Source organism: Xiphophorus couchianus, chromosome 16 (assembly GCF_001444195.1).
Source record: "Xiphophorus couchianus chromosome 16, X_couchianus-1.0, whole genome shotgun sequence".
NCBI classification, from domain to species: domain Eukaryota; kingdom Metazoa; phylum Chordata; class Actinopteri; order Cyprinodontiformes; family Poeciliidae; genus Xiphophorus; species Xiphophorus couchianus.
In genome coordinates, this window is record NC_040243.1 from 18,199,641 (window position 1) to 18,339,853 (window position 140,213).

General features: G+C 41.7%; 11 protein-coding genes across 19 annotated transcripts in view; 6 read left to right on the forward strand and 5 right to left on the reverse strand.

Annotated features, from left to right (window-relative positions):
* The first annotated feature begins 1,179 nt into the window (after window positions 1-1,179).
* On the forward strand, window positions 1,180-12,060 carry csf2rb (colony stimulating factor 2 receptor subunit beta). 2 transcript variants are annotated; one of them, XM_028042331.1, is made up of 15 exons: window positions 1,180-1,823; window positions 3,167-3,369; window positions 4,427-4,547; window positions 4,644-4,819; window positions 4,895-5,049; window positions 5,764-5,908; window positions 6,368-6,500; window positions 6,576-6,730; window positions 7,615-7,745; window positions 7,877-8,060; window positions 8,183-8,279; window positions 8,403-8,469; window positions 9,254-9,333; window positions 9,423-9,666; window positions 10,645-12,060. In XM_028042331.1, the coding sequence occupies exons 2-15, from the start codon at window positions 3,267-3,269 to the stop codon at window positions 11,032-11,034; spliced, it is 2,181 nt and encodes a 726-aa protein (XP_027898132.1). In that variant the 5' UTR covers window positions 1,180-1,823; window positions 3,167-3,266; the 3' UTR covers window positions 11,035-12,060. The 2 variants fall into 2 exon arrangements, with proteins under 2 accessions (XP_027898132.1, XP_027898133.1); XM_028042332.1 differs by having other exon boundaries at window positions 1,184-1,823; window positions 9,504-9,666.
* Window positions 12,061-17,163: 5,103 nt separating this feature from the next.
* Window positions 17,164-50,691, reverse strand: pdgfbb (platelet-derived growth factor beta polypeptide b). 2 transcript variants are annotated; one of them, XM_028042334.1, is made up of 9 exons: window positions 50,655-50,691; window positions 29,714-30,481; window positions 25,787-25,883; window positions 24,500-24,556; window positions 23,903-24,096; window positions 22,739-22,927; window positions 20,106-20,919; window positions 19,813-19,975; window positions 17,164-18,941 (listed from the first exon to the last, which is right to left on the reverse strand). In XM_028042334.1, the coding sequence occupies exons 2-8, from the start codon at window positions 29,780-29,782 to the stop codon at window positions 19,830-19,832; spliced, it is 1,566 nt and encodes a 521-aa protein (XP_027898135.1). In that variant the 5' UTR covers window positions 29,783-30,481; window positions 50,655-50,691; the 3' UTR covers window positions 17,164-18,941; window positions 19,813-19,829. The 2 variants fall into 2 exon arrangements, with proteins under 2 accessions (XP_027898135.1, XP_027898134.1); XM_028042333.1 differs by having other exon boundaries at window positions 29,714-30,484; window positions 50,655-50,674.
* Window positions 50,692-57,372: 6,681 nt separating this feature from the next.
* adsl (adenylosuccinate lyase) lies at window positions 57,373-64,821 on the reverse strand. Of its 2 annotated transcripts, none has more exons than XM_028042832.1 (12): window positions 64,558-64,821; window positions 60,849-61,052; window positions 60,709-60,753; window positions 60,462-60,541; window positions 60,200-60,371; window positions 60,075-60,121; window positions 59,715-59,805; window positions 59,562-59,631; window positions 59,324-59,471; window positions 59,062-59,242; window positions 57,680-57,856; window positions 57,373-57,534 (listed from the first exon to the last, which is right to left on the reverse strand). In XM_028042832.1, exons 1-12 carry the CDS (start codon window positions 64,699-64,701, stop codon window positions 57,448-57,450), a joined length of 1,446 nt encoding a protein of 481 aa, XP_027898633.1. In that variant the 5' UTR covers window positions 64,702-64,821; the 3' UTR covers window positions 57,373-57,447. The 2 variants fall into 2 exon arrangements, with proteins under 2 accessions (XP_027898633.1, XP_027898634.1); XM_028042833.1 differs by having other exon boundaries at window positions 60,849-61,160; window positions 64,558-64,717.
* A 1,059-nt stretch (window positions 64,822-65,880) lies between these two features.
* Window positions 65,881-83,963, forward strand: LOC114159698 (GTPase IMAP family member 8). Of its 2 annotated transcripts, none has more exons than XM_028041768.1 (7): window positions 65,881-65,973; window positions 66,324-67,007; window positions 68,505-69,060; window positions 69,557-69,654; window positions 69,828-69,959; window positions 70,142-70,732; window positions 82,182-83,963. In XM_028041768.1, exons 2-7 carry the CDS (start codon window positions 66,977-66,979, stop codon window positions 82,253-82,255), a joined length of 1,482 nt encoding a protein of 493 aa, XP_027897569.1. In that variant the 5' UTR covers window positions 65,881-65,973; window positions 66,324-66,976; the 3' UTR covers window positions 82,256-83,963. The 2 variants fall into 2 exon arrangements, with proteins under 2 accessions (XP_027897569.1, XP_027897570.1); XM_028041769.1 differs by having other exon boundaries at window positions 65,905-65,973; window positions 66,467-67,007.
* Window positions 77,449-79,393, forward strand: LOC114159699 (uncharacterized). Its single transcript, XM_028041770.1, has 2 exons — window positions 77,449-78,205; window positions 78,368-79,393. The coding sequence occupies exons 1-2, from the start codon at window positions 77,662-77,664 to the stop codon at window positions 79,153-79,155; spliced, it is 1,332 nt and encodes a 443-aa protein (XP_027897571.1). The 5' UTR covers window positions 77,449-77,661; the 3' UTR covers window positions 79,156-79,393.
* A 2,928-nt stretch (window positions 83,964-86,891) lies between the features above and the next one.
* Window positions 86,892-90,071, reverse strand: atf4b (activating transcription factor 4b). The gene is made up of 3 exons (XM_028041771.1): window positions 89,897-90,071; window positions 88,226-88,681; window positions 86,892-88,155 (listed from the first exon to the last, which is right to left on the reverse strand). Exons 2-3 carry the CDS (start codon window positions 88,575-88,577, stop codon window positions 87,203-87,205), a joined length of 1,305 nt encoding a protein of 434 aa, XP_027897572.1. The 5' UTR covers window positions 88,578-88,681; window positions 89,897-90,071; the 3' UTR covers window positions 86,892-87,202.
* Window positions 90,072-107,311: 17,240 nt separating this feature from the next.
* On the forward strand, window positions 107,312-112,567 carry napsa (napsin A aspartic peptidase). The gene is made up of 9 exons (XM_028041936.1): window positions 107,312-107,479; window positions 107,744-107,897; window positions 109,190-109,313; window positions 109,527-109,645; window positions 109,734-109,933; window positions 110,094-110,216; window positions 110,360-110,504; window positions 110,579-110,677; window positions 111,967-112,567. The coding sequence occupies exons 1-9, from the start codon at window positions 107,412-107,414 to the stop codon at window positions 112,126-112,128; spliced, it is 1,194 nt and encodes a 397-aa protein (XP_027897737.1). The 5' UTR covers window positions 107,312-107,411; the 3' UTR covers window positions 112,129-112,567.
* Window positions 112,568-114,659: 2,092 nt separating this feature from the next.
* mief1 (mitochondrial elongation factor 1) lies at window positions 114,660-121,665 on the reverse strand. 5 transcript variants are annotated; one of them, XM_028041931.1, is made up of 6 exons: window positions 121,549-121,665; window positions 119,117-119,435; window positions 118,832-118,979; window positions 118,534-118,714; window positions 117,153-117,424; window positions 114,660-116,603 (listed from the first exon to the last, which is right to left on the reverse strand). In XM_028041931.1, exons 3-6 carry the CDS (start codon window positions 118,976-118,978, stop codon window positions 115,776-115,778), a joined length of 1,428 nt encoding a protein of 475 aa, XP_027897732.1. In that variant the 5' UTR covers window position 118,979; window positions 119,117-119,435; window positions 121,549-121,665; the 3' UTR covers window positions 114,660-115,775. The 5 variants fall into 5 exon arrangements, with proteins under 5 accessions (XP_027897732.1, XP_027897733.1, XP_027897731.1 ...); XM_028041932.1 differs by having other exon boundaries at window positions 118,832-118,982; XM_028041930.1 differs by having other exon boundaries at window positions 118,832-119,001.
* Window positions 121,666-122,511: 846 nt separating this feature from the next.
* LOC114159797 (uncharacterized) lies at window positions 122,512-130,894 on the reverse strand. Its single transcript, XM_028041976.1, has 6 exons — window positions 130,707-130,894; window positions 130,563-130,620; window positions 129,883-129,961; window positions 127,932-128,394; window positions 127,412-127,813; window positions 122,512-127,100 (listed from the first exon to the last, which is right to left on the reverse strand). Exons 4-6 carry the CDS (start codon window positions 128,373-128,375, stop codon window positions 123,213-123,215), a joined length of 4,734 nt encoding a protein of 1,577 aa, XP_027897777.1. The 5' UTR covers window positions 128,376-128,394; window positions 129,883-129,961; window positions 130,563-130,620; window positions 130,707-130,894; the 3' UTR covers window positions 122,512-123,212.
* A 4,153-nt stretch (window positions 130,895-135,047) lies between these two features.
* On the forward strand, window positions 135,048-138,142 carry LOC114159798 (3-mercaptopyruvate sulfurtransferase-like). The gene is made up of 2 exons (XM_028041977.1): window positions 135,048-135,780; window positions 137,421-138,142. The coding sequence occupies exons 1-2, from the start codon at window positions 135,063-135,065 to the stop codon at window positions 137,717-137,719; spliced, it is 1,017 nt and encodes a 338-aa protein (XP_027897778.1). The 5' UTR covers window positions 135,048-135,062; the 3' UTR covers window positions 137,720-138,142.
* A 1,987-nt stretch (window positions 138,143-140,129) lies between these two features.
* LOC114159800 (3-mercaptopyruvate sulfurtransferase-like) overlaps window positions 140,130-140,213 on the forward strand; it is a 2,205-nt gene continuing 2,121 nt past the window's right edge. The window contains exon 1 of the mRNA XM_028041978.1: window positions 140,130-140,213. This exon is cut by the window's right edge and continues 642 nt beyond it. Within this exon, the coding sequence (XP_027897779.1) occupies window positions 140,189-140,213 (25 nt within the window). The 5' untranslated portion in view covers window positions 140,130-140,188.

Consider the following 140,213-nt stretch of genomic DNA (forward strand, 5'->3'; position numbering starts at 1 on the left):
CTAACGCGTTTAAGAAAGCAGATCTGAAAAACGTCTCTTTGTCACGCTGCAGTTTCTAATTTTGGTTTTGAGGAATTAATATTTCTGCAAAGACTGCTAAAAGCGCTGCAACAATCCAAGGAGACGTTCCAGTTCAACTCATTTAAAATAAAAATGCTGTTCTCTGCTTCGGTGCTTCTTCAGCTTAACGCACGAAACGAGTGCAGGCATTGAAATCACATTTTACTCTAGGTGTCATTAGCTGGTGAATGTGTGAATAACGTGAGCCGGTAATGACTGTGACGATCCGGTTATTTAAGTTCTGAGTTGAACGATAACAGAACCAAAAGTGTTAGAAGCAGAACAATCTGACTCAACAGCACTGGCTGACTAGAAAGAGTCACGCTAGATAAAGGAATCTGCTCTATCTAGCGCTCATTTCCAATGGGGGACATTATGGCAAACCTTACAGATTTAAGCCGTTTTGGTTCAAAATATTGTTAGATTTCATTCACAAAGATTTTTTTTATAATAAATCCCCTAATTCCTACGTGATGATGTAACCGGCTTTTTCCACTTCAGAAAATGTCTGAAATGAAAATCTGGGTTAAATAAAGGTTTGTATATTCTGAATGGATGCATATTTTTATATTCATAATTTTAAGAAGCATTTAATGACATCATAATTTCAGACGGGCTTCAAATGTCCTGGTTTATCAATAGCTTAGCACGTAAACGGTGTCTCATGGTTGCCATGGAGACTTGATGACCCCCCCTGACCCCCCCAAGAATGTTTCTTTATTTACTTGTTTATTCTTATTTTCCTGCTGAATAAATGTTTTGCAATTAAAAGTTGGTGGCTGTGAGATTATGCTGTTACAATACAAAATTAAAGAAGCGTCATTGTGGCCAGACAAATAAATTTGGTACCAATAAATTCACCCTGTTCACATCACAATCTGTTTCAATAAGCCATCGCTGTTTTAGCCAAAGCAAAATTAAAGGAAGTTCTGTTTTATTGCAGACTTTTATTTTTCATTTTCAAGATCCTATTTTTATTACAAAAAAAGAATTGTTTCCCCTCTGACCTTTGATCCTTTCAATGTAAATAAATTCCTCCGTTTAAGATGCAAAGCCGACCAGAGAACAAGTGGGCGTGACGCACGCTCTTTAACACTGAATGAACACACTTTGAAGACGCGTTAATTACGCCTACCTCCTGGTAACTGCAGCGCGCTCAGGTACATTTTGTCAAGCATTTAGAGCCTCGGGTTGGAAATATCTGAAGTGGTTCGGGTAAGACAAACACCGTAAACGGAAAACAACTTTGCGTGATCACATGTCAGTCAGTGTAGCTGGTAATATCTCCTGAATGTAAACATATGGTAGCACATCCTGGCAGAGTTTCAGTTGTGTGTGGCGTGAGCCACATAAAGGACATAACGCTGCTATCTCAAAGAAATGTGGTCGGTGGTTGTTTGTTTTTACTCACGGTTATCTTAAAAGTCTTGCAGATTGCAATCTATAATCTACCGCATGCTTGTGCACCGACAAAACGGGTAAGCGACATTCCAGAATAACGCATCAGGCGTTGGTTTGCTTCGATGCGCTCCGAGGTTTTAGGGTTTTCAGGCGTCTCCTCAGCAAAACAACTGATTGTGCCTTAAAGACGAGCTGACGTCGAGAGTCGGTCTGGGCAGAAAGGGGAAACTGAAGCAGTCGCACAGGAAACTCCCACAGAGTTCTCGTCAGCGTTCATACGGAGCCGTCAGACGAGAAGGAAGGAGTGATGACTGTCGGACAAAAGGAAAGGCGCTCCTCAAACAGAAAAACCAAGTAATTGGGTGAGATTTTTTTAATATTACAAAATATATTCAGGTATTCATGCAGTCAGAACATAGACAATTATTACTGTATATGACAAATTTAACCTTGTATAAATTAGTGAAAGTCTTAATATTTGTCTCCATTAGGGTGGATTAGCCCTCTGTGTTATATAGGTATAAATTTAAGACTAATAAATGTTTTCTCTGGTGTTTTTTTACTGTCTTTATGCCTCTTTTATGCGAATCGCTGCCTCTTTTCATGTATCTCTGCCTGATGGTTTCACGTCAGAAAACACCGCAAACATCAACAGCTTGTCTTTTTCACTTTTTCTGCTGGATTCCTGATATTCTCTTTGTGGGATTTCCCCCAACCTGCTACTGTAAACCAGCAGCTAAAAGGGTAAAGGTCACGCCCGAGAGACCCTCGAAACCCCCCCTTCCCAGTTTACAGAGCGATATCGTGACTTCTTCTCTGAAACTATTTGATCTTTACGCGCCCTTTCCCCTTTTTTCAAACTGAAAATTTTAAAGTGTTTTCCGAAACGATTTAAAATCATTTTAATTTCAAAATATATTTGCAGGAATTCACGGTGTTTGTCGGAGTCTTTGCATCACGTTTCGCTAAATTGAAGTGATTGACTTTTTTACTAGGAGGCCGCGTTAAAACATACACAGATGATTTAATTATGATTGATTAGAGCTGTAGATGGATTCTAGTTACTTGTTTCAATTTGTACATTTTTCAGCAAATTAATCGCAGTTATACTATAATTGCACAAAATAAATACGTATTTTAATTCTTTATACTAAAATAATTAAATGTAATCATTTTAAACCCTTTAAAATAATTTTTGAAACATCTTTTAAAAATCTAATTTTTAATTATTTTAAACAATATTTTTAAAATATGCTTATTTCCTAAAAACACAGTGACCGAGATGATGGTTTTTATCTTGTGACTGAAACGGCTCGAGGTTTTCTGTTGTCTTTCCCTGCTTGTTCATTTGAAGGTTAAACTACAATTTTATTCACGAATGCCTGCAAAAGTAAAACTTTGAAATAATGCCATGTATTTATTTATTGATTTTTTTTGTCACGCCAGTGTGTGTGTGCTCCTAGAGCGTATGCTTTTTTTTCTTCTTTTTTTTTACTCTTTACAACATGTGGAAGCGAGAGATAAGAGGGAGGCGGATGTGTGGTGACATCCCACAAAAAGCATACACTCAGAGCGGAAGACTGCTGGTGATGTGGTCATGACTCATTTCTATATTATTTCTAGTAAATGGACTGTTTCTCTCTCTGTCTGTCTGTCACACATCTACGCTGCCTATTTATATATATATATACATTAAAAAAAACAGCCTCACCTCTAAGGCAAGAGCGCCTTGACGATGTGGAGGAAACGCCGCTGATGTGGATCAGTAAAAAGAAAAGAAACGAGGCTCCGTGAACCCTGAAGGGATGGCTCTCCTCCTGGTCTTGATGTGGTTGGTTCTCCCGAATCGGGCTCTCCTCTCTGGTCTGGATCACTGCGGCGTTCATGACGGCAGCAGCTCAAACAACAGTGAGTATCCATCTGAAAAAGATATTAATAATAATCATTTAAAAACAGCAAAAAGAAATGGAAGCATGTTTCACATATTTGTGAGACCGTCTACCTTTAGGTTTACAGTGATGCACAGTAAACATAACTTATTTAGGGGTGAATCATTTTAATTTGAGTTTATCTGCGTCATGGCAAATATCATTACAAGACAATTGAAAAGCCTGAATTGAATTACATATAAGCAGATGTGGGCAGAGTACTCAAAAACATTAATACTCAAGTAAGTGCAGCAGTACTTCAACATATTTCTACTCAAGTAAAAGTCGCAAGTAGCCGTTTAAGAAATTATTCAAGTAAGACTAAAAAAGTATTTGGTAAAAATGAAACTCAAGTATCGAGTAACTGATCAAAACATCAATCATTTTATATTTTGAAATTACATAATCAGACAGACCAAAATATAAAGTTATGTGGAGAAGACCAAAACCAAAATAATTCAGATAAGTAACATAATTACAAAGTAACAAAAGCAGGCGAAAGAAAACACTTTTCAAATCAATTTCTATAAGCATAAAACTCACACCAATTGAAGAAAAACTGCAGGTGTGTCTCTATGTTCGGTTAATTTTTGGTTAAAATATGTTTGTTCTTCATTCAGTGAAGCTGCTCATACTGTAAAAAGACATTTTACTCAAGTAAGAGTAGCAATACTTCATGGTAAAATTTCTGAAGTAAAAGTAAAAAAAAACAACAAAAAAGTACAGTGTGGTAAAACTTTTGTTTTTGTAACCAAAAAGCTATTCAAGTAAATGTAGCTAATTGCTATCTAATTCTGGATATCAACCTCTTCAGGGTGACGGTGAAGGGGTTGAAACGATTCTGACGTTGCCTCTTTAATTCCCTGGTATACCCATTTGGGCAATGGTGGCGTCTTGTGTGCCGGAAAGGTGGTTTGCCCAGGGCGCCAAAAAGGCTACGACCGCCTCTGCATTTGGGATTGCAAAATTCCAAAATTAGAAATTTCCTGAGTCATTAATTTTTAGCAATAAATTGACACTTCTTTGTCGTGCTGCAGTGTCGCCTTGGCTGCAGTCCTTACAATGCCACAATGACTACAAGACCCATGTGGACTGCAAATGGAAGGCACCGACAAACACGACTCTGCAGGTCTGGCTGAGGGGAAACGATGGCAGCAGGTAAACGGAGCAGACTGGACAAGAGCAACATTTCTAGAAGTTGCCTTCTCTAGAGGTGAGGTTCTCTCTAACAGATTGGTGTCTATATCTACGCAGTGAGCTCTGTGTGCCTTTTAAAGACGAAAAAACAACCGAGGATGGAGTTGTCCAGTGCAGATATAAAACTCTTGTGCTTGGCATGGGAATCAGCCATACTGTCTTCTTCACGAACAGCCAGACAAGAAGCTTCTGCTCGTCTTCCAATCACACATCTCTGGATCTTGTTCAGCGCCGTAAGCAACAGCTACATGTACAGTAGTAGATTATGTACAGCAAAACTAAGCCTTACAGTGATGGTGGTGTTGCAGTGAGGGCACGTCCGCCAGGGGGTCTGACTGCGTCTGAGGAAAGCGATGGCAGCTACTGGCTGAAGTGGTCCAGTCCGTATCCTCCATCGTCCTCCCTGAACCAGAACCTCTCGTATCAGCTCAGCTTCAGGACGCAGGACGAGGACGGCTGGACTGTAAGCTACAAACACAACAAATCACCACATTGCCTTTCTGTGCAGCAGGGGAGTGTTTAGAGTTGTTGTTTTGTTTTTGTTTTTTTACAGTAGAGAAGCAAGGGACACTAACATGGCCAATACTTCAATAACCAAACTAGTTATTTAACTAAACAAAACACATGAATTTGCTTCTTACAGTGGTTTAGGGCACGGGCATTAGCCAGTGTTTATCGTACGACTAGCAAAATTAATTTCTAGTCGTACGATTAGCTTGATTAGCTTAGCCTAGCTTAACTGCAAACAACTCTATTTTTACCACTATGCTAACTCTACTTAAATTATTTATCAACTTAAAGTGAAAATTATTGAACTTATTTACTAGAAATTGTAAACAACTGCTTAATTACCGCGTTTTTGCCTTTATGGAGAGTTTTTGTTGCACAGTAGAGGCTCTTTCTTATTATTGATAAACATAATTTAAATCAGCCTGCCATTGGGACTAGCAATGGAAATTAGCCACTTAGCTCTTATGTAAATGTTAATTCATATGTAATATCCCATCTGGTGGGTGTGGCCAGGCAGGCTGACCAATCAGATTTAAAGGGTAACAGGAGCCACCTCCCCCCTCCAATCCGACAGTCAACTCTGTCATAGTAGACAATAATGAGACAGAGGTGAGTCAGTGCTTATTAAATTTCGTTTTTAATGTTAAATACACACCTCTCTACTCAGACTGAGGCTGTCGCAGACACCAGCGTGAGACTGGAGGGGCAGAAGCTGCTTCCCGGCTGTAGATACGAAGCCAGAGTGAGAGCCCGGGCCGACGTGGGTCGGTGGAGCGAATGGAGTCCTGTGGCGAGCTGGAAAACTGGAGATGGTGAGTGAAATAAAGAGGAAGCATAAATACCCTTTCAACTTTTTCACACTACCACTTTGCAACCAAAGTACACACTGCAATATGGGGGAATTTTTCTGCCATAATTCGAGCGCACACATTTTCAGTCTGAAAGCAGGATTTCAGTCTGATATGTGGTCCAACAGCTCTGACTCGATCACCAAGCTGCTCCGCTGTTAGACATATACACTAAAAAGGTCCAGCACTCACATCGAGGGACTAAACATAAATCGAACCACATGAACATTTTTCTACCCATTTCATCACGTCCTACTTTCTGTTGGTCTACTGCAGAAAATCCCGGTAAAATGATGCAGTAACAAACAGTTTTGCTTTCTTTTCAAACTTCAATTTTCTGGGTCTTTTCACAGTTATGGGAACTACGTCTGGTGTTTTCCAGCTGTGTGAGTTAACTATTGTTTTCCTTCCCTTTCACATCAGACCTCGGGCAGGTTCCCTCTCTGGACTGTGTTCTGGATGGAGAGAAGGAAGTGACGTGTAGCTGGGAGGTGAGCAGAGAGCTGGCTTATCTCGTCACCTACCAGCTGACCTGTCGACACGACCCGACAGCACGGTAAGTCAAACTCAAAGCCGTAGACGCGCCCGCCCTCTGCTGCTCCTGAACTGACGCGAACTTCATCCTTTAAAGGTTTGAGGGATGTTGCGTGAACCCAGCTGTGAGTTCTGACCCCGGAGGGGCAGAAGTGAGGTACAGCTGCCCTCTCACTGATGTGGACCCTGAACGTCTGCAGCTGAAGCTCCAGCCGGCACACAACGCTAAGACTTTTCAAGCGTACAAACACAGTGAGTACAGAGAATACAGAGGAGGTGAGAAGTGGTGGCGGCGGAAGTCCCTCTGTGCTTATCTGAGCGTATAAGGCTAAATTAAAAACACACAAGGGGGTGATAAGACCACAGGAAGCAGTGCAGACAAACAGCGGTTAACCAGGTTCGTGCCATGGTTGTACAGCACCCCCTAGTGTTTGATTTGTGCTATTACCTCTAAATCAGTACATAGGACTCTGATCAGCTGTTTAATTGGGGATTTCGTCGCTGGTAGGTCACTATGTTAAATACCGACCTCTAGTGGACGTTTTTAACCATTACATGCATGTTTGCTTTTTCTTTTGAAAATATACATGTATCATGTTATATATGATGTACATAAAGAAATGGGGGGAGAAAAGGTTACAGCAAACATAAAACATACAACCTTGCAGTAGGTCAGGTGTTTTGCAAATATATTTATGCCCCTTTTTCAAGACTCGTCAGATCACAATCACAATCCCTGACTTATTTTAATAGTGTTTTGTGTGATAGACGTCCAAAACATAACATGTTGATTAATAATATAACATAATGTGTAATTAGAAGGAAAATAGTACACTGTACAGTTAGGTGTCACATGTTTACTTTAGTGGCTTGGGAAGACAGTTATGTACTATTTCGGGTTAAGAAAGGAAAGGTTGCTGATTTCTAAATGTGAAAAACGTTGAAACTTTTGCTTCCACTCAATAATTACAAATTAACTTCGCAAAACGCTGTGTACGACGTAAACGGTGGGGTTACGCAGAGTATATTTTCAAAAGAGCGCCAACAATGGGAACCACTTGTACAAAAAGATCTGTTAAACCCTGCGTTTTGACTCAAGCTACAAACAGTTATTTTCTGTTACCTTTTTTCAACAGTCCGTACCAATTCACCAGTGCAGGTGAAAGTGAGGGAGAATAACGGTGACTGGGTTGTGGAGTGGTCTCCACCAGCTGAGGCAGCTACAGAGCTGATGTACCAGGTCTGGTATTACAGGACCACAGATCAGGTGAGAGGATTTTACGTCTCCGTTTTCATTTCCCCGCTTTCCTTTTAGCGGCTAATCACCACAGCAGCTCTGGAAAAAAGGGCCTGCCTGAATATTCATAGGTTGTGTGTTTTATTTATTTCTGCCGCCAGGGATCCACGGAGCTGCTGAACATTTCCGAGGGGTCCACACGGGTGAGCATCCTGGGAACATCCCTCGTGCCGCTCCAGGACTACGAGGTGAAAGTGAGGTCACTGGTTGCCCCTGGAGAAGGTTCCACCTACGAAGGAATCCCCTCAGAATGGTCTGAACCTGCAAACTGGACCTCAAATAAAGGTGCTTACAGTATTAGTGTGTGCAATGTTGATGTTTTCCTGCTGTTTTGTGCTTTGAAAAAAACCAAAATCTTCAAATGACATTATGGCCTTCTCTTTAATCTGGTTTCTGCTCCTCGACAGCCACCTGGTCCGTCTCCACACTGATTTATTTCTTCTGTGGCGTGATTGCAGCCGCGCTCTTTCTGACTCTGTACCACACTATCCCAGTTTGCCGGAAGTAAGCGCTGCTTTACGTTGACTGCAACGTGTAAAATGCAGTTAAAACAGCAGTTAGAATCGCTGATTTTCTTTTTAAATGTACGTTTTAAATTAACGCCCATTTATGTTTTTCACCATTAAGGGAAGTTGTGATGTGGGTGGACTCAGTTCCCTCTCCAGGCAAAAGCAAGAGCCTGTCTGAGATCAAGGTGAGACTGGATTATTTTCTTAAAGTGACTAAAATGTTACTAATTTTCACATAGTGTATAAGTAATGCAAAAAAAAAAAGCATTTGCCCCCTTACAAGTCTCTTCAGTTTTAGCTTTTTCAATTATTATTATTGCGTCCAGCCACTCAAAAACTTAATTTTGGTATTTTTGAGTCTTACTACTGTAATTTAGATCACTGTCCTGTTGCAGAACCAAAATTCAACCAGACTAAAGGTCCTGTACTGATGACTGGACTTTCTCCTAAACAATTTCTGCTACAGAGCAGAATTTATGACTCCATCAATTATGGCAAGTCTTGAAGAAGCAAAGCCTCACACTACCACCATGTCTGACTGACTTCTGTTTATGAAATTCTGTGTGAGCCTCTGGTCAAATGTACATCTTCCTAAAATAATATTTCCCCTTAATCTTTGGGGATCATCAAGATTTCTTTGGGTAAATGTGAGATAGGTCTTTGTGTTCATTTTGGTGGGCGATGGTTCTGATCTTGGAACACTACCATAGAGGCCATTTATGCCCAGTTACTGAATCGTGAACTCTGACCTTAGTAGAGGTAGTGAGGCCTGCAGGCCTTTAGATGCGTCTGACTCATTGATGCACTCTTTGAGTAATTCTGGTTGAACTTTCACCACTGCTCCATCCCAAAGTCTTAGAAATGGCTTTCCAAACTCATAAACGACACTGACCTTGGTTTTCTGTTGGTTTTTGAACAAGTGTTGCTGAAGTAAGCTTTGCTTCATTTCCACGTTTTCTTCCAATTCAGTCTTCCTCGTCCCCGACCCTCGTGCAGAGCGAGAAGACGTCCATTTGTAGCGTGCAGCACCTCGACCGCGTATCGACCTGGTACTAAATTTCACACTTTACTCACATGACGCCAGAAAAGTCAGATAATGAATGCAGCGACAACTCAGGATGCATTCGTCTGTTGATAGCCGATGTCTGCACTCTGCCGCCGTGGCGATCGAGAAGAAAGAGGGAGCTGATGAAATTATGCACCTTTCCCCCCCTTGCAGCTCCACAGAAGCTTTGCTTTGGCCGACCAAGAGCACTGAGACGACGGGCGGCGACCAGAGCAGGAGTTGCTGGAACTGTGATAACCTTCCCTGCCCTCTTGATAACGCTCACGACTCGGACACGTCGTCCATGAGCTTCAGCGGGCCATACATCTTTTGTCAGGTCAGTTACTTTCAAAAAGAGAACAACAGCAACTGAATAATAAAGGAGTACTCAGCATTTGTATAGGGAATCAAATGGAAACAGTAAAAATGTTGTCCTAAAAATCCAGCAAAACGTGTTATAGACACTGACTCACCAGCTCTCTTATTAAGATCTGTTTAGTTGTGTTTCCATGTGTGTCGGTTAAATCCTTTATAGAAAAGACATAACGTGAGATGGTAACACACTGTATTATAAGCCTGGCGGACCACCAGGCTTTATTTGTGCCCTCAAGAGGCTTAGCATTGCCTAGTTATTTAAAAAAATTTTTTTTACGTTTGCATTTTTTGAGACCTTATAGTTGCTGTTCAGGTGTTAATCTTCCAATGTTTCAATAACATAATTATAAAGTGATATTTTCAAAATTTCTGTCAACTTTTAACTCGAAAGCACGACGGGCCGCTGGATCAATGACTGCCCTGGGACCCAACCACCGGGCTTAGCAAATTTTCTGTAACTTTAGAGAAAAACATATCCTGTCACGATGCAGCAGGACACACGAAAGCCCACCTCAGTGATTCATACATTTTTGATGGGAGCGTGTCAAAAGTCTCACACATACTGAAAAATACTTTTTAACTTCCCTCGGTATCTAGCTTTGCTACAGTGTTCAAGCTAGCTTGTATGCATGAACAATAAACTGAGATTTAGCTTCTGCTATTTGGTGTCTGTAGCAGCCCTTCTACTTCCACAGACCTTTTTTGTTGGCATTTCGTTTTAGAGCTAGTCTTCTGTTTTGTTAAGCTGCTACATCCTTTAGCTTGCAAATAACAGGGGAACTGCTACACAAACAGTAACTTTTTACACACCTGCTAGCAATGAAACCTATTATGATTTAGAGCTAGCCTACAAGAACTTCAAAAAATGCACTTTAAAAAGTACTTACTGTTAACTCGCTTTGCTTTGCAGCTGTTTAACGCGTTTGAGTCTCTTTCGCAGGGATCAGGACAAATGTCAATGGAGGTCCAGCAAGAAGAAGTCCGGGAAACTAAATCGAGTGAAGCCGTGCCTCTCTTCCCGGCGCCATGTCCTCTTCGCGATAGAGATTACGTGTGTCTTCCCAACCGCACTCTCTCAAGGTCCACAGAGGACCTCACATCCCACAGCAGCTCAGGCCCAAAATGGTACCACAGTCCTGAGCAGGACCAGCAGCACCTGAACGCCACACTGCGGCCTGTTCAGTCTGGCAGCCGGTCCGGCTTCGGAGAACCAGCGGTGAGACGTCAACCGCCCGATTACACTGCAGGGCCGCTCCCCTCTTGGCCTCAAGGGGGCGCTAACTCAGGATACTGCCAGCTCCCAGCAGCCTTCACCGTACCGCCAAAATGAACAGCTGCATGCAAGAAACAAAACAACAAGGCAGGATCAATTAGTAATTGACTTTTTGTAAGCTTCTACTTTATTATAAGCTCCTCAAGCTGTTAGAGGAAAAAAAAAATCTTGTTGTCGTTGCACATATTTTATATTGCCTTTACTGATTTTAATTTAGTAATATGTAACCAAACATTTAACAGGGCAAATAAAATGTTTTTATATCTACAAATATTCCAGGAAGAATATTTATATATATTTTTTTATTAATGTTTATCTTCAGCATGATTTTCTTTATACAAGCTGCCACTCCATGAAACTGCTAAAGCAAAGAAACAGAAGGCAAGTTAAAGTCAGAACATTGACGCTGTGACCTTTTTCACCATTTTATTTCCTGTACAGAGCATTTTAATTTCAATAAAAGTTCAACTTACATGCTAATAAGACAAACTGGCATATTTACTGTCAATACTGTCATCATTCAGATCATAATCAGACAAACAAAATGAAGTTGTTTCTGTGCCAGAAGTGAAGCCATTTTATTTTAAGTTATTATCTCTGGAGGCCTCAAAAAAATTAAAGCTATAGTTGTATAATTTTTTGAAACGGGGATGATCTATATTTAATAAAAATTATGACAAGGGAAGTCTCTGATCACATTATGTGATGGTTACTCCTTTCCTGTTACTAACTTCACCATGTAATCGCGCAAAGTGAAAGTACAAAGATAAATTTGCTTAATGGAAACACTCCAATGTCAAAAACACAAGCTTTTTTTTGCTAGGATGAGGCGGCTTTTTTTGAATTATCAGAATTTGTGTATATCACTAAACTGCAACAGAAACCCTTTTTTTCACATCATACGGGTGATGTGATCAACAACACAAGGTTACTACTGGAGGAAAAGATGAAGACGACAGGAAGTGGAAGGAGAATGACGGCGTCGCATGTTTTTTAATGACATCATGTGAACAAACTAGTTAACCTTTGATCTTAAATCCGAAATCGTGTTTCTGATTTAATAAAAATACCGCAATTGCGAAATTGTGTTGTTTTTTTTTTACATTAGGGAACATCGATAAAGTTTTGTGCACACTTGTGATGGAAACTGACAGTGGGTTGGCCTGAATTTGGTTTTGGCCAACTAGAGGGAATTCTTGACTGAAATTATTTAAAGTGTAAATTTATTTCATTTGCATTAACCTGATCTTTTATAAAGACCTATTTGGAGCAGCTTTACTTCACTTCTTAACGTTGGGACAATTTCCAAATGAATCATTTGCCATAAACTGCTGTAATGTACCTGTAAAAGGGTTTTCTTTGCCAAAGTAGCAGCAAGAAAGAGCTCTAATCTCCCCAAGGACAATAACTAAAAAAACTGTGTGATATCAAGTATCATTAAATACACTTGTTACAATAAAGGCAAACTCAAATTTATGAATACTCCGAGCAGATTAAGATTTTGATTAAGCAGATTAAGCAAAAGAATATCAATTTTGAAAACAAATGATTGCCAGGACTTTAGCAGTAGAAACTAGTTGTTAATAATTGAAGATTAATATAAATGCATCTGCCAGGATCTGAATAATTTGGGGCCAAAGGGAATGTTGCAATGTTTATCAATATAAAATGTTGGATAAGGCTCCTGCTTACTCAAGGACATGCCTGCTGGATCCATTTTTAACAGTGTACTGTATATTTCACTGTATCCATGCCACACACATTTTCACTGTTTTCAAATTTATTGCTCTGTTCTTCTTTCCATCTGTTCGGCCTAATGGGGTTGCAGAAAGTTCAAGGGTTTGACAGTTTTCTCGAGGCAGGAGAAAACTAAGCATGCAACGTGCAAGCGTGCAAGTGGCTTGCAAAAATAATCCGACCTCTTGAACTTTTCCACGTTTCGTCACTTTCCAGTGGAAAAAATTCAGTGCATTTTATTGGGGTTTGATGTGACAGTTTGGAATCCGGTATGGATTTAATTTTATATGCTTATACGTATTTAAAAACTAAACCTACATCCACCACAAATAGCAGATTTATTGTGAAACATGGCATCCCTACAGTAAAACACGGCGGTGGCGGCATCTTTCTGTGGTAATTATTTTCTTCACTTGGATCAGAGAACCTGGTCAGAGTTGTTTGGAAGCGCAGAATGGTTTGCATCAAACCCATTTATGTGTGTTTATTACAAAAGTACATAAAACACCACTTATTATTTTCCTTCCATTTCAGAATTATGCACTTTAAGTTTCGGTGTGCAACTTAATTTTCCAATAAAAAACATTGTATTTTGTAGTTTTAGCAGGAAGGAATGAGGAAAAGTTCCAAGGGAGTCATTGCATGGGATTGCTACGCGTCCGTATCGTAATTCATATCATGGAAAACAAAATCCCTTTTTGCAAAAACAACAGAAGGTTGGAATTCCAGGCATTCTGACATCAACTTCCTGTGTTTCGAGCCCGTTCCAAGGTGCAATTTCCTGTACGATGGGACTGACGGGGACTTTGACACCCTGCGTCATCACAACCACATTGCTGGTTCATACTTTACCCACACTGTAACCAAAGGGAGGACACGTGGATTTTTTCCCCAGCGTGGGCTTTTCCAAATTCTCTGAGCAAAACAGATTCCTTCGTCTTCATCTCACTTCAAAGGGCTATTGTTTCTCCAGCCGTAGCTGAAGGATGGATCCTTTTCATTTTTTCCCTTGCTCGTTTTAGAGATTTATATCTGGTGCGTTGAAACACAAGGGCTTGATTTGAGGAGCGAAATGCAGGATCTCGGCTTAATGAGAAGGTAGCTGCGCGGTCGTGTGTGTGCACGGCATGTCCTATTGGATGGTCAAGCGGGAAAAACAGGAAAATAAAAGTACTGGAAGGCGTAGGGATGCTTGTGTAACCTCCTGTTTCCTCACAGCTGTGCGTCAGGTAATCCAGGCCTGACCAGGGTCATGGAAAAGAAATATCCTTGAAGGTAGACTAGATCATTAGAGACATTGTGATTGATGTTTGTATGATCAGACGAGTCCCGGTGTGTTTTTATAACACAACTCCTGTGTCATCCACTGCATCTACAAAGTGCTTGTTGTGTAATCTTTCGCGATTGTTCTGTCATTGTAACACCTTGCTGTTTTAGTGTTGCTTGGATGCTCTTTCCCTGAAGCGTGCCACATGTTTCAATGCCTTCGTTTCACAAACAAGCTACGGCTTATGAGTTTTTGTTTTCATTTAACCTGGGGAGATTTACACCAATTTACATCTCCAATGTTTATTCTGTCTTTCTGGATTTCAGCTGAAGATAACGTTGAAAGGATTCAAATGCCCTTCGTCATGTTTGGCCCATGCAAACATCACGGTGCACTGAGAACGTCTTGACCTCAAAAGTTCCTAATATGTTATTTCTTTATTAAAAATACATCTGTTGTCCATAGTTCTAGTAACTGGGATATAATTTAATTAATCTGGAAGATATTTTCACCTTTCCTCTGAAAGATTTACCAAAACGTTTAGTCTACATAGTCGTTTTAGTCACGTTTGACTCACTGACTCTTCATCTGATCCAACTGCTTGGGTTGGGATGTAACGGTGGCATACCTCAGGGATTAGTTCTGGTTTTCCTCTTTTTTCCATTGCCCCCCTCACCACTGCCTCCATTTTCCAATTTATTGAGAACATTAGAGTATATCAGTTAATTTTTCAGTTGTTTCCAATTGCTTATCTTCCAGCATTTTGTCTACACTGTAAACAATAAAGGTAGTAATGTGTTGGCAGAGAGGATATAAAGGATTTGTGAACATTGTCAAAAAACTGACAAACCATCAACCAAGATTCCCAAATGAGTAACAAATAATGAATCCAACATTATTTAAAGTAATGCATGAGTGTGATAACATTTGCGCTATTGTCATTGTGTCATTCCATTGGCTGTTTGATGTCAAGGTACCAGTGTTGCTGAGACCTAGCGAGGCGTATTGTCATTTGAGGTCAATCGTAGATGACCCGCCCCGTGTCTTTTGTCATGGCCTCTGTTTCCTCAGAGGCTCTCTCACCGCTGCAGAGGGTGATCCCTGTTTGTGTTTGTCGCAGTCAACAAGCTCGTCTCCACGCCGTCTTTGTTTGAAGTCATCAGTAGGCGGGGAGCCACACGGACACACATGGAAACACCGGCATCCCACCACGATGCTAAATTCAGAGATAGCCTGGTGTTTAGAAGTATCATGCGCCTGTGAGTTTTACAGTAGCACAGCTGGTTGAGTACCTGAATGGCGTAGAGAAACATTGGTAAGAAGAGTATGAGAATACAGAGCAGATACCATTGGAGTTGAGCATCGGGGTTTTCAAGTCATTCCTCGTATGATTGCATTTGGACAGATGTATGACTTCTTGGCATGATGGTACACGTGCATAGCTGTGTAGCTCACTGCTGACTGGGGAGCTTTTCAAGCCAAAAGAGTCAAGTAGGTAACTGTGACACACAAACTACAAGGAGAGTGTTTGCCAAAGTTCACCTTCAGTTCCTAAGTCTCAACTTTTTCTCTCTCTCTTTTTCTTTGCACTAAGCAAAAATCATTGAACCCACTTGCCTACTCAGTTCAAGTAGGCGAGGTCAGCGTGAGTGCATTACTCAATGCGATGCTTCTGGATACAAGATGTGTTTGCAAATTGATAAATAATGCAGTTTAAATATTGAAGCTCCAAGCAAGTGGCTGTGTGAACTACAGGTTTACAGAGCATATATCACTAGCTTTCAGAACCAGAAAACCTGAAAATGTTCATCACTATACAACACAATTGTAACAGGATTTTCTAAGACGAAAAGAGGCCTCTGAATAAAGCCCACTAAAACTGGATGGTACTACCTTCAGACATTCATATTCAGTTGATTAAGATGTGTTTTCCAGTGAGATTAAAAGTACCTTTTGAAAATAACATTGAAATAAATAAACTTTTCATGAAGCCTAAGTTTCTAGGGTGAGCAGAAAATCATCGTAATGAACAGAAGTAAAGTTTGAAAGCATCAGTTCCTGTAATTTATCTATATAAATATGGTAATCACAGAACAAACTGCTCTCTTGACAAAAAGGCAATTTTTCAGTGAATATGTTGAATTTATCAAAGGTACTGGCTAAGACACAGCGGCCTTTAACAATACATCCTTTTGATTCTGTGTGTGTAGAAAATCTTTTTTGACACCCACAAATGGTTTTCTGTCAAGAGCCTTTTTCTCCTAATGATATCCCTGAATGATTATCCATGGTAAATAGCTTCAGCTATGGCAGTTTTTTCCTCCTGTGTCTGAGCCAAATGAAGGCGAGCGTGTTGGACAGTATCTCCAGTTAGTCAGCATCCAAATATCTACTCCAGTCAACATATGTGTGTACAGTAAATTAATATGTTGAGAGAACGGCAAACTAATAGTTTGGAGTCAAAACCTTATGAGTAAAACCGGGAAAAACAATTAAGACAGAGCAGCCGTTTCTGGTGGGAATGTTTTTAGGTAGAACCTGAAATTACAACCTCTAAACACTGCATGAAATTTAAATTGCTTAGTTCTCGTCGCAAGTGACCATTTTCTTCTGAAGTAAAATACAGGAAGGGCTAAGATCAACATGCGAACATTTAAATAATTCCAAAGCTTTAAAGCTTTCAGAGAGGCCCAAGGGAATTCTTTTAGGTATTTTTTGAACATTTGCGCCATTTTGGATCTCATTAAATTCAGTGGCGCTATGCTAAGTGTGTGCAGCGACACTATTGAATACATTGAAGTGAATCGGCTATGTGAAGCCTGTCATAATCTCTTGTCCTAATAGTAACCACAAAGGCGCTTATGAATGATTAGAAAGGATAACTTAAAATATAGTGCCCAGTTTGGGATGGGGCACCATATTACAGAGGAAAAACTGTTGTGTTTCATGAATTTAGCTGCATTGTGACAGAATATTTAAGTATCCACGAAGTTAGCATCAAGATGTTAATATTGTTTGGTTGAGAAAATCCTGTTAAAGATAGCGCCTGCTCATATGTACTCCAGGGAACCATAACAAAACAAATCATCACCATAACATGCGAGCATGTTGACTCACTCCAATAAAATAAAAAATGATAAAACACTAATTAAAAAAACAAAACAACAAATACGATTTCCAGCTCAATTTAAATATTCTTATAATCACATGAAAATAAGCAAACATTCTCTTTTCACAATTGCATATATTAAAACAGACAGAAATAAGTAACAGTTGTAAATTGGCATAAAGAACACATAGGCCAAGATTGTCAATAATTTAAGGTGTTTGTCTGACGGTGGATTACTGGACACAGCAGTATGCTTATCCAAGTAATTAAAAATAATGGCAAATATTCACAAAAATAACAAAAGAATGTTATAAGAGTAAAAATGCATGGCCTTCCTGGATTCGTCTCAAAGAAATTTAAACCAATGTGTTGCAACGTCTTACAGAAGAGCTTACGGAGAGCAGATTTATTAATTTTACAAGGTTCAATTCAGAGAGGAAGGTTGAGAAAACATATTTCTAAAACTTTCCATAGAAATACGTTTGAGATAAATAACGGAGGTGCAGACGTGTGCATACAGCACCACTAATTTAGACACAGAAAACAACCATTCACAAATTCTGCACTAAGAAATTTAACACGGCATCTGACTGGGAGGTCATGGAGAGTTTGGGCACCATTTAACAATTTCTTTCTGTTTGAAGCCACAAATCCACAGAGAGCAACCAAATCGTTTAGAAAATCTCAGTCTCAGCATATCGCCTTGGCAGTATTTCTATAGAACATTAATCCACAGTAACAGTACAGACAAATAAATAAGAAACAGCGCACAGTCCGCTCACATGTATATCTATAGCATTGATTCTGCAACAGAATTTGTGTTGGCACGCAGTTACTTACAAAACTATTCACACACCCAAACTTTTTCCACACTTTGTCACATTAAGACCACAAACTTTGACCAATTATATCCTGATTTTGTGCCAAAGACAAACGCAAAGCAGTGCACAGTAATGAAGTGGAAGGAAATGGACATAGGTTTAGACTTTTCTTTCAAATATTTTTCTTATTTGTAAAAGAAAATTCAAATCATATTTCACTTTCAATCTACTTCTGAATTGTGCGCTACTTTGTGTTTCTCTATTATAGAATTTCAAAGAAATTACACTGAAGTTTGTGATTACAGCGTCACAAAAAAGTGGAAACTAGCCGGGTTATAAAATACGTTTGCAATGCGATTTAAATGCTGTTTTTATTTGCTAGTTATGTGTGTGTTACTCCAGTGTTTGCAATGAGTGAAATATAATTAAGTACGGTTTAAAAAAAAAAAGGAGTCCATTGTTATGTTTGTGAGCTCATGACCGAAATCACACAGAAAATTCTGCCCGTTTTGCAGACTCATTATGATTTTCTTAAAGATTACGCAATTTGTAATTTTTAGCAAAATGGTTAAATCCACTTTTTTAACGTTTTAACCAAATATGCTTTATTGTGGTATTCTTCCAAAGAAACCTCCCGTACAGTTTTGGTTGTCGACATTCTCTTTCACAATATCTAAGCATGGATCCACAGGAATTGCACTATTTTCCACAGTTCTACAGCGATGCCTCTTCGTTCCCACACAGTCGCTGTGCTTGAGCACGTCTTTGTCTGTCTTTGGGACGTGGGACTATCAAATGTTTGGGGAGGGAAGCATTCTCCTGAGCAGGTCCGTCCTTTGTTCATATTCCCTTTTTTGCCCTCGTGGTCCATCCAGAAATTGTTACAGGTTCAGCAGACACTCGTTAGTAGTGTTACCGAGGAGATATCACAGGACAACCAGGTTACTGACAAATAAATACTTAAACCAGAGGAGTCATCCAGCTTCATCTTTGGACAATTCCCACCCTGCAACATGTTCTCCATCTGTCCCTGGAGGTAAAAACAAACAAAAAGGAAGACATGCTCAACATTTGCATTATTTTTCACAGTTCTATTTATAAGGTTAACATGGATGGGGGTCAAATTGAGGCTTTATCACAGTATTCATACAAAAATGTAACACAATATTTTTCGGTAACACTTTATTCGACGGGGTCATAATGATGAAGGAGTCTTCATGAATGTTTACGGCTGCTCTTATTCGGTAGATAATGACACTTTTAATGCAAAGTTGACACTTTTAATGTTTTAAAGTGTCATTGTTTACCGAACGACACATAATGACAACAGTCATTGACATTCATGAAGACTCCTTCACGTTTATAACAGGCGTTATGTCATGTTTATGACAGTGTTATGCACACCCCATCAAATAAACCATGTTTTCTACTGAAAGTTTTTTTCATTTTGATACACAGGCTGGTTATATAAAAGAGGTTTTTTGCTGATTTGCCCCTTATTGAAAAAGCTTAGGAGTCTAACAAGCTGATATCAGTAAGCTAATGTGTCAGATTACTGCATTTGCTTAGGTGGCAAATGATGTTACTTAACATCATTATAACTTAATAGTTACATAATCAAAGGAGTCAGTGGTTTTCCTTAGGTTTCTGCACCATGTAGTCAAGAGATATTTCCAAAAAGCTAAAAATGCCTTTCTACAAAATCTTTGTTTCAGCTGAGCAGCATCTGCTTTGGGAAGGACCATTTTAGACAGTCTTGATCTCATTAACATGACTTTAAACAATAGGAACTGTATAGAGGAACATTTCTGTGACACCAATGAAATCTTCATAGCAAACACAGATCTGTGCCTAGTTAGGATATACATCCATTTTTATTTTGCAGTCATCTGTGAGCTCACCTGGTTTTATTTCAGTCCTACATGAGCATCGCTCTCATTGCTGCCTTGCTGATCCGTTTGCGATTCTTCTTCATTCTTCTTCTCTGAGGGTTTGGACGAACCGGGAGCCTGGGGCCGGTCGGGGCCGGTGCTTTCTGCGTGGTAGTTGTGGATGTTGCTGTCTCTGTGAGATTGGAAATAAAATTTAAAACAACTGATTACGTTCACTGTAGTGAACGTTTAAATAATGTATAGTTTGACCTTGTTTTTTCAGTCACCTAGTAGTCTACTCTGTGTTTCTTTTATTCTTTTACCTGGTTTCGGTGTCGTTGTATGCAGATGATGATGCTTCCTATGTTGGAGATGCTGACTGTCTGTCTCCTTCTCTTTCAGCATTTCTTCCTCCTCCTGCTTCATTTTCTGCTGTCGCAGTAATTCCTTCTCTTCGTCCAGTCTCTTGTGGAGAAGGAGAAGCTCTTTTCTCTCAGCCTCCAATTTCTCTTCCGCGATTTGCGACATCCTTTCCACGTCTGGAGTCTCATTTTCTCTCCTTCCTGCCGCCTCTCGAGGCTCTGGATTTGGCTCTTTGGTTGGTCGGACCCTGCTCCTCGCTCTGGTTTCCTCGCTAGGATCCAACATGGCTCGAGAGTTCTCAGCGAAACCCTCAGAGAGTCCAGCAGTGTGGCTCTCAAAAGGTTTGGATTTGTCATCTAACCCTGGAGGGCTGTGTGTTTGTGTGTGTTTGTGTCCTACTTTAGGATTCCCTTCGGTGATGTTGAACCCATCTTCTCCCAACTTTGTCTTTGCTTCCACATCCACATTACCCGCTGGGGGTCCTGCATTGTCTTTAAAAACCTCATCATGCTTCATCCCGACATTTTCATGCGTCTCTATTTGCTCTTCGGTCCCAAGAAGTCTGGTGAAGTTATGATCCCAGTGCGGAGGAAAAAGAACTGTCTCCTCAGACCGAGACACGTCTTCTCCTGCAAGACTGTAGCCTTCTCCTGGCTGAGGGAAGGTGTCTCCTCTGAGATCCCAGCGCTGCCCCAGGAGATGCTCCAGATGAGCCCTCTGGTTTGGTTTCAGCTCGTCCAGCTGGTGGAGTTCATCTTTGGAGTGGACCTTCACCTTAACAGCAGAATAAAGGAGTTCAGTGGCTGTTTTCTCAAGCTCACTACAAATGCACTAAGCATGGAGCTCATAAAGCAAGTAGACGGTAATAATTCAATGCTCTTATCCAACATTTGCCTATTTGCATTTGCTTATACTTTACAAATATGCATGCAACTAAAAGGCGCTAGTTGCTTAGTGGGTTTGCTAGCATTTGTGTACACAGACACAAACCAAAGTATTTACCTCCATCTGCCAGATGTTATGACACAGATACACAGAACTCGATGTTTATATGCTCGACCAGGCTTCAACTGGCATTACCCGAGTCAAAATGTAGCTTATTACTTTGGTCAGAATGTGGGCTTGACTGACATTATTAGTCTAGGTTATGAAAAACACTACCGAGTGAAAAGTATTAAGTTAGTTATTTTGTAAGGCATCAGAAGAGGAATAAAACCTGTCAGAAACTTCTAGATAGTATTTTGTTTTCTCAGGAGGCATTTTAGTTGTTGGTTCAGGCAACAGATTACAGCAAAGTGGTTTAAAAGTATAGATTTTAATTGACAATCTCCTAATTCTATATGCATTACACATTGATTAATAATACTACCTATACCAGTTGCTTATTTAACTGTAAACTTTTATATTTTTGAGTGATTTTGCAATGTTTTTTTGGTCTGACACGCCAGTGCCAACAGATTTCCACTGTATTGCCTTGTGTATATAAAGACAACTCATTTCTGAATAAAGTTTTCTACAAATGCCAATATAAAAAGCTAAATTCAGTTGACAACATCAACTCGTTGTTTTGAATCCCGTTTAACTGCAGAGCTGTGTAACGTTGACTGCTCTCTCACCCACACCGTGTGACAACGCCTCGACTTTTTCTCATCCTTTAGTTTTAAATTGGTTACTTCTGAGTATTATAGATCATGCTGAAAAAATTGTATGTCATGTGTTATGGTGCATTTTATATGTGGCAAAATGTGTTTCATTTTAAAGCGCCTGTGTCTGAAAATTGAGAAATGTTTAATGATTTTAGAGAAGTGACAAAGAGAAGCAGATCTAAATCTATCTTAAGAAAGTACAAACTATAGTGGTGTCATTTGGAGTTCTCTGAGAAAAATCTGAATATTAGCAAGTAAAAGATTTTGACTCTGATCATTTCCACTTTTCTGCAAATTAATCCCACCCAGCTGCAGTCTCTAGCAGTAACAGCTTTCTCTACCAATAGGAGAAACAAAACCTGTCAAGAAATCCAACAAAAGGCATTTTTTTAACATTACAGTGCCACAATAAGACTAGTCTGCCTTTTAGCTACCTCTGTTCATGTGCTCTTGCACAATGAAGCTGCCAAAGCGGAACCAGCTAGTGACAGTAGCACCACTGGTTATAATGGGCCGCGGCTCACGTCGACCCCCCACTCGACGCCTACTCACCGGCTCAACTTTGTGACAACCTTTCAAGGCGTAAAAGTCAAACTCCACCCTCCTGCCTCTTCTTCACATGAATCACACAGAGGTGATAGGAAGAAAACTCAGGCCTCACTGATTTGCCGTGTTTACCTGACACGTCGACTCCCAGGATAAGCGTTTGATTGGTTGATTGGGTTTGATCGTATCTGCTGGAAGCAAACCCAATCTAAGACCACCCGCCAGATTCTGAAGCAGCGAAAAGGACCTCATGCTAACACCAGATGTTGTTTGTCAATGCCCTGAGGTGTTAAGAGATTACTTAGCAGGGCAGTAAAACTGATTAATGTATTCTGTACCCTAGTTATTAAGGTTAAACCTTTTCTCCGGATGACAGAGAACACGCAGAGTAAAAGTCGTACCTGTCCTTGCGCTGGTCCCGGGCCGAGGGTCTGATTTCGATGCGGGTAGCTGTGCAGTCTGTGAGAGGATTTCTTCTTGAGCACAGTGGGGCGCGGGGCAGGCTGACATCTGCACTCCACGTGATCCACGACCGACACCACAGCCTTGGCATAAGTGGGTCTTTTGTTGATGTACTCGATCTTCATGACCTGGAGAGGTTGAGAAGAAGACGGGAGTCACTGGGAGGTACTCTGAGTTTAAGAAAAAAAAGAAAAAAAACGTTTTGTGGGGACGCTCTGACATGGGTATATAAATATATGCTTTTTTGTACTCAAAAAGGAGCTGTTGCCAGGCAACAGATGAAGGTTAAATAACCTAAGCTGCAATTTTCTGTTGCTTCTCAGAGTGAACTACTTGAGAAGCGCAGAGAAATAAGATGCAGAACAAATTTTTTAATTTATCTTATGCGTGACTAGCCTCATCAGTGATTGGTTGGCTGTAAACTAAAAATCTTATTTTTTTCCAGTCAGTGAATGCAACATGTATAAGCACTAATGGGAAAACAACACTCGTTTATGTGGAAGTTGTTACAGAAGGAAGATGACTCAAACTAAGCTAATTTCAATTTTAGTCAGGTGATCTTTAAGAAAATCTTTGTTATAGTTTTATTAATATATATATAATGAAACACATGTTGAAACATTTTTTAATTTATGTGAAAGGTTACAAAAATGTTTTGCTATGAATTACGGTTCTTATTCTCAATTACTATCAGATAAGCTCAAAATTTGTAATACTCCAGAGGGAGTTAAAGATGACGGTGATAGCAAGAAGGCCTTCCAACATTACCAAAAATGAAGCGTCAAAAACCTGTTGAAATATGCAAAAAGCAATTATGAAACAGCTGTGACTGCACTAAAGCTAAAACATTTTTCTACTGATTATTAAAAAGGCTGCATGTTATTTACAGCATGCCATAAATGTACGTGAATGTAACATTTTACAACAGAATGCTTCTTTCTCATCGTTTTATTATGTTTTGGGAGATACCTGTCATTTCCCATCAGAAACAAACGTCTTAAATTGAAGGGAAATAATTGAACACTTAAGGCTGTTTGGGACAGGAATAACTTTGGGCTTAACTCTTCCTATTTGCTAATCATATGACGACAATGCTCATTTACCTGCAAGTATCTGGTGTGCGTGACAACAGGAACGCACTGCAGGCTCTTGGTGTTGCAGCAGCCAGAGCAGCGCTGGACTTCCACACACGGCGGCCACAGCAGAAAGTTGGCATTGCTACGGTCCAACATGGCTCTGGTGACCTCGACCACTTCTGTGCGAACTTTACACTGAGCCTGCTGGGCGGGCTGAGCGTCTGAGGGGACAAATACGACACGCTAAAGCGTCAGGTTTGATGAGCCAGACAACGCCTACTTCTCTGCTCGAGAGTTTGAGTTTTTCTGTTGTTAACACACAAGGACGTGTCTTGAAAAGAAACACTGAGGAGGTTTCATTCAAAGATTAGGCCAGTTGTAGATCACTGTCTGGAAATGTTGAGTTCTGCTTCATGAGAACAATGACAAAAAGGTTAATGGGAAAAGATTTTCCCTCTGTCACAAAAACTATGAATCATCTCCCAGACGTACTGACAGAGCATTCTTTAGCCAACATAACGAGTTTCTTTATGGGAGAAACAATGCAGAAATATGTAAAAAAAAAAATGATCAGAGCAAACCTCAACAAACCCCCACCACCAAATAAAAAGAGGTTTGACTCACCAAGGCTGCGTGGAAGTCTGTGACCTCCGTTGGCTGCAGAGTTAGCTTCCTCCTCATCTGAGGCAACGACATGAACATCATTTATCCCATTAGAAGAAGACAAATAAAATGCTCACTGTGCACAGAAACCAGGGGTGGAGCATCATAATACACTATGGTTTTAAAATGTCTTGTTTTAATGTTTTTGTTGTATTTTCTTTAACCTTTACTTTACCATTTTAGTCCCATTGAGATCAAAGATCTGTTTTATGAGGAAGACCTGGCCAAGATGTAAAATTTAATATAAAAGTTTTTATAGTTAAAACTCCTCCTAATAAAGAAAGGGCAGAACCAAACTGTGGTTTTTCCAGCTGTGCAGAGCATAGAGTTAATGTGGTGCCGCACCTCCCCGACCCGTTACTGTGCACTGTCTGTAAGCTGGCTAAAAAAAAATAATGAAAAATGGAAAGTTTGGAAACATTTCCAGTAAAGGAAAACCTGGGAGTCTTGCTAAGATCAAACTTTTTTAAAACTACAGTTAAGATGCAACAGATGTGAAACACCTGAGCAGCTGGAGCAACTAATTAACCGGCTGACATCAGCTCACTGTAGTCGTGTTTCTCTATAAAGAGCACAACAGTAGGTTTTATCATCCCGCCGTTAACGATACTGCTTTGTATCTATGAATCGGTACTCCATTAATCTGTTATTTATGGAACCTCGACTACATTTAATCAACTCGAGTTAAAAATCTAAAATATTTTAAGGGAATCTACACTAATGCTGTGTGCTTAGTTAAATAAATTGACTAATTTTGACTCAATTGGGCTCAAAATGTTCACAAATACTACATAATAATCAAAACAAACTAATAAATAAAATAATGTCATTATTCCGGGACGTTCAGCTTTGTGAGTGTGCTCTTATTTTGAAATGTCCCCTGTCCCTTATGCTTTGATGCGGGTGATGTTTTGAAAGATCAGAGCCAGTAAAGTTGGCCGAAATATGACAGGAGAGGTGAAATGAGCATCGCCCGACCGTTCGTCTGTGTGTATTGACATGTAATGTGCCAGGGACGTGCAAAAACTTTATCAAACATATTCTTTTTGTATAAAAATCTAAAAAATGAATCACATTAAAACCAGGGATCTCAAGAGATGTTGCTGCTCAGTTGAAGTGCATTACTGGATTTAGATGCCAGTTCACTAAAGAGCTTTTGGTTCCACTTTAATCTTGAATGTGATTTGAACTGATTCCACGTGTCTGCAAGACGGAAAAGAAAGAAAACAAAAAGCTTTGGGTCTTTACCTACGGAGTCAGTGAGCAGCAGCAGCTGGAGGTCCTCTATGGAGTTGATGGGGCTGTTTCTAACCAGCTCCACCAGGGCTGCAGGCAGAGCGTCCTCCTACCACACAAACAGAAACAAAATCAGCCCAAATAACAAACACAAAACCAGAAAAGCAGACATAATGTATTCAGAAGCTCGCATGAGCATAAAAAGTAAAAAACAATTCAGTAGGCGATGGAAAAAAAAACGCAGCAACATCTACGATTGTCTTTAAAAGCCTCTAACCAAATATTTCCAGAGTATCACACCAGAAACCACTGAACGGCTCTACTTTGTGATTCTAGAGATTTGACTGTGGGTTTAACCCCCCCTCTCATCCTCCTGGGTCATTAATGGGCAAGAGACAGCCTGCAAGGGAGGGGGGGGTTAACCAAAGCAGACACACAATGGTCACTAAGAGCAGGGTGAATGACTATTGGCGTTGTGTCCTCTCATCTGCTAACATTTAGGGGTCAAAGGAGCAGGCGAGGAGTCAGGAAGTGGGGGAAGGAGTGATACAGAGAGAGGATGAGAGAAGGGAGGTGCATATGGATAAAAAAAGAAGAAGAAGAAGGGGGGGGGATAATAGATGAGTAAGAGAGAGGCTGAAATGGACGAGAATCAGACGAGAGTCGAGAACCTTAACTTTGGTTTAAATGGTGTTTGGAGAGGTGAAGCTCATTTTAAACAAGCTGCGCTGCAAACTGCGATGAAAGCTTTAATGAGTGCAGTGTAACAGACTGCGTTTCATTCAGGACATAATAAACCCCAGCAGCTCGCAGCCATCCATGCATGAACATGTACTCTGCCCACACCGTTCTCCCATCGACATCCACCCTCCGCCTCCCTCGATTATTGGTCGACTTCCCGGGCAGGCGGCGGGGGAAATGCCCGCTGTGTTCCACTCGCATCCCTTTCCACCGGCTCCACCGATGCCCCTGAGGACTCACCGCGATTATTTCCCCCTCTCGGCCGACGGAGCGCGCCAGGCGGCTCGGCTAATTGAGTCTGACGGTAATTGCGGCGTGTGTTGCCTTTTGTTCGCCGCTGTGCCTGCTGTCGCTGCAATTTGTGTCCAAGCAGGAAATATTAAATAAACACCTTCGGCTCTGGTGAACAGACAGATGCGGAGAGGGCCGCCACAAATTGTAAACACGCATTAATTGTGGTGAGTGTGCAAATGGGGACGAATAGGACAGCAGATGTCAGTGAAACTTCTGCTTTATAGGTGGTTTTTATGAGATGTTTGCACACCAAACCCTACAAGTTCAGTCCCTCCATCCTCACTGTGGTTTACAGAAGTCTTTAAACTTTCTCTAAGGTTGAAGGGGATTTTATTTGGTGAGGCAATATTGTAAAATAGAATGTAATTGAGGAGGGATATAGGCATTTTTTATTAATAATTGTATGAAAAAGATGTTTAGGATTTGCCCAGCACCCCAGTAGTCAACTCTTTGTAACGCAACCTTTCACTACACTTACCATTTTTTATGGGTCTGTCTCTACAAGATAACCTTAACCCTAACCCGAATATTCTTAACTATATTCTCAATTGGACTTAGGTTTGGACTTTGACTGGGCCATTCTTGCACATAAACATGTTTGGATCCAACCCAGAAATGACCAACACCGCTCTTCTAAAGCCGCTGTCAGTTTTCTGCATGTGCTCGAGTTCTGCAGAGGCCTTCGTTGGATTCAGGCAACATCTACATATACAATAAATCGTCTCTAAATCTACAAAATATCTAACAAAAATGTACATCCGACATCTTTTGAACCAGGACAAAATGTGAAAAGATACTTCCAAAAGAAACCTTCAGATTAACCCACGTCTAATAAACGGTTTCTGTCAATCACATGGCATTCTTCTAAATTGTCCTCCCTTCCCACAAGATAAACTATATTCTGCTGCAGATCTGCAGCCGTCTAACTTTTTTTTAAAAAACACCAATTTTGTCATAAACCAGTCGTTATCGCCTGAAGCGCCATCTCATTTCCCTGCAGACGCCCTGAGGAGTCCCAGGTACAGGCAGCGGCTGCAGCTCCGGAGGAGGGAGAACATCTAATTGCAGATAATTATGGGGGTCGAATTTGCTGGCGGCAGCCACAGCACATGTGGGAGGTTTCACATGCAGGCCAGAGAGCGTGCCAACACGTGCGCGACAGAGCAGCTCAATCTACCCCACTGTCACAGTTCAGTTTACCTCTCAGCCGGAAGCCTGGCGCAAGAACGTTTTTGAATATTTCAAACTTTTATCCAGAACACATAACGACAGTTCGCTAACTTTCTCTTTGACCTACAGAGCAGCACAGCGGCGTTCCGTGTCCCCGCTGCGAGAATCCTTGATCTTTTTCAATTTAGACCCGGGGAATTCCTGGCTGTGTTCCTCAAAGCTGTAGCAACTTTCCCCCATAAAGCACTGTCAGATTTGAAATTTCCTTTCTGTGTGATGCCAGCCTAACGGCAGAAAATGAGAAGACGGCTTGATGACGGGAAGCTGAAGTCATCCCTCACAGATCAAACATCTACCTTTTTGTGAGGGTCTATTTACATTCATCGTATAAATGCGTCTTTTTTTTTTTTTACACCAGGATAACAGAGTGCGTAGCGCCACCTCCCTTGACCGACTAGGTTGATTTGTACTTCAACCCAGTTTAGATTTGGAGGTCAGTGGCACAGGATGATTGTTGTGGAAGAGGACTCGCCTCGTTCAGATGAAATCTGCAAGCGGAAGCAGAACAGCTGATAAAATGCAACCCCTTATCGGCAGAGAAATTTCTGCCTGTTTTTCCTTTTTATTTCTGGTCAAGCCTCACTTGACCTACATAGGACCCCTGGTGTGGTTTGGGTTTCCTGTTTGAACAGAGCTGATGGTCAGATTTCACCCATCTCTCTCTCTCTCTCTCTCTCTGATTGTTTTGGGGAGAAAACTTCATCTACAGATTAGTGCTGTAATGAAGCCAATCTTAAGATTTACATTCAATCAGTTTTAATGCAGTTTGATAAGGAAAACAAAAATAAAAATCTTGTCTTTTGAGCTGCACGTGTGTGCTGTCTTGCCTTTTGTGTGTGTCTTTTGTTTCCCTGTGTTTTCCCCCTGCGTGTGACGGCTCTGGTGGCAAACTTGCTCTACAAACTGGTTACAGTCACATATTCTTCCTGTTGCACAGCTGACTACTGAATTAATGGGACGGACGATTGCGTGTGTTCTCCCAACACCTGTGTGGTCTTGTTCCTGGTACTCCAGCTTCCCCATATCATTAAAAAAAACATGCATATTAGTTTAATTGCGCTCTCTTTATCTCTCTCTCAAGTGTGTATGGGTATAATTATTTATGTGAATAAGTAGGGGTGTGCACTACCTATTCACTCCCCTCCAATCATTCAAGAAAAAACTGGACTCCCAAATTGTAACCCAGGAGTTTGTTAGAGACCATGAACGCATCACGTCCAACCACGTGGAGACAACAGCTTCCAATTAGCGTCCATCCCAAATTTCTCCCACATTTCTGTGTTTTGGGTCTATCTAATGAGGAAAATGAGCGGAGTTGTCTGTAACAACAAGCCACCTCACATGGAAACCTTTTATTATAAGAGTATGTTGAAGCAGGTGCACTTATTCTGAATATCCTTTCTATATAAACATAATACAACAACAACAAAAAAAGGTAGGACATAAAAAGTTTAACCCATTTCAAGGTTGTTGCGGTGACACATGTTAATATTGGGCAAACATATATGATCGTATATCTCAATAATGCGACCCATTATAAAAGTTTAAGGTGTAGCTACGTTTTCTGCGTTGTTTCTAACGTGGTGCGGCATTTTTAACAGGTGTCAGTAAACTTTTACTGGTGATTTCCCCCCCCCCCCCCCATTTTTATTTTTATTTTTTATTTTTACTTACCTCGGCCACGCCAAACCGCGCACACGCCGCCAGCCACGCGAGCAGCAGCAGCTGGACCCACGAGCTCATCTTGCTGCCCAGCCTCGAGCCTCTCCAACGGACCGGGCATTTATGGAGGCGCGAGCGAGCCTCTCTCCTCAGCTCGGCGCGCGGAGAGGAGGAGGAGGATGAGGATGAGGATGAGGATGAGGATGAAGAGGACAGCGGCTCGGCTCGCGGAGCTGCGCGCGCCTGTGAGCTCCGTCCCGTTGCGTGCAGAGTCCGCGGATGAAGAAGAGCGAGAAGGCGCCGCAGCCTCTTCTTCTTTTCTCCTCTTTAAAAAGTAAATCCGCAGCGATAATAAAGCTCCGGCTTTCTTTTCTTCTTGTTGGTGTTGTCGTTTTTAACCCAATATGTTCCTCTTAGCCTCGGTTGTAAAGTCACCAAGAATTCACCTTGCTCCGTGTTGTTTCATGGAAGAAAGAGAGTTCATAATTCAGTTGTTTTTTTTAAAAAACAAAACAAAACTCAGGAACATTCCTATGGCCAAAGGTCCAAACTTCACGAAGACATGCGGATGAACAGCAACACAGAGTATGAAATGTTCTGTTTTTTAAGTATCCCTTTGTTAACATGGCATTTTAGAAATAGTCTAAAGACACAAAAAAATTAAAAATCAACCTAAAGTCCATCCTCCATTAACCGTGATGCGTCTCAAAAATCCAGGTTTCCTGCTGAAATTTACTGCGGTAGCTCAGAGTGGTAGTTTGCGCTCTTCTTCTTCTTCTTCTCCTTCCAAGGAGTCTTATCAGGGAGCAAAGTGCTGTGTGGCTTCTGCCCTGGACCAGCCTGATTACGCGGCGGTGGTGCTGTTGCTGCTGTGAGGAAGGGCTGGTTCCCAGCAGACCCTAATGCTCGGCTTTTTCCTCTCTCTCCCGCCCCCTGCCTGAAGAAAAGGCCATAATCCGCCTGCAAACCAGCGACATCGTGGTTGATGCGCAGCAGTCGCCCTCAATCTTGATTCATGCAAATATTTGTGTCGTTTTTGCTTTGTTTTAGTGTGTGTGTGTGTGTGTGAGAGAGAGAGAGAGGGCACGCGCTTGCTGTCCTGCTGACTTTAGCGCGTGCTACTTAAGATAAGAATAAATGGTAGTGTGTGTGTGGGTGTGTGTGTTATTTATACATTTAATGAGAAGTTAGAGATGGAAAAAGTATTTATTTGCCGAGTAATTTCCCTTTTTGGGGATATATTTGACATATTCCTGCTATTTTAAAGTTGTTAGAAAGTTATATTGTTTAGGGGGGGAATAACAAACCAAGTGTAAATTTGAAATCCTATAATCATATTGTTTGCTCCAAACACACTTTTGTCTCTGTGAACAAAAAGCTAGTTTTACGATCTGGCGTTAGTATCAGGGAACAAATGAAATACAGATGAACTATGGGAATTGAAGTCTTTTTTTATTATTATTTCAATGTACAAACACCAGCAGTTCAATAATAGATTGTAGGATGTTAAAAACAGCTCTAAAATTCCAGGTTAACAGGTTTATTAATAGAAAAATGGAAACTTTTGGAAAGCAAAAGGACTTTTTTCTTCTTTTTTTTTTACACAAAATAAAATCGGACACACCTCAAAATGTGATTCTACAAAGTGTTGACTCAGGAGATTGACTTTAATCATTTTTGGTGGTTAGATACAATAAAATAAAAATGAAAAAAGTAAAATTTGGCAAAGGATTTCAAGTGTAGTGCATACACACTGTAACTCTAAATTCAGCCTATTTCACAATCCCTGTTGGAAATGCTTCCTTGGAGAAGTCAGCAGGAGAGTTGCTAAGGGAAATTACCATTTTTTTTTATTGTTCTCTCCATTCATGTCACCTCCAGCCAACCTATCAGGACAGAGAAAGGTGTATCTAAATACCACAGGAGTTATTCTAAGAGTCCTGACCTTTGATGGTCACTCATGTTTAGGGAGCATTTCTGAACAATGCCCAGCTTCAGGTCTGCTTGAGTGCACAACGAAGGCCCAAAAATAGCAAATCATCCAGACGATGTTACGTTCTTAATGTTAGGAGACAGGTGGGAAAGAGCAGGAAAAGCTTTTTTTTAATTTATTTTATTTTCCTAAAAATGACTTAAAGTGTGTAACTGAAGATTCAAAAGCAGCTGCAGCCCCCTGTATGATGCTAACATTATGGACTTCTGTTCATTTTAGGCTTTCCGTTTTAGAGGCCTACTATTTCTTTTGTTTTGTTTTTTTGTAGGAATTGATGACAAGCTTTCCATTTTTTAAAAATGGATGTAAAAGTTGAACTTATGTCATATGCAGCTCAAATATATTTGGCTTGATGACCCCTTTGTACAGCTTGGAGGCGATTCTGGTCCCACGGCGTGAGATTCAGAGAAAGATTCAGTGTCTCTGCTTAGTCCACACACAATCCACATACAATTATAAATACTTTGCATCTGCTTTGCAGCATAATTCTGGCTGAATTTATGACCATTCCTCTCATCAGAAACTGCCGCCCTTTGCCTCAATTGGTTGGCGTCTGCTTGAAATCAACTTCAAGCCTGACTGACATTCGCAGCTGTCCAGGAGCGGTTTTGTGGACAGGAGAAGACAAAGTTTGCTCTATTCAGCCTCGTGGATGGAAAGATTGTTTGGCGTAGTCAAGGTAATGCCTTTGAACCAAAGAAAACTGTACCAACTGTCAAGCAGCGTCATGTCAAGTCGCTGTTTGGCAGCTGGCAGGTTTTGGGGCATCGTGCAAAGGTGAAAGAAAACTGGAGAGGGAGGGCTTCACCTCAAATCAACAGCTGGAAGGTTAAGAGCAAACGATCCTACACACACACATCCACACACACACATTCAACATCTGGAATAGGTCAAACATTTTAAAATCAAACTAACTGAAAGACCTCTGCGCAACTTTCTAAAGCACGTTTACAGGGTATGCATGACTTTAATAATGTACATATCGGTTTTTGACTCTGTGTGGCTAATGAAAAAACCCCAACAAATTCAAAGCGGTCCACTCAGTTCTTGCTTTTAGAATAACAAAGTGTCCCAAATCAACAATTAACCCACCACCCCCCAGAAGTGAATGATATTCCGTTTAAGGAATGTTCCAGCATGCCGCTCTTCCAGTTTCACCGTAGCCCCGGCGAATAATAGGATGCCATTGTTTTTCTAACAAGACTGCATGGAGGAAACGGCATGAGCTGTGCGGCTATATTTACACCGCATTTCATATTTGTACGTTTCGCCAAGGCCACTGGCAGTTTGCTGGCTTAGGATACTATAGCGCCGCGCAACACACAGGAAGTAGTGGTGACGTTAAGGGAAACGGTGACCGTAGCTGCTCATGAATATTTAAAAGTGGACCTAATAGTTTGCACACATTTTGAAAAAGAGGGGAGGTGAAGCTTTAAGTTGGACTTTTTCATGCAACTTTAATGGATTCTTGTTTCGTTCATGCACGTTTTTAAGCTGTCAAACGTGTAAAATCAGGTCAAATTAAAACGTAGAATCGGCAATGGTGGATTGGATGACATGGAGAAATGCAGATTATGCTTTATGTTCAAACTATGGCTGATTTACAACTGTGTGTTTGGTTTCTAAGGAGAGGAAAGAGGAGGAGGAAGAGGGAAGAGGATGATGAGGAGGAGGAGGGGAGAACAGGTTCCCGACTAGAGGCAGGGTTTTTCCCTGCATTCATATCTCTCTGACGTGGATTTCCCCCCTTGCCCCCCACACACACACCTGTGACTGTAAAATCCCACCACCATCGCAGTGAGAGAAAGACATCCATCAACAACAACAACAATAAAAATAATAATAATAATAATACAGACCTTTGGGCACTTAAATAACTTCTAAACAACATAATATAGGAGAAAACATAAGATACAGAAACCCTTCAGCTGTGAGTTTGACAATGAGGAACAGCAAAAACAAACACAAGTCTATGATTTAAACTAAAATGTTTAAATCATCTATTTATTTTAAATAAATAAATAAATATTTATTTATTTTTTACTGACGACAACTTAATATAAAACAGAGAAGCATGTCGGAGGCGCCTGTACCCTGAGCAAGAAGCTGAACTCCTGCGACCCGTCAGAGTGAGTCCACACTTGTTAAATTCAAGGAAATTAATGAGATCTCGACCTCAACTATTGCATATCTCTACACACACACACACACACACACACACTCGGTGCCCTGTGCCAGCCGTCGCTTGAACCACGAAAAGCGAGGACAGAAGCCCCTCTATGTTAACAAACCGAGTGAGAAATGACAGCGCTCGCTCAAACATTTAGGAGCTTTTCAGAAGATCCGGTGAAGGTCACAGCACCATGAACCAATCCTCCATTTCAACAATGGCTGCATTTGATTTCATCCCTCGTTTTTTATTTGTCCTCTTCCACTGAAAAGCTCCAGTGGTTAATTTGACGCAGTAATCGCATAGCTGAAGTCAACCCCCTCCCTCCATCTTCACCTCCACCTCCACCTCCACCCGTGTGGATTCTTTGTTTTCCAGCTGAAGAACAGGATTCGACTCTGTTTGTGTTGCCACGTCTCGGCCGAGATGCTGCTTGCGACACGCCGTCTTGGTCAGGACGGGTCAACCTGTCCGATTAGTCACAGGGATAGTCTGTCTCCAAAGCGTGTCTCTGGGATTATCATGCAAAAAGTCATCGGTTGACCCCTTCCCAGATTGACTGCTCCCTCCGGGTCTCAGGTTGCTCTGACGCAAGAATGTGGCTGAATTCAGAAAATGAAGGAGAGTTTGATCATATGCAACGGCATGTTTGGGAGTTTAAACAAAGGTGTTTGTACAGCAACCCTCAAACTCACCTTCTTGGACTGAACTGTTCATTTTGGACTTCATCAACATCATGAACGTCCTCAAAAAGTCAGCCGTAGCAAAAATATATTGAAAAAACGACCCATTTAAGGGGGCAGCATTATGTGAAACCAACGTTTTTTGAGTTTTACACAATGTTATAATGTTACTCCCTCATCAGAAACACACCTGGAGTGTTGCCTTGATTCGTGCTTGTTTGAGAAATCCAAGAATCTCCCGTGGCAACAATTCAGCTGTGCAAAACGCTTGGCAGGTATAGCGTCGCCTTCGAGGCTTTTTCCAAGCTTCCGCCTCACGCAGCTGTCCTCCTCCGCTCCTCAGCTCCTTCAGACTAGCCAGCAGCAATTAGCAAACACCTGGTGGAACTGAGCACCAGCTGAGCTCATGATAGCAGCTACTTCTCAGGGAAAAGCTGGTAAAAACGTTGCTAAAAGGTTAATTGAGAAGTGATGTTGTGATGGCTTCCTGAAAACAGAGTCAGAAAGAGCAGGTGTTTCTTAAAGCGACAGAGGCCCAATTTCAGGGCGCTAAATGACCAAGTAAAATTTCTTTTAAGTCATATTTGATATGTATATATATGCCAGCAGGTAACAAAAATGGCACCATGTGGCTGGAAAACACATAACGCTGCCCTTTTAAACTCTTAAAATATAAATAAATAGGCGTCTCTGCATTAAGCTAACCTCTTTTCACATTAATGTAATACGGCGCTTTTATTTGATTGATAAAATAATATTTATGCACCCAACTGTTTTCTTAAAGGCTCTAGAGTCTAAAGGACCTCGTTAAAAACATTTTCAAGTCACTTTTGGCAGTTTAAGTCCAACACTTCCACACCTGTTGAAAACCAATTACACTGAAATTCTCCTCAGGTGCGTTTACAAGCAAACCTGAGCTGAGAGTTAAGGCGTCTCAAAGACCCCCGTGCCTCGGTGAGGGCCTGTCGGCGGCAGGGAACCAGCACGGGGCGACTGAACGCACAACACTGAGACAAAGACGCACCGATTCGGGGAAGGAATCGGAATGCAGAAGCAGAGGATGGACATTCAGATATGAAATCCAAGTGTTGTGTTGAAGGCTAATTTATAGGGCTAATCGCTGCTAAACCTGAGATACTTTTACTTTTGCATTTAAACGTAATTTGGTCTTTCATTGGTAAGACTTCAACATTTCTTTATAACAAATAAAACTCATCGATTCTGGTGTTTCGATTGAGCAAAAGAGTGTGCTCTGCTTCACCACACAGTTCCTTCACCTATGTTCTCTTTATCTGTCAGTATTTGCTTTGCAGACTTGCTCGAACTCTGCTGGATGCCCATTTGCTGGTCGAGACGTTGCGATGACACAGAGAGAGAGCGAGCGAGGACGGACCACACCGAGCTGCCGGGTGTAAACACCTCTGTGAGGAATGCCATGGTTTTGTTCAGCTCCAGGAATCTGTATACAGCAGCATTCCTCCCCTCCCTATCCTGCTGTACAGGGAGACTGTGCTGCAGTGGCTCTAATGAAAACCACCGGCTTACTGTACTCAACCACAACGTATAATTAATAACACTGTACACACGCGGGGGGGAAAAAGTGCCTTTCTTTACCTGAGCTCTGAGTTTGTTGGTTTTTCTTCTGTCTTTCAGTTGATTTCACGGTTTGTGCCAGCCTTAGTTTAGTGATTTTATACACGCATTAGCAAAAACGCTCGATTCTAGAGCTAGCATTAGCACTGCGGCGAAGCTGGCTGCTACAGGAAGTCAGAAAAGTCACAGTTTCAAGCTTCCGTGAGGGATTGCTTCACAAGTAGCAGGATTATTTGTAAACCGTTTACATTATTGCCCCCTCGACAAAGATTTCAACAACTGTTCACAGGACTTGGGTTGCGACAAACTTCACTTGTTCCCATGAGTCAGTTTCGACGGTTCAGTGACTCTCTGCATTCATGGCGCTTTGATTTTTATGTTGCAACCACAGATTTCCATGTATTTTACTGGGATTTTATGTGACAGACTAACACAAATAAGTACATAACTGTGAAGTGGAAGCAACAGATTTTACATTTAAGCATGAAAACTGTGAGTTCATTGCTATTCAGTCTTTCTAATTCAGTATTTTGTGAGAGTTTTTTTCAGGGAGTGCCTCCACCAGCTGCTTTGCTCAGTCAGGTTGGACCAAGAGCGCCTGTGAACGTCCAGTTTTAAAGTTTTGTCTCAAATTTGTAATTGAGTTTAGGTCAGGGCTTCTAACACCTGAACCTTTTTATTTTTTGCACCCTTCAATGGTATTTATTTTATTTGATGAATATCCCCTTCGTTTAGATCCATCCGCACTGTAAAAATAAAAAAGAAACGTCTCTATTTTACGGTAAACTACCGGCAGCTGTGGTTGCCAGAATTTGACCATAAATATAAGTGTTTTAAAATATAAGTACGGTAAGATTCATATTTATACAGTAAAATTCTGGCAACCAGTAAACTACTGTAATTTTTTTTTTTTTTTACAGTGCATCTTCCCATTAACTGTGACCAACTTTTCTGTCTTTAGCATTTCAGCATCTTTTCCCACAAGTTTGCTTGTATTAAACCTTAACCCGGACGCATTATGACTTTCTTACATCAACAGCTTTCTTTTTGCCACTCCTCCATGAGCTATGAATCTCTGCAGCTCCTCCAGAGTTAAAATACGGTTATTTGCTCCCTCTTAAAGGTCTTCTTGCTCAAAGCGGCAGTGTGAGTGGACGGCCATGTTTTGGCAGGTTATCAGTTCTCCTAAATTTGTTTTAGGATCACAAATAGAACAGTTCTCAGTTTATTCAGGGCTTTTAGAGTAATGCATGCCACACTTTTCAGCTTTTCATCTGGAAAAGTTTAAAGCATGCATCATGTTCTGTCCTCTTCAGAATAAAGTAAGAATATTTTTTAAACTCTTTTTCAATGTGAGATCAGAAACCCCTAAAACCAAAACGAGAAAGAAAAGCAGAGTTTCCGGATGAAGCCGCCACGTCTTTTTCAGAATAACTCTTCCAGAAATAGAAAAGGGGAAACAGAGCTGGAATACAGGTGTATTTGTCACCGTCAGTCTGAAACCGAATGTCTGAGCCGTGTGTGTTTTTATGGCGCTTCATGGTGAGCCTCCTCCCAGTCATTCCTGTTTACAAGGTTACTTCCTGAAGATGTTGTGCATGTGACACACGGTCCATCATCTGTTACTCCGTTCAGTTTCAGTGTGTGCGCTCGGGGTGTGTGACGGCTCCGCTCACAACGCGGGGGTCACGAAGGGAGAGTGTGAGGGTTCACTTTTCAACACGAGCTAAAGATTCGCTTTGAGATATTCAACATGACAAGCTGCATCGAATTGGTGCAATTCATCGTGTTCGAGCTGAATTATTCCATGGCAGAGCAAACTTAGAAAACTAAAATTAAAAAAAAGAAGAGGGTAATTAAGATTTCAGACCAACTGCAAAAGGATTCTTTCAGTAATAACTGTGCTTTTCTCCACAGCTGCCCATTGTGTGCATGTTCACATCCTGACGCAGAGAACAGGACATTGTTTCTGAGAGGACCAAATCGAAATGCTTCGTATGTTGTCATGAAATTGGCCCACAGGGCCGTGACAAAAAATCAGTGTGGGAACGGGGCACACTTCCCTCTTTGAAGTAATTCAAAGTGCTTTCTAAAAATAAAGAAAAGAAAAAAATGGAGATGTGTGACTGTCGTTTGCAGCAGCCGTGAATGTTGCAGTGGACTGGAGAGGTGCTAAAAAATAAATAAATAGACGAATCCAAGAAGATTCTGTTTTGTTCTTTGTACTGTTAGCTGGCGTGAAAAGGGGAATGCAAATTCATCAGTTAATAAAACTGGAAGCACAAGTAAGGACGTGCAAATAAAGTCATATTTTACTGCAGCAGCATTATAAAGAAAAGTTCCGGTTTCCACATCAGTACATTTCTTCATGTGGGAACATAAATCCCAGGTCGACAGGGAAAATAAAAGCACCTGAAATACCTCACAAAAAGATCCCATGAAATTCACATGTGAAAGTCACATGTGGTTCACACAAATGTCCACATGTGAAAGATGTGAGACACATGTAAAAGCACATGTGTACGTGTGGATTTGGAACGTTTCGTGGTAAAAACCCATGGGGTTCACATGTTCTCACATGAGTTTCACATGTGAGAACATGGGATTCACATGTTTCACTTGGGTTTTTATCACAAAGTCTTCCAAAATCACACACATCATTCACATGTGAACATTTCTGTGAACCACATGTTCGGTTTTTATTTGGTTCCTTATTTTCACACGTGATGTAAAATTAATGAGTTGTTTTCTTTTTTTTACATATTCAGTACAATCACCTGATCTCCACATGGAAAAAAATCAGATCATATGAAATTATGTATGGTGCACATGTGAGGAATATGTGATCGAATGTGAAACATGATCACACGTTGAAGAAGCCATGGATCACATGAACAAAATACTCGATCACATGTGAAATCTATGGAGTTGTCTTGTTTGTAATGCATTTCTTTTGGCCATTCTTCAAAACTGTGTCATTAAGAGAACGTGCTGTTCGTGTAAGACATGCTCGCACTCAGAGGTGCTGTGCCCACAGTCAGAGCAATCATTTCAAAAAGTTTATAATAACTGTAATTGTGGCGAACAAAGATGGATGGGAACTCGTGTGTGTCTTGCCAAAGCACACAGGATGGAGAAATAATCCCTCAGGTGTTAAAATGTTGCAAAAAACCAACATCTCGTCTCCTTCACCGTCTTTCGGCGCTAGTTTTATGCCAATTAGTTGTGCAGGAGTGAAGCCAGGAAAAATTACTTTCTGTCTGACCATCACAATCGTAAACATGTGGCAACTGCTTAACTGTACGAGAACCAGAGTGGTGAGGTGGCCTGCGTCTCATTAAAGATGAGTGACATCTTTTTTTTTTATCGCCCCGCAAGGGGTCTTTTTGTGGGCTCTAGTGTCCCTTTTTCAAAGTAGTGCTGACAGGAAAGGGGGAAGGAGAGGGAGGAAGACATGCAGTAAACGTTGTTGGGTCCGGGAGTCGAACCCGCGGCAGCCGCGTCGAGACTACGTTGCCTCTGAATGTGGGTCGCGCTAACCCCTCCGCCACCACGGCACACCCGAGTGACATCTTTTGTCCCGATGTCCAAATGTGCTTTGAATAGTTTTATTCATTTTGTCAGGAAGATAAAAGATAAAAACAATCATGAAATGTGTGAGTGTGGCCATGTGACTCTCTGTCAACAACACCGGGGATGTGCATTGACTTTTTTGTCACGTTTAAATATAAATGTATTTCTGCTGTTTTCAGTCGAGTTGAGTGGTTTCCGGCCTTCTTGAACCACGAGGTCATAGTGCAAATTATTCAGATGTTTTATGTCTTAAATTCCCGTCTGTATTTCTTTCTTCTTCTGTTCATCCTTGAAGACGATGTCAAAGCAGCTTTTACCCACTACGGTGGAGGAACTGTGATGCTGTGGGATAGTTTTCCTTACAAAGGATCTGGGAACCTTGTTGAAGCGTATGGCGCCACAAACTCTGCAACAGCAGATTTTTGATAAAAATGTGGTGACTTCTACCAGACAACTAAAAACAAAAACGGGGCCATTTCAGTCCACAGGCCTAAAGTCTATAGACGAGACCAAAAGTAGAAAACATAAGAGACGACCCAGGAATCTATGATCTATAGAGACAGTGCAAAGATGTCCTCATTCTGCATAATGCAACCTTGTGACATATTATGGAAGAAGATGGAGTGTGGTCCAAATGGCAAAAGCACTTAGCTGTGGGTAATAAATGTGGCTTCAGCCATCCGGCTAACCGAGATGACAGGCTTGAAATAAATCAAGTTGTGTAGCGTTTTTGCTCGACTTGCCTTCATTTGCCGACACTTTGTACGTTCAGAAGATTTATTTACTGAATGGAAGCTACAGTAGGCAAAAAAAAAAAAGTAATTTCAGCTCAGGACGTCACAGGTAATTAATGTAACAAACCCCCAGTTGACTGCCGTGTAATTTGGAGGCGGTGATCTTTGTTGAGTCGCCGTGATGCAGCTGCTCAGTAAAACTCTAGAGTGCAATAAATCACCCAGACGTCACCTTCTCGGCACAGACTCGTGGAGCTCCTCGAAGGAATTTCCACCCCAGCATTCTGGGATAGTTCTGCACATATATACGTCTCTCTCTATTTGTGTGTGTGTGTGTGTTTTAATAACCACCTGCGGCCCATGCACACATGCAGCTTCAATCTGCCCTTATTGCACCAGCTTTAGGTATGCCTCAACAAATGAACAGTACCAGACGCAACTATGTTTTATTAATGCATCAGTGGGAGAAACTGGTTGATGCATGTTCTGTTGGGTCAGGTCCATTGTAGTGGCGCAGGTAGAGGAAGAAAAAAGAAAAGAAAAAGGAAGAATCTTCTGCTGAAAGGAGCCTAATGGTTTAACAGGAGGAGGAGAGGAAATGAGAGGAGTGGCGTTAAATGAGAGGGTGAGAGCAAGGCGCTAGCTGTTAAAGAGCTAGAGAGAGTGGAAACGGGGAAATCCAGGCTTTACCTCCCAGAAGACAAGAGCGGGAGGGGCTGGGTCGGGTTTAGGAGGGCGAGAAGGCTGGCATATGCCTGTGAGAAGACCTGCAGGTGTTTCTCAGCTGCTGCTGCTGGGGGTCGCTGAGGACAAACACGTTTGGCGTCTGTGGCACCAGCGATTTCCATCGCCTCCTACTCTAGATACAATGAAAATTGTGTCTGGAAACAATGCCATCTGCAGAGACAGAGTGGGAAGAAACTTTGGATTGGCCCGGTTCTGTGTCGGGGATGTTTTTGTCTGAGCAGCTGCAGCAGCCCAGGCCCTCTATGCCTTGTTTCTGAGGAAGGGGTGTTCACAATGTGAACTAGCTGGTGGAAAGACTTGGAAAAATGGTTATTCATCCATTCAAAACTACAGTCGAGATGTCCAGAAAGCCACAGTCTGACACTTTGGGAGCAAAATTTAGGTGTAAAGCAGAGCATCCAATCAGAAAAATGTTTGATCCAATGTAGGATCCAATGTGTTGGGTTAGAAAAGAGACTCATCGTTCTTCACAAAGTGGCCTGTTTGTAAAAAACAAAACCTCATCAGACTTCTTTAGACTTCAGGTTGAAAAAAGAAACGACATGGCGGTGAAAGACGCCGATGCCGATCTCCGGCCCTCATTGGATGACAGGTGAGGTAGACCTGGGGTCAGGTTGCCATGGAGAATGGTACGGATATGGTGTAGTGGTAAAGAAACAAGAGCATCTTCGAAATAAGGATTATCGTTAATCAATTGTACAGTCCTAGTGACCAATCAGAAAGACCTTAACACCAACTAAACAGAAAAACTGAGATAGAAAATTAGGGAAGCCAACAGTGACGGTGCCTGAAGTCTTGATTTGGTGGTAATTTCTCAAGATATGCAAAACTGCTTTCATACTAAAATCAAATCATAAACAGAATGAAATTAATGAAGAAGAAAAATATTGATTTATGTCATGGTATTTGAAAATTGTAATGGGAAGTTCATATTTTTGTGAAAAGCTTCATGTATTTCCTCGCAGTATTAAAAAATAAGCCATTACCGTGCCTTGGTGATGAAAGAGAAAGAAAAATCAAAACACATTTGTGTTAAAGTTTCATCCATAAAAAGTGAGATTTATCAACCAGCGCCTTTATGGATGAAGCCACAGGGAGTCTTCCTCTTCTATCATCCACTTTGTGTAATGCAAAACAGCCCCACAGCATGATGATGCCACCACCATGCTTGAAAGTTGGTACAGTGTTCTTTGTATTAAAGGCCTCACCTGGACTCCTCTTAACATATTTCTTATAATCCTGGACTAAATAGGTTAATCTTTGTGTCTTCTGACCATCTTTCTTTCCCCAGAATCCACCGCGGTTTGAAATCTAGTTAAATCTCTTTAAAGCTCAATCTATCCGCCATGTTTAATATAGCACCACACCCAACCAAGGGCTAAGAACCAGAGTTGATTTTCACTAATTGAGTGATTTTTTTCTTTTCTTTTGAAGGTTCAACATAAAATCGAGCAGATCAGGATTTGGGAGAGCTGCTCAATAGCCATTGAACTACCTGATAGCTAGAAAAAATAAGGAATTAACAACTACATTTTTGCACAACCTCCTTAGTGTGACGCTTAGTCCGGCTCTTTCCTCTGCCCCCGGCCTTCTTCCTGGACTCCGCACGGCTTTAAACGCTTTCTGCTCTTCCCCTTTCTCCCTCTGCTGAACTCCCCTCCTCAGCCCGCGTCGTCTTCCTCTTTCCTCCTCTGGATTTGTTTGTTCTCCTCCGGCTCCCAGGTGTTTTCCTGCCCTCGGCTTTAAGCCCGTGTTCCGCTCTGACTCAGGTAGCGCTCGCGCTGATGGCTTTCCCCGGCCCGCGCTGACCTGTGACCCCCCAGACGGAGCGAGCGAGCAAAACGGACACGAAAACAGACACAAAAACAACCGAGGCTGACCGTACGTCACGCCGCCTTGCACGCGCATGGATGCGCACTGATTCCAGCTCCCTCCTTCTTTCTCCCACTTCCAACAATAACACAACAAACCTGGCTTCCTCCGCTTGAGGGAACAATGGTAGGATAGCTTTGATGGCCAGAGGTAGTTTGTTGTAGAAACTCGCTTATCGGCCCCCATCAGCCATAGATCTTGGCAGCGTCCCACCGGTAGCTGGGCGGTTTTGTCTCTAACGAGGTCCAGGATATCAAAATGTGTGGAAAATTTGTGCGCAACAATGGCTAATAGATAGGAACCTGAGGAAAAGCATGTAGCACTGCTCGTCTGGTAAAACTAATGCAGTGGATGTGAAGATATTTTAATAGGGTTTTTTTTTTCCATTTTAGTATCTTGTTCCTCTTAATTTCACTCAAAAGTGTCAAATTGATTCAGAAGTTATGACCTTTTTCTTCAAAATGAAATTATCTGTAAACATACAAGTTATTGAAACACCCAAGGCTTCGATTCTTATGGCTCCCGATGATCTGCAAGAACATTCTGGATGGAAAGAGAAAGCTCCTTCTGGACAGCTTACTTTATACTTCACAAGACGTCGAGTGCGGGACTCCTGAGAAGTCCCGGGAGGCCACGCCCCCCGCAGAGTTTACCTGCGTGTTAGCCACACCCACTTCAAATTTCTGACAATCACATTACAGGTGGACACATACAAAAAAGTTTGCCCAAATATGTGTGAAGAAAATCGGCTAGAACTCCTAAGTCATCGGTTCTGAAGTCGCAAGTGGCTCTTTGGACCTTCAACCTAATGAATGCTCCTAATAATTAATTTATAGATAGATAGATAGATAGATAGATAGATAGATAGATAGATAGATAGATAGATAGATAGATAGATAGATAGATAGATAGATAGATAGATAGATAGATAGATAGATAGATAGATAGATAGATAGATAACATTTTTCTCATCACTACATTGGAAAATAATTCTTATTTTTATTTTTTATGTTAAATAATTTTTCCACCAAAAAAAATCCCAATAAAGAAAATATATGTCTTATTTTTGTAAATATTTTTATTCGTTGTTTGTTTTAAAGCCTAAAAATGGACATACTCTTTTAAAATGACTACAAATTTCCTATTGTAAATATTTATTAAATTTTTTTTTTAAATATATCTTTTCTCAAAAGGTTATGTAAAATTTGCTGATCAACTTTTAAATGTTTTTCCTAACCTGCATGATAAAACTCAGGTGTTTGTTCCTGCCTTATTTCAATGCTATGTGCTCTTGTTTTCCCCATTTTGAAGAGTGGCCAGGATGACTGTGGCTGGCATTGGATCACATGTTACAACCTTAGACTCTCTCTGATCAATGTTTATTACAGAAATGCCTGGGTTTTGGTTGATATCTTCTGCTATGGCTGCTTTTCAAAGTGGCAAGTGGGATTTTTGCTTCCTGATGTGGGATTTTCTTCCCACTTTGTAAATGTTTCCCATTTAGAGCTTATTTTTTCCAGTTTTCTCACTGATTTCACACATTTTAACAAAGGGCACCAATAATAATGAAGGGTGTTGTGTATTGATCTGAAAGGACAGGCTGCCTTTCAGATTGAGCTTCCTCTGCCTGTGCATTCATACCAGCGATCTATGTATCTGAGTGCTTTGTGAAAGATGGTGTGTGTGAGTCTGTGTGCTGCGTGGGCTAAAGGAGGCGATGAGTCACTTCACACATGCCACCAGGACACAACAGCTCCCCCTGTTGCCAGGGTAGGGAAAGCCCCGAAGGTGTGGGTGTATTGTCCTGGAGAACAGAGCGTCCGGTGACATCATAGGGCTCCTTTCTCCTTCCCCCGTCCGATGAGGAAGGCGGGATGGAGGGGAGCAGCGGGGGGCAGCAGGTGGAGGCAGCGGGGTTTCTCATTCGGGGGTTTTTGGTTTTTCTCTCTGTTTCTGCTGGAGAGAGTTTGGGAGGAGGCAAAGCTCATCACTCATTCCTGAGTTGTAGTAATACTTTGCGGCTATCGTCAGCTCTTAACTTCCATGAATGGGCCTCTGTGTTGCAAAGCCTCCTATCCTCTGTGGCATTTAGCAGCAGGGCTGACTGAGATGTGAAAAGAAATCCCTACTGTGGCACAGAGACGCTGCAGAAATGCGCCTGCATGTGCATCGAAAGGTTTTTTTGTTTGCTTCTTCAAACATTTAGGAGTTTTGTTGGGATGTTGCCGGATAGACAGAGACACAGCAGCGGATAATCTGCAAGCTGAGTTTCTACAAGAATATGAAAAGTGTGGCGTGGCAAAGATTACTTTGTAGAATTATCAGTCATTGCAAATAGATTTGGGGGGGAATAGCAGTCTATTCCATCCTTTGCCATTTAACAGTGAAGTTTACATATATCTACTCTATTATCACCCTTATTTATTTTATAGTGGAGCTGGCATAACTGGTAAAGGATTCTTATACATTCTCAAATAATTTAGTCTTTATTTTTTGCACATAAGCTACCTTCTTTAATGCAAAAATTGTTAGCACATGTTTTTTGTTTTTCTCCCCCCAAAGGAGCATTATTGTGGTTTGCAAGAGTGACATATCTCTAAGGTTCCAATACAAATTTGCGCAATATTTTTTTGGTGTTCTGCCGATGTCGAAACAAAACAGGACGCAGGACAGGATGCGATTAAAATCGCGCGTGAATAAGTTTGTCTGTGACAAACCCGATGAAGCCAATAGGACCACATTATCCGCAAAAAGCAGAGACACGATCCTAAGGCCACCAAATCGGATCCCCTCAACACCTTGGCTGCGCCTGGAAATTCTGTCCATGAAAGTAATGAACAGAATCGGTGACAAAGGGCAGCCCTGGCGGAGTCCAACTCTCACCGGAAACGAGCCCGACTTACTGCCGGCAATGCGGACCAGACTCTGACACCGGTCATACAGGGACCTGACAGCCTGTATCAAAGGGCCCGGTACCCCATACTCCCGAGGGACCCCCCACAGGGCTCTCCGAGGGACATGGTTGAACGCCTTCTCCAAGTCCACAAAGCACATGTAGACTGGTTGGGCAAACTCCGATGCACCCTCCAGGACCCTGCAGAGGGTGTAGAGCTGGTCCAGTGTTCCACGACCAGGACGAAAACCACACTGCTCTTCCTGAATCCGAGGTTCGACTATCCGACGGACCCTCCTCTCCAGGACCCCTGAATAGACCTTGCCAGGGAGGCTTAAGAGTGTGACCCCCCTATAATTGGAGCACACCCTCCGGTCCCCCTTTTTGAACAGGGGGACCACCACCCTGGTCTGCCAGTCCAGGGGAACTGCCCCCGATGTCAATGCGATATTGCAGAGTCGCGTCAACCAACACAACCCTACAACATCCAGAGCCTTAAGGAACTCCGGGCGGATCTCATCCACTCCCGGAGCCTTGCCACCAAGGAGCTTTTTAACCACCTTGGCGACCTCGTCCCCAGAGATTGGAGAGCCCAACCCAGAGTCCCCAGGCTCAGTTTCTTCAATAGAAGGCATGTTGGTCAATGTTGGACATTGAAGATTGAGGAGGTCTTCGAAGTATTCTGCCCACCGGCCCACAACGTCCCAAGTCGAGGTCAGCAGCACACCATCCCCACTATAAACAGTGTTGGTGCCGTACTGCTTCCCCCTCCTGAGACACCGGATGGCGGACCAGAATCGCCTTGAAGCCGTGCGGGTTTCCATTAAGCACATTTATTTTTGTAATTCCAATTAAGCACAATTATATTACCAATGGGAACACAGCAGCTGTCCCTTTTAGCTGCGTTGTGGATATTGATTCACTGAAATGTCTTTGACAATGACATTTTCCATTGCTTGCTTAACTTCCAGTTTTCCACCACTCCTATGCCACAGGCAGCCATTTTTGCATGCGAGGCAGAAGTTAATTTCAATCGCTCATTGAAGAAACCAAAGTCATCGCCGTCGCTTTTCCAGATAAAAGTTTTCCACGGAGCTTTTTGCCTTTGTGTGAGTCCCTCAAAGTGCGAAAGCAGCACACATCACTTTGTGCCTTTGTACCTTTGTAGTACGGCGGATCGGGCCACGCATGCTGTATACAAAGTATATGCAGGGCGGTCCTGGCGCGCGCGTAGCCTCCGACACATGCACACGTGCGCGCACGTAGCGACAAGAGGAAACTGCAACACAATGATAAGGTCTGGGAACACAATGGGCTCAGCGGTGCACAGACAGAAGCCAGGACCAGTTTAGCTCCGAAAGGTCAACAAGCCTCTCCAGGCTTTTATTCAGTTCCTCCAGTTATTATTGTTCAACCTTATAATGACTACTCCGATGGCCTTTATTTTGCAAATGTGGGAGCCATCCGGAAATACCAGCGAAATATGAAAATGCAAGCTCAAGACGCGAGAAAGGTGGGGAGAAAGGTTACTTATACATACTGGGAAGGTGGAACTTCTTTGACGTCAGGTTTCCCATGCACGGGTCCGTTCGCTGGCCATGCAGTCGGACCGGACTGGAGAGCTCATCGGACGTCTCCGGTGGGGTGCCGAATTAACTGTGTCCGTTTGACAGACAAAACAACTCCAAATGCACTAATTAGACTAAATATTTGGAGAGTTCAAATACCATTTGTCATCGGATGTGCTCGATTTAAAACAATGCAATGGAAGTACTCAACCCAAACGTCCAGCCCTCAGAGGCTCTCGGTGAAAGTAGATGAGCTTATTAAGAAAAGAGAAAAAAAAAAGTGTTGTTTTCAGTTTTAGTCTCTTAGACTATATGCAGTATTGCCTCGGGGATTTGAATAAATTAAATAAAATATTTAGAGTGCTATCACTAGTAAACACTTTCTGGAGAACGAGTCTTGCTCCAGGAAAAGTCTCCTCAGTCTTGGCTGCCTGTGCTGTGATGCGAATTGAGCTTTGGGGCTTTTAAAAGAAGCCGGGATCATTTTCAGTGTACATGGAAGACGAGTTGACAGCTTCACATGGAGGAGAATCTGAGCTGAGTTGTGGAGATTGTGCAGAATGCAATGTGCTTGAAGACCAGGGCTGGGTGCACAAAACAACTAAACCGCTTTTGTTTTTTCCGTTAAAGTCCGTTTCTTTGGGGACAGGATGGATTACGAAAAGCAACAAGTACACACACCTGCAAGGGAAAGGCTGTGTTTTTTGGGGGGTTTTTTGTTTTGTTTTCTTTACCAGTTATAACATCTTTGCATTGAGCTGGACTAGAAGAGTTGAGAGCTACTGTGCGTTTTGCCAAATCAATAAGTGGCATAATGAAACCAGTATCCTGATGCTGTTATGAATGTCTAAGTTACAAACAAAGATGTACAGAGAAATTAGGTCATTTTTAGCTTGTCCTACATTCTCTACATCAATAGTTTCCAAAAGTTTTTTCCCTTGTGCCGACCTGGTCGCATGCCTCTGCTTTAGACACAGACAGAGCTAACAATGCCAATATCTCTATGTAACATATCAGACACAGTTAAATATGGGAACTCTGTTGTAATTTTGAATTTCTCTTCAAATAGAACAACATTATACAGCCACTACTCTCTGGCACACCGTATTCTATCTGCTCCTAATGTAAATATACATTTTGAATACCTCTTCTCATGTTGTAGTTTTTAAGGAGAACGCTTAATCTATCAAAATTGGCTTTGGTTGCTCTAAAGGTTGGGGAAATGTCAGCTGTAGTGCGATGTGTGGGTCTCTGGTTAAAACTTGAAGCATGGATGTTGTGGGAATTGCCACCATTGACTAGCCTGAGTACTGGTAACCATGGAAACTAGAGGCAGGCTTACAGAGAGGCATGTCATGTTTGGGTTTTTGCAGATCCTTTTATGCAAAGACACTGCGAAAGGAGGATGTAACAATAAACAGGAAATATAACAGTAGGTACATTTTAAGATATGTTTTTGCCTTGATTGACATTAAAAATAGGTTTCAAACATTTCATAAAGTGATTTTTTTTTTCACCCCCAGCATACATCATCATATTTTGTTCCAGTAACTCTGCTACTTAAAGTTGTGCAGCTCACCTTGAAGTTTGGTTGCAATATTTTGTTCACCTGAACTAAAACTACTGGTTTTCTAAGAGCAAAACAACCAATAATAACTCTTGCTGTTCTGTAATGTCTGTAATAAAAGCCTTGGCTCAGTTTAAACTACTGTAAAATTATTTGTCTATTGTACACGTCGCACACTTTTTAAAATGCCTATGTTCATAGTTTCAATCAAATGTTTGATGCTGACATCATAACATCCTCTGTGGTGATAAAATTCCTACAAAAAATGAATTAGATGGATGTGAAAAAAGCTTTGTGAGTTCAAATAGTGGCAGAAGTTTTTTAGCTGGGGGCCAGGGGGCGTTTGATGAACATTAGACCAGACCCCATTATATGATTTTCTCCTTTGATAATAATCATCGTGGTGGTCTCTTTCACATCACAGACAGCGTGCCCACAAAGAGCCTTTCCCACTGATGTCACATTAAGACATCATCAGTTCAGGCCACCGGTGGCGCCGACTTCCGAGGTCCAACTGAGGAAATGTCTCGCTGATCCTCAAAGCGAAAGAGAGAAAGACCAAAGCAGGTCGCTGCCCACCACAAAATGTCAGCGTTCTTGCATAATCCCCGCAAGTGTTTTCTCTAACGCGACACCATCTCCCCGCGCCGAAGCCGTCCGACGGAATGAAAAGGTCAAGACATTCGACAGCCGGGACCACGGGGTCGGCAAGCGTCGATCAAAAAGTTCAGCCCGAGAAAGCAGAGTGTTTTTCTTTCCCTTTTAGTCAAAGGTTTCTCAATTACTTCACATTTTTTGCAAGCAGCCTATGATGCTACAGTAGTCTGAAATTGGCTTAGAAAGTTTAGAGTGTGCAAACTAAACTCTGGCAGTTTTATAAAAATAAATAATAAAAATTAATATGGCATTCCATTTGCTTGATGGGAATTTCCTGCATCTAATCCAAAAATACAGCCTCAGCAAGAGGGGTTTTTTTTAGAAAATGATTAAGACTCAAAGCAATGCAAACCTCTGGAGACAGACAAAGCTTGGGATATTGTTGCCAGCATCTAAAAAAAACTGCAGATAGCGTCCATTGCTGCCACTAGCATGCTGTGACTTGCATCTTTAAAAAAAAACTAAAGCCATATTTAGAGTTGTGTGTATCTCCTGTGAGGTGGGTGAGACTCTGTAATTGGAAAGAGATGTTTTTGCAGCTACGATGAGGGTGATACTTTCTTCCATATGAAGTCTTTCAACTTAACAAAAGCAGTAATCTCCCCCAAAGAGACAGACAACCGGAGCCCTTTAAGTACTAATGACTGTTTGCTGATGTTTTCGGCAAACACTCGTCTCGATTCAGAAGAGACAATGAAATTCCTTCGGGGTTATTCATCTGCCGTTTCTGACGTCAGAAAAAGGTAAGCCACTGTGCAAAATTCCTGAGTCACGAGACTTTTCTTCACACGTGAGAAATGCGGTACTGGTTCAACTGTTGCTTTGTTTGAATTTGAAAAGGTGGAAACATTCTTTGAAGTCCTCTGAGTTTTCCGTCGTAGTCTCAGAGGGTTATAGAGGAACCTACTTCTTCTGCTTCTTCTTCATCATCTTTGGATCGTGGCTGACTTCCGCTTTCTGCCAACAAATCCATGACTACACATCAAAGAAAATCCTTTTACTTCACTTTATCTGCAAGAATAAAACCAGTCAAGTTCATTTCAGCATCATTAACAGGTGAAACATGTTAATGATGACTAGATTGGAATAAATCCATTGGATAGTCTTCAGGTTTATCAATGGAGGTCTGGTTGCATTGGAGAGGGTTTAGGTTTGGATTAGCATCAGTTCAGAGCTAGCTCAACATTAGCTTCTGCAAGGACAGGGAGGTCAAAACCTATGGATAAAGGCCTAGTACAAAAAATGTGACTTCTGTCCAAGAAAAACGCCAGGAAAGACAAAAAAAATAGGCACTAAGTCCAAGGTTGACAAAGTTTTCTAAGATACTCCATCCTCCTGATCACTATGGACGTTTGGGAATTTGAAGAGCAATACCACGGGAAGTGTTGCGACAGCAGTGACGCATTGAAGGGAGTGGGGGTTGCTTTTTAACTGAGGGAATGGGCTAGCTCAAAGTTTTGCCTAATCCTGCAGTAGTAGGATTGACAGTTCATGTACAGTTATGTGATGATAGAAGATTTTCCAGCATGATGGAGGACAGTTACACAAGGTTAAAGTTATGAGAAAGCGGATTAAATATTTGTTGTTTTGCCAAAAGCAATATATGCACTCTTTGAACTAGGGGCGATATTATCGGCATGGTATTTGTTTCGGACGATATTAGCTGTAAAATTTAATATCGGACATCGGCCATTCTGTCAAAATACAAGTGAGAATGATGCCTGCAGTATAGCACGACGTCATAAGAAACTGTTAAATATTAGTGCACGACTGTGAGCAGATTGAGTTTGGTTTTGTAAACATTTACAAATTTGCGCTGCTTGAGTGTTGTCCTTGTCTCCGAGATAGCTGACGTCATGAATAAATTTCACATTAAACATAATGCAAGTTGAAAGCGTTGCATTCTTTTCAGCCTCCTTTTTAGCATTTGCATTTGGTAGCAGAGTAAATTGACAAAGATAATGCAGCATTTTAATTCCACAGTAGAGGACACCATATAGTTACTGTAGGTAGGCATAGCAAAAAACATATCGGTATTGGTATCGGTTATCGGCCAAATGAGTTTTAGGAGATTGGCATATATCGGATATCAACCAAAAATCCAATATTGTGCATCCCTACTTTGAACTTAAAAAAAACAATTACTTTGTATTTTATTGGGCTTCTCTGCGTTAGAAGTGGAAAGAATAAGACAAAGAAGGATCCATTTTCCACAAATAAAAATCCGAAAAGCCTTGTGTGTGTTTATGTCCGACCCCTTTTACTCTGATACCTATAAATAAACCCCAGCCCAGACAGTAGCCTCCAGGAGTCACCTAATTAGTCAACAGAGTCCACCTGACTTTAACAGGACATCCTCTCATAAACTGCATGTCTTGTTTCCAGATCCTGTTAGATGTTTGCAAATCTGTACGTCATAACTAAGATGGGGAATAGGAAGTGAGTCATATTAAATTACCTCAACTGCTTGTGTTTTCTTTTCTGAACATTGTTTTTGCATGAAGACGCCTTGTGTTTGAGCGCACGGTGCCCCACGTTTGTCCCTGAGCGCATACCACCAGACCAGGAAAAACAGGCTGAATTGCAATGTGAGTGTGTGTGATGGGATAATCATAGGTGCAAGTGAACAGCAGAGGGAAGGCATGCGTCGCTGTCCGTGGGCTTTTCGGCCTGCTTGTTGAAAGCTTATTTCTCCTTTCGCCGTCTTGAGTCTCCCGCCATCGGAATCAGCACCTCTTCCCTCCGCCGCCCCCTGCCCCTCTGTCTTGTGCGAGCAACAATAGTCTATTCTGTGCTATCCCGTGCGACTAGAGACACACCCAAAGCCAAGGCCATGGTGCGAGGGGAGACCGCTGGCCGCTGGCCAGCTGAGAGAGACACTGGCTCAATTCTCGTCTGGGACGGCTGATCCTGAGTCGACTGGGGAGCAGCGGGGGTCTTATCTCTGTTACCACGGCTGTCATTTGGCGGAGTGATTCCCCCGACACCACTCCTTACAAGAAAATGTCAAACTTCAGCAATTTATGAATAGTTTGTGCAGATTACATATGGTGGCCAACAAGCACAAGGTTAATGGGACTTGGAGCCGGACGATACGGCTGAAAAACCCATCACAATGTAAATGTATCGTATTGGTTGATACTGATAATTATTGATTCAGTTTTTTTTGTTTTAAATATCTGAAATATTGCCAAAACGGTGTGGTGACCTTTCCTGTTTTCATCCCCAGCTTTCACTCTGCGCCGTTTCTTAGCAACTATCAGTCACAATGGCAAAACCTGAAACTGCTGCCGCGACAAGTTACTCAACAAGTTGTTGCTAGGTAACCACAAAGTGAGTGAGGACATTGATGAAGCCAACCTTGCCTCTTCATTTGGTTCAAATCCAAGTCTCAGTGGAATTTTTGAACAGTGTGAAGCATATCTTTAATCTATTTGTACTGGGCAGATATTTAAACAGAAGAGGATGATTACTTACACTACAGCTGGAGGTTGGAGGGTGTGCACCATCAATGATCTTCCTGAGTGAAACATGCACTGAGATCAGAAAATGTGAACCATTTCCGGCTACAGTAACTATGTGTTGCGAAAGTAAAGCCTTTCAGAAATCAAAAGTTCGTACGATTAAAAAACTATTTTATTACTGTTTGAAGGTTGGTCTCACCGGAAACGTTTTACATGTGACGTTTGCTGCTTTGTAATAGTGAAAATGAAATATTTTTAAAGGGAAACTTTTATGATAATCAGAAATTGTTAAATTATTTGTTCAATTAACTAACATAAACCCACAGCTTTTCATGTTAGCTATGTCTTAAAGTCCACAGACTTCAATTTGTTGCCTCATATACATATATATATATATATTAAACTAAATAAATGCAAATAGGTGTGATACAAAGTTTTCAGATAGTAATACACAACTAAAGGAAATTCTGTGTGAAATTTGAATGTTTTTACAACCATTCCTCAGACAATATTATAGTAGAAAGTAAACGGGTACAAAATGGTTTGTTTGCAAGGACCAAACAGCAACATTCATGTAAGAATCAAGAATAAAAACTTGTAAAGAGGCAAAATGACATGGATTACATACTTTGGTCATGGTCATTACTTCCAGGTAAGAACTCATCTAGATTTATATAAAATAAACGATCTCCTCTCCTGCAGGTAAGATGTTAACTCAGCTAACCTCAGCAGCAAAAGATAAATAAAAAAAAACCCTGAACCCATTAAAGCTGAAAGTCACTCTCTTTCTGATAAGGGTCAGCTTGCTTTATTGTCTGACAACATAAATGTGACCCAACCGGCACACCAGTGGGACAGCAGCATGGGTCAGCCTAATTATGTAATTACCCCTTGTCTGATTGCCCTATGCAGCTGAGACGAGGGAGGGCCTTTGTGTGGCCGGAGGAATGTGGTGCACTTGGCATTTTTCAGCAAAAGGGCAGCTTTCTGGCAGGCGGTGCCAAAGAGAGGAGCGGAGGGTGAGATCATGGCTGCTGATGCCCACTCCTCTGTTGGGTTTTTTCTTCTTCTTCTTCTCCCCTTAGGACTTTCTTGCCAGCCTGCAGTCTCCCTATCTGTCCCCGGATCAAGCTCTTGGAAATCTAGACAATTCCATCTCTCTTCTGCATCCATCCTATTCCTGCCAATCATCACCCTGCTCTCCTCCAACAGTTAATCATCCTCTGCATGCTTCCAGCCCCGAGAAGCCCTTTTGGACGTGGAATGCGCAGGACCAGAAAAACCTGACGGGTCACACTGTAACAGATCAGCCACTCCCATGTCTGATAACTCTCCTGGAGGCGGCCGCTCCTGTCGCAGCATAGGAAGGCACTGCTTTCGTTTCGCTGCGTGGATAAGAGGAATACCAGCGCCTGAGCAAGGTGTTAGGAGAGATTATGGAGCAGAATCAAACAGCGCGCCTCCCCTAGTACCTTCCCTCTTGAGTCCGAGTCAAAAGCAACAAAGCTGGTGTCACACAAACCATGTTCTCACCACACTTCAATAAAAACTTCTTCTTCTTTTTCTTACATGTACATCAAGGGCCTCCCAGCTCATTGCACGTCGCTACTGGGGGTTTTATGAAGCCTTTTCTTCTCACTAATGAAAACAGCGGGGTCAATGGTATTTTGGCGCCACGCTTCTCCTTCTGAATTCCTGCGCATGAGCTCCTGTTGAATTCAGCAGCATGCCGGGAAAGTAATGCTGCTGCAGAGCAGCTGGCGTACACACATTTAGTATTTTACAATTAGAGGGATTTACCAAAATTACTCAGATATCATCACAAAATGCAATATACTTCATGACTTTGTTGTGCTGGAACAGACGGAATTGAAAATACTTGAATTTGCCCTTTAGCTCTGATGACTCAGATATCCCTAAACAAAATCCAAATGATGAATTGGGTAAACAGTAAAGAGGTTCAGGGTAACTCTGATTGACGGGCATCAACCCTAGACCACATGGAAACACACACATACACACACACACACCCACACACAGTGGTGGTGGCACCATGATGCTGTAGGGATATTTATTTTTAAGAGCTGGGAAGATGGCTGCAGCTGAATGTAAACCTGGAAGAAACCGATGACAATGACAATGATAAGACAACCAGAGAGAGAGACAACGGAATGGTTTGGACCAAAACATATTCAAATGTTTGAACGGCCTAGTCAAAGTCCAGCCCTTAAATCTGTGGCAAGACACGTCGAGGTTTAGTCTGTGGATGCACAAAGCTCATTGACACATATCCTACCCTTACCTGCGGCTGTCACTGCTGTATGGTGACTCTGCAAAGTTTGTTCCATAATATGAGGGCTAAATAAAAATCCACACCACACATTTCAGATGAAAATAAACAAATAATTCAGAAATCATCCACCCCTCAAGCACATTATGTGTTGATCAATCACACATGTGTCAAACTCAAAGCCTGGAGGGCCAAATTGGCCCACAGTAGTTTTTTTATGTGGCCCACTTAAGAGTCCAGACTCATAACTGTGTTTTTATTAATCAAATCCTATCAGATTTTGTTTGAATACTGCCAAGTTACATCAATATGAAAAGATGTTTAATAATTGTAAGACGTACTCATCATGTTAATGGGTTTTATCAATACCGGTCTTTTGAGGACATTCACAACCTTGATTTGGCCTAAAATGAAAACGCAAAAGAGGTTTCTGATTTAAAAACTGCTTTCTTTAAAAAATTTTTTAAAAAGTTCACGGTGGTTGACTAAGCTGCAGCAAATGGGTCAAACAGGGACTTCTGACAGCAGAACTACAATACAAGGGTGGGTCCGAAATCCCCAGCAGGACGGGTCAGGACTTGAGAATTTCCCACAGACTTGGAAGCTGCCCGTCTGGTCAGTGTGCCCACGCATCAAAGCCCCCCTTTGGTCATCACGCAGCATGAAGTATGTGAAAGAATGCTGTCAAGGCATAGGAGGACTCCAAGGGCTCAGCATTCCCATCACTAGCACACAAACACACCCCAGCAAATGTTTACTGATATAAATAAAACATAAAATTCAAGCTGAATTGCGGATTAGCACAAAGTGTCGCTCAATCGTAGCAACAGGGACAAAGACATTATGTTTGGGTAAACAGAGACGGTTTGAAAGTTTGAGCCAAGAGTGAGGCCTCTCCCACCGTCAGCCTATCTGTGGGAGATTCTTTGTTTTGCTCATCTTAAATAGCCCTGACGATTTTTTTTTTTTTTTTTACTGAACTGGAGGCATCTTCCAAATAAAAACTAAATATATATATATACTGGCACGGAGGCAGATCTTCGTTTTCCCCATCAGTTAGTGAAGACGTCAAGAGTCAAGGTTGCTCCACAGCGCCGCTGCTGGCCAAGGTTTAGCTCTGTAAACGTCCCCATCTAAACAAATCCCTCCGATTTGTTAAGATGGGGACTTTGCATCCCTTCTGAATTTGCATGTTCAAAATAAAAAAAATAAAAATAAATCAGTGGTAAGAAAATACAACATGGATTAAAAAAAATAAACGTTTAGTGGATTTAAAGAACCAATTCTGATTAGAATTAAACGCTAAAGCGTTTTTTATATATAAAAAGTTTTATATATATAAAAAAAAAAAAGGTAAATGGTGCCCCCTTCTGCTTGCAAGTGGGTACTGCTAGATGATTGCAATTTTTACTAATATCCAGAGACGCAGAAAAAAAAACGGAACTGGCCAATAATCTGTCGATTATGTTTTGGATTAATATTTGGACAGCAAACAATGCTTGCTAAAATATATTTTTACAGAATTTGAATCAGGTAAGGCTAAAACCATGTCGCTTTGAGGAGCTCTGGGTAGAACAAGTTTACAGACAAATGCGTTTTCTTTTAATTTAAATACAAAATGCGTATTTTGTATCTAAAATACGCAATACTGCATGCTCCATTTAATGATTAACCAAATACTAAATTAGTTGACATTTATTCCTCTTTTTCTTTAAACTAGATTCTTATTTTCACTACAAGTTCAAACAACCGTCTCCAGCCCTCAGTGGTTAATAGCTCATTCATTCAAACATTTCTAAGGATAAACTTCCTCACAGGCGCCATTTCACTTCCTACATCAGGCGGCAGAAACCACAGCAGCAGCAGGTAGAATTAAAAACACTTTTATTCAACTGTCTTTCTCTCAACTTTGTCCATACAAGTATTAGTGTGCCTGTTATCCTTAAAGCTCCAGTTCAATCTTCACATCCATCTTCGACTTAAAGGGCTCCAGCAGGGGGCGTATTTCTTCAGACAGGAACCTCACAACCTGGAGGACAGAAGAAAAAGGGAGGGAAAAAAAAAGACTTCGCTTTGTGAACATGTTCTGAGGCAAGGTTTCTGAAACTTCGCTGTCCAAAATAAAAGCAGCAGGTCGAAGAATCATGCAGCGTCACGTTGGCCGTCTAACACACTTGCTGTGGGGCGCGGCCGATGAAGGTGCTGGGGTTCAGCAGGGCGTCCAGCTGGCCCAGGACGGGGGTGAAGTAAGGGTCTCTCTGGACTCTGGCCAGCAGGTCATTGTCGCCTCCTTCCTGTTTCACTACAGCCGCCGCCTCCTGGGACAGAACCCGGATCTTCTCGTGGCAGTCCTGGAGGGAAACAAGAACGGTATCCCTGGTAACCAGGGAAGTCTCAAGTCGTCAGTTTTTAACTACAGATAAAGACGATCCGAGATTTCCAAATCAGCCTGGGCCTACGGATCAAATGTCACCGTCCTTGTAAGTGTATCGATATCCGATATTAACATTGCTGTTATGGCCAATAACTGATATTTACTGGTACTGGATGTATTTACACTTTTAACGCCATGAAAAAAAAAACAAAAAAAACAGCCACTTCGCTCACTCACTGCACCGCTTTTCAGTTTCCGTGAAGCCACCCACAAACCTATGCTGCATCACTTTCTAATCAAATACCACATGGTCATTCCAGAAACAAATGGCAACAAGATGGAAATAAATATCCGTTCTTAATATTGGCCCAACTTTATTTATCGGGTTGATGTGTCAAAGAAAATTACTAGCATCGGCTTTCTGGCTTGAAGCGATTAATTGTATTTATAGTGACGAATCGCTTATTGAAATCATTGTCAACTAATTAACTAATCAATTAATTGTTAATCATTTTAAAAAACACCTTTCTGTAAATATGTTAAATCCAAAACTCCTCAAGTGGCATTATTTTAGCTTCAGCTTAAAATTCTGTAAAAAAAAAAAAAAAAAAATTACAATTATAATCTCTTACTGAGCACTTTTTGCTATCCAATAATCTAAAAAAACCCCCCAAAAAACTCCAGATCTGCCTTACAGTATTGATGTCAAGCAGAAATCACTGAGCTTTTCACATGTTGATGTTACAAGTTTTTTTTTTTAACCCTTCGCTAGGAATGGTCAAACGCTCACTAAAGTAAGCTGTTATTGTATTTAGGCAACAAAATATTTATTTTCTTATTTTAAAAAGCAATTTAATTATTTGTTTGTTTGGATATTTGAATGTAGTTTTAATTAGCGCTAAAAATATATACTTAAAAGAAATCTGCAGATGACCATTTTAAAATCAGATTGATTGTCGATAAGTAAAATAATCGTTCTTTGCAGCCCGAATCGCTAATTGTTAGAGCCGATATTTCATGCTTCGCTAACCTGCAAGCCAGAACCGCCAAGTTAAGCTTCACCTGCCACACCAGTATAATCAAGAAATGACTGGAAAAGAATTGTGTTGGATAACTTATAAATAAATACATTCTGAATTCCTTCAGGTTGTCTTTATCTGATGATCTGAAACGCCGTCCTACCTGTCTGTTCCCTCCAGCCTTCACCATGGCCATAATGATGTTCTCTGTGGCCATGAAGGGCAGCTCGTGGCGGATGTGCCTCTCAATGACCTTCGGGTAGACCACCAGACCCTCTGTGATGTTCTGCAGGGTGCTGAGGACGATGTCTGCAGTCAGGAAGGACTCTGGGAGGGAGATCCTCCTGCGAGTTAGCGAAAGAGAAGTGTAGTGATTGTTTTAGCTAGTCTAAAGTGAGATCTGTTGCATGTGTTGGTAATAACACCTGTTGGCGCTGTCGTCCAGCGTCCTCTCCAGCCACTGGACCGACGCCGTTTGCAGCGGGTCGGCCAGCAGCGCCACCAGGTGCCGAGCCAGGCTGCAGCAGCGCTCTGCCCGCATCGGGTTCCTCTTGTAGGGCATGGCACTGGAACCTGCAGCGAGGGAGCAACGACTTCTTAAACTTTAAACTATCTTAAGCTTTCATTTCTGGACAACGTCCTGCTGTAACATGCAAAACACACCGATCTGCTCTTTCTCAAAAGGCTCCTCTATTTCCTTCAGGTTGGCCAGCAGACGGATGTCTGTACAAATCTAAAGAACAGTTTGAAGAGGAGAATCAACGTCATTTGCATGTGAAAACCACTAGGTGGAGACATTTATGTCCTCCGTAATACCTTGTGGACAGTAGAGCCCAAACTGGCCAAGTTGGACAGAGAGTCGACGTCCACTTTACGGCTGTACGTCTGTCCGGTCACCAGGTAAGCTCTGAGGAAAAGGACAAAGACGTTAACGTCCAGAGACGGTTGATGTTCTCGGATCAGGGTTTGGATCATAAAGCTGCTGTCAGGACGTTCATCAGGACGAGATGAAGACTGTGGAGGTGAGAGCGGTCTTCTAATGTTTCGCAAACACAACATAATTTAATACATCGGACAAATAAAAAAGGAAAAACGAGCCGCCTCTATAGTTTAATCTTCACATTACATCAGTTATTGATGCCAAGTAAAAAAAAAAAAAACATAAAAATATCTTACTTTTTGAATCCAGCCATTTCTGTCACCTTCCTGTCCAGCTCCTCCACCTGATGGCACAAAAACGCCACGAATGCCATCAAATCTCTTCCATCGCCTGCTGCTCCAGCGACCCTCATCTCTCCTACCTTATCGTGGTCCCCCTGAAAAAGCTGCAGGAAGCTAGCCTGGGTCCCGGTCGTCCCCTTGACCCCCCGGAAACGCAGGTCGTCACGGGCTCGCTGCAGGTTCCGCATGTCCATCGCCAAGTCCTGCAGCCAGAGGCACGCCCGCTTCCCTACGGTGGTGAGCTGGGCGGGCCTGGGGCGAGGAGGAGAGTTGAGGAGGGGGAGCAAAGGTTTGCGACGGAGAAAAGTAAAAACTTGGAGGAAAACATGTGGACGGACTCACTGGTAGTGTGTGAAGCCAAGCGTAGGAAGGTCTTTGTATTTCTCTGCGAAGTTTGCCAGCCTGTCGATGGCCCTCGCCAGCTGGAGGAAGATTCAGTTGTTACATAAACACGTGGATGTCACGTAAAGTTCAAATCTGGCGTTAAATAAGCGCAGCTCTTCATTCCGGCTCGCCGATTTGCTACCAAACAGCTGAGATGCACAGCTGGGTGGGGGCGCTTGTTGCAAGACCGACATCTGAGCCTCACCTTAGGGAGGAGGATGTCAAAGCCGTCGCGCAGCATAATGAGATCCTGGGGAAAAGAAGCAACACAACAAAAATAGGTGGAGAATGTAAATAAACACAGCACGGTTTCCTCTCGGGTTATGCAGTCGGAGAAATACTGACGGTGTTGTCGCCGACATAGCAAGACGTGGCTCCCAGGTGGATGATGGGGGCGGCGGAGGGGCAGCAGTGAGCGAAGGTGTGGACGTGAGCCATGACGTCGTGCCTGAGCTTCCGCTCCTCCTCGGCGGCCATGGCGAAGTCGATGTCCTCGGCGTGGCTCTCCATCTCCTGGATCTGAGCGTCCGTGATCGGCAGACCCAATTCCTGAGGGGGAATGACGAGGCAGAGATGTCTCGACGCCAAGCTCCAGTGTTTGGGTTGTAGAGTTTTGTTCTAATCAGATGTTTACGATTACGGGTGTTTTTGAAGAAACTGAAGAAAAACAGGGTAGGGTGAGGTAATGTCGACCGCTGCCACTAGATGTCCCTGACTGCAAGATAAATTTCATATATTATGGTCATAAGGCCACATACAAAATCAATCAAATGTTTGTGAGCATAAAGTGTTGTTCTGTGTACATTGAGAGAGGCTGTCTGAAAACAAGTCAACGTCAACATTAGGCATAAATAAATCATATATCTCCACTTGTCCAAAGTAGTTAAGTACTTTTAAAAGTACTCTCTAGCCACACCTCTGTTACAGGAAGTACGTGCTAAATAGAGCGAGTTTGTTGAACCCTTTTCTATTCGTACTCGACACACAAAACACTTTACCACTCACAAATGCGCAGTCATCTTTACTTTCTGATGTACAGAAGGCAAACGCCTCAGTCGTTTGTGAGCATAAAGTTTATCAGTTAAGAAAATGCCTTTCTTTACACTGTAAAGTTTACAAACACTGTCGCCATTTGCAGAACTTGTCAATAAGCACTCTCCACATCTTCCTTTTTGTTTAACCATTATAGCTTCAGTTGCAGCTTTTATTTTCTCCGTGTCTGAGCCAAATGGAGGACAACGTTTGACTGTAGCCTGCAATCTAATTTTACGTCAAATATTGAAACTTCCTTTCTATCAAGCAGCTGATGGCATTATCTTATAGGCCCAAACAACATGTACAGAAACAAAATTACGACATTACTGAGCCTAAGTGAACATTGTCTTTGGAACGCAGCTAGATTGCTGCCTTAGGGGCAGTTAAAACTTTCGCACTAAAACGTCGATTGTTGATATAACACAAACTGCTCTGGTGATAAAGTTGTTGGGAGGAACTTACCGAGAAATGCCAAGGGACAGAAAATGATGGTCAGAACCAGAACAGAACTTTACAACATCAATCAGGTGACGTCTACACTACTGACAGATTTAACGAATTCGGACATGGAAGTAAAACAAATTATTGTAAGGTACAAACCTAAACGCAACTGAAAAGGAAAAGTTGTAAAACTGATAATGTATGATTGCACTGTGGAAAATAAATAACTGATGATCCGTAAGATAGTTAAATGCCCAGACCCCGAAATTTTACCATTAATGGAAATCAATGGAAGAACACGCTTATTTTTCCTCCACACCAACAATCTAGCAGTTTGTTGAACTGTCAGCATTACTTGGTTGACCAGAAAAAACACAAGCAGTTGACTGAAGTTTGGACAAGCATGCGCCGACCTCGTGAGATCTCCTAATATCTTGATGAGTCTGGAATGTTTCTTTTTATGGAGAGTCAATGGGAATCTGATAACGGCTCGATTACATAGGAATGAGCAGCTTGGTCCCATGAGCACGCTGCTGAAACCAGCTGGGATCAAAGGTCAGGTAGTAGACAGGCCAGTTCTACACATATATCAACTGAACACATGAAACCAAGACAGTTTAAAGCCAAATGCTAAAAAAAAAAAAAAAACTAAAATAAAAGGAACTTTGCTAGGCTACAAAGGTCAGAATACAAATATACTTAAAGTGCTGTCTCTGGTTACAGAAAAATATTGTGCTATATTCAAACGGTGCCTGTCCTAGCAACACTACAGTAACCCCAAATAGTGAATGTGAATCTGTGTGTAGGATGTCATGTGAGGCAGCACTCGTGAGAAAGGGTCTGTTAGTGTTCACTTCAGCCCCTTCAAAGGGCACCTCATCGAATTAGAAGAGCTCCAGAGTTAAGATGCTGTTGAACTGTGTCCTGTCTGGTCACATGACCTTGGGGAGTATGAGGGGCGGTCATCTAAATATGAACAAAAAAAGCACATTTGATGAAATGTCAGATAAAGTTAATATATTTAACTTTATTTAATGCATTCCTCTTACACGTTGTGTGCGTACTTGGATAAATTGTGGAAAATGTATCTGATTTTTTTAAAAACTGGGTTAGTAATCTCATGTACTTGTTTTGTTTTTTCTTATCATACTCAATGATCCCTCGTTGATTTTGGGATGAATGTTCAAAGCTCAACACAGTCTGAGAGTGTAGAAACCGGGTCAAGTAATTATTAGTCAACTAATAAAGAAAAATAGAGAAGTCAGCCACTTTAAACATTCTGCATAAAAGATGAATGACTTTTCATTAGTGCAGACAAAGCATCTGCATAGCGTAAGCATGACATTTCAGTAGAACTTGAGCTTTCCACATCAGTAGTGTGGATGTGGTTTTTGTGATGTCTCTAAGATGAGACACTCATGTAAAAAAATTAAATAAAATCTTTGGACATGCCAAAAAAAATTTTAAATAATCAAATGGTATCACAGTATCAAATGTGCACAAAGGTAAGGCTGGCACATTTTATTCATGTCATAAATCCCAAACCTGCAATCATGTGACTAAATATAAACAGAATTTGGGAAATTTGCAACCCTTCTTATCCACTGAAATGTGTGCAGTCGGCTCTGATAACACTTATGGATGACTTTCCCAGAAACAAAATCTATTCAATGAACATCGACAGTGGAAAAGATAAATGAGGTACATGCACCGTCCTGATAAAAGTACATGGGTATGAAGAGATAGTGATCTGTTAAAACTGCCAGAAAAAAGCAATTGGTAATGTTTTAGTCGACCCAAAGTTAATAAAGACGTTCTTGATTTGTCAGCATAACAAATTTTAAAAGCCAGACAAAAATAACCTGCATAAACACAAAATGGCATTTGGATGAATGTTTTATGCAAGATTTTTAAATTCTACTTTGCAGAATTGATTTTAATTCAGACACTTTTTGAACATGAGAGACTAAACAGTAAGTCCGGACTTTGAGTAGGCCACTCAAACACGTTTGCCATTTTGTTCGTTGTAGAGACTAAGAGAACTGAATTTATGGTTCCATCTTACAGGCCATGGAGCAATTAAACAGCCTCAACCATCATAGCAGTTTAATTACCATCATATATTAAAATTAACTGGATGATTTATGATGACAAAGGCAAGAGGAGGCAAAGACTTTCTTGAAGAATTACTGGGTTAGGCTTTAGATGACTAATTTCTACTTTTCATTTCTTTGTTATGAATCCTCATAACTCATGGGAATTAAAGAGTGTGCTAGACAACTATTTAAGATTAAACCGCATAATAAAACTAATAAATGTAATCTGTCTAGAGTTTCCTGTATTATTTCTGTGTATAGTCATTGCATTATTAATAACAGAGGCATTTATCCAGTTACTATTTTTATGTAGATGGCCAAAAGTATTTGTAGTCCAGCAGTATTTCCGTATGTGCTGCAGCCACGGTCCTCCACTATATTTAGACCGGGAAATTTGAGAGGTCTCTGAAGGTCGCAAGCTTCAAAAGTTCACAAGTCGTTCAAAGTGGGACAAAGAGCGAAGTAAAGAAAGCTTGTCAAACCTTCTCAGCTTTGGCCAGTAGGATCCACAGCTTCCTCCAGGTTGTGAATTTTTTCTTGTCGCTGAAGTTATAGGCCATTTCCTTGCTTGCATATCTAGACACCAGCGGAGAGCGGTACTTCATGAACTCCTCGTCTCCCTCCATGTTTGCCGGACGAGGCTGTTAAAAGAAAACGGTCTACCCGAAGCCTTTTGCATAAAACCACCAGGCGGACTCCACGCCTTTCCTCGCATGGATCCCTCCCCTTCCGCTTTGTCTTCTTCTTCTTTCGCTGGTGGATGGCCGACAGCTTACAAGTGCAATACCGCCACCTTCTGATTTGGAGTACGAACCACAACGCAAATATTCGACAGAAATTGCTATAATTTTATGAACTGAAAGAACTCTCTACTTAAAACATTATCAGAATTTAAACTACGTACTTCTACTAAATTAACACCGTAAGACACAGTGTTGCACTAGTACAACAGCTCCACTCCAAACAAAAGAAAGTTTTTGTTTTCTCTCCAAACTTAGATTAAACCCCATTGGTCAAGTCTTAGATAGCTATAAATTTCCCCCTCTCCCCAAACTCCTCCTCTCCACAGGGTCACAAAATACAACTTGAAAAACGTTGTCTGAGGAAAGTAAGTAAAATGTCTATTCAAATATTTTTGGATGATCATTGCAATCTCATGCGTAACTTTGTACAACACATATACACAATTGGAAATAATTTTGGAATCTGTTCAAGGCCGATCTGTGCCAATGATTTACATATTATGTTATAGTAGTAAGTATGGTAGATAGTCTTAGTAACTAAGTGAAGAAATTGAAAATATATAATAATAATTTTAAAAAATGATCTAAATCTTAATACCAAAGATATTTCTGATATCTTGGTCTTTTCATTATTAAATAATATATATTATAGATATGACAACATATAATAAAAAATTATACTAAATTAAAGTTTAAATAAATTTGGGGAAAAAAACACACGAAATAAATAAAATGTGAAAAGGGAAATAATAATAATAATAATAATAAAAAACTCAGCAATTGAGCAATACTTTTAACTAACCCAAAGTGAAATTTGACATTGCAACAACTCTTATTATAGTACATTTAGTTAAGGACGGTGTTTTGTATTTATTTTACTTTCTTACATAAATTCGCAAATATCGTTTCATTTATTTTATTTTTTGTCCCTGATCTCGCAAACGACTGACTGCGAGTATCCGAACTTGTTAACTTTTAGCCTTTTTGTTCTGAGAAAAGCCCGTGTCCAAGGACAGCTTGAGCAGACGCCACTCACAACATGGAAGACGCGCCGACGTCACCGTTGGTGGGGAGGTCGAATCGCGACTCTTGGAGACGCTGTACGGCATACCGAGATGTCTTGGGCAAAACGAACTCCCTAGCAACGGCCAAGCGGTAATGCAGCTAAAACACGTAAAATTATGGCAACGAATGCTTGTAAAAATGCCTCAACGGTGTTATTGTGTTTTAAAGAAGTGCACACAGAATATGTTAGGCTTGGACTTTTACTGTTTTGTGGTTTTGGCGTGTCTTAATTGGCGCATATCGACACTAATTTCTGTGTTTCATGTTAGAAAATATTAGTGTTATATCTCCTTACTGCTATCTGCTATTTATAGGAGCTTTCAGGTGTTACATAAGATCCTGTCTTGTGTTAATATTTATATGTATGAGTGCCTCTTTCTGCCTTGTGTTATTTCTGTCTGCAGGGGTTATATAATTAATTGTGTTTGTATGTTATGCAGCACCTGGGGACAGCAGCCAGCTGTAAACAGAAGAGTCCGCCCTCTCTCCCTCTCTTGCTCTTATTTCTGACCCTCCCTCTCTCGCTCTCTTTCTCCGTCTATCCTTCCTTCCATCAGTCCTCCTAACTGCAGTCTGTGTACAGGTCCATTCTGCTGCTGGAGTGAGTGAGAGGAACATTTCCCCCTCTTTGCCTCAAAAAAAAAAGAAAGAAAGAAATGACGAGACATCCTTCTGGAGCTGCAGAGGCACGGGTGGATTTGGCATCCAGTTTCCTGCATTGCACAATGTTTCCCGTCTGCCTGGAGAGATAAAAAAAAAGAAGAAGAAGACTACAAAGGAGAAAGCGTTGGTGGACAAGGAGAAAGTGGTACATTGAAGAGAGGTTAATGTGAGGAGGAAGCTGTGGGAGATACAGCAGATTCCAGAGGAGGGCTGAGAGGCATGAGGGACGAGTGGGAGTCAAGAAACTGAGGATGAAGTGAGTAACATTGCAGTAGAATGAGGCTTAAAGTGAAAGCAGGAGCCGAGAAGCAGGCCTGTGTACGCCACTTCGCTTTCTGAAGAAGCCAGAGGAAAGGAATCCACCGTGGAGGCGAGAAGGAGACGTAGGAGGGGGCCCGAGGAGGAGGAAGCCAGAGGTTCAACGCTCAAGATGGCTGCTGTGTCCTCTGCCTCTGACACCGGTAAGTGTTTTTTTTCCCTTCTTCTCTCTCTGTCTCTCTCTCTCTCTTTCTGCTGGAACAGGTGCCGCATCACCAACCTTCATTTGACCACACCGTCTCTGGGAAAACTCTCAGCTCTGTTTCTTTCCCAGTTTCCTCTAAATAGGGAAACTGTTGCGCCGCTTGGAATTAGCTACACGCACAGAAAGTCTCATCAGCAGTCCTCTGCGGGAGGAAATCAATGAAGTTCCCCCCCGGCTCCTCATCTCCTCATCCTCTCAGGGCGTTCGTCGCTTCTCCTGCCAGCTGCTGAGCATCCACATTCAGCTCTGATGCTATTTCATCAAAATTTCTCCTTGACTTATAACTCTTCACTCAGAGCATATGATAATCAGCCCACTGCTGCTGATTATCATATGCCCCGATAATAAGATATTATCGGGGCATATGATAATGCCACACCTGAATAGCAGGTGGCTACACCTGCAGTAGAACCTTCATACAACCTTCTCTGTCTGGAGGACGGCACTTAGTCTTCTGTGAAGGTTGACTCAAAGGTTTCTACCTCCCTACGTTAGTCCTGTGTTATGCTCTCTTCTCTTCAGTTCACCACGCAGGTTTTTTTAATATATTTTGGGTCTGGGGGCTGAGGTGGTCCTGTGCTGTTGAACCATTTCTGTGGTAATTTGGATCTTTCTGATGATTGACTGAAGATTCGATGACAAATTATTTTCCGTCGCTCACAAGATTTGTATTTTACGATTTCACGCTCTCTTAGGACCTACTGGAGAAAAACAGGGCCGTTTCTAGCCTTTTGGGGAGCCCACGCGAGAAATTGTTCGGTGTGTATTGAGTGTATCCTAGTGTAGTGACAGAATCTGAATAAGCAGGTCTGGACATTTAACGTTCATTTAGTACTGCAAAACGTCATAAAGCTACGTTCTGTTCTAATTTGTTTGTTAGAACAAATTCTAACAATTATCCGAGGCTAGCTAGCAGGACAAATAATTTTGCTAACAAAATTTTATAAAAGCGTTGAATCTTTTCTTATCTAGCCCACATCACCAACAAATGTGTTACCTTTAGCCTTTTTCTTCCTCTACTTCATTTTCTTCCGTTTTTCCGGACCACTAATACAATCTTTTTTGGATGCCCGTTTTCTGATTTACTTTTCTCGCTATTGAGAATGATGGGTACCAGTCAATCATTCCTTTCAAGCCTGTTGGAGGTTCGTTATACTGTTCTGTGTATAATAGTAGGAACCAACAAATATTACATAATAAGAAAACCACCAGTCAACATTAATCTTTGCAGTTTATTTCATTTACATCCTTCGTTTATTTTTTATGCATACCCAAGATGTAATAAATATTTGAGATAATTACAGATAAAGACAGGACATTTTAATTTTCCTGAGAAAAAAATAGATATTTTGAAGCGATTATTGTGGGTACCAATAACTGAGGCAGCAGTGGTTTATTCAAAATCATTCAATCTCATTTTTCTTTATGCCAATAGGAGACCACCGGGGCCGCCACCCCCCTGAGCGCCGGCTGCTGATCCTCGGCGGGCCCCGATCGGGCAAGACCTCCTCCGCTAACACCATCCTCGGAGACGAGATGTTCGACGCCGGGACGGAGACGACCCACAGCAACGTGGGCCAGATGGAGATCTATGGCCGACGGGTCACGGTGGTCGACACCCCGTCCTGGGCTGTCCCAGCCGACCCCGAGGACGACGATGAGCGCAACACGGACGACAACGCCGGCGCCGAGTCGGACAGCCCGGCTCGCCCCCCGCCGAGCCTGGACAGCGAGGGCCCCTGCATGGGCGCCATCCTGTGCCCTCCCGGACCGCACGCCATCCTGCTGGTGGTGTCCATCAGCCAGCCGTTTGGTGACAGGGAACAGAAGGCCGCAGAGGAGCAGCTGGGTGCTCTGGGCGGAGGGACCTGGAGGTACTGCATGGTCCTCTTTACTGGAGTGGACAAGCTGCCCAAAGGCGTGTTCATCGAGGAGCACATATCCAACACTGGAGAGGCCCTGCAGTGGCTGGTGGAGAGATGTGGAAGCAGGTAGGACCATAGTTGGAGTCGGAAGAGATCAGTGACTGTTTAGTTTAGAGCAGAGGTCTGTCGAACGAGCGTTGTCATTCCACAAATCTGGCCTTAAGGAAGCCCCAACAAGCCCGGCTTACCAGAACGGTGTAGATGATGTAACCACATGGAAGAAGATGCTTTAGTTTGATGAGGCAAAGACTTGCTAAATATGGTAGGAAACAAAAACTGCACAGTTTGCACAGACCCTTCTGTTTTTGAAACATGGTGTTGGCAGCCCAAAGCTGTGGGGAATCTTCAGCAGAGACAGGGAATCTCGTCTGAGTTGGATGAGATTCCCTCTTCCCTCAGCTGAGAGGTAATCTCGTCTCAGGGACAAAAACCTGTTAGAGGCGCAAGAAGAAATGAGATGACGACTCCAAACCCCTGAATGCAAATTCACGCCTCACTTTTTGCATTTTTTTATTTGTGAAAAAACAGGTTTGGAAAATGAGATATTTGTATCTTTTCACAGGTACCATGCCTTTGATAACACCCTTAAAGACTCAGAGGAAAACACCCAGGTACCTGAGCTGATGGAGAAGGTGGAAGAACTGGTCACCGACAACCAAGGTTTGCGAACCAACTCTGCGGCTACTATTTATTACTCCGTTATAAATAGTATCACCTCTTATGCAGTATTCATGCGGCTTCTCTGAACATTGTATTATTAATCCAGACACCATTTGTGTTGCGGAGCTGACCTAAAATGACTCGGTCAATTATTCATTGGTTCCTTCACGCAGGCTGGTACTTTGAGGTGAATGAATTGATTTTGCTGGAGGAAGAGCAGGCCCGGAGAGCGCTGGAGGAAGAGCGGATGAGGATGGAGGAGCACGCCCGGCAGAGGGAGCAGATGATCGGAGGACCTCCCCGAGGTGTGTGTGTGTGTGTGTTAGAGTGTGATCAAGAGGGTAAAGTGAACATGTGTTGTTAATGCTGTTCAGACGGAAACAACAGACCAGATGGGTGTTTAAGGGGTGCGGGGGACCTTGATGTTTGATTCTGCTTACATTTGTGCTTTTTTTTCTTTCTTTCTTTTTTTTTACTGGGTCTCCAGAGTTGAGGCTGCTGCTGCTGGGTTGGAAGGGCGTCGGGAAGAGCTCGGTGGGGAACTCCATCCTGGGCCGTCGCTTCTTCGAGTCGGGCCAGGAGACGGAGCTGTGCCTTAGGAGGCAAGCGCTGGTGTGCGGCCGCAGGGTCACCATCGTCGACACCCCGGGCTGGGACTGGTTCTCGGTGAGCCGGACCCCCAAGAGGATCCGACAGGAGTCGCAGCGCGGGGCCGCCCTCCTGCGGCCGGGGCCCCACACGCTGCTGCTGGTCCTCCCCGTCGTCTCGTCGCTCACGGCCAGGAAGAGGCGGACGCTCCTGGCGCACATCGAGACTCTGTTCGGAGACAACGCCTGCCTCCACACCATGGTGCTGTTCAGCTGCGGCGACTGGCTGGGACACACGCCCATTGAGGAGCACATCCTCCGGGGAGGACGGGAGCTGCAGAGACTGCTGGAGTACTGTGGGAACTATTACCACGTGCTGGACAGTAAGACGCCCGGCAAGGACAGGAGCGTGTCGCTGCTTCTGGACAGGATAGAGGAGATGATCAGGGAGAACGGCGACAGGGCCTTCCTCCCCATCCAGACCGAGTGGCGTAAGTCTCACCGTTTCATTCTCTGAGTTCACCGGTGTTCTTCTTGCCACAAAGGAAAAAAACGGGCAGCTACCATACAGATTTCTTCTACTTTTGCTTCTTTGTCACAATCGACTCTTTATAACCACCAAACAAATTTTGATATCAAAGACAACTAGGACAAGATGTGAAAAAATCACTACAGGCCTTTTTTGCTTCAGTTAAAACAGAGTTCATGATAAAAATACAAGAGCGAGGCTGGGAGAAAAAAAAGATCATAGAGACCTGTCTTGTATTTAATATCTGATTGTTTCGCTAGGTGTTTGTTGAAAACGTTTGATGATAATAAAAAGTGTAACTTTGAAGAAGGTAACAGTTGTTACATGTGGTGGAAAAGTAACAGAGCAACATTTCAGAACGACAGTCAAACCTTGTGGTGGTACTGGGATGGCTCGGTGCTGCTTTGATTTTGGCATAAGCAGCGGAATTATCAGTTGAGTGTATTTTTTTAAATGTGTCAATACCTACTTATGAACATTAGCTTGTAAAGTACATGAGATCAAAGTGAGGTGGCTGATTTCCATCTCTAGCCCACTGGCAGATTGGTGTTAAAAACAACACCAAAAAAAGAAGAAGCAATGGAGCAAATGTAATACGGCACTACATAATAAAAAGTGTAAGGAATACTTTAAAACTTTTATAGAACATGTTTAGATAGCGTGATAAATTGGCTGGTCAATAAATTGGACCCAATTTCCTTAATTTTGGGAGACAGGCGATCGGTCCATACTTATATGAGAAACCGATCTCATCCTCCGATCTTATCTCACTCTGCAAAGGTGTGAAAATCAGCCACCATCCCCTTTCACTCTGCCATGAGAGTAACGGCCATCAGTTTCAAGGTTTCCCCCAGAAAACCTGCTAAGCCCGGTGGTTGGGTGTTAGGGCAGTCGCTCATCCAGCGGCCTGTCGTTGTTCTGAGTTAAAACATGTTTAAAATTGATACGAAATTTGAAAAAATCACTTGATAATTATGTGTTATTGAAAGATTGGAAGATTAACACCTAAACAACAATGATAAAGTCTTAAAAAATGCAAATATTTTAAAAGACTTAGATAAATAATGCATAGCCTGGTGGCCCGCCAGGCTTATAATACACTGAGGGAAACCCTGAGTTTACTCAAGCACACGTAGTTTACTAAGGATAATAATACAAAGCACACCTGCGAGCCCATATCTGCATGGCTAAAAAAAACAAAACACTGGATTTATCCCAAAGGGAAATTAAATGTGTCTTAAGTCTCATAATGGGTACTGCAGTTGGACCCAGAATGCGGGCAGAGACGGAGGCAGGAGACGTAATGTAGCGACTTCAAGAACTTACAGGCGTGCACAGGGGAAATCTAGACTTGGTGCTGATAGACAGGCAGTGCAAAATAACATAAGTGGTGCGGGAGAACAGCGAGCAGAGAAATAAGTAATGGAAGAATCCAGCAGTGAGTGAAAGAAAAGAAAGAGCTTGATTAGTTGACAAGTGGCTGACTGGGAAACAGGGTGCAGCTGGGAGAGGAGACCAGGGAGGCAGGCTGAGGGAAAGAGGCTAATGAACATGATAGCAACTGAGGAGGAAGAAAGGAATAACAAAAGTAAAGCATTGATCGAAGGAAAATCAAGAATAAACAAAGCTGAAAACAGAATAATCTAGGTTGAGCATGAATAAAAAAGGAGGACATAGTTGTCGTGGCCATTTATGTAAAAGTTTTGTAGTTTATAATTTCTACCAATTTTGTTTTGTTCTTTGTGTAGTGGGAATATATTTAAGTTAATTTAGATTCAAAATTTGTAATTCATTTTTATATTTGGAATTATTTAGATTACATTGTTAATTGTTAGACCCGCCCACCAATTAGAGCGATTAAGAACACACCGGGTGCTGGGTGCGGTGTGGATTGTTTGGTAGATTGTTTGGTGAATGTCTGGGGTGGACGGGAGGCTTTTGTAGAATGATTTTTTTGAACACTTGAACATTTGAGCACTTGGACATTAAATGGAAAGTATTTTTTTTTATTTCAACTAAGTTACAAGACTTTTTATTTCAACTTCAACAATAAATGAATCAGTAAAAGTGCGTACAAATCCCAAACCACCCGTTACCACCCACAGCCTTTATTGGAGTTTATTTTTGCTTTTTTTGGAACGAAAGGCTGCGACATTTAAGTCAAAAAATCATTATATTTTTATTTTTCTTGGACTGGCTTGAAACGTTTGGATGATCGAACTTGGAGGACTGAAAGCTTCAAGTAATGGACTTGGAGAGGACGCAAAGTTCGTGAGTAAATGCGGTGCTTTGTTGGAAAGAGCAGAGCCTGAACTGCAAAGTGAAAAGTTTGTTTTGGACTATTTTCGTTTGGATTTGGAGAAACGAAATTTGTATTGAAAATGGATGAACAAGATGAAAGATTTCAAAAAGAAAAAGAACTCTTTAATTTAATTAAAAGGCGCAGAGCTAAACTCAGCGTGCTGACAAGAAAAAGAAATGACATTCAGGCTTTAATTGATGCTGGAGAATCAAAATCCTCCATTGAGGAGCATATGAAAACTTTTAATAATTATTTAGGGGAGTTTATGGACTTGCAATCTTCAGTTCAAAGACTGCTTAGCGATGAAGAAAAAGAAACTGATCACGGCGATTGGTACGAACCAAAGCTGATCAGTTTTAAAGAGTTCTTGGATGACATCGAAAATTGGATGGATGGCGATCCAGGTGCACAGAAGAGCGAAGTATGTTCAGCATTGAACGTTGAATCAAAGGCGGCATCTCATGACCGTAACGTTGAGCCGGATGACAGCGTCTCACAGACTGCGCAACAAACGATCGGCAAAGACTCTGAAAGGCTATCTGGGTCCGCAGCTAAACCAGTCAGCACAGCGCCCAGTATAGTGAGTAAGGCTTCTAGTTCGCGGAGTAAAAGTTCCCGTGCGGCTTCAATGGCGCTGATGGAAGCCGAGGTGGAAAGAGCCGCTCTGAAAGCGGAGGTGGATGCGCTGCAAGAAAAACATGCGCTTGAGCTGGAAGAACTTCAGTTAAAAACAAGAAAAGAAGCATTGGTTTTGAGAACCAAGCTGGTGAAGGCGGATGCAAAGATGAAAATCTACAACTCTACGCAAGATCAGAAAAGTTATGTTTCCAGCTCTGGTGTCATAAATCAGGATACATCAGTTTCTGCGATATCTACTGAGTTCATACCCGCTGCTACAGCTCAAAAGGCTCCAAGAACGCAGAAACCATTGTCTACTCTTGTACCTTTGCCAATGCCCCAAGATACACCTATTAATGAAACATTAAAAGTGAAACCAGAAGGGGAAAGCCCAAGACGAATATCTTCTCAGGTTGATGTTCATAGTAATGCATTAACAGAGATTATGATGAAGCAGAATGAAATCACTGAGATGCTTGTAAAACAACAAAGACTGTCACTCCTGCCATCTGTAGAAATCCCTGTTTTTAGTGGAGATCCTTTGCATTTTAGGTCCTTTCTTAAGGCATTTGAGCAAGGAATAGAAACTAAGACAGATAACATGCAGGACAAGCTTTATTACTTAGAGCAGTTTACCACAGGCCAGCCTAGAGCTTTAGTGAGAAGTTGTATGCACATGAGTCCACAAACTGCTTATCTGGAAGCAAAAAGACAGCTTGACTGGAACTTTGGTAACAGAGCAAAAATAACATCTGCATTTATAGACAAAGCTCTGAATTGGTCAGTCTTAAAGTCTGATGATGCTGCAGCTTTAAGAGCTTATACATTCTTTTTAAGAAGTTGTTTCAACACAATGGATGAAGCTGGGTTTATTGAAGAGCTTGAAAACTCAACCAATATGAGAATTCTTGTTTCAAAGTTGCCTTTTAGACTTCGTGATACATGGCGACTAATTGTGGTTGACATAGCAGAAAAGTATGATCGTAGAGCAAGGTTTAAAGATCTTCTTGATTTTCTGGAAAAACAAACAAAAGCTGCATTAGATCCTGTTTATGGAGAAGGTCAAACTGCAAAAGAAAAGATGACTTTAAAACCATCAAAGGTTCCTTTTAAAACTAAAAGCAGCAGTTTTGCCACTTCTGTTGCTGTGGTTTCTAAACAGACCAGTGACAAACGGGTCCAGTTTAACCATGAGGTTACAAAGCTGGTTCGAGCTCGATGCTTATTTTGTGATGGAAATCATTGCATGGAAAAATGCGACTCATTCAAGCAGAAAGCCAACAAAGAAAAGGTGACATTCCTTAAAAGTAAAGGTTTATGCTTTGGTTGCTTACAGAAGGGACATATGAGTAAGAACTGTCCACAACGTCTAACATGCCTCACCTGTAATAAAAGTCACCCTACTGTTCTGCATATTAAACCAACAGAGCAGCAGTACCAAGCATTTAAGGCTGAGGGTAAAGAGTCACCAATCTCAAATGCTCTTGTATCTTTGAATGTTGGTAGCTACACTGGGGCCGGGTCTAATGAGTGTGTTCTGTCAGTCGTCCCAGTAAAAGTAAAGTTGGAAAAGGGGACAAAGATTGTGGAGACTTATGCCTTTCTAGATCCAGGCAGCTCTGCAACATTTTGTACAGAGGCTTTGATGATGCAGTTAAATGCACCTGGAAAGAAAGTGGAAATCATGCTAAAAACCATGGGTCAGGAAAAACCTGCAAGTAGCTATAGATTATCTGGTTTGGAAGTAGCTGCTTTAAAAGAAAATGAGTACTTGAAGTTGCCTGATGTTTATACTCAACAGTCCATTCCTGTCACTGAAGAAAACATCCCTAAAGAAGAAGACTTAAGAAAATGGTCTTATCTGAAAGTTGTTGAGTTAACACCAATAGATGCTGGCATTGGGCTGCTCATTGGTGTAAATTCTCCCAAAGCATTGGAACCTTGGAAAGTAGTTAACAGTGAAGGTAGTGGGCCTTATGCTGTGCTAACACGCCTTGGTTGGGTTGTTAATGGTCCACTCAATCAGGGTAGTGAAGGAAATGGACATGTTGCTAGTTCTATTCAGGTGAACCGTATCTCTATAAGCAGTTTGGAAGAAATGCTGGTCAGTCAGTATAATCAGGATTTTGTAGAGCACAAGTGCAATGAACGAACTGAAATGTCTGTAGAAGACAAACAGTTCATGGATATCATGTCAGAGTCAGCGGTACTTAAAAATGGTCATTATCACCTGAAGTTACCCTTTCGTAATCCTGAAGTAAAAATGCCCAACAACAAACAGGTGGCCAAGCAGAGGGCGCAATGTCTGTTAAAACGATTTCAGAAGGATAAGTTATTCTTTGAAGAGTACAAAGAATTTATGCATAATGTTAGTGTGGAAGGGCATTCAGAAATTGTACCACAAGATCAAATGAAACATGAGGAAGGAAAGGTGTGGTATGTACCTCACCATGGGGTCTACCACCCCCGTAAGAAAACACTGCGGGTTGTTTATGATTGTGCTGCAATGTTTGCTGGAACATCACTGAACAAAGAGCTGTTACAGGGACCAGATTTGACTAGCACCTTATTAGGTGTACTCATTCGTTTTCGGCAAGGTCCAATAGCCCTTATGACAGACATTAAAGGGATGTTCCACCAAGTCAGAGTTGCTCAGGAACATGTAAATTACTTACGTTTTCTCTGGTGGCCCCACGGTGACATCACAAAAGAGCTTGTTGAACATAGAATGTTGGTCCATATTTTTGGTGCAGTCTCTTCCCCTAGTTGTGCCACATTTGCACTTTTAAAGACTGCTGATGACAACCAACATCTGTACCCAGAAGAGGTTATTAATACAATCAGACACAGCTTCTATGTAGATGACTGTCTCAGATCTGTACAGACAGTTGAGCAGGCCATTTCTCTTTATCAACAGCTCACTGAGGTGTGTGCCAAGGGGGGATTTAGGCTCAATAAATGGGTGTGTAGTGAGCGCTCTGTCCTCTCGCAGATCCCTGAGGAAAACAGAGCAACAGGTGTAAGGATGCTAGATCTTAGCCGGGACCAGCTTCCCACTGAAAGAGCCCTGGGGGTACAATGGGATGTTGACCAGGATGTTTTCACCTTTAGCATTATAAACAAGCACAAACCACTAACAAGACGTGGTATTTTGTCCATTGTCAGCTCTATTTATGACCCTTTGGGTTTCTTAGCTCCAGTTATTCTCCCTGCTAAACAGATTCTTCAACATTTATGTAAACTGAAGTTTGGCTGGGATGAGACAATTCCACCAGAAATGGCACAAGTTTGGAAAAAATGGATCAAAGATTTAGTTCTTCTTGACAACTTTAGTGTCAGAAGATGCATCACACCCAAAAGATTTGGAGAAATAAGAAGTGCACAACTGCATCACTTTTGTGATGCCAGTGAAACTGGGTTTGGTGCTGTGTCTTATCTTAGGCTAACTAATAGCAAACAGGAAGTGCGCGTTACCTTTGTTATTGGTAAAGCAAGGGTAGTACCATTAAAACAAATCACTATACCACGACTTGAACTTGCTGCTGCAGTTTTAGCTGTATGTCTGGACAAAATGCTGTTAGTTCAACTTGGACTCAGTCTGAGTGAATCAGTCTTCTGGTCTGACAGCACAACCGTCCTGCAGTACATTGCAAACACAACAACACGGTTCAAAACTTATGTAGCTAATAGAGTTTCCATCAGTCGTGATCTTACAAAGGTTACTCAGTGGAGATACATCAGCTCAAAGTTGAATCCAGCTGATGCAGCCTCTCGAGGCATGAAGGTTGGCTCTTTTTTTAAAGTCTTCCACCTGGATCAGTGGGCCAGAATTCCTCACAAAACCTGAGATCCAATGGCCAGCAGTGATTAAAGAATTACCTGTCCATTTGGAAGCTGATCCAGAGGTTAAAGATCAAATCCTGACATGTGCAGCTGTGCTGGAAGAAGTGTGTCCCACCACCAAGCTGCTAATGTACTTTTCCAGTTGGACAAAGCTAAAAAGATGTGTAGCATGGCTCCTGAAACTAAAAGAAATGCTACAAACAAAGAAGTTGCTAATTGCACACTGTGGAAATCAAATGTGTGATAAACAGGACAATAAAACAGATGTTCAGCTCACAACTGATGATCTGTCCAAGGCAGAGGAAGCCATAGTGAGAGTTGTGCAGAGAAAACATTATGGCAATGAAATGGCTGCTCTGAGCTCTGGTGCAGTGAAGAAGTCAAGTCATCTGTACAAGCTTGACCCTGTTGTTAATGATGGTGTGTTGAGAGTGGGAGGCAGACTGAGCAAAGCAGCCTTACCTGAAGAAACAAAACATCCTGCAATATTGCCTAAAGGAAGCCATGTTTCAAAGCTCATTCTTCAACATATCCATGAAAAGGTTGGACACAGAGGAAGAAATCACATGCTTTCTACCCTTCGACGACAGTACTGGATCCCTCATGCTAATTCAGCAACCAGAAAGATCATCAGAGACTGTATGGTGTGTCAAAGGCAACGACAAAAGCCAGGTGAGCAAAAAATGTCAGATCTTCCTATTGACAGAATCTCAACTGATCTTCCACCATTTACTTATGTTGGTGCTGATTACTTTGGACCAATAGAAGTGAAGAGAGGGAGAACTATTGTAAAAAGATATGGAGTTCTCTTCACATGCCTAATCTGTCGTGCAGTTCACCTTGAGGTGGCACATTCTCTTGATACAGATTCCTGCATAAACGCCATCAGGAGATTAATCTGCCGCAGAGGACAAGTCAAGGAAATCCGGTCGGACAACGGAACCAACTTTGTCAGCTCAAATCGTGAGTTGAAGCAAGCCATGTTAGAGCTAAAGCAAAGTAAAATCCAAAAATGCTTAGCACAAGATGGCATAAAGTGGACTTTTAACCCTCCTTATGGAGCCCATCATGGTGGTGTATGGGAGCGCCTGGTGCAGGAAATAAAGAAAATACTGTGCTCCATCACAAACCAGCAAGTACTAGATGATGAAGGCTTGCACACAGTTTTATGTGAAGTGGAGGCTATATTAAATGATCGCCCGATTACACCTTCTTCTGAAGATCCCAATGATTTAGAGGCTCTTACTCCAAATCATTTGCTCCAGTTAAAAGGTAAGCCTGTGCTACCACCAGGTTTGTTCAAAAAGGAGGACCTGTACATGCGGAGACGTTGGAGGCAAGCCCAATACATTGTGGACCTGTTCTGGAAACGGTGGGTGAAAGAATATCTCCCTATGTTGCAAGAGCGACGGAAATGGAACAAGACTCGCAGGAACTTTGCCATTGATGATGTGGTGCTTGTTGTTGACGAGGCTGCACCAAGAAATTCTTGGCCTATTGGACGCATCACAGAAACCATGGCAGATGCAAGTGGATTGGTACGACGTGTGCGAGTAAAGACGAGAACAAATGAGCTGGAGAAGCCGATCAACAAGATATGTCTCCTGCTGGAGGCTGTGTAGAGACGACAGCAAATGTTTGTCTCCAACTGAGCTAAGTTCTGGAACCTCTGGCTCTACATTTACACTGATACTCATTTACTGACATGCTGAACATCTCATTCTACTACATACACTTTTAGACACACACAGACCATGCACATGGACAAGAGAAGAACGTGGAAGTCATGGAACATTGACTGTTTTTACCTTTTTTAATTTTTCACTAAGAAGACATATGGACTTAAAAAAAAAAAAAAAAAACATTGTATACTGCATAAGTTAATGTTTAAATGAAGTATTTGTTAATAGAAAATATTGTTGAAGAGCTAAGTCTGCTAATGATATTAATTTTGCATTTGTTAATGGCCACTTATGCAGATGTTAGATGTAATTCTTGTACATGAATTAGGGGCCGGGATGTCGTGGCCATTTATGTAAAAGTTTTGTAGTTTATAATTTCTACCAATTTTGTTTTGTTCTTTGTGTAGTGGGAATATATTTAAGTTAATTTAGATTCAAAATTTGTAATTCATTTTTATATTTGGAATTATTTAGATTACATTGTTAATTGTTAGACCCGCCCACCAATTAGAGCGATTAAGAACACACCGGGTGCTGGGTGCGGGGTGGATTGTTTGGTGGATTGTTTGGTGAATGTCTGGGGTGGACGGGAGGCTTTTGTAGAATGATTTTTTGAACACTTGAACATTTGAGCACTTGGACATTAAATGGAAAGTATTTTTTTTATTTCAACTAAGTTACAAGACTTTTTATTTCAACTTCAACAATAAATGAATCAGTAAAAGTGCGTACAAATCCCAAACCACCCGTTACCACCCACAGCCTTTATTGGAGTTTATTTTTGCTTTTTTTGGAACGAAAGGCTGCGACAATAGTCAAAATAAAACCCCAGAATAACCCAAACGCTCCAGGATCATCACTGTCTAGAGTTGTTGTGGATATTTGCTCTGTGGGCAGAAAGCTTCTCCTGTAGCAGTCAGTCTTCCAGTGAATCTAAGGACGTCTCTGACTGAAGACTGTTGCGGTTGCTACACGACTGTCGTGATACGCCAACGGCTCAATTTCGAGCAGCAGAGAGGATATTCCATCCTTTAATTCGCCGTCTGGCTGTATGGTTAGAACGCCGAGCAGAGAGACATTGGAGTCGCGGATCTGATGTTTCAGGGAGGTTCAGTCCCAATCGGGATGCTTTGGCATTGCCTTAAACATTCTGCTTCAAAACGCCCCGAGATGATGATAAATTAAAAATAGCCCTGCAAAGAAGAGTGTGCCCAAAGTCTTTGACAGCAATGTAAAAGATTCACTGCCTGCTGCTGCAGGTAAGGATGGCCTACAAGCAGTTATTGGGTATGGCAGGCAATTAATTTTTAACAGTGTTTTACTTTAGTAAATGAAAGCATCTTGTGAAAACTGTTTTTTTTATATTCATTGTTGCCTCTATTTGATATTAAAATGACTTTGATGATCTGAAACATGTGTAGAGGGGAATAAATGTTGATTCTGATTTAGAACTTCGAAGGCCTGTTTCAGGATTGTTTGGACACCGTTTTTATCACAAACTTTGTTGCCTTTTAGAAATGACCTTTTAAATTTGGCTTGAAGCCCTTCTGCTACGATTTCAGCCCTCTTAGCAGCAGACCAGTTGTTTCAGTCAGAGGCTGGACTGGTGGAACATTTCAACCCGCCGCCCAACTCATTTCTTCCTGCTCCTAAACTTCTTTCTGTCATTCAGCAATAATCTTTCACAAGCGTAGATGTGCACCACATAGAAGCCGTCGACTGCATTCAAAACGTAGCTGCCTCTTGCTTTCAAATTGCATGTTGATAGAAAGCCGAACTGCAACCTTCACCTGTAATCTGATGGGAAATTCACAGAGAATCATCTGGGCACGTTTTGAGTCACCACATGACATTTGGGTTTCTACATCCTTTCTGTTTTCTTGCAGATGCATATTCATTGGCTCCCCTGATAAATATTTCTATACAAAGTTAAAACAAGCAACTTTTATTGGAACTAGCATAATCTAAAAAAATTACAGAAGTTGAACTTTTATTCTTAGTACATTATTTATTGGTGTAGAAACATTTTTTTTGTAAGAAATCATTTTAAGAATAACAAATTTACCAGTGGCACAATGTTTGGCACCACTACTCGTAGAATAGAAGGCCCCCTTTCCCAACTGAACGGCCCTTCTGAGTTGATTTGGATATTTGTTTTGGACTGTTAGCCTGTTGAAACACCCAGTTATGTCCCACTCTCAGTTTACCACCAGATTTCCTTCATATAAAAGGAAATTGTATTTCAAAGAGCCTGAACATGAAGGGTTCAGGCGCTAGAGAAGCAGTCCATAACGTCAAGTCAAGTTTATTTGTATAACACAATTCAGCAGCATGTTATTATGAATCACAGGCAATTCAAAAAGTGTTTGTTTTCTTTAGCTTTCAGTTAAAGGAACTCCATGTTTCAGCATCTTTGCAAATTTCTGTAAGTTTGTTCCAGATTAGTGGAGCATAGAAGCTGAGTGCTATTTCTCCCTGTTTGGTTCTGATTCTGGGGATGCAGAGCAGACTAGAACCGGAAAACCTGGGTGGACTGGGATGTTGATACGACGGCGACAAATCTTTGACGTATTAATGTATGCAAGTTGTTCAGTGATTTAACTAACTAAAGTATTGTAAAGTTTATACAATGAGCTACAGTGTAAAGATTTCAGAACTGGGATGAGTTTCTTTAGATTTTACTGAAACATTAGTCCTCTAATCCTGAAAATGTTCATCGGGTGATAGAAGGCCGACTTTGCAACTGCCTTTATGTGACTCTGAAGGTTCAGGTCTGAGTCCATCACTACACCCAGATTTAGGGCCTGATCGCTGGTTTCTAGCTGTAATAACTGAACCAGATTGATGTCTAACCCATCTAGACTGGCTGTTTGGAAACCCATTTAGTTTCCACCGAAAGGAAATTCAGTTTGTGTTACGTCTTGCTAAAGCCTATAAAAACTAACGTTGTTTTTTTCGTTTGGCAGTGAGCGAGGAGAGCTCTTATTCCTCGGACAACACCGAACCGGAGGACGACTGCCGGGGATGCCAGCTGCAGTGACGAGGCGGCCCCAAAGAGGAGGGGTGGGCAGTGTTCCCCGTCTTTGTCTTCAAGTAGACCCCAAGCATCACCTCATGTAACTTTCACCTCATTTAAAGTGCCCCTCAGTAATTCTGAAGAGATTCAGGGAAGAACAAAACAAATGTGTTAGCAACCAGAATTGAGCCATGTAGCTGTTTGTTATAGAGACCATACCCACTGTTCACTTAGCTCAGCCTTTACTAACCGGATCTGAATATCACTGGGAATAAACTCCGTACTCTGCTGCTGTCAAAGAGACATTATTGTATATCTGTCTATGTTCACTCTGAGAATGAAGAGGGGGGGAAAAACATTTGCAGTCCGAGTGCGATTCCTGATTTCTCGAACTTCAGAAACTCTGCTCCACACGTCGGAGACACAAACTTTCATCCTGCGTTCACATCCTGGTTATAAAATTTGCCTTCATTAAAGTTTGATTAGGGTCTGCTCAGGGAGTGGAGGGTGGAACTGATCCCTTCAGACGGAAAATACAGCACATTTAGGAAAAAGCTGATCAACGCTGTTCGCTAAACTTCAAGTGAGTCACATCCAGAGATCCTGAGGGTTCAGATTAGGAGATGCGGTTCTCCTGTGCTAAAAGAACATATGATAACTATTAAATTAATGTAATATAGAGCATATTTTGTTGCTTAGTCTTTCTTTCTCAAGGAGAAGAAGAAAGGAAAAAGGAACGGCTGCCTAGAAACCGTGCAGCCTCAGATCCCAGCGGAGCAGCGAAGGCTAGCTCGGCTACCGTCATGCAACCCCGCGCAAATATTGACAAGGTAGATTCATCTCTGTGCCTCAGCCCGAAACCGTGAGAGCGAGGTACCAAGGAGCTGTGTCCATAAAGCGCTACGCCAAGCTTTTGCATGCTACACAAACTAAATAACCTCATGGACCATTCAAAAGCTCACGCAGGAGCTTTTAATACCTGCTAACCTTTTTCTACATCCACTTGACATCCGCTCCTGACATGCGTGGTGATGTTTTTTTAGCTAGGAGAAAAAAACTATTAAAAGAAATACATAGATATATACAGTATATGTTCAACTGTCCGCGGCATGTAAAGACATCGCATGCGAACAAACGAGTGCCTGAAGAGTTGAAGGCAGCCTCACTTTCTTATCCCTCAGACTCTTGCTTGAAAACAAACCTGTGGCTTTCTCTGGCGTGGCATTCAAAGTCCTTCCGCCTTCGTCTGGGAAAGCGGAAGCGAAGGGGGAAGGAAGTTCACAGCACGGAACAGCCGAAAGAAGCCTGTTCAACAAGCGACGGACACCACTGCCAAGGCAGACAAATCTCATTTTCTATTTACATGACGTGAGGAGAAAAGAGAGAAAATCCCCTGACCCACCCAGCCCTCTCTGCGTTTCACCGACTCCGCGCTTCTCCTAGTGACGTAGGCTATAGCAGCACTTAGTGTGATGAGCATGCCTTTATAATTTCCTACCAGGATGTGGCGAAACGGTCACCCGAGTCTCGCTCTATAATTGTTAATATGTTGTATAAGCTGTGTATAGCTGTGTAAATACGTGAAAGTGTGAAGGTCTTAGCTGAGCATTTTTGCACTGTGTAACTTCTACCATTCTACTGCAGCCAAAGTGACGTTACGGACTGTGGTGATTATTGTATCGTCATCAGTATTTTGTTCATCCTCTGACAAGAATAAAAAGGTTCAAATATACTAGTGGTATTTTTTTGCCTTTGATTGTAGTGTTTACTTTGACTTCTAGGTTCAGAGTTTGATGTTTTCTATTGGAGTTTTATTATGGACCAACACAAAGTAGTGAATAATTGTGAAAACATTTTTATCTTGTCTTTCTCGCTGGAGGTTTCATGTTCTCCGTGTGCATGCATAGGTTCTCTCTGGGTACTCTGGCTTCCTTCCACATTTGTTAGGTTTAACTGGTTGGTCTAAATTGGTCTTAGTGTATGCCTGATTGTGTGTCTTTGTGATGGTCTGTGACGTCCACTAGAGATAGACACCATCCTACTGGACATTACACAGCAAGTTTAAGCAAGTTTAGACGATGGATGGACGAATTTGTTTCCTGGTGAAATTAAACAACTTAAGTGGGACATGAAATCTTTGAAACATGGTGAAAATAAATACATAATGCATCCAAATGGTAGAAAATAACTTTGTATTGCTGTCATTTTGCTGTTCCACAGTTCTGGACCAGGAAATTCTGACAACGGTTCAGATCTTTCTAAGTTTGATTTCAAACTGAGTCATTGTAGGAAGACCAGCACTGTGTTAACGGGAATATTTCTTTGTGGTAACTGTTAAATCTTGGCAGCATTTTGGAGCGAGTTGTTTGGACACTCAGCCAAAACTGCTTTACAGTTATCCATCCTGGAAGGGACATCGGGAATGGAAATGCTTTTCAGCATCGCTTTAAGAAAAGACGTTTCTGATTTTGGCATCGTTCCGTCGATGAAAGGATGATCTACTTTTTAATAACAGACTTAAGGGCAAGTCTTTGTCAAATTCGAGGCCAAATTACAAAACCAAGCTAGTGATTTTAAAAGTTGCTTGGGTTTTTATAGATATTTGGAGCTAGTTGTAAAGCATCAGAAACAAAATCATTGTCAGTCAGAAAATAACAGGGGTCACAACCACTAAATAGGAGCTAAGCAAGCAGGATTCCACCAACAGCACATTACAAATGCAATTATCTTAAACAGAAACACAATTTGGAAAACTTCTATAATTGTAGTAGCTGCCTTCTATGAATCCGTACCCTGCAGTATTCAGATAGTCAAGTTTTTCGTCCTCTTATCCCCCAGTCCCTTTTTTTTCCCAGGAGAAAATTATCTGCATATTTGCTCTGCACCATTTTCTCTCTGGCACACTTCCACTGAAGTATAGATCTCCCCCTTAAGCTTTCTGGACGGCAGCCCGGGCCAATTACTGCCCGTCCGCCGAGGGCCGGTTGTAAGATGAATGCAAGCATTTTTGTGGGTAATGTTGTTTGGACTTCGCCTACGTCAGCATCCAAACCCAATTCCCTGCAGACATAGTGACAAATGTGCACTTTTGCTTTAGATGCCCGGCTTTAACTACAGCAAGACGTTTCTTTTAGTTATTGTATTATGCGAAGTAAGAGATGTGGTTACACGAGCTAAATCCACCTGGAACAAGACCATTTAAAGTGTTTTTCGTCCGTTGCGAGTGTTAGATTTACTTCTCGTGACCGTCATTTGATTGAATGTCACTTGTGTTTGGTTTGCTGCAGGTCAGGTGGGCTTCGTTACCTTCCTCCCACTCTACATTACCGGGTCCATGACAGATGGACGTCCATTAAAGTTTAGCTTCAGGTCACAAACTATAACATAATGTTAAAGTTTACACATTAATTTGACCCCTAAGGTGACAGTTCAGACAAAAAGATGGTATTTTCTCAAAATGTCTGCCATGTGTTTAACCACAGAGACAAACTAGTGCATGATTGTGATGTTTAAAGGAAAGGGTATGTGGGTTTAATTTGTTTTGTTTTTACAAATAAGAAACTGAGAAGTGCAGCTTACATTTGTATTTAGCCCCTTTCGAGTCAGTACCATGAAGGACCGACTTTTTGGTGCAATTCTGTCATTTTTACCGCTTGCTCTGTGTAAGCCGTATTGGATAGAAAGATTCCTAGAACATTAATTTTTAAGACTTGACACAAATTTGTGGACACATTTATGTTTTACTTTAACTGGGTCAATAAGCCACCTCTTAAGTCTTGCTTAGCCTCTAGGTTGTGTCAGACGGTGACCCACTATATGCTGTGGTCACCATCACGTCTCACAGTGAATTTGATTTGTGAGTGACGGTTATTTTTGTTATTGTTAGATTTCCTCCACACGTTGCATTATGTATATCGGTCAAAAAGTTCAATTTTGGTCTCATCTGACGAGACAACCGAAACGTATTATAGCAGTGGATTCTTTTTCATCTTTTTTTGTTTTGCTTTTACTTTTTTTTTCTCTTTACTGTCTGGAATAAATGTTGACTGACATTGTTGGAGACAATATTCCACACTTTCCTGGCTCAAATTCCCCAATTTTTTCTGGAGTTTTAAAACATTTTTTTTCTTCAGAGTGCAAACTATTTACCTCAAACATGATTGAACAGTGAAATGACAAAAATCTAAAATTGCCTTTTGACTTTCACAACATATTTTGACTGCAGGAACACAGATTGTGTAAAGCAGCTTACATTTGATGCAATTATACCGTTTGTAGAAATTCCCCCAAATCAGCTGTTTTAGTTCTCGGTTTGGGAATTTTGAACCCGATTTAAAAACCCAGGGCTACCCTACTATTAAAGACGTCAAGACTAAATAGGTAGTTATATTATTTATCTCAATGTTTATCAAATGAGTCAGAAAGTTTAAAACCATAGTGGTGATCAGTAAAATGTTAAAATCAAGGTGTGATGTGGCAAATGGTGGCATGACAATTTATTGTAACTCAATATGAAGCTAAAGTTAGGGACAAAGGTTTTCACCTTTGACCTTTATCTCCACTTCGGTATTCCGTGGTTTAATACCTATTCACTCTTTTTCATCCATTTGAAAGAACGTCTTGCTGCTCTACAGTTATTACAACAAATAATGAGATGTCATTTGGTTTAAGACTCTTTTATTAAGAGATTCTGTCGACATACACACAAACTTTAAAAATATGTCTTATATTCAGGCTATATTCAGGTCCGTAGCTGGGAGAAAGAACATGCAAGTAGCTCCAGACAAGATTATATATTCTGGGTGGGAAATACTATATTTTTTTAATGATTAATACATGATAGGAGTAGAATACCGGTGTTAGATACATGTAGAATTAAATTCAAAGACATGCTATACTGATAGCTTGGATTAAAGAAAACCTGCTGAGTCCTTTTCATTTGAGACCATCAATCATCTATAGGTCTGACCACTAGGGGTCAGCACTAAGCCCCTTTTTAAGCCTTGTCTGGCGAACTTCCTCCATCAGCTCTTTCAGATACTCGATCTCCCTGGTCATGGATTCGGCCTTCTCCGTCAGCTCCACGTTCTTCCTCTCCAGCTGAGCGTGCTCCACCAGTAGAGAGTCTTGCTCGGCTCTCTTCTTCTGCCTGTAGCGCGTGGCGGCAGTTTTATTCTGCTCCATCTTCTTCTGCTTCTTGTCCCTTGGCGCTTTCGAAGTTGACCTTTCAGTTCCGCTTGCAGCCAGGCCAGACGTTAAATCATCAGTGCTGGGGGAGGGTGGGCTGGCTCTGTGCTTGGGATCAGGGTAGGGCCTGCTTCTGGGGGACTTCTGCGGCGGAGAGGCCGGAGGGGAGCGAGGAGCGGCGGCCGGTGTGACCCCGACGCCGTTTTTGGGAGTCAGAACGAGGATGATGCGCGTTGGGGACAGCGAGAGTACGATCTTTGGTACCTGAGGCACCACGGAGGCTACGACGGGCTTCACCTCGCTCTCGGAGATGTCCACCTCGCTTCCCAGGTCCAGCGTGAAGGCCGGAGAGGACGGGGAGTCGACCACGCAGGGGGACGGGCCGGGAGAAGCAGGTTCTGACTTGACTTCAAGCTCCTCTTGAGGCTCTGGAACCAGGAGCGGAGAGGATGGAACCTCTTGCCCACCAGTGAGAGATTCAGACTCGCCTACTGCGGTGACAGAGGGGTCGGAACCGGAGACAGAAGGGACATGGTTAAAGGAAGCAGAAGGAGCACTTGAGAGGGTTGGCAGGGGGAAGGAGTCGAGCTCCATGGGAGAATCCAGGGAAGCAAGGAGATCTTCTGGAGAGCTGGGGGCATCTTCAACAGGACTGCACGAGCCAATCAGGGAGTCCAGGTCAAAGTCACTTAGATCCACCCTCTCAGCCATCCAGTCCAGATCGCTGAGCACATTGTCTGGAGACAACAAAAACACCATAAGTACCAATCCTCACACAAATATACATAAGACATTTCCCGTAATCACCTTTGCTGTCCCCTGAAACCATCTGACTCGATCTCGGCTGAACGGGGTGGTCCAACCAAGAGAGGGGGAGCAGGTCGGACTCCATCCCGGCTTTGTCCCCGCCGAGGTCAAGAGCTGGCGGTGAAGGAGGAGGAGAGTAGAAAGGCGGAGGGGAGGATGAAGAAGAAAGGGCCGAGGAGGCGAGGGGCGACACACGCCCCGGCGGCGAGCCTCCTCCGCCTTCCTGTCGTCCGTCTTTGTCAGGGTGAAGAAACGCGAGGTCCATGGCATCAACCATGGGAGAGGAAGGCCCCCAGAGAAGGGCCTCCATGTCTTCCAGGCCAAACTGTGAGCTTGTCATCGTCATGGTCATAGTGGTGGTTGTTGGTCACAAAAAGGGCGTGTGACGAAGTTAGGGTGGCGATCAACTCTTTTATGCTGTCAAAAGCAGCAGTGCTGAAGGTTTCCACGTGGGACCTGAAAGGTGGAAAGCAAAGATTTGTGAAACATTGTTTAAGACTTCATAAACATTATATGAATAAGAAATGTTTCATGTAAAAAAAGAAAAGTTTATTTTGCAGGAACAGATGTAGCATTTGACTATTTTTACTTAGAACCTGTGCTTGTCGGCTATGATGTAGGAGGCAACTTCACATGGAAACCAAGGAAACCATGGTTGAGTACAAGAAGAACAACTCCCACTTAACTAAATTTGATCCATCATTTTCAAATGGGTTAATTTTTATAATAGTTATAACTGAGGGAAAGCTGAACTATATGTCAAATTTAAATATCAGACAAAATGCACCTAAATTTACCTCAAAATATAACAAACTCCTAAATTTTATTTATATATACTTATAATGAAAGTATATTTTGAGCATTTTTAGCACTTTCATCACACTTACAATTAAAGGTGTGGATGCAAAACCCTTAAATCTTGCTTTTCAATGATTATTTTTTATATCAATCAATCTCTATGCATATGTGTAATAAGACATAAGATGTCACAATTTCACTATTTGAGTCAACCCTGCCTAAGAAAGGCAGTTCATTTTTATTCATAACTTTGAATGGAAATGTTTAGCAAATTTTAAATAAATTATTTTCTCCTAAAAAATGTGCCTGAAAAAAAAACCCATCTGCATATTGTATAAACACTGCCCCCTATGACTGCAGTTGCACTTTCCTTACATCACCAGTCTCTTCCTTAATACAAGCCGCATGACTCTGACGTCAATGCGTAACAACAATGTCTCAACAAAAAAAAAAACTCCTTTAACAGCGGCTACTTTTGTTCTAATTCCACCCACAGAAAGCCGCCATTTTGACACAACACACACATGATCTATTTTCTGCCACGTTGGCACTAGAGCATGACAGACATTTGAAAAGGACATAAATATTTTTGGGTTTCTATTACGTACCTAACTACATTACCAAGACTTGTCGAGCTTTTTTATTTTTGCTTTTTTTATTTATTTTAATAAATGTTACAAATTTTATAAGTTATGACATTAACTTAAAAAGAAAGAATGTTTGAATAATCATAAAAAATACATATCAAATAATCATATATTTCCCTTGTAGTGATTTTGCTGCCCTTATAAAAACACCGGCAGCCTTATCAGTCGGGAAGTAGGCCGGCCGGAACAGCTGTCATCGACAAAAAGTAACAAAAATGATACTTACGACATGTTTCTGAGTTAGAGGTGACTCAGTGCACTGGATGGATGCACTGTTTTGTTTGTTGCTGCTGGGTCGCGGCACACTTTTACACTGCCATTTCGGCAAAGACAGCGATGTCTAACTACGATGTTGCTCTGGGTGTTGTTCTGCTCAAAGGAAAATGGCGCCCGCTGTAGAACGGTGGGGATATAGAGCTGAAGCATAGAGCGGGTAGAGATATCCTTCCGCAGACATCTTTCATATCACTACGCCACCTGGAAACTGTGGTGAAGAAATTGAGAACTAATTATGCTGTTTATCATAATAGCAAAGAAGTTAACTACAAAAATGATAATAAAATTTTATATATATATATACATATATTTACCCACATCGAGATTGATATTTATTATTGATTACAATAACTGCAATGTTTACTAATTTCTTTTTTTATTTTTAAACAGAGCAAAGCCATCCTGGAAATGATTGAAAAACTAGTCTTGCAAGTATCTGGCACTAGCCCTGGAGTTGAGAGAATATTCTTTATCAAATTACAGCACCTACATTTGAAGGAATTTGTTACTTCTTAAAAAGTTTTTATTCGCTGCAGGAGGAAAAATAGAACCCGGTTGATCTGTTTAAGAAAACACTTTATGGATTGTAATCTTAAAACACTAAAACCCAGAGCCGGCCCAAAGCACAAGTAAACTAAGCAGCTCTACAGAGCCCCCAGACTTTCAAGGACACCCCATAAATAATTGAATATTAACAGACTGTATTTTTAACATTTATCGAGAAGTACAATACCGTTAAATTGTATTTAGTGGTTTCAGTAGATAAATTAACATTTTTTAAAAATGTTTAGCATTCATTTTAAGATTTAAAGGAATATCAAGTGTACTCTGTAAAAGTGTGTAGAAAAAAAAGTTTCAGTTTTGTCATTGTTGTGTTTTATAGCTAAATCTAATGTTTTGATTTTAAGATTTAGGTTTGAGCTTGATTTGTTCACAAATACATCTCAGCAAATAACCAGTTATCAGTGATTACTTCTAGCTCAGTCAATTATTCTACATCAATTGGGCAAAACAAATAGTAGAGCATCTGCTTCTTCTTGTCAAAAAGAGTCTGGTCCTCTAGAATAAACTGAACGGCATCACAAAGAAGAGAAATGTCTGGGGTTTCCTCCTGGAAGTGGAAGACAATGGATGCAACTCCTGGGGTTTAGACTTTCCTTTGTCATGTTCTTTCTGATTAACTAATAGTACATGAAAGATTGATAAAAAAAAAAAAAAATTAATACTAACCAAGCATGAATTTCTAAATCACAGACACACCTGCTTTTACATCCAAAAATTGAAAGGCATCTTCCACTGTGAGGAAATATCATGCAGTAAATATTATCTTCCAGCAGGAGATCAATCAGAATTGTTTTGATTCATTCAGGGGACACAATCTTCACTGTCACGATGTGGAAACTAAATAATAGAGTCACCATTTTTTTTTACCCCTCCAGGGGGTCTTTTGTGGGCTCTAGTGTCCCTTAGATGACAGTAGGCTGACAGGAAACGGGGAAGGAGAGGGGGGAAGACATGCGGCAAATGTCGTCGGGTCCGGGAGTCGAACCCGCGACGGCCGCGTTGAGGACTCAAGGCCTCCAAATATGGGTCACGCTAACCGCTACGCCACCACGGTACGGCCCAGAGCCACCATTTTTGTTACAAACCTGTTTATTAAGAGAGTGAAACTGTGATATTTTAACTCAAGATTTACTAAACACTAGCCCCAGGCCATCTGAAAAAAATGTATCATAACGGATTTTTTAAATGATTTACACTTTGATAACTTAACATGTTATGTGATTTATAACTTACAGGATGTGTTTACAGTGATTTATAGATTTACATATTTCAAAACAGAATACACAGTTTGAAGGAAGGTTGGCATGTTACACCAAAAGACCAAAAGTTTGGACACACCTTTCTAATTCAATGGGTTTTCTTTATTTTCATGACTATTTATAAGGCAAGAAATCCCACTTATTAACCTGACAGGGCAGGTTGACCTATGAAGTGAAAACCATTTCAGGTGACTACCTCTTGAAACTCATCAAGAAAATGCAGAGTGTGTGCAAAGCAGTAATCACAGCAAAAGGTTGCTACTTTGAAGAAACTAGAATATAAGGGGTATTTTCTGTTGTTTTACACTTTTTTGTTTAGTGCATATTTCCACATGTGTTATTCATAGTTTTGATGCCTTCAGTGTGAATCTGCAATGTCAATAGTCATGAAAATAAAGGAAACTCATTGAATCAAAAGGTGTGTCCAAACTTTTGGTCTGTACTATATATATATATATATATATATATATATATATATATATATATAGATAGATAGATGTATATTTATATATATATATATTTATATATTTATTTATATGTGTATGCCTTTTTAAGAACAATTTACAATGTATGTAAATTGTTCACTATCTATCTATCTATCTATCTATCTATCTATCTATCTATCTATTTAATCTGTCTGGCTATCTATCTGCTTCAGCCTCTAGATAGATAGATTTATATAGATTTATATTTATACAGTATATATATTTTTATTTATTTATATTTCTAGTGCCCTCTCTGAGCTTCCTAGTGCCCCTAGCGACCCTTTGTCGCTCCCTAGTGACCCTTTGTAGCCCCCTAGTGTTCCCTTGTCCCCTAGCGGTCCCTGTGTTCCTTCGTCGTCCCCTAGAGCTTCCTCCGAGTCCCCTAGTGCTTCCTCCGAGTCCCCTAGTGCTCCCAGTTTTCTTTCGTCGCCCTCTAGTGATCCTTTGTTTCCCCGAAGTGTTGACTCGTCTCCTTCTAGTGTTCTTAGTGTTTCTCCCGAGTTTCTTCCCCCTAGCGGTCCCCGTGTTCCCTCGTCATCCCCTAGAAGTCCCAGTGATCCCTCTTAGTCTTCCCCTAGAGCTCCTCCCGAATCCTCGCCTGTGGTTGTCCTCCCGAGTCCCCGCCTCCGGGCGGCACCAGAGACTCTTCTCCGCTGCCTCCGTCTGGCACCAGAGACTCCTCGCCGCCACCTCCAGGCGGCACCAGAGACTCCTTTCCGCTGCTTCCTTGCGGCACCAGAGACTCCTCTCCACTGCCTCCGTCTAGCACCAGAGACTCCTTGCCGCCACCTCCAGGCGGCACCAGAGACTCCTCTCCGCTGCCTCCGGGCAGCACCAGAGACTCCTCTCCGCTGCCTCCAGGCAGCACCAGAGACTCCTCTCCGCTGCCTCCGGGCAGCACCGGAGACTCCTCTCCACTTCCTCCGGGCGACACAAGAGGCTCCTCGCCGCTGCTTCCTTGTGGCACCAGAGACTCCTCTCCGCCGCCTCCGGGCGGCACCAGGGACTCCTCTCCGCTGCCTCCGGGCAGCACCAGAGATTCCTCGCCGCCGCCTCCGGGCGGCACCAGAAACTCCTCTCCGCTGCGTCCGAGTGGCACCACGGACTCCTCTCCACTGCCTCCGAACGACCAGCCTCAGTGCAGCAGACGGCTGGCGGACCTCCTACGACGGTTCGCCTCCTGCGTCTCTGCCCACACTGTTGGGTTGCTTTCTGTTTTTGTGTTTGGACTCTTGCCTCCACCCACCCTGGTGGGTCATTTTGTGTTGATTTTTGGATTCTGCCCCCCGCACCCCTCGTCCAGCGCCCCTCCGCCCACCCTTGTATTTTTTGTTTCAGATTTGTTTTGGGCATCTTGTAGCCGCCCTTGAGGGGGGGTACTGTCGTGATTTGAGTTCTTGAGTTGTGTGTTTATATTGAGTTTCTGTGTCTTTGAGTCGCTGTGCTGTCCTGTCCTCCATTTGATTGTTCCCAGGAGTGTCTTGTTCCCTGATAAACTCTTGTGTATTTAGTGTCACCTGTGTCTCTGTCGGATCCTTGTCAGATGTGTTCCTGACACAGAGGGACTAAGATACAGGTCCCGACTCAGATGACGGTCACTAGTCAGAGGCAAGTCATGACTCAGAGGCTGGTCCCGACTCAGGGGCAGTTCCCGACTCGGATGCAGGTCCTGACTCGGAAGCCGGTCCCGACTCGGAGGCAGGTTCTGACACTGAGCCAGGTCCTGACTCTGAGGTCGGTCCAGACTCGGAGGCCGGTCCCAACTCTGAGGCAGGTCCCGACTCTGAGGCAGGTCCGGACCCTGAGGTCGGTCCAGACTCGGAGGCAGGTCCTGCCTCTGAGGACGGTCCCGACTCAGAGGTCAGTACTGACTCAGTGGTGGGTCCTGACTCTGAGGTCGGTCCCGACTCATAGGTCAGTACTGACTCAGTGGTCGGTCCTGACTCTGAGGTCGGCCCTGACTCTGGGGTCGGTAGTGACTCTGAGGCAGGTCCTGACTCTGAGGCCGGTCCAAACTCGGATGCAGGTCCTGACACTGAGGCAGGTCCTGACTCTGAGGCAGGTCCCGACTCTGAGGTCGGTCCAAACTCGGAGGTTGGTCCAAACTCGGGGGCCGGTCCTGACACTGAGGCAGGTCCTGACTCGGAGGCCGGTCCTGACTCTGAGGCTGGTCCCGACTCAGAGGCAGGTCCCGACTCAGGGGCAGTTCCCGACTCGGATGCAGGTCCTGACTCGGAGGCAGGTCCTGACACTGAGGCAGGTCCTGACTCTGAGGCAGGTCCCGACTCTGAGGTCGGTCCAAACTCGGAGGTTGGTCCAAACTCGGGGGCCGGTCCTGACACTGAGGCAGGTCCTGACTTGGAGGCCAGTCCTGACTCTGAGGCCGGTCCTGACTCAGAGGGAGGTCCTGATACTGAGGTCGGTCCTAACTCTGAGGCAGGTCCTGACTGTGAGGCCGGTCCTGACTCTGAGGTCGGTCCAGAGTCGGAGGCAGGTCCTGACTCTGAGTTCGGTCCACACTCGGAGGCCGGTCCTGACTCTGAGGCCGGTCCTGACTCTGAGGCAGGTCCTGACTCTGAGGTCGGTCCCCACTCAGAGGTCGGTACTGACTCAGAGGTCGGTCCTGACTCTGAGGCAGGTCCTGACTCTGAGGCAGGTCCTGACTCGAAGGCAGGCCCTGACTCTGAGGTCGGTCCAGACTCAGAGTCCGGTCCTGACACTGAGGCAGGTCCTGCCTCTGAGGTTGGCTCTACGTCTGGTCCTCTGTAAAAGGGTTCTTGTGTCTGAACAACGTCCGAATCGTCTCCACAGCAGACAGCATGTTGAATCCATTTCCAAGTCTTTCTTAGATAGTCTTGCTGAAAATGAACTTTTCTAGGAGTTGCCAGGGTGGTTCTGAAACACTGTACAAGTTTGTAAATAACTATAGGGTTGTCACTTTTTATCATCTTAAACAGCATTTCTTTAACTACATCGTCATTGCCGCTGAGAAGTTGAACGATGTCATTGCAGATTTTTCTTTCCATATCCTCAAAAATGACAAAATCTATATCCTTTACCTCTTCCCAGAGTCTAGGGGCAAGCCTTCTGTGGACAGGCTCGGTGTCCTTCCTTTTATAAGCCCCATAGGTAGATCTATAGCTCGTCTTATAAATTATCCGCCAAAGAATTAAATATACCATATGTCTCCTTTCTTCTTCGGTTCCCCGTTTGAAACCCAGCTCATTCGCGTCCCTCAAAAATCGTTCTGGATCCATGCCTGTCTGAGTGTAATCCTCACTCAGACCGTTTTCGGCAGAATACAAGTCTTCACTGGGAAAAAATGTCTTTCTGATCTTTCGCTTTGTCGATGAAAACATTTCCTTTGGAGGAACAGGATTCTCCAGGTGGTGTTTGAATTTTTCCGCCATAAATTCGTGTCCTTCTGGGTAATCGAGTAGCGCGATCAAATTGAGTTCAGAAGCGAAGTGGAATGCATCTCTTGTAATGCTCTGGAAAATTCTCTCACTTAACTCCTCTGACACTTCTGAAAGAACGTCCACATTTAGTTTTCCTGTCTTTCTTGAAATTAAAAGCAAAGCTTTGCGATGTTGTTCGCAAAATGTCTCTCTGACCAGATGCATTGTGGCATCATCTGCCACTTTCTCAATGATTTTCCACAGAAGTTCGCTAAGGAATTTCCTCTTCTGATAATCTGGTGTTGTGTGGCCAGGATGAACTTTATTTGAGCAAGTCTTCTTAACTTTACTCCAAAAGGAAACCTTGGGTCTCACGTAAACGTCACTCTCTGAGCTTTGGTCAGCCATCTTCATCGGTCCAAAACGTCCAAATAAATTTTCTGTTGACTGACCAGAGAATTAACTGATCAGTTGGTCATATGATGGCCTTTATGACATCACAGAGGCATCCTTAGAAGTCATGCTGCTGACAATGATGTCATCAGCATGGCAACTGTTGCTAATAGTAATATTAGCACACAGTGAGTGAGCATGCACTATGAAAAGAAAAGAGGATCTGTGGGCACTAAATACATTTTTCTCACAAGTCTGAACTGGAAGTGACCTGCGCAGCTTCGCCGGAACAGGGGGAGCCAGGGAACCATTGGTCCCTCCATTTTACCGCCCTACACATTTTTTTATATTAAGTTCCACTTTCCTGGTTGCTCCGTAAATTTCGCCGCGCTTCTTCTCCTGCATACTTTGCGCTATTTTCACCATTCAACTTTTATACTATTTAGCTTGCTCTCCTAATCCCGGCTACATCTCTTGGTATTCATAACATTCATACATTTTATAATATTCAGCTTTTTATGAATTTTTCGCCCCATGGGGGAAACTGCTCCATCCAGTGGCAGAATTGAGAATTACAATATAAAATGTCCGCTGTGTTTCACAGTTGATGTTTTAGGTCCTGCCTATCAATGGCAATCAATCATTGATTGACTGTCACTCCATGGCAGTTTCAGGGCTGTCATGGAGGAAACAAGGCAGCGGCCATTTTGAATTTGGGCAGTCTAACAGCTTTTTTACTGTTTAACACCTGGGAATAATTTGAGCTTTTGACATTGGTTTTTTCGTGCTGCATGTGGCATGTTTTTTGTATTCACCGTGCTAAATGATGCCTCCAAATAAATGTTGATATATCAGGTACCATAAAAGGTATGGACTTCATTTACCCACCGTTTTTATCAGAGGGAATAGGGGAGCGTTTATCTCTTTTTTCAAATTTTAGGTTTTACATGAGTTTTTTTACATTGCATAGAATATATTACTGTAACTCTTCATGCAAGTGGAAGCCTAGATGCAACCATTAGTATTTTAGCTACTTTTAGCCTTTTGTATAATTTTACCTAATAAACTGCGGTGACCCTACGGTTTAGGTTAGGAGCCACTGTTCTCCAGAAATTTCTAATACTGTTTAGGTGGAATTTTCCCATTATTCAAAAGCTTTTACTCCTCTTTAACAGTTTTTCTGTTATAATAATCCCATTTAGGCACTTTGCAGGATTATAATTTGTTCTGGTGCGTCTGCCTATTTCTTGGATTTCTGCAAGTCTTCAGCAGTTGATTTCAAACATTTTGGCATCTTCAACAAAAGCATTCAGCATTCACACTTGCATTGTCGCAGGAAATGCACACTTTCTAGTTCTTGTTGTATTCACGTAACAACTAGTGACATGTTTACTTAAATACTTATGTTCTTCGGCCTATCAGAGCCTCTTGTTGGTTATTTTTCCATCCAATGACAGAGCTGCATAACGGAAATACCTGAGAGAGTCCAGACATTTCCAAAGGACCCTTTAGCTTGGTGCGTCAGTTTAAAAAGTGGGCTGTGACCGTGGACCCGTTTGTTTCTGAAGTGGGTTTATTCTCTCATAAGGAGCACAGACATGAGACAAATCAGGATCTAGGAATGATCTAGAGTCAATGCACAGGTTCAGTTATTACAACTGAAATCCAGCGATCATTTCCTTCAGTCAAAAGTGCGTTTCCTTGGCCATGAGATATCTGCTGAGGGCATTGGGACTGACCCTGAGAAAACAGCAGCAGTGCAACGGTGGAAAATCCCCAACACACTAAAAGAGTTGAGGTCATTCTTGGGATTCTGCAGTTACTACAGAAGGTTCATAGACGGGTTTTCACAAATAGCGAGCCCTCTCCATGATGTGGCAAATGCATGTCTCAAAAATACTAGTTCTTCTGGTTCAAAGAGATCATTTGGAGTGTTGTGGTCCCATGAGTGCCAAAAAGCATTTGACCTACTAAAAGAGAAGCTGACCAGTATTCCTCTGTTGGGTTAGACTTTTCCCTGCCTTTAATTGTTGAAACAGATGCCAGCAATGCTGGATTAGGAGCAGTCCTTTATCAACAGCAAGGCAAGCAGAAAAGAGCTATAGCATACGCTAGTAGAAGGCTCCGCAATGCGGAAAGAAATGACAGGAACTATAGCAATATAAAACTAGAAAATCCCTGAAGAAATTTAACCGGGGCCTGCCAAAGTCTGCCCGTCGGTTTGGACCCAGCATTCTGATGCTAAAAATTAGCATCAACGCTAAAGAAAGCTGCAATGTAATCAATAGCATGAGGAGAATGACAAGAATGTTTTCTAACATGGACTTGCATCATTCAGTATGATAAAGTAAGTGTATCAGCTAAAATGAGCAAAAATGCTAATGTTAGCATGAATGCTGTCAGTAGCATGTGGGGCATCACTAACATGTTGTCTATACTTCACTTACTCCATTCAGCATACTAAACATGGCTATAAGTCAGAAAAATAGCTAATATTTCATTTAAGCTAAAAGGCTAATGCTGAGAGAAAGAGATAATGCAGACTAATATTATTGCACCGCCTGTGGTGATGCACTAATTTGAGAGGGATATTGAGGCTTTTATTTTCAAATTTTCAGTAAGCCTTTTTTCAAAGGACCCAACTAATCCCATGTGTGACAGTGGTTTGTTAAATCAGTTGTATAATGCTCAAAAGAGCAATTACATGATGTAAAAATTGTCAAGGCTTTTATTTTGAAATTGCCAAGGCAGTACCCTAACCTGAGAGAAAAAATGATGCTGACTAATATTATAGTGCACTATCCTGAGGAGGATATTGAGGCTTTTATTTGGAAATCTTCAGTAAGTTTCATATTAAATGGCCACACTAATCCAATGTGTAACAGTGGTTTATTTAAACCAGTCGCATAAAGCCAAAAACAGCAGCAATTACTTTATGGAAAAAATGTCAAGCCTTTTATTTTGAAATTTTTTGTAAGCTTCATTTCAAAGGGCCAAACTAATCCCATGTGTAACAGTGATTGCGTTAAAACAGTTATAAAAAGCCCAAAACACAAGTAGTTCTAAAGGCCAGCTCAGTCCTCCTCTGTAGTAACTGACAGTTCCTCCATGTTTGTAGTTCTGACATTCAGCTCAGACCTCTTTTATAGGCACTGAGTGTCCGCCATGTTGTAGTCCTAACCTTCAGTCATTGTAGTTCTAAAGAGCAGCTCAACTGTCATGTGAGTGAGACAGAGAGGGAGAGACAGAATTGTAACTGTTTGAAGCAGTTAGTTTTTCTGAACAAAGCAGGCCGAACATATCCTTCCCTAAATGCTGTCAATAGCATGTGGGATATCATTAGAATGTTGTCTGTAATTGACTTACTCCATTCAGTATATTAAACATGGCTAACAAGTAAGAAAATGGCCAATAGCTTATTTAAGGCAAAAGGCTAATGCTAATCTCCCTAACCTGAGAGAAAAATATCATGCATGCTAATGTAGGGCAGTGGCTTCAATATGTCAGCGGATGCCACCAAAATGTTAGATTTGTTCTTTGAGTTATGGAAGTTGGTAAAGTGTGTCCGTTGAAGAACACCGTACTTGGCGTCAGTTACGGTGCGCTGGCAGAATTCACAGCAGATACTGACCGTTGGGTCAGTATCTGCTGTGAATTCTGACGGTAAGCAATGCTGACCGCCAGCTCCTCAACGTAGCCACATGTTACTTTTAATGTCCAAGTAGTTAGTTTTGTATGATTTTGTCTTTTTCTTCTTCTTTTTTAATATATGCTGTATCTGTTAAACAAACAAAAACAAATAATAGTAACTACGTCAATGAGACTTATATTGACACCCAGTATTTGCTGTGAACTCTGAAGGCGAAGCCGCTGCGCTGTCGGTTGGTCCGAATAAACGGTCTGAACCACGATCTCAACCGCCGTGTGTGTCCGATTTCTGCCTCAAGTTTCCTTCCGACAACCACCATTAAAGAAAACACAACGCAGAGTCTAAGGAACAGCGAGGTGTCGTCTCACACGGACAGGGTTACATCTTTGGTGCCGTGACCCGGATCGTGGTGCTTCAAGATCACCCAGGCAACAACGCCAGCAGCCCGGTTACCCAACGGTTTCGTTCTGGTAGTTTGTTGAGTGTATGACAATCTGAGTTAGCGTGTGAAGCTAAAGCTGCAACATATTATTTTTGTGTCACTTTTATTGCACTGTTTAAGGTAGTCAAAAAAAAAAAAATTGTTTGTGAACTACATTTTGTTTGAAATATTTATTCTATTGTGATGATATCCTGTTTTTTGTCTAATTAGAATTTTGGGAGTGCGTTAAGATAATTTAATTATTTATTTATCTTTGATTCATAGCAAGAAGAAAAAAAAGAGTAAATAATTACATTTTGTTTGAAATATTTATTATATTGTGATTCTATTCTGATAATTTATATAAGTTTAACTGGAATTTTGGGAGTGATTCAAAATAACTGTGCCACACAATTATTTATGTATTTATTTATTTATTCACAATTAAACACTTAAAAAGGGGACGTACACATACAAACATACATTTTGGCAGTCTACATAAAAAAAAAAGAGATCCTTGAAAATAATGAATGACTATGCAGTTACCCCAATGAGGCAGATGCCCTCTGCAGTAACATCTAGCCACCTACTTACCCCTGAACCAGTACTGAGCCACAGATTCGACTCCCCAGGGGTGCCACACACCTACCTACCTGGAGGAGCAACAGCTAATGCCAGCAACCAACCACCAGCAGTGAGGCCAGAACCAACCAACCAACCCACAGGACTTCATGGCCAGCAGCTACAGTACCACACCCCAGTTCCCCAGGCCCATGATGGAGGAGTAAACACACAGCACACCCTATGTGGATCAGTATACTTCTTTTCTTTTTCTCCAAAGAGTTTTTTTGCGGCGCTAGTGGCTCGTTTTTTTTTCGACAGTAGGCAGACAGGAAGGAGGGTGAGGAGAGGGGGGAAGTCATGCGGCAAAGGTCGTCGGGACCGGGAGTCGAACCCGCGACGTCCGCGTCGAGGACTAAGGCCTCCAAACGTGGGGCGTGCCAACTCCCTGCGCCACCACAGCACGCCCCCAGTATACTTCTACACCTTGGACTGGCATGCATATGACTGCAGCTTCCCTACCACCTCAGGCTATGACAAGAAGCCGGATTATGAAGCAGCCTGCTGCTGCAACCATCTATCCACACCCAGCAGACCTTTATCAGCCAGTGAGCCAGCACCCCGCCGGTTATGCTGGCTCTCCCACTGTGCCCCAAGCTCCACTGTATTCATCGGTCAGTGGTCCATAGGGTGTTCATTCAAACAGGCCCAACCCTCAAATTATGAATCACGCAGCTCACAACCATACAGATCCATTCTACAGACACAGCCGGGCTGCGTACGGCGGATTCCTGCACACCCACCAGGTGAGAAGTGATCCTATATTCACCGGTAATGCTGACAGTAGGATGCTGGTGGAGGATTGGATTCGGGACATGCAATATCTCCTGGAAGCGATTGAGCTCCCGCCACACCTGCGGTTTTCCACTGTGGTGCATCATCTGAGTGGCGAGGCCAGGAAATTAGTCCTGAACCTACCTCTGCATAACCAAACCCCTGAGATGGCTTTTGAAGAACTGAGGGCTGAGTATGGGGACACACAGAGCTCCCTAGATCCACTGGCTGACCTCTACGAGCGGAGCCAAAGACCGAGGGAGTCTGCCTGCTCATATGCCATATCGCTGGAAGCTAATCTGAGAGCGGTAGAGGACAGTCAAAGAGGAGGAGAGCCATTTCCAGACCGGGACTGCAAACTCACCCGGCAGTTTTTAAGGGGTCTTAATGATGAGGAGGTATACATGAGGATCGCTCCACTTAAGCCCAGGTTCTTAAGCTTCCGAGAGCTGCAGGCTGAGCCCAGAGACATGACCAAAGAAACTAAACAGTTCCAGTCATTCCACAAATCAAAGCGAGCTCTCACCCAGATCCAGACTGCATCTGGCAGCAGCCCAACTGTGAATGTGGAAGAGACCCCCCCATGTGTCAGAGTTGTCAGAGCTTACAGAACTGGTTAAAAAGTTAGCTATTTGCCAAGCAGAGCAAATGACTAAATTGACCTACCTTGAAGCAAGAGTTACTGCTCCATTGCCTGCTCTACCACCACAAGTCCAGGCACCCATAAGGCCTCCAATCCGAGCCCAAATCTCAACTGTGACATGCCACAGATGTGGTAAACAAGGGCACATAGCCAGAGTCTGCAGGGCAGTGTTACCAGATCCCAGTAAGGTGAATGGGAACAATTCCCACCCTGCTCAGGCTTTAAATGAGTAGAGCTTGTGGTCACGGGGCAACCATGGGCGAGCAGCCAGACCCCCAGCCACAAGACATAAAGATAACTGATGGAGGGGAGAGCACTCCACTGGTGGGCCCTAGAAACGAAGGTGAGGTGGAAATCAGTGGAATGAAGTGCAGAGCGCTCATTGACTCTGGCTCTCAGGTAACCAGTATTACCCACAGCTACTGGTGCAACCACCCTATCCTTCAAAAACAGAAGTTACAGCCCTCTCTGATACCTATAGATAGATAGATTTATATATATATATATATATATATACACAGTATATATATACACACAGTACAGACCAAAAGTTTGGACACACCTTTTAATTCAATGAGTTTTCTTTATTTTCATGACTATTGACATTGCAGATTCACACTGAAGGCATCAAAACTATGAATAACACATGTGGAAATATGCACTAAACAAAAAAAGTGTAAAACAACTGAAAATACCCCTTATATTCTAGTTTCTTCAAAGTAGCAACCTTTTGCTGTGATTACTACTTTGCACACACTGCATTTTCTTGATGAGCTTCAAGAGGTCGTCACCTGAAATGGTTTTCACTTCATAGGTGCCCTGTTAGGTTAATAAGTGGGATTTCTTGCCTTATAAATAGTCATGAAAATAAAGAAAACCCATTGAATTAGGTGTGTCCAAACTTTAGGTCTGTACTGTATATATACTGTACATATACAGTATATACAGTATATATATACAGTATATATATATGTATGGCTTTTTAAGAACAATTTACTATTTATGTAAATAGTTCACATTATATCTAGATAGATAGAAGATAGATACATAGATCTTTCTATGTATCTATTTATCTAGATAGATAAATTGATAGATTTATATAGATTTATATACAGTACAAAGCAAAGGTTTGGACATACTTTCTCATTGAATTCAATGAGAAAGTATGTCCAAACTTTTGGTCTGTACTGTATATACACTGCTCAAAAAAATAAAGGGAACACTTAAACAGGTGTTTAACACTTAAAGTGTTCCCTTTATTTTGTTGAGCAGTATATATATATTTGTTTATATATATATATATATATATATATATATATATATAGTATATATAGTATATATGTATGGCTTTTTAAGAACAATTTACAATTTATGTAAATATATATATTTATATATATATATATCTATATAGATAGACAGAGAGATAGATAGATCTATATATATATATATATATATATATTTTTTTTTTACAGATATATACACAACTGTAGATATATATATCTATATAGATAGATAGATCAGAGGAAACAATTCGTTGGATCCACGCCAGCGTCCGGGCCTCCTGCGCCTCCGGGGCCGGCGCCACATCCGTCCCCAGCTCCGTCGTCTCCAGGACCAGCCACACCTCTCGCAGTCGCTGCAACCCCCGCACCTGGAGCTCACCCTCGCTCCGTCTACCTCTGCTCCAGCCACAGTCCCCGTGGTCTTGGGGTTCCAGGTGGACAGGCTGGCACCTAGCCGACAGGCTTCAAGGTTGGTGGCTTGGCCTACCGCCACAGTTAGTGTGCTCTCTGCTCCTTCCGAGCTTCCTAGTGCCCCCTCCGAGTGTTCCCTTATCCCCTAGTGGTCCCTGTGTTCCTTTGTCATCCCCTAGTGCTTCCTATGAGTCCCCTAGTGCTCCCAGTGTTCCTTCGTCACCCTCTAGTGATCCTTTGTTTCCCCGAAGTGTTGACTCGTCTCCTTCTAGTGTTCTTAGTGTTTCTCCCGGGTTTTTTCCCCCTTGCGGTCCCCGTGTTCCCTCGTCATCCCCTAGAAGTCCCAGTGATTCCTCTAAGTCTTCCCCTAGAGCTCCTCCCGAATCCTCGCCTGTGGTTTCTCCTCCCAAGACCCCGCCCACTGTTGGGTTGCTTTCTGTTTTTGTGTTTGGACTCTTGCCTCCGCCCACCCTGGTGGGTCATTTTCTGTTGATTTTTGGATTCTGCAGGTTCTGACTCAGAGGTCGGTCCACACTCGGAGTCCGGTCCTGACACTGAGGCAGGTCCTGACACGGAGTCCGGTCCAGACTGGGAGTCCGGTCCTGACTCTGTGGCCGGTCCTGACTCTGAGGTCGGCCCTGACACTGGGGTCGGTCCAAACTCGGAGGTTGGTCCAAACTCGGAGGCCGGTCCTGACACTGAGGCAGGTCCTGACTCTGAGGCAGGTTCTGACTCAGAGGTCGGTCCACACTCGGAGTCCGGTCCTGACACTGAGGCAGGTCCTGACACGGAGTCCGGTCCAGACTGGGAGTCCGGTCCTGACTCTATGGCCGGTCCTGACTCTGAGGCAGGTCCTGACTCTGAGGCCGGTCCTGCCTCTGAGGTTGGCTCTACGTCTGGTCCTCTGTAAAAGGGTTCTTGTGTCTGAACAACGTCCGAATCGTCTCCACAGCAGACAGCATGTTGAATCCATTTCCAAGTCTTTCTCAGGTAGTCTTGCTGAAAATGAACTTTTCTAGGAGTTGCCAGGGTGGTTCTGAAACACTGTACAAGTTTGTAAATAACTATAGGGTTGTCACTTTTTATCATTTTAAACAGCATTTCTTTAACTACATCGTCATTGCCGCTGAGAAGTTGAACGATGTCATTGCAGATTTTTCTTTCCATATCCTCAAAAATGACAAAATCTATATCCTTCACCTCTTCCCAGAGTCTAGGGGCAAGCCTTCTGTGGACAGGCTCGGTGTCCTTCCTTTTGTAAGCCCCATAGGTAGATCTATAGCTCGTCTTATAAATTATCCGCCAAAGAATTAAATATACCATATGTCTCCTTTCTTCTTCGGTTCCCCGTTTGAAACCCAGCTCGTTCGCGTCCCTCAAAAATCGTTCTGGATCCATGCCTATCTGAGTGTAATCCTCACTCAGACAGTTTTCGGCAGAATACAAGTCTTCACTGGGAAAAAATGTCTTTCTGATCTTTCGCTTTGTCGATGAAAACATTTCCTTTGGAGGAACAGGATTCTCCAGGTGGTGTTTGAATTTTTCCGCCATAAATTCGTGTCCTTCTGGGTAATCAAGAAGCGCGATCAAATTGATTTCTGAAGCGAAGTGGAATGCATCTCTTGTAATGCTCTGGAAAATTCTCTCACTTAACTCCTCTGACACTTCTGAAAGAACGTCCACATTTAGTTTTCCTGTCTTTCTTGAAATTAAAAGCAAAGCTTTGCGATGTTGTTCGCAAAATGTCTCTCTGACCAGATGCATTGTGGCATCATCTGCCACTTTCTCAATGATTTTCCACAGAAGTTCGCTAAGGAATTTCCTCTTCTGATAATCTGGTGTTGTGTGGCCAGGATGAACTTTATTTGAGCAAGTCTTCTTAACTTTACTCCAAAAGGAAACCTTGGGTCTCACGTAAACGTCACTCTCTGAGCTTTGGTCAGCCATCTTCATCGGTCCAAAACGTCCAAATGAATTTTCTGTTGACTGACCAGAGAATTAACTGATCAGTTGGTCATATGATGGCCTTTATGACATCACAGAGGCATCCTTAGAAGTCATGCTGCTGACAATGATGTCATCAGCATGGCAACTGTTGCTAATAGTAATATTAGCACACAGTGAGTGAGCATGCACTATGAAAAGAAAAGAGGATCTGTGGGCACTAAATACATTTTTCTCACAAGTCTGAACTGGAAGTGACCTGCGCAGCTTCGCCGGAACAGGGGGAGCCAGGGAACCATTGGTCCCTCCATTTTACCGCCCTACACATTTTTTTATATTAAGTTCCACTTTCCTGGTTGCTCCGTAAATTTCGCCGCGCTTCTTCTCCTGCATACTTTGCGCTATTTTCACCATTCAACTTTTATACTATTTAGCTTGCTCTCCTAATCCCGGCTACATCTCTTGGTATTCATAACCTCCATACATTTTATAATATTCAGCTTTTTAAGAATTTTTCGCCCCATGGGGGAAACCGCTCCATCCAGTGGCAGAATTGAGAATTACAATATAAAATGTCCGCTGTGTTTCACAGTGGATGTTTTAGGTCCTGCCTATCAATGACAATCAATCATTGATTGATTGTCATTGATCAATTAATGAAACTGTCACTCCATGGCAGTTTCAGGGCTGTCATGGAGGAAACAAGGCAGCGGCCATTTTGAATTTGGGCAGTCTAAACAGCTTTTTTACTGTTTAACACCTGGGAATAATTTGAGCTTTTGACATTGGTTTTTTCGTGCTGCATGTGGCATGTTTTTTGTAGTCACCGTGCTAAATGATGCCTCCAAATAAATGTTGATATATCAGGTACCATAAAAGGTATGGACTTCATTTACCCACCGTTTTTATCAGAGGGAATAGGGGAACGTTTCTCTCTTTTTTTCAAATTTGAGGTTTTACATGAGTTTTTTTTACATTGCATAGAATATATTACTGTAACTCTACATGCAAGTGGAAGCCTAGATGCAACCATTAGTATTTTAGCTACTTTTAGCCTTTTGTATAATTTTATCTAATAAACTGCGGTGACCCTACGGTTTAGGTTAGGAGCCACTGTTCTCCAGAAATTTCTAATACAGTTTGGGTGGAATTTTCCCATTATTCAAAAGCTTTTACTCCTCTTCAACAGTTTTTCTGTTATAATAATCCCATTTAGGCACTTTGCAGGATTATAATTTGTTCTGGTGCGTCTGCCTATTTCTTGCATTTCTGCAAGTCTTCAGCAGTTGATTTCAAACATTTTGGCATCTTCAACAAAAGCATTCAGCATTCACACTTGCATTGTCGCAGGAAATGCACACTTTCTAGTTCTTGTTGTATTCACGTAACAACTAGTGACATGTTTACTTAAATACTTACGTTCCTCGGCCAATCAGAGCCTGTTGTTGGTTATTTTTCCATCCAATGACAGAGGCTGCATAACGGAAATACCCGAGAGAGTCCGGACATTTCCGAAGGACCCTTTAGCTTGGTGCGTCAGTTTAAAAAGTGGGCTGTGACCGCGGACCCGTTTGTTTCTGAAGTGGGAAGTGGGTTTATTCTCTCGTAAGGAGCACAGACATGAGACGAGTCAGGATGCTTTGTGTTGTCTTGGCGCTGCTCGTTACTCAATGCGCCGCCGTCGTAAGGTAAATAATGTTTCTCACTTGGTTAGCTAACAACTTACTAGAACGCGCGTGCGTCATTTAAGTTGCTGTAGTGCAGAATTGGACGCGCGCGCGTTCAATTCCTCTACAGCCAGTGGTATTAATGAATTAGTTTATTTTAAAAAACTGAAAACTGTGTTTTAAAGTTTGCTTACGAGGAGGAGCGATGGACACGGAAGCGTGTTTTTACCCCCGTGATGCTCATATGCGTCGCCGCGTCTTAATCTAATAAACATGTCGTTACAGAGTTCCTCTGTATAAAACCAGAAGTCTCCGCCGCCTCATGAGCGACAATGGCAGGACTGTGGAGGAACTTCGGGCTCTGGCCAGGAGTGTCGGATCTCCGGACAGCTCTCCGTCCCCCAGGCTGCCTGTGGAGAGGCTGACCAACTTCATGGATGTATGTGCACCTGCAGAGCGCCTCGGTTCAGATTGAAATGGCGGCCAAGTTAAACGTCATGTTTCATCACTTTTTTTTTACAGCGCTAATATTGACTCTGGCTATCATTTGGCTACTGTTTTACATGAATACCTTCTGCGTTTGCCACATTTTCTGTTAAAAAAAGGATCGCTCTGTGGCTAGAAATGCATTTATCTAAGCAGATATTTGACTGTAAAACTCCTAATACCAACTTTAGGACGACTTTACTCTTAGAGCTCACTTTACACGAAACCAAACAGGATTAGCAATGGAACAGGAAGCTTGCATAATTATGCAAGTGTTTATTGTGACCAAATATTCTTTCCTTTAGTGATGCTCTTTAGAGTTTCAGGCTGTCCGTATTCGTACCTCCTGATCTTTGTCACAATTTTTGTCATGTTAAAAACAACAAACTCCAATGTGTTTTTATTGAGCTTTATTGTGACAGAACAGGGGTGTCCCAACGTGATTTCTCAAGAGCCAGCTTCTGCATGTTTTAGCCGTTTCCCAGCCAGTGGCGGTTCTTGCTTAATTATGCCCCCTGGCACTACAGGTAAAAGGAAGTCAGGATGTCACAGAATGTCTTGCACTGACTGCAAACTTACCCAGATCCCCTCCCCATTTCTAATGGCGCCCTGGGTAACTGCCCGTATCGAAAACTGCCTCTGGATCCAATACAGCTGCTTCAAATTCTCAACATATGATCAGCTTCTGCAGTAGTCTGGCAGTGAAGCATTCATTTAGATCAGGAAAGGAGAAATATCTGCTCTTAGGCCTTCAAAGAACGGCTGGATTCATAAAGAAATGACTGCTTATTTACTTTTGTGATTTCTAAAGATTGTTTTGGATTTATTTATTTAAAATGCACAGTGCATTGTTCATAAGCATGGCTCTGCCTGATTTAGCCATGCTAGCTAGTTTGCATGCGCAGGTTTGATTCGAATATTTAAAATAAGACGTAAAATAGATGATGCAACACACGCGACAGACTGACATTAAGACCAGTAACATCTGATTCAGCCAAATCACACAATGGGGCAAAACACAAAAGATCTAAAACAGAAGTTAAAAGCTCAGATAATGAAATGACTCTGTTTTGTGGATATCAGAGTAAAGGGGGAACCGAATAAAAATTCACGCAGATTTTACATTTTTACAAGACTCTGAAATGAATCCTGTGGTTCAAGTTGGAACAAAATGAATTTTGCGATCTGTAATATGACAAAATGTGGAAAAAGCCTTTTTATTTTATTTACTTATTTATTTTTTAGGCCCAGTACTATGGCGTCATCAGCATCGGCACCCCTCCGCAGAACTTCTCCGTCCTGTTTGACACCGGCTCCTCCAACCTCTGGGTCCCGTCTATCCACTGCGCTTTCTTCGATCTGGCCTGCTGTGAGTTCGCCTTCCAACTACGACCTTTTAATTCAGTCACTTTATAGAGAGAGTTCAAATTCAAAGCAGTTTGAGGATTTATTACTCCATTTGAAACTGAAGCCTTTTGCAACACCAACAGTTTCTGGTTTTAGTGGTAGCAATGGATTTTTCTATCTTGCATTATAACAAGCCATCTTTTTAGGGGGTTTTTTTCTTTACTTTTCCACCCAGGGGTTCATCGTCGTTACAACTCCCAAAAGTCGAGCACGTACGTGAAAAACGGAACAGAGTTTGCCATCCGGTACGGCAGAGGCAGCTTGTCTGGCTTCATCAGTGAGGACACTGTCTCGGTGAGTTTAGAAAACAAATCACTCGACCTTTAAAGCTACATTCAATGATCACTCTGTGTCATTTTGGATTTAATCCCGTCGCTTGCAGGTTGCGGGTTTATCCGTGCCCGGTCAGCAGTTTGGAGAAGCGGTGAAGCAGCCTGGCATCACTTTTGCCGTTGCCCGCTTTGATGGCGTCTTGGGCATGGCGTATCCCTCCATATCGGTGGCTAAAGTCACCCCAGTGTTCGACACAGCCATGGCGGCCAAGCTGCTGCCACAGAACATTTTCTCCGTCTACATCAGCAGGTGGGTTTAAGACAAATACGTTTTACAAATGATGTTTTTGGGATTTACTTTCACTGCAACGAGGAAGAAACCACCGCAAGGTTTTGGTTTGTTGGGTAATCTGTTGAAAAACCGTTTGCGTTGAGAAAATGCTTCTGTTGAAACGGATTTTAACTCTCAGGGACCCGAAAGCAGCAGTGGGAGGAGAGCTGATGCTGGGTGGGACCGACCCGCAGTACTACACCGGAGACCTACACTACGTCAACGTGACGAGAAAGGCCTACTGGCAGATCGACATGAACAGGTGAGGCTCTGCTGCTTTGAGGAACTGGAATAAATTAGAGGAAGTGTCAACACGCTTGACTGTATGAAAGTGACATTTATTGGTGTTTTTTAACAGTAATTCACACGAATAGCTTTTAATCTGTGGTTCTTCTGACCTTCCAGAGTTGACGTGGGCAACCAGCTGACGCTCTGTAAAGACAGTTGCCAGGCAATTATCGACACGGGAACGTCTCTAATCGTGGGTCCAGCTGCAGAAGTCAGAGCGCTGAACAAAGCTATCGGCGCTCTGCCTCTGCTGATGGGAGAGGTAAAAGTCGCACATCTTAAAAGTCTTGCGTCTTTTGTTGCGTCGACTTCAGCGTGCTCGTTTCTCCTCTCTAGTACATGATTGACTGTAAGAAGATCCCAACGCTTCCTGTCGTTTCATTCAACATCGGAGGGAAGGTGTTCAACTTAACTGGGGAGGATTATGTCATGAAGGTATTTATTTAGAGGAGGTATTTTATTCACTTGTTCACGTCGTTTTTCCTAGCAGTGATCTTGCAAATAAGTACATCAGTCTGACTTTCAAATCTCTTTCTAACTGCTATCTAACTGAATTAATGAAATGAAATAAGTTAGCCAGTTTTGCAAAATCTTGAATTTGAAAGTGACACATGCTGCATTTGAGACTTCTTGAAGTAAGAAAAGAGAAGTAGTTTCTGTCTTCTAGTTTGTAACAACTTGGTGGGGAAAAATGCTGGAGGAGCCTCAAGGTGTTTATCTGGCAGGTTTGTGTAGAAAAAAAAGTTGCATAGGGCTATGAATGTTCTGTAAGCACTGTGTGAGTGCTACGTTTGGCTATTAGCTGCTAAATATGCTGAAATAGCAATAATTAGAGGCCAATTTGGTCAATTTTCTCTTTGCCTGATTGAACCTGAACTGAATAATTATACATTGAATAAGATTCTTTAGAGCACAGATTTTTGACGCCTTTATTTTGTTTGTGAAAACCCAAAAAGTTTTCAAACATTCAACGTCAGGAGAAACAATAAATGAACCACTTAAACTTTGCTGATTATTACACTAAAGGAGCGGATACCAAAATACAAAATGTATTTTTGAGTACTTTTCAAAAATCACATTTCAAAGGGGCATCAGATCGACAAAAACCCTTATCCACTGCTTGTCTATTGCGAAATAAACAAATATAATAACAATTCCAACCCTTAAGGGTAGATTACCTTATTCAGTGAGCTGTAATTGCATACTGTGTAGAAAGGAGTTAGATTAATGTATTTAAAAATACAGAGAATCACAATAATTACACTTCAATTTAAAGTGGACTGATTATTAGAAATAATGTACAGTAAAGTGAAGGAGGAGCCTTACTCGGCATGTTTATTGCACGTTGCACTCAAAGCCTGAACAATCTATTACTCATTCAAACTGTTTTCCCAGAAGAAAATCAGTTCTAAAAAAGTATTTTTTTAAAATCACTGGCTGGAATTGGTTTGTATTCAGGGTCTACTGACGTACAATTAAATAAAAGGAAACAAAAAAAGGTTTTAAGAGAGAACAAACTCGCATAAAAAAATTTAATTCAAAGAGCATTGTTTACTATTAATTCAAAGGTATCCAAAATGGTTTCCCATCTCAAAAAGTGAACACAATCTGTGAAAAAGCTCATATAAACTGTGTGTGAAGTCAGATACAGTTGAATTATTCCAACTTCATGGGCAGTAGTGTACGATAATCTTGTCTTTTTTTCTCCTTCCCCTTTGTTGCAGGAGTCTCAGATGGGAGTGTCCATCTGTCTGTCTGGGTTCATGGGCATGGACATCCCGCCGCCGGCCGGGCCGCTTTGGATCCTGGGAGACGTATTCATTGGGAAGTACTACACCGTGTTTGACAGGAATGAGGACCGAGTCGGGTTTGCACCCGCCAAGTAGGCGACTGGTAAAATTTCCTTTCAACTTCTAATTAGACTTTCAAGAAAAATAATCAGCTGATCAAATTAAAAAGCACAGCAAGAAATGCTGCAGTTCACCATTTTCCAAAGATTCACTTTTAAAAGCTAGAAAATCCAGCATGTTGACGTGCATCGATGCCTCTGTTTGGATACTTATTTGTTGCACTTATGTGAAGCTGCGTTATAATATTCAAATTTAACTTTACGTTGTTCTGGTATATTTTCAAACTGCGGATTTCATTTCCTTAAAACCAATTTTGTTTTGTTTTGTTTTTTTGCTTTTTGTATTGTAGTTGAATTAAAATTCTATCCAATGTGAGCTTTTCAAAGCTGAATAAAAATATTGAATGCTTTGTATTACTTCAAATCATGTCCTTACAAAAACGCAGAGACAGTCTACGATCATCTCAACATTTATTGAATTATGCAAAGTGCTGCAATGTTTAAAAATAACTCATGGGTTTCGGGGTTACATGCATCACAGCATATGGCTTCCCTCCACTCAGAAGAAGCGACCAGTTTTGGGTTTTATTTTCGGACGTGGCCCGGTGAGCCCAGTAGTAATGTACAGCATAAATTAATATGCAAAGGAAGACTTATCATATGCACAGAAAACTCTACACTCTGACCAAAGCACTTAATGATGCACAGATATGTACCTTTCTTTCTATGTTGTTCTGCATCAGTGAAAATAAATATTCAGCTCTTTTTTTTTTTTTTTTTTGGTTACAAATGTTTAATACAAAAATATTCACTTGGTTTCTTTTGTCATGATTAAATAAATCGATCAATGTACACGAAATGAACAAGATTACATGTGTGGGGATGTTTCCACTTTATTCTAAGGCTAGGAGTGAAAACAAAACAACTAGATGTGACTAACTCTCTACTTTAGTCTGGCAGCTGTTCCTACTCGTCCACACTTTAATTTGGAATAAACTTATATATTCTGGATTTACCCGAGAGCTAAACACTGATTTCTGAGCAAGTGAGCACAATCTTTGGCTAAAAAAAACAAAAGGAAAGCTGCCTTGCAAAAGTATTAATACTCCAACATTTTCCTATGAGTAAAGCAAAACTAATACTGCGCTGCACGCCAACCCCATCTCTTATCGGTGGCAGCAGCATGCTGTGGGGACAGAGGAGTTCAATGCAGGTCAATTCTGGAAGAGAACCAGTTAGCAGCTGCACTGACCTGAGATCAGGTTGGAGGTTCACCTTCCAGCTGCCAGAGCGACAGTGGAATGCTGTAGCTCAAAGGGTGTTCATGAGCATCAATGGCCTAGTCAAAGTCCAGACCGAAATAAGATTATCTGTGTCAAATCTGAATGTTACCCAGATGCCCTCCATCCATTCTGAGTGAGCTTAAGATGTTTTGCAAAGACAATTGACACAAATTTCCAAAGCTGACAGCTGCATTAACATTTTCCTACTGTGGTAGAAAACAAATATGTAACTTTTCTCCAATTTGTGCATCAGGGTTCCAATGCAGTCGTTAGAAGTATGGCATAAAGCATAATAGGGCATTGAAAGGTAAGTTTATTAATCCATTAAAAACAGAAACTTTTCTGAGAAAATGGGGTTAAAATGGACTTTTGGCTTTCATTTGCAACATAAAAACAGAACTCACTGAAAATAATTCAACTCAACCTTTTGAACTTTTGGACCTTCTTAAAACTTATGACACAAAAGTGTCTCGAGTTGGTCCAATTAAGATGCTAGAGATAGTTCTGACACTAACTTCTTTTATTCTCACCAAATAAAGTCATAAAAGATCACAAGCTGTGCCTTATGACTATGAGAATTCAAAAGGTCCGTCTCTGTTTGTCAAGACGCAAAATCGTAGCAAAAAAAAAGCCAACATGGAAAAAATACAAACGCCAACCAAGTTCAAATGTCTGTGCTCAAATGTTGAAAATGGAAACATTTTGAAAATTTTGGAAAGGGAAAATTTGCCAGAACCCTGTAAAAAAAACAACAACTTGACAGCCACGTTTGTTTGGTTCCACTCCAGATCCTGCAGCGTTAAATCAACAAACCGTAGAGTTCAAGAAGCATGAGTACTTTAGCGAGACGCTGTACCTGCAGGCCTGTGTTAAGATCCTGATCGTGACCTAAGATTAGCACCTGGAAACTATTGTTCAACACAAAGATCAGGCAGGCAGAAGCAGCTTACAGACTACGGGTTAATAATGGATCCCTCCTGGTCCTTTTAGCCTTAGCGACACAGACCTGCACCGTAATCCAATCTAATGTCTGGCTGCTCAACACAACACTGCCTGGATCCTTTACGTTAATCTGCATTTACACACACACCTACAGGCATCAGAATGAACAAAGTGCTCAAACTGAAACTGGAGAACCTGCTGCAGCCTGTCTGGTTGTTTTTTATGGGTTCTCTTACATTTGCTACATAGATTTAGGCTCCATCTGGGTAACACAGGGTCTACATCTGAATGAACCAGACATCATTAAAACATTTTCTGATAATTTGTGTCCACATTCAAGCAATTAGAGAATACAATTCCTTTTTACTCCAACAAACAAAGAGCAGCTTTCTATTGTATCCTCACCGGCAACAAATCGGGCATTTCCTGCTCGTCCTGTTTCACCTCCTCTTAGAATCTCAACTAAACTTTTACCACCCTCTACACTGCGCTGGAACCGCGACGTTCAAAACATCGTTTTTGCACAAAAGTCACAACAATTGAACCTTTTTCCACATTTTGTCACAAGTGAGCACCTGAGGGAGAACAAATGTTTTAGCCAGCAGTTGAAGCGGTTTGGCATAAACAAGGTCAGCCATCTTTGTTTTGATGCCACTAAAAAAATAATTCATACTGCTTTTAGTAGATTAAATTATAAACAGGTCTGAGTCTATTTTACTCATGCACTGGATTTTATTTGAAGATTTTAGAGTAAGTGGGCCTGAAAACAAATGCAAGCCACACTTTTCAGATCATGAGCCACCTCGTTTGGGTGTATATATATAAAATTTTACTTAAACAGATTAAAGTTTTTATAAGCTGACAAAACGTGAAATAAAAATTCAAGTGGTGTGAATACTTTTGCAAGGTACTGTAGTGTGAAATATGTGAATCAGCCACTGAATTAATGAAATTTAAATATGCTGAAATTTGATTCTTACATCTTTTTATTTTTAAGAACGCCGCGTCGTTGAGGCTGATCAGGATTTCATTACACATTGGCTTGCCATACAAACACTTAACATTACATTCAGTCCTTTGAAACGAGATTAAAAACAGATTGATAACAATAGCCATAGTAACTGCAAATGGAGGTGCAAGGAGTCCAAATAAAGCTGAATTTGTGCGTTCCTCTTTCTAAACGACAGGAAGGTAAAGACCTCAGAGGCGGTCTGAGTTTAACACAACAGGCTAAACTTCATTAATACAATGGCTTTGAGGAGACTAACACTGTGTCTTGGTGACTCACTGATGTTTTTTTCGAGGTAACTAGAACAAAAAGAGGTGATTTTTTCCCCATGCAGGGGAAAAAATCTGGAGCTTCATCACGACTGAAGAATATTTGACCCCTATAAATAAAAAAAACAAAAACAAAACAAAACTGAGGTTGGCATCTAATTGGTTGCTTGGTGGAATCGTTTTACGGCTCCGCAGCAGTTCTCAGCAGCTGCTCTGGATCTGACAGAGCGCAGTAGAGCGTGTACCCCAACTCGTCCACTTCCTGTTCCGTCAGCTCGCAGAACAAGTTAACTTTGGGGTTGAGGGCGCACGGCAACCTCCCGGCCTCTAGGTGTCCCACCAGCGCTCGCAGCAGCTGCAGGAAGCGGTCGGCCAGCGCCTCCCGCGTCCAGTCGCCTTCCTTCTCGCTCAGCAGCAGGATGGCGTTTGTGAGCTGGCTGGAGTTGAGGCGGTGGAGGGCGGGGTTCAGCTTGCACGCCGCCTTCGCCGCCTTGAGGCAGGCGTACCGGCAGCCGCCGTCCTCCTGGTCCAGCGCCCGGAGGCGCGCCGTCTCCGCCACGCGGAAGCTCTGCCGCCACAGGTTCTCGTGGCGCTCGGCGGCGAGCCGGTGTGGCTTGGCGATGAGCGACGTTCCGTCCTCCATCACCAGCAGAGGCAGGAAGTCCACGTACAGCCTGCGGTCCGTCTCGTACTGGACCTCCAGGGTGAGCGTCTCCGAGGGAACCACGGGGCGGATGATGTAGTCGAGGACGCTGCCGATGGCGGGCCAGTTGATGGAGCCGGCGACGAGCTTGTCGAAGACTTCCAGGACCGATTTGGGGGAGAGGTAGCCGCCGACCATGCAGCGGTCCCAGTAGCTGCTGCTGCGAGGGAAATACTCCAGGTTCTCCCTGCGGACGAGCCAGAACCCCGGGATGTTCATGATGGTGTCCTCCCCGGGGATGGACGACCACAGGTTCTTCTCCAACACAAGAGGCACCATCAGCTGGGCGTGGTCAGCCGTCACCACCTACAGGATTGGAACATTTTCATTCAAAATCCCAGATAACTGGAGAGGAACATTTGTATTGGTTTCCCATTGCATGATCCATACCGTTGGCTAGTTTGTGCAGGCGCTGAAGAAAAAAATACTTCTGGATTATTCTTAAACTACACATTGAGAGAATGTGGCATATCTACAAGTAAATGATCACATTTTATATTTTATAATGATCACATCTTTTACGAGATCAACTAAAGGCATTATCAGACTGTACAAGACTATATCCAATGTATTTGTGAGAAACACAAATTTATTACTCCATCATTCCACAAAGGCACATATACGTACTTTATTTGATTTTTTCAGAAGCAGCCTAGCAAAATATGGTTAAAGCATTTTTGTCTTTATTTCTTCTTATTCTCTTCAAATCATTCAATCATACTATTTTTACGATTACAAAGACAAACAAAAAGAAAAAAGAACTAAAATACGCTTTCTGGAAGTGTTCGTTTCAACACACTCGCAAATTAGCCGATGGTACGGAACCGGAACCGGTCGAGCAGCGACGGCGCTCACCTGCAGGTCGTCATAGAGACTGCCGCTGAGGTACATCTCTCTGAGTGGCATGTCCGGCAGCTTGGCGTGAAGGAAGACCCGGAGCTCGGCGCAGATGTCCAGCGCCGCCCTCCTGGCCGTGGCCTGCTCCTCGGCGGGGATGTTGACCCTGGTCTGGTAGAATTCCCACAGACGTTCCTGCAGGGAGAGGCGCATGCGGGCCTGCATCAGGCTGGACTGGGTGGCGCCGCTTCCTCCCACAACGGAGCGACCTACGGCTCTGCGCAGGCAGTCTGAGGAGACGACGGAGACGCTTTTGTTAAGAATGCAGCAGAACTTTGAGAGAGGAAGAGGGAAACAAACTTCAAAGCCGAGGGACGGATGCTGTTCTTTGCAAACGTCATCAAATCCCTTAAACAAATGTAAGGTTTTTAATAAATAATCTAAACTTTCTGACTGTGCGACCAACTGCCTCTGGACTTCAATTAGTGAATAATAATGAACTTAATCCATTAATGAAATAATCATCAACTAATTTGGTAATCAATTAATGTAAAGTACAAACACAAAAAAGAAGCAATATGCTGAAAGAAAAACATAATCAGAGCAGTAATTAAACCGAAACTGTGCAAAAAAGATTTTCAAGTATTTTTTTAAAGTGCAGATGCATCGTTTGCAACAAAATATTAAGTGTTTACTAAACAAATCCAGTTATTGCATTTTAGACACTAAAATAAATTTTCTAATTTAAAAAAAGAATTTAATTATTTCTCTATTTGCATATTTTAATGTATTTCTAATTGTATGTTATAAAGGATTAGGTGGTTAACTGAATTTCTTTGGCCATCCAATTAATTGTCAGAATAATTGATATATTAATTGATTAGTAAAATAATCGTTAGTTGCAGACAGACAGAATCCAACTGAGAATCCGCACACTTGAAAATTTCACAACTACATTCTACATTATGTTGGTCTACCACATAAAGTGCATAATAAATACTTTAATGTTTGTTGTTTGGTAACAAAATGGAATAAAGTTCAAAGGGATATGAAGGATTTTGCAAAGCACTACATTTGCGTTATCAAGAGGTGGCAAACAACAACACTAAATCTAAAAGCAATAAATTACTTAGGGTGATTCTATAGGTGGTCTTGTTATCAGGAACCTAAAAACATCAGGAAATCATCGGCTACGGGAAGACAGAAGGTCCAAACCCACTGTAAAGAAAGAGTAACAATCCTCCGAGGAAGCCGTCTGTCGACAGATGAAGAAAAAAGGACACCTGGCTGATCGTCTTTTTCATAAACTCAAATACTGCGCAACACAGGAAAAAAACAAAACATGCACATCTGAAAATAGAACGATGACGTCAGAGTGACAGAAGAATATCCGCCTCACCTGGTTCAAAAGAGCAAGAGGTCGTGGGCAGAGACTGCAGGGAGCGGCTAACCGTAGACTTCATGTCGTGGTTGAGAACTCGTGGCGATGAGCCCACCCACGCGGGCTCTTCCCAGCTTCTCTTCCCCATCTGCTGCATCTTGGTGGGGCTGGTGGGGGCACTTATGGTCCGGTCATACATCTGCACAAACAACAGAGTCTCAGGTCAAGCCTCCAGGAGGGAAGTTTTCTCCTAAATCATACATGTGGAAGTAACCAAAAAAAGAAAAGAAAGAGAGACTGGGATAGTCAGACGTACTCTTTTGACAGCGAGGGTCGCGATGCCAAGCATGGCTGCCCCACCCACCCCCAGAACAAGTTTGGCATTGGAAAGCATGAAGTCGATAGCAGTCCCGATCCCGTTGTCATCTTTTTTCCCCTTGCGGTCCCCGTTCACGCCCGCCATCCTGCTGCCGGAAACACACAAACCTGGTCATAGCAACAGAAAGAAGGCAGAAGAAGAAGAAGCTATTGTTCCATTGTCAAGAGGTTATAATACAAAACAGGTTTGGTAATTAAAACAAGCATTCTTTGTTGACGCTACCTGACGACCTGCAGATCCTGACGACCTCTCGAGCCCACCACCGGGTGTTTCCTTCCCCTCCCCCTCACCCTACATAAGCCCACCCAGCCTGCTGTTGAGAAAGAACTGGCCCCTCTTCAGCGCTTCCTCCTTATCCTCAGGTACGGTCAGGGCCTGGCAGCGCCGAAACTCACGGGCCACGGCCCGGCGGTAGTAGTTCCGGTCGGTGTACTGAAGGTGACGCCCTGCGCGGAGCAGCGCCCTGTACAGCTCCAGCACGGCACCGGGGGACCAGCTGCCCATCAGGGAACACACATGGATAGGGTGGTGACCCTAGATGCTGAGTGAAAAGGACAACGATCAGGCTGAGGCAACGCTGACCGTCTAAATGTTGCTCAGAAGTGGAAGAAGAAAAAAAAATAATAAAAAATTTCACCCTGAACCAGAGAAGACCAGGAAGTCCTTGTAAGTTTCCTCAGAAAAGTGATTTGGGAATCAAGGAAACTTTTAGAAAGAACATCAGCAAGACCTGAATGTAGCAGGTGCAGTTTTTGCATGAAAACAATAAACGACAATGAAGAAAACAAAATGAAACCTGTTTTAAGGTGCCTGTCGCAATACGCAGTTAATCAATTAATTGCATAATAAATAAATTGAAATTAGCTTGATAATTTACATTTTGATGATTTATATTTTTTGAAGGACAATCTCAGGATTTCCCACCAAAGCATTATAAGCCTGGCGGGCCACCAGGCTTTACTTACCTCCCCACCAGGCTAAGCGTTGTTGGCTTATTTTAAATTATTTTTTTTAATATACACCAGTGACATTAAGAGCAAAGACTGGTTAAGCTCGGTTTATAAAACATAAGTAATCTTTAGCAGACATTTATCTTGTTAAACAGATAACTGCATTTGATTATACACAACCTACATAAAGACGACTTCTGTATTGTCTTTGTTTTTGATGTTTTCTTTCCAAACTTTCCTGTCAACGTTCAACATTTTTTAACACAAAAACACGGTGGGGAGACTGGTGGACCCTACCACCAGGCTTAGCTAGACTTCTGGGGGAAATCCTGCATTTTATTTATGGTTTCGGTTGTTGCGTTTTATTTTGTATATTTATGATATCTTCCAGTTTCAGTCTCAACTGTTCTGTACAAAGTTAAAGTTGGTTGGCCTTTGAGATTATTATTCTATTATCAATACATTACTTGAAAACTGTCTCAAAAAGAACAACATAATAAAAAGGGACAATTTATAGTCCAGAAAAATATGTAATTTTCCCAGGTCTACCTGCAGACAAATCAATGAAAAGCTTGGAGACTACTGTGGATCCTCGCACGATGAGATCAAAATGAAAGTCTTTGGATGTCATGATGCGCAAATAGTTTGGAAAAGGAATTAAAAAACAAAAAACTTTGGAGGTGGGGCTGTCCAGTGTAAGCTACTGGCAGATTTATTGTCAGAAAAATGGACATTTCTGATATAAAGCAAAGGATGAAACAAGTGTGGACTTTTTCAACTAGACAGCAATCCTGAACATACAACAACATAAACCTGCGGGAATGACCCACTCATTCGCCTGATTTTAATCCAATTGAAAATCTATTTAAGAGCTGAAGATCACAGTTCAAAGAGAATGCCTCATCCTTCAACTTCTGCAGATAGTTGGGGCGTCATCAAAATGAACTCGACTAGTTTATTTATACAGGAGATGCCTTTAACCTATCATCAACAAAACAAGCTACTTTTACTCCCTTTAATAGCACACATAACCATTTTTAATACACATTTGTTGGTGTAACAATAGCTTTAAATGGAAGTATATTTACTAAGTAAAACATTAGAACATTCAATAAACATTCATAAAGTACGGTATTCTGCTTCTTAGCTCACAAAACAAACAAATTAGCCATACTGAATCAATACGTATGTATTAACTTCTCTGAATATACAAAAGTAAACCTGTTTTCATGAAAGGTGAACCTTAGGAATAACTTTCTACAAAAAATAAATAAATTAATTAAAAGTTATGAAGCTCTCAATTCACCATACAAGCATATCCACATGCTCCTTCTTCGGGTTTGTTCATCTTCAACTAGTTGCAAAACATGCATGGCCGCCCGGACGTTGGCAACCATTTTATTGCAACCCGTTCTTGTCCTTCGTTGCCCCAGCTTTGTTTTGGTCCCTGAAGCTGAAACGCCGATATTCGCCGAGTAAATCTCCCGGTGGCATTAGTGAGAGTAGAAAATGGCTGGTCTGGTCCACCAGAAAGTCACACACCTCCCTCACTAGCTTATTAGCTTACCTCGGTAAGCAGCCGTGTGGCGCTGACCTTAGTTTAAGCCCGGTTTAAAGACACGTCGCGTTCAGTACGAGACCGAAACGACGTCTAATAGCAGCGACACGACAATAAAGCAAACAAAAAAGCACAAGTCAACCTACGTTTCAGAAAATAGGAGTCAGAAAGGTGTTTTCAGGAGGAGGCTGGTGTCTCTTGTAGCTGGGGGTCACATACGGTGGTGACAACAGGAAGTACGTCAGTACAGAACTACTGCATCCGGTTTACATGTCACTTGTTTTATGAAGAAAAAAAAAATGTGTCTCGCAGCTATGCTTTATTGCCCATAAAGCAATCAACACAGGTCGTAACATTTTCTTTTTCTTTTTTGCATATTCTTAGTTAATTATTGTATTTTATTTAACAACTAAACACTGATTTTATATTATATCACTTTTTGTACCGTTTATTGATCAAATCTTCTTGATTATTCTTAAATGTCCCCTGCTTACAGTTGGTCATGACTGGTTTTTAATATGCCTTTTCAATTTAGTAAATTACCCTTTTTCAATAACGTAAAAAACCCCTTTATTATACTATACTGTACTGTACTGTACTATACTATACTATACTATACTATACTATACTATACTATACTATACTTCTTACGTTTTGTTGTATTACAACCACAATTATTTTTATTGGAATTTTATATAATAGACCAAAGCAAAATATCACACAGAAATAATTTCCCTGCTGGGATGAATAAAGTAATTCTATTCTATTCTATTCTATTCTATTCTAATTGTGGCATGGGAGCATAAGAATACATGATTATTTTTATTTATTTATTTATTTTACAAAAAAATCTGAACAGTAGGATGTGTTGCTTTCAGCATTCCTAGTTAAAAAAGAAAAAACAACAACTTTTTAGGACTATGTGTCAGTGTTCAATTCTCAAGTGTTTTGCCATCTCTTTAATTCTTTCTTCCAGTTGTGCTCTGTATTCAGCGTCTTACTCAGACATAAGTAACATTTCAGTAGAATAAAACAACAAAATGGTCATAATTGTGCTGTTAACCTGTGTAATTTCAGTCAGTTTTGCAAGTCAATACAGATATGCAGAAAACTGTTGCAAAGGCAAGAATTTTATTCCACCATGAAACAATAAAAATTTACACTGGCGAAAGCTAGTAGAAAAAGATTTCAAAACAAAATGTACTTTCTTTTTTTTTGAGAAAATGCCAAAACATATCTCCAAGTTATTCAGATTGCTGACAAATATATATTTGCTACAATGATACATAATTCAAATAACAATCATTTGCATAAAAAGGCAAGCTGCAGAAAAGACAAAAACATGAGTATGAAACCGGTTTACATGACAGACAACAATAATGATTTTTGAACACAGCCATCAATAAAACAAAACATTTTCATATCCTTGATTTTGAAAACTGTTACTTTGTTTTGTATTATCTGTCCTAACATAATGCGATGAAAGCAGATTATAAGTAAATTTGTGTTTTATTTAATTGACACTTTAATGATAAGAAAAACAACTCAATCTGGTGTAACTTCACTACGTTATAAAAGTTGGATCCAGTGTATTATTGAGTTCTAAAAATATTTGCAAGCTTCAATAATCAGGATAAAAGGCTACAGAACATGTTTAGAAGCTGAAGAATAGAAATTTGGATCGAAGTTACTAATAATGCATCCCTGATGTATTTGCGAGCCCTTGAATCTACACTGTGTACTGTAGTTTGGACCAGTTACCACAAATATATTACATCTGTTGGCCTGATTGTCTGCAGTAATTGTATGATCAGGGCATGTACTTTATTCCTTTCATCCTTGGTATAATATGCAGATCTCTAACGTCATCGTGCTGAAGCAGCCAACACAAATAGCGCTCTGTCCCCATGCCCCATCCACTGGTGAGGAGAGGTTTCACTTTGCGCATGCTAATGTACCATTTGTAAGACTCTTCTGGTACTGCATGGTGCCTGAGAGCTTCTCGTACCACCTCAGGGGTGGGGTGGCGTTCACCAAGACCAACAGTCTCACCAAGCCCCAGCAAAAGGTCTGCTGCTTTGGCTTTGGACCGTCCTGTGCCCTCCATGTATGCCTGGTAGAAGGGAACGCCCAGGTGGTCCATCTCAGTTAGCCATACAGCACCACCAAATTTCTCTATTAAAACGTGCTCTCCTTTGCGAGTTAGCTTCCTACCAAAGAGGGGTTGGCCATCTTGCACCCACTCTAAGCAGTCTGCAGAGGGCATCATGGAAATGGCTTGAGCCAGGGGGATTCTCGGAAGAGCAGTTTTTCCTTCCATTTTGCTCAGGATTTCTGTCACGTGTGCTAAGGTTCCAGCAGAGTTCTGGATTATGTCAGAGTGATTTTTTAACATAGACTTGGTGAGGTGAACCAAGTATCCCTCTGCAATGGAAATGGCATTGTCCATGTCCCCTACCAATTCACACTCTACATGGTAGAACTGATTCAAGTGTGTGGTGTCTGGATCTTCCCCTCTAAAGCTTGGAGATATGTAGTAGGTTCCGGGTAGGTTCTCCTGAAAGCGAAGGAAGTATTCAAGAACAAACTGCATTGAGTCAGCCAGGTACACATCTTGACCAAGCAGACTTACAGACACTGGCTCTGAGTCGGATCCCAGGCCCATTGGTGAAGATATGGTGTCTGTGGTGAGAGGGGTCAGAGCATAAGAGTACTGACAGGAATTGTGGAAATATTCCACTGTGCTGTGGAACAAAGTGTTTTGAATTTGGAACAAGTTGCGATACCACTGGCTTTTCATGGCCAGAGTGGAGTGAAGTTGAGGATCTTTCCATGAATTAGGAGGTCTGCACTGGGTGATTTTCAAGTGTGTGTTTTTGAGAGATTCAGCACCAGCTGGTGGGCCATCCAAGGATGACACAAATCCAGGATAGGTTTGGAAGAATTCTGGTTGTAGCTCGGCAGCTTTTGTCCTATTTGGTGAAGGTAGCAGAGGCACCAGCTTGACATGAGCATGGTCGATCTCAAACCCCTCAAAGATCATTGCAACGCTTGAAGCCTTCATTCCTTCCTGCAGCAGTTGAGCAACTTTATATGTGGCCAAGAGGAGAGTTTTGTAGTCTGGATTGTCTAGACTGAAAATGTCACTGGACAGAGGCTTGCGTGGTACCACAACAGTTAGACCGGGTCTATTTGGGTATGGTGTAAGGAAAGCAACATGCTCACTGTCTTCCCACACTCTCCATTGTTGCTGTTCTCCCCGTACAATGCGGCTAAACAGGTTATCACTGGAAGGGTCACCAAAGTAATCAAAACAAAATGGTGCATTAGGTGTAGGCAGCGCATTTCTGATTTTGGCTTGAACTTGAGTCAGTGCCTCATCATTCCAGCGTGGGCCACTTTTTGAGTTACAGAAGCCTGTATCATAACTGTGGAACTCCTCTTCTTTGGCAAGATGAGGTTGCCACTTTGGTTCTAATCCATAAAGTGGCAGTAATCTAATTTGTGCTGGTTTATCAGGTATTGGATTAAAAATCAAGGCACAACGTTGTACTCCCAGTCGCTCACATAGCAAGTTTGATACTGTTTTTGCACCTTGTAACATAGTTACAAAGTCAGGTGTGGGCAACTGAAAGATACTGTTAGCCCCACTCAGAGTTTTTCTAGCCAGAATGGTTGACCCAGGAGTCCAAGGGTTTGGGTTCAGGTAAGCAACCAGCTCTTTTGTTTCCCAGATCACATTGATGTAGTTCTTCATCGGCTTGAGAACTTCTACCCTGGAAATGCCACCACTAGTTGAGGCCACAAACATCACACCAGCATTTGTTTCAATGACAGCATCACCCTTTTTGTCCACAGCAATGATACCAGCACACACATCTTTCAGATTTTGGCCTATCACTTCTTTGCAGGCCTGTCTAAGGCTATAGCCTTTGTTGTGGTATAGACTGGCTATTTTCTCTGCCACACTGCTCCTTAAAAAGACATCGCCGTCTCCAGAACAAGTAATTGCTACCTTGTCATCTGCATATATCCCTGCTCCTACTACTGCAGTATCCCCTACTCGTCCTTTTAATTTCCCCACCAACCCACCTGTTGAGGTAGCAGCTGCCAATGTGTTCCAACGATCAAAGGCCACAGCTCCAACTGTCTGAGGGTGGTTGTTTTTTGAGGCATTTCCACCACTGATTTTTGAGAGTAACTCTTTGTGACGTATATCAGTGTAAAAATACTCTGGCCCAACTGGCTTCTCTTTGTCCTTCAGCCCTTGCAGAAACTCTTCAGCTCCTTCCCCAACAATCAGTGCATGTGAGCTCTTCTCCATTACACATCTGGCTGCTTTGATAGGGTTTTTTACACTCTTCACACAAGCAACAGATCCTGATCTCATTTGACTTCCATCTACAATGGTGGCTTCCAGTTCATTTTTGCCATCTTTGTTGAAAACTGAACCTCTACCTGCGTTAAACAAAAAGCAGTCTTCCAAAGCTTCCACAGACCTCTGAACAGCATCCAGACTACTGCCACCTTGTTCAAGAATTTGGGCCCCAAGGGTTAAAGCTGTTTGCAGTGCAAACTCAATCATCTCTGTCACTTTGCTGTTCAGCATACTCTCCTCTCCAGCACCACCATGAATCACAAGAATGTAGTCAGAGCTCATGCCAGATACAGGGTCAATAGCACCTTTGCCCTTTTCTACATTCTCTTGGCATTGAAGCATCTGCTCTGTTTTTTGTTGTTTGAACAGGCAATCTAGTGCCCCCATTTGGCTTGTGATGGCATACCTAACAGCTAAAAGCATCAACAACTTCAAGCTCATCTTGAAGTTTTCTTGAAGCTTCTTCAGAGCAACAGCAAATGTCCCCTTTCCATTCAGCACAAGTCGCACCTTATCTTTCTTTCCAAGGTAGGTTACAGCAAGTTGGTCTTGTGCATAAGCATTCCCTACTCCACACTCTACACCTTCCATCATGTCAGAACCTGTAAGGTATACAGATGGACAACCAAAGGGATCCAGGAATTTCCTTAATGGATTGTCAGATGGTAAAGACCGGCGCAGAGCAGCCAGGTGTGGACCAACACCTTGGCCAGTTTTGGTGCTTCGGATAAGGCTCTTGTGCTCTAAAAAAGCAAAATGGAACAGCTGCAGTAAGTCTTTAGTGTAGTGGATGGTGTTATCAGGACGGATGCAAGATCCCAAGGTATTAACTAACTTCCGGGAGTGCATTGTGAGAGAGTACGTGGGATCACAACGACCATGTTTGTAGTGCCGCATATGTGTAGGTGTGACAAGCATATGTTTGGCAGCAGACTCCCCAAGAGTCTGCCAAAGGGAGAGCTGCAAAGAAAAATTGACCCAAGCATCATACAAGCCCCTCTGCCCTCTAAAAGTAGAAAACACATCAGGATATGAGGGTAGATCAAAAGTGAGAACTAGATTGTCTGTTGTCAATACAGGGTTCTGTTGGAGGTTCCCTTCAAAGGGGAACACTAGGGCTTTTGGACATGCAGAATGAACAGTGTCTGTTGTCTCAGGCTTGGTCATGTCTTCTAAGTCATTATTGACAAGGTTTAAATCAACAGTCTCAGACAGATGGTATACACGTTCAGTCACAAGAGAAGCTACCATTCCATCCACAGCGCTGTGTTCGAACACCATCCCAGCCGTGCTGTCTTTGAACACAACAAGGTTCAGGACCTGCAAAAAAAAAAAAAAAAAAACAAAGCCTGAAAAATTGTATTGGTTTCTTCCTGAAATTTCAGCCATCTCTTAAAATTTTAAAACTTTTAAACATAAAAGTACAAAATCCTGTTTGTTGTAACTCAATACTGTTTAAATTTAAAATAAATTAAGCTAATTTGTGTTCTTTATTTGATTTTAGAAATTCTCTGCAGATTTGCGTAATTTGTTTTATGCACAGTGAAACTACAGAAGTCCTTAATTATTCTTCCTATTCACTATTCACACGTATTTTTCTGTCGGATCATTAAAAACCAGTTTAGATATACCTTGTCATAATGTCTCAGACATGGAGTGTCTCCTCCTCCTCCCAGCCTCACTGCATTGAGGACGTCAGCCATTTCAGAGGGGGCGTCACTATCTTCCAGACAGAGTGTAAGGACGGCGCTCTCCATGAGCTCGAGTGATTTTTGCACATCACCTCCTTGCTTGAGAATCTCTTCTCTGAGGGAAGCCCAGGACTTGCGCTCCAGAGTTGAGAGGCTGCAGATGAGAGAGGGATCTTTTTGTTCCCCAGCTTTGGGCAGATCCATCACCTGGGCCAGTTGCTTGTAGATGTCTGTAAAGGACCGTGCAGAAACTGGTCCACCGGTGCTGGGACGCCAGAGTATGTCAACGGGGAATGCTCCACCGGCACAGGTGATGATGGCATGGAGGCTATCTGGATAGACCTGATGAACAGAGTTTCACAGTATAGTAAGTGAGCAGGAAGCAAATTCAGCGTCATCATTGCACAAAATGTTTTTTCAGAAAGGTAAAATGTTTTGACATTTACTGCATTAATCTCACCTTAATTTCATCTCGGCTCTTGCCAGGAATACGGCTGGCGGCGAACACTTCAGACTGCTGAGTGTGTTCCATAGGAACATCGCCCTCCAGTAAAACGGGTTCACTGTACAGCTTTGCTGCTGCCCAGAGCAGAGCAGCTGCCCTCCCAAGCTGAGAGCATCCCTTAACTTTAGATGGAAGAAGAACAACAGGGAGGGCCGTTGAAGTAGGCAGGGGGTCAGCACAAGAAAGCAAACCCCTCTTGAACTGCTCTGTCACCCAGTTCTCCTGGCCTGTTGCAGTGGCCTCTAATTTCCTCTGGGCCTCTTCCAGGGCATTCCTCTGCTGTTCCAGGGTGCTTTTGAACTCAAGGTAAAGATCTGGGCTTAGCGTGAGCTGCAGAACACGGCTCACTTCTCGCAGTGTAGCGTCCAACTCTGGAACTGGGTAGTTGAGAAGCGTCATCCTGTTAGAACTGAGGGGGCTTGTCAAAGAAAGAACAAAAGTGACACCCTCAGTGGATAAAACATCATTGTTTTCAATAACCAATCCAACACAGTTAACTCCAAATGCTGCTGATCATTTTAGGGAAACGATTCCATTGCAAAATTATTTATGCAACTTACATGTTTTCAGATTGTACAGGTACAAGTTGTACCTGTATATAGCATCAACAACTTGATGCTGTTGTATTTTATTCATTGTATTTTAATGGGATGTTATAGGTCAAACAAAGAAGTACATAATTATTAAGTGGAAATAACAAAAATAGGAATGTCATTTTGTGGTAAATAGATTTGCATAAATGTTTCACAAAGCATATTTAATTTTCTAAAATTAAATCACACCTAAATGGCACATTTTAGTCATTCCTATTGAAAAATGCTTCCACCAACCTTTGCTAGGCCTGTTTTTAGTGCTGCAGAGATAAGCTAAGTCTAATTATTAGATATCAACGTCATAAATTCTTCTTTAAGAGGTAAACATAGAGTTTTACAACTTTAGGTTGGGAGAATGAAATTAAATTCTTCTCTTGTTTCCCAGAGGTAGCTTTCATTTACAAGCTGTTCCTATTTCTGAAGTATGTGACAGCTCTCACGCATACACACACACACACACACACACACGCACGCACGCTCACAATAAACATATATTACACACAGTATGACATACGTTTCCTTCACATGACGTCCAACCGTTCTCACATTAGTGGACCAATAAGTTGGTTAGGTTGTTAATGCTTAAAAAAACACAACACAGCTCTCTTTGTGAGTGAAATTGGTGGACATGAATGGAATGCACCCCACCACTGCTGAAGAGAACAGCTCCCTCCGTAATGTCCGGTAACAAGGCCCGTCTGCTCACACGTGAAAGCAGTTACTCCTTTCCTAAAACTACAACTTTCTGGTTGTCAAGGAAACGCGATGGAAATTAGATTTATCTTGATTTGTTCAAATCATCCACACAGTGCCAGCTATCTGCGGTCTGACCAACTTCAGCAGGAGTCAGGCTTTCAAAGAAAGCTGGGTTTGTGATGCACGCTACCATAAGAAGGAAATGTACTGCAAAGGTGAAATAAACCAACAGAACATTTACAAGGAATGTTACTCACCAATAAAACAATCACTTTCTGTGTGTGTGTGCTATAATATCCCAACTTTGATCCAAACAAGTCTTTAACAAATAAGGTTTCTCTGACTTGTTTAAGTATATTAGAAAAGCAACCCCTCAACTTCGCAAAAAATAAAATATGTTGACATGAAACTTCAACTGGATGTCAGAATTTGCTATCGCAAAAAAAAAATTAATAAGACAGAAATATGTCCAGGTAAGAAAAATGTATCAGAATGCATAAAAAAGGCATAGTCGTTATAAACTGGGATGTACAGGTAAGGTTATAAATTTCCTGTTAATTTATTTTTAAAAATCTTTTTCTCTTGTTATTGTGATTGCAGAATAAAAATGATCTTACCTCTCTAAAGGACTTTGTCCAAGACTTGGCCAGCTGCTCCAGTGGGAGACCACTCAGTGGGAGGAAAACTCAGAATGGACTGCAAAAACAAGGGATTTTTTTTTTTTACCATAATGAAGAAGCTGTGACTCCAATTAAGAAACCTTCTCTCCACCTCTCATAGCCCATCTTTCTGAATAAACTTTCATGTTTTGCTTTCTTTGTTTTTTCTTTTATTTACCAAAAATTACAACTGAAGTTAAATATGATACAAAACAAAATAAGACGTAAGAGTAGCTCAGAAGAAATAAAATAAAATAAAATGAATCTCCCTCGATCATCTCAGATCGAAATCCTTTAGAAAAACTGAGGGTTGAGCTGAAGAAGGAATCTAGAAAAATCTAGAGATAAAAAGAGAAATGGTCAAATTAATAAGAATTTATTCAGATTTTACTCTGAGAATTTTACTCTTAATTCCCCATACACTAGTAATTTACAGCAAAGGATAAAAAGACATGGTCTGTATCAAAGTCTATAAAGTTTCTTCCTTCCTTTAATCCAATTATTACCTAAAATAATTTTTTTTCTAAAATCTGATATTTTATGCATTAAGCCAAATCATTTGTTTCACTTTGAATAGTATAATTTCCATATTTTACACATATGTGATGATGTGTGTAAAATAATGTGACAGAACTTACTTGTGTCTTTCAGATGATTTGCCCCTCGCTGTTTAGATCTCAAGACGCGCTCCAGGTCCTGAGCATAAATCGGTTGAATAAATGTCAGGCTTCAATAAATACTCATAGCTCCTCTTTGAGATTTTAGCTGATCAGCTTACTCACCTTGGTGTAGTTAGGGTAATGTCATGTGACATAAAAAGTGGCGAAATTCAGTAATTTATTTTACATGAATGACTATCGTGGGACTGAGACGTCTTAACAAAAGCAGATGAGATCAACAACTCAGTGTATTTATACTCTGTGATGCCTCCATGAAAGGCTCCCCAAAACAAATCTTTTGCAGGCTTGGATGAAAAAAACTGATTATATTCTTTTGCTTTTGTTTTCCAGGGGGGAAAAAAGGGATCTCTCTTACTGATTAACAGTAAATGTCAGGCTAATTTCCTCATACCGAAACCTTTTAGGGCATATACTTCCCTTCTGATAAGATTGACCCCTTACGTGACCCTCCCCAAAACGCTGACATGTCAGACTTTAGTACTGTGAGGACACCGGTGTCTTCATGACAGGAAAGAGGTTGAACACCCAGCATTTCTTATGAATTTCTTTGTTTCAGCACAATATCTGGCTGGACAGACCAATAAAACATTTTAATAGGCTTAAGAGATCACCACTAGGGCAGTTGCCCAGGGTGTTATTTGAAAGTGGGCACAGCAGTACCAAACAACTACCTGTATATATTTTAAATGTCTTTTTCAATCAATTAGTGAATCAATCAATCAATCACATTTTATTTGTATAGCACATTTCAGCAACAAGGCCTTTCAAAGTGCTTTACGTCGTAAAAACACAAAACTACAGTCATAGAACAATTGAAACGTTACATTTTGTCAAGTGCCATCGTTACACATCAGATTGGTGATTAATGTCTCATTGATTATGTTTCAACAACAACTCTAAGCAGGCAGAATTTTTAGTCTAGTTTTAAAGAAACTCAGTGTCTTTCACCCTAAAGGAGAACTGAAAAGTGTTTTTAAGCTAGCATCAGGTGAAGGAAAATCATAAAATATTCTTACTGTAAGATATTTTCCAAGAAATACCACTCTGCTGTTTTTGGCATTTCTGTAATTCTGCTGTGTTTTAGTGGCCAGCTGAGCCTCATGAACTGAGGACGGTAACTCAGCCCCTCAAAATTACCCCAGTTCGGTATTTATTGACAAAAGCTCTAAAGACAGTTTTAGGTCAGACAAATGTTTAGTGGAAGTGTTTCACTGACTGATATTTGTGCAGTATCAATATTTGAGATTTCATTTAAGTTCTCCTTTAAACAGGTTTTCTGTTGCTTAAATGTGTGTGCTGTCAATGGAGAGACAGCGCCCCATCCTTAGTGTCAACCTTCTTAGTTTGGAGAACATAACAGAACAGCTGATTGTCATCTGCATAAAGCTGATATTTAAAAATGTATTAATGACATGTCCATATGAGGGAAAAAAGCAGGGGGCACAAATCTCACATCTTGATCATATTCTAATTAGTAAAGCGGTGACATCTGCATACTGGCGTCATAAAGAAAAGTTTCTACTTTTCAGAACTTTTGTCCACCACTGTAAACCAGATTACCACAATTATAATGCTTTCTTCTTTCATACTGAAATTGTGTGCGAACAGTTTACGTTTTTTTGTTGTAAAAATGCAAGTTTGTCTTTCTCTGTGTGTTAATCCTTTTTTGGGTTAGCTGTCTGCCTTTAAGTTGGAACAGACTGCAGATCTCCACAGAAACAAAACAGCAGAAATAAATAATGGGTAGATAATCAGTCTTATTTCATGCACACAAAAGATTACAATACAGAAATGTAAAAATCATAAAGCATTTTCAAGGAAGGATTGTAGCAAACACTAATGTAATATGTTAGAACTTGACATAGTTTTCTCTTAGTTTGTATTTAACCTGTTTTTTATTCTTTGTGTTCAAAAATGTGCACAGCTGAGTAAAAACAAAACACAGAAAACAGAGAAGTGAAGAAGCAGCTGCTCATGTGATGCAGATCATTTTCCCTATATTCCATTTATACAAGGTCACAATGAATCACCAGATGATCTTACACTCAAATGAGCATTTGCGTGATTACAAACCACTAAAAGAAGGATTTGGTCGGTTTCTAATCCTGGTTTTCTTTCCTTAACCTTTGTCCTCTGTACAAATTTCACAACAACAAAAAACCAATTATCTAATTTTAGTTTCTCTTCTTGTCTGGCTGCTACTAAATGCCATAAAAGGCCACCAAAATGGTGGTTACACTCACAAAAGATGGTGAAAGTTTAATGTATAAACTATTGGACAGTTTTTAATTACATCAAGCCAGTAGCTCACACAGTATGGTACAACCTCTATGTGTGAGTGTGTTCCTGTTCCTGTACTGTTTTAACACCTAAAGTAAATAGGTGCTATCAGTCTGTAAATAGACAGAAAGGTGAAAAGATGCTTTAGCAAAGTGGGGCTTTTTTTGTTATTATTAATTGCTTTTCTGGTTAATAGTACAGGATAAATGTCTGAGAAATAATTTCTAATTATCATTGTGTCATTTTTACATTAAGAAATCTGACATTTTAACATGGGTATGTACACTGAGAGCTACTGTAACCACAGCAGAAGACAAATGCACTATTGATTACTTATTTTATGATATTATTGCATTAACTACAGGCACAAAGAATGTTGTGCATGCACATATTTTTCTCCTCTGGGAGTCAGATCTTCTCTTGCTGAGCCAACGTTGTTCTGTGTTAGTGTTCAATCCGCGGGCTCACTACTTAGACACAGAGTACTGTCATTTCAAGGTCGGAGGCTGCAGTGTTTTTTTTTTTTGCTCTGTCCCAGTTTTTTCATGCAATTTATATTTTACTTATCTAGAGAAGTGAAGTGAGGAAAGAGTTCTTCCTTCAGTGGCTGCTCCTGCTTCTTTAGTGCAGTAACTCACTATACCATGATAACTGCACTACCTTCACTGCTGATCTTTAGATAGCATTGTGCTACATACACAGAGGACAGATGGTAGGGAAATAGATAATGTGTTGGGTAAGCAGGCACCGCTCAGGTGCACCTGCAGAATGTGTGCACCCCACAGAAGAAGAAATCTGTCATCATCTGTGTGTGTGTGGGGGTGTGTGTGTGTATGTATGTGTGGGGGTGTGTGTGTACAAACTAAACAGTGGTACATTGTGACCTGATAAGATTTGATCTGTAATAATTTCCCCATTTCTTAAACACTTTACAGAAGCACCCTTTTGAACCAAAGCAAGCTAAACTCAGGTTAAAGGTTACAGTTGCCCTCTAGTTCGCGTTTTGTTACAAAAATATGCCTTTTCACTCACTGCTTTTTGCTGCAGATACTTCTATAGATCATTTAGGGGTATTTTTCTATCGGGTTTATCCCACTTTCCCAGTATACACGTCCATAACCCAAGCTGGATTATGGAAGTGTTTGCGAATCCCGTCGGTGCTTCAACAGCAATAAAACGAAACACTGCCATCAAGTGGACAAAAAATATAAGTGCGCAACAGATAGCGTCAAAACTCAAAATTGCCAGACGAATAATATGTGGAAACTCATCTAAAATAAAACTTATTTCTCCATTTGTTGATCATGGCCGTCACTGGAGCTTGCTGGAGATTCAAAGCCTTAGAAATGGCTGTAATCCTTTCCAGAGGACTGTGACTGTGCCTTTGTTTCTCAGCTGTTCTTGGCCTTCTTCAGATGAGATGAATTGTGAGATGCTTTTTTTGGTCTTTTTTAGCCTGCTTCATCGATTTAAGTACATTTCTACTTTACATAGGTCTGGCTGCGGCAGTAATCAATGAAACTGAAGTCAGCTTCCCAAAGACGTAATGGTTTAAGGCCAACCAAATGTTGCCACCTGCTGACCAAAACGTGTAAGTGCAGCTCAAACTAATCAAAACGTTGTTGGTTTGTAGTCTTTACTTGAAAGATGGTTGATGTTTTACATTTTTTGTCAGTAAAAGATACAAAAACCATCATAAAGTACTGATAGTCAAAACTATCAGTACTTTAGATAGTTTTGACGTACTCATGTCATTCTTTGCACAAATGTTTATTAATAATCTGAAAACTCAACTTGAGCAAAATCTGAAGTTGGTAGTAACTATTGCTTTTCTTAAAAACAGAGTGTAATCTATTCATGGATCTTTTAGTCGATTTTGTGATCAAATATTTAAAATCGTGCACATTGTAAAGCATTGTAGAAATAAAAGAGACAGAATTCAAATTCAAAATTATTTTATGAAAGATTTATTATTATTATTTGTATTGTTATTGCATTAAAATTTTGTTTTTCCAATGGTTCTCATCTTTGAAGCTTGAAGTCATACTTACCTCTTTGCAGGATGTTTAACCTGATAAAGACTTAGAGGAAACTTTAACTGTGAAATATTTAATTAAAAAATATAGAACATTACATAATATCTTTTGAGTAGTAACAATTATTTCACAGTTTCAAATAATGAAAGAGTTAACAGAGCTCTTTGACTGGATAGATAGAGATCAGGGCGGGACGAACGATCGGTTAAATGCCAACTGTTTGCAGCTCAAGTCTGTTTGCTCTCCACTCTCCTGCCGCTCATTCCCCGTCATGGCTGATCCCACTCCCGCTGTGGTCTCCGGTCAGTGGCTGGCGGATGCCATCCAAAACAAACTCGTCGGTCCAAAACTCCGTATTCTGGACGGGTCCTGGTACCTACCGAAAAGCAAGCGGAACACCAGAGAGGAGTTTAACCAGAAACACATACCGGGAGCGTCGTTTTTCAACATAGATGAATGCTGCGATAAGAGCTCCCCGTACGACCACATGCTGCCGACTCCCAGCGACTTCTCCCAGTATGTCAGTGACCTCGGCATCGGGAACGACACCCACGTCGTCGTCTACGACACCAGCGACTTCGGCTCGTTCAGCGCGCCCAGAGTGTGGTGGATGTTCAGGGTGTTCGGACACAGCTCGGTGTCGGTGTTGGACGGGGGCTTTAAGCACTGGGTGGCTGACGGTCACCCGGTGACCTCCGACTACACCAAGCCGGAGAAGACAGACTTCCAGGCGAGCCTGAACCAGTCCTGGGTGAAGAGCTACGAAGATGTGCTGCAGAACATCAAGACCAAGCAGGTCCAGGTGGTGGACGCCAGGTCTGGTGGCAGGTTCCGGGGTACCGACCCAGAACCAAGAGAAGGTGAGGAGGATCAAAAAAATGCATTGTTAACAAACATTAATAAATGCTTAATGTGCTTATATAATAACCCTAGATTCACACATGAGACCAATTTATGTAGGAAATGGGCTGAAAGTCAAGCCTGAAATAGGATAATCCAAAAATTTAATGCCACACAGTACAGCCAGACTGTGTTTTACTGGTTTTGAGTCAAGAGGTCAACTTTATTTGTGGCAGGAAGAGGTTGTAAAGCAAAGGAGTTGATTAAAAATAATCAAGAGTTATCTGTTGTCAATCCATAAAACCATAAAAAACATGTAAAATCAGTTGCAATAAACAGAAATAAAGTAATTACTGGAGATGCACTTGTAAGCATTTTGTGGTCAATGTCTATAGGGATCTATAGTTTTGATAAAGCATTGACTTGAAGATATAAGTTTCAGGTTAATTTAATTTCTCTTTTAAGAGGTGAAATATAAGAACAGCATTGAAAATGGTTTATTTTATAAGTGGGAGTGGAAGGTCTCTATAAAACAGAATTATACTATTTTGAGGCAAAATAGAAATGGAGTTGAAATGTAAAAATCTTAAAATTAACACAATAGGCTACATGGGTCATCTAGCTTATAAGTTTCCAAATCTAGCATGTTCCATCACAGATGTTGAAAGCTCAAAAGGATGAAATGGAGAAAGTTTTCTGTAAATATGGTCAGCCTTCCTGTTATCGGCTGAAAGTCTCACTCTCTCACACTTCATCTCAGTATTCTTTGTTTTAAATACTTTTACTGTCTTCACTTCTGATTTGATATTAAGCGCACCACTGATGCTGGAAATGATAAACCTTGAGCCTTCTTCCGTCAATAACAACTTCTACAGTTAGGAGTAATGTTACCATGATGCCGTTGCACTAATTTTTACTAATTTCTTTTATAGTTTTCCAACAATCAGTTTCCAGACGTTTTCTTGGTCTTAATTGTTTTCTTTCTCTTAATAGCCGATTATAGAACACAGTGCTAAAGTTGAGTTGTTGAATGCAAATGAGGTTCGGTGGGTCTTTATTCACACTTCAAATTATTGTTAGGCTAAAATGGAGTTGTGACTGCAAAGGTAAAATCACATTTAGATTGGATTATCCAAGTACTGATTTTCCCCCAATGCTATTGATAAATATCATGTAAAGGTTCCGGTTGATGAGGGGCAAACTATTCAGAACCAGCAATAAAACCTAAAAAAAAAAATCTGTAACTAACAGGAGTTTGGTAAATATGAGGCCATCAATAATGTTATATTGTCATTTATTTTCTATTGTCCTTAAAAGTTAAAATTTCTGTTGAAATAAAGCCATAAATCTTGGCTTGTCATTGTCATCCTAGTTCAGCGATGCTGATATGAAGCCTGAAAAGCTTGTTGACTTGGAGATGAAGCGTCCCTTGGCAGCCACGCCCAGTTGCTACACACAGTTGTTGCTACTCACAATGACAGTGCATAAAAATGTACCGGCCTGATTCCTACAGCAGAATAATGTGAACTCTGTGAGGGTTTTATGAACCAAATGACTTCATTGAAAGTGCTTCTTGCAGTCCTTGAACTTCACTAGTTGAAAACAAAATAATTTTTTGACGCCCTTCCCCTCTCCACCCCATTTATCTATCTCCTCTCAGATATACAGTCTGGGCATTTCCTCGGAGCAATCAACATGCCCTACACAACTTTCCTGGAATCTAATGGAAAGCATAAGAGCACAGAGGCCCTGACCAAGCTCTTCCAGAATGCTGGAGTGGATCCGAAGAAGCCGATCTGGGCCTCCTGCGGTTCGGGAGTCACCGCATGCCACGTTCTTCTGGCTGCCGACCGGCTTGGGCACGCCGATCTTTATCTCTACGATGGCGCCTGGGTGGAATGGTTCAAGAGGGCTTCTCCAGACCTCATCATCTCTGAGGGGGAGGGAAAGAAGGCATAAAAGATTTTAACATAAGCCAGAAGCTGGATTCGATTGCTGTTTGAAATGAGACTAGTCTGTTTGCTGTGGAAATTAAGAGTACAACACTTAACTTATGCTGCAGGGTGTATATTTTTATTTGCTAATGTTGGGATGATGGAGAAAGCTATTTAAACACTTCTAACGTTATAAATTAAGTGCTTTATAAATGTAAGCGAACAGGGGAAGGTGTTGGTTTTCTGCAGCTGAAGAGCATTTTATGAAACTCTTTTTACATTATGCAGATATGACTTTTTTAACAGATCTATGTATAATTTTTCTATTTTCTGGTATCATGGGACAGCAGGAATATTACATTCCTTGATTAATGTTCATATGTAATTATGCACGATTTGCTTTTTTGTTTCTGAAACATAATATGAATAAAATGTTACCTTGGGTAAATGTGCTTTTTTTTTTTTCAAAAGATGGAAAATATGTTAAGCTTTATATACATAAAAATTGACTAGAAAAAGTCCAAAAGAAGAGAAATGCAAGCCTATCTGCTTGTAATTCCTATTCATGTATTTAAGTGCAGAGTTTTATCTAATACAAAATCCAAAATGCTTATTATGAATTAAAAAAATAAATCCTAACATTAGTGTAAGAGGATCTTGTCACACGGTCCTTACCTGATGTGCCGGTTTTCCTAAACGTTAAACTTGTTCAACTGGATTGCAGTTAAGACATTTTTTCCTTCAAGTTAACAAGATCAAGACCAAAAAGCAAAGTGTAAATATGGATAAAGAAGGAATCAGAACCAATTTTATAGGGCGAAATTATGTTCACACACAAGGAGTTTGACTTGGCTTCACACGTTCACATCATACAGACATTACAAATATATAAACTAAAGAAGAAACAAAATATAGGATAAAATGAACAGCATGTACAGCCATTAAAAAAGGCAGGTAGTGCAAATTTGCATATTTTGTTCACAGCAGAGTGGCTGACTGCTTAGAACATAAAGTGTTCACTATGTTTATCAGAGTGACATCCTCATGAAAGAAACTGACTCTGTGGCGACTGATTTTGTCAAACTGTTTCATTTTTCAATGTCATTTGAGCAAAACAACCATTTCGCAACAACATGCTCCCCATATGAACAAGTGGAAAAATATAAACAGTATTGTACAAAACACTCAGCCCTGTGGCATCGCATAAATAACTCTGAGACATTAGGGAGAGTTATGGATCACATAAATAAGTAAATGAAAATTAAACACGCTGAGGAAACCCAGCTGACATTAAACACGCCTGGCGCCATTTTGGAAGAGGACTTGGAGTGGCGCGGGAAAAACAAAACACATAGAAATACATCGGATTTAGAAAAGGCGGATTTGGGCATAAACTGGTATGTGAATGGTTCCGTTGGAAATGGAGATAGAAAATGAGGAAGACATGGATTTTGAAGGGTGGACGCCAGTGGGGAGAGGAAGAGGGAGAGGACGTGGAAGAAATAAAATAGATGAACCAAAAGGGATTGGTAATATTCAAGGTAGTAAACGAGAACTGGAAGGAAGTAATTCAGAAGAAAAAAGGATAGTTAGGAGGAAAGTTGTGAGGGAGGAATTTAAAATAATATTAAAACTTAAGAATGAGGAAGAACAGGATAACATCAGCCCCATTGTGGTGTCAAGAGAAATAAAAAAGAAAATTGGAGATGTTGAAATGGTAAAGATTTTGAGAGATGGAAACCTATTGGCAGTTTGTAAAAACGAAGAACAAAAAAATAAGGCTTTAAATGTGGACAATATCTGTAAAAAAAACTGTGATGGAGAAAAAAAATCATGGGAGAAAATAAAAAAATAGAGGAGTGATTTATGGCATCCTTCTAGATGAAGATCTTGATAAAATTAAGAGAAGTATTGTAGGTGCAAAAGTGAATAACTTGAAGAGATTGTCAAAAACAATAAATGAAGAAAAAGTAGGAAATTTGTCAATCCTCATTGAATTTGAAGAAAAAGAGTTGCCACAAAACATCAAAATAGGTTATCTCAGTTTTCAGGTCAGACCTTATATCCCTCCACCACTTTGTTGTTTCAAATGTCAAAGGTATGGACACATAGCAGCAGTTTGTAAAGGGAAGCACAGATGTCCGAAATGTGGTGAGGATCACAGGTTAGAAGAATGTAAAGCAGAAGTATAAGAAAAATGTGGTAACTGTGGAGGGCAACAGAGAGTTGCGTATGGAGGATGTGAAGTAAGGAAGAAGGCAAAATAAACCATACAGATGAAAATAACTAAAAACATAAGCAATGCAGAAGCAGTTAAAAATGTGAAGGAACAGAAAACAAGAAAAAGTGAACAAACAGCGAATCAAATTCCACAGCATATATATATATATATATATATATATATATATATATATATATATATATATATATATATATATTCATTTTTTGTAGATAGACCATCACGAACCACACTCTATACCAGTAAGTGGCGGTAATGCTACTAAACGTTTGTTGCCAAC

What these genes read in the sequence shown, in the direction of transcription:
- atf4b (XM_028041771.1), bottom strand. Translation starts at nt 88,577, where the DNA reads ATGACCATGACGATGACAAGCTCACAGTTTGGCCTGGAAGACATGGAG. An exon ending in GGTTTCAGGGGACAGCAAAG is followed by an intron (nt 88,156 to 88,225) that starts GTGATTACGGGA and finishes TGTTGTCTCCAG; the next exon opens with ACAATGTGCTCAGCGATCTG.
- adsl (XM_028042832.1), bottom strand. Translation starts at nt 64,701, where the DNA reads ATGGAGGGAGACGAGGAGTTCATGAAGTACCGCTCTCCGCTGGTGTCT. An exon ending in TTCAGGGGGACCACGATAAG is followed by an intron (nt 60,122 to 60,199) that starts GTAGGAGAGATG and finishes TTGTGCCATCAG; the next exon opens with GTGGAGGAGCTGGACAGGAA. An exon ending in TGGGCTCTACTGTCCACAAG is followed by an intron (nt 59,632 to 59,714) that starts GTATTACGGAGG and finishes ACTGTTCTTTAG; the next exon opens with ATTTGTACAGACATCCGTCT.
- mief1 (XM_028041931.1), bottom strand. Translation starts at nt 118,978, where the DNA reads ATGGCGGGCGTGAACGGGGACCGCAAGGGGAAAAAAGATGACAACGGG. An exon ending in CGACCCTCGCTGTCAAAAGA is followed by an intron (nt 118,715 to 118,831) that starts GTACGTCTGACT and finishes TTGTTTGTGCAG; the next exon opens with ATGTATGACCGGACCATAAG. An exon ending in CTCTTGCTCTTTTGAACCAG is followed by an intron (nt 117,425 to 118,533) that starts GTGAGGCGGATA and finishes TCGTCTCCTCAG; the next exon opens with ACTGCCTGCGCAGAGCCGTA.
- pdgfbb (XM_028042334.1), bottom strand. Translation starts at nt 29,782, where the DNA reads ATGAGCTCGTGGGTCCAGCTGCTGCTGCTCGCGTGGCTGGCGGCGTGT. An exon ending in CGCGGTTTGGCGTGGCCGAG is followed by an intron (nt 25,884 to 29,713) that starts GTAAGTAAAAAT and finishes TTTGTGTGGTAG; the next exon opens with GAGGACGCTCTGCCTGCAGC. An exon ending in CGCACACCAGATACTTGCAG is followed by an intron (nt 22,928 to 23,902) that starts GTAAATGAGCAT and finishes CAACCTCTCCAG; the next exon opens with GTCATGAAGATCGAGTACAT.
- LOC114159698 (XM_028041768.1), top strand. Translation starts at nt 66,977, where the DNA reads ATGGCTGCTGTGTCCTCTGCCTCTGACACCG. An exon ending in GTGGAGAGATGTGGAAGCAG is followed by an intron (nt 69,061 to 69,556) that starts GTAGGACCATAG and finishes ATCTTTTCACAG; the next exon opens with GTACCATGCCTTTGATAACA. An exon ending in ACTGGTCACCGACAACCAAG is followed by an intron (nt 69,655 to 69,827) that starts GTTTGCGAACCA and finishes TCCTTCACGCAG; the next exon opens with GCTGGTACTTTGAGGTGAAT.
- LOC114159699 (XM_028041770.1), top strand. Translation starts at nt 77,662, where the DNA reads ATGTACTTTTCCAGTTGGACAAAGCTAAAAAGATGTGTAGCATGGCTC. An exon ending in AAGGCAACGACAAAAGCCAG is followed by an intron (nt 78,206 to 78,367) that starts GTGAGCAAAAAA and finishes TCTGTCGTGCAG; the next exon opens with TTCACCTTGAGGTGGCACAT.
- LOC114159798 (XM_028041977.1), top strand. Translation starts at nt 135,063, where the DNA reads ATGAAAGAGTTAACAGAGCTCTTTGACTGGATAGATAGAGATCAGGGC. An exon ending in CGACCCAGAACCAAGAGAAG is followed by an intron (nt 135,781 to 137,420) that starts GTGAGGAGGATC and finishes ATCTCCTCTCAG; the next exon opens with ATATACAGTCTGGGCATTTC.
- csf2rb (XM_028042331.1), top strand. Translation starts at nt 3,267, where the DNA reads ATGGCTCTCCTCCTGGTCTTGATGTGGTTGGTTCTCCCGAATCGGGCT. An exon ending in ACTATCCCAGTTTGCCGGAA is followed by an intron (nt 8,280 to 8,402) that starts GTAAGCGCTGCT and finishes TTCACCATTAAG; the next exon opens with GGAAGTTGTGATGTGGGTGG. An exon ending in CTCGACCGCGTATCGACCTG is followed by an intron (nt 9,334 to 9,422) that starts GTACTAAATTTC and finishes GTCTGTTGATAG; the next exon opens with CCGATGTCTGCACTCTGCCG.
- LOC114159797 (XM_028041976.1), bottom strand. Translation starts at nt 128,375, where the DNA reads ATGACGCTTCTCAACTACCCAGTTCCAGAGTTGGACGCTACACTGCGA. An exon ending in AGAGCCGAGATGAAATTAAG is followed by an intron (nt 127,814 to 127,931) that starts GTGAGATTAATG and finishes TCTGTTCATCAG; the next exon opens with GTCTATCCAGATAGCCTCCA. An exon ending in GTCTGAGACATTATGACAAG is followed by an intron (nt 127,101 to 127,411) that starts GTATATCTAAAC and finishes TTTTTTTTGCAG; the next exon opens with GTCCTGAACCTTGTTGTGTT.
- napsa (XM_028041936.1), top strand. Translation starts at nt 107,412, where the DNA reads ATGAGACGAGTCAGGATGCTTTGTGTTGTCTTGGCGCTGCTCGTTACT. An exon ending in TGGCAGATCGACATGAACAG is followed by an intron (nt 110,217 to 110,359) that starts GTGAGGCTCTGC and finishes CTGACCTTCCAG; the next exon opens with AGTTGACGTGGGCAACCAGC. An exon ending in GGGAGGATTATGTCATGAAG is followed by an intron (nt 110,678 to 111,966) that starts GTATTTATTTAG and finishes CCTTTGTTGCAG; the next exon opens with GAGTCTCAGATGGGAGTGTC.